This window comes from Psittacula echo, assembly GCF_963264785.1.
Source record: "Psittacula echo genome assembly, chromosome: 3".
Taxonomy (NCBI): domain Eukaryota; kingdom Metazoa; phylum Chordata; class Aves; order Psittaciformes; family Psittacidae; genus Psittacula; species Psittacula echo.
The window spans coordinates 31,507,673-31,650,900 of NC_137736.1; the positions used below are offsets into that span (position 1 = coordinate 31,507,673).

At 40.0% G+C, this 143,228-nt stretch overlaps 5 protein-coding genes across 9 annotated transcripts in view; 4 read left to right on the forward strand and 1 right to left on the reverse strand.

Moving 5' to 3' along the window:
* Positions 1 to 20,546: 20,546 nt before the first annotated feature.
* On the reverse strand, positions 20,547 to 31,326 carry SETD4 (SET domain containing 4). The gene is made up of 11 exons (XM_080613977.1): positions 31,198 to 31,326; positions 29,994 to 30,093; positions 29,295 to 29,390; positions 28,319 to 28,356; positions 26,739 to 26,827; positions 25,679 to 26,108; positions 24,696 to 24,870; positions 23,940 to 24,021; positions 23,534 to 23,614; positions 22,438 to 22,561; positions 20,547 to 21,660 (listed from the first exon to the last, which is right to left on the reverse strand). The coding sequence occupies exons 2-11, from the start codon at positions 30,058 to 30,060 to the stop codon at positions 21,526 to 21,528; spliced, it is 1,317 nt and encodes a 438-aa protein (XP_080470103.1). The 5' UTR covers positions 30,061 to 30,093; positions 31,198 to 31,326; the 3' UTR covers positions 20,547 to 21,525.
* Positions 31,256 to 37,599, forward strand: LOC308219285 (carbonyl reductase [NADPH] 1-like). 2 transcript variants are annotated; one of them, XM_080613978.1, is made up of 4 exons: positions 31,256 to 31,389; positions 32,355 to 32,675; positions 35,512 to 35,619; positions 36,477 to 37,599. In XM_080613978.1, exons 2-4 carry the CDS (start codon positions 32,390 to 32,392, stop codon positions 36,911 to 36,913), a joined length of 831 nt encoding a protein of 276 aa, XP_080470104.1. In that variant the 5' UTR covers positions 31,256 to 31,389; positions 32,355 to 32,389; the 3' UTR covers positions 36,914 to 37,599. The 2 variants fall into 2 exon arrangements, with proteins under 2 accessions (XP_080470104.1, XP_080470105.1); XM_080613979.1 differs by lacking the exon at positions 31,256 to 31,389 and adding an exon at positions 31,531 to 31,586.
* Positions 37,600 to 42,158: 4,559 nt separating this feature from the next.
* On the forward strand, positions 42,159 to 93,462 carry DOP1B (DOP1 leucine zipper like protein B). Of its 2 annotated transcripts, XM_080613976.1 has the most exons (37): positions 42,159 to 42,959; positions 45,631 to 45,805; positions 55,847 to 56,028; positions 56,115 to 56,285; positions 58,770 to 58,959; positions 59,468 to 59,566; positions 60,318 to 60,441; positions 61,164 to 61,264; positions 61,719 to 61,833; positions 64,247 to 64,367; positions 64,914 to 65,033; positions 65,623 to 65,728; positions 66,234 to 66,425; positions 67,260 to 67,953; positions 69,410 to 69,678; positions 70,457 to 70,609; positions 71,627 to 71,727; positions 72,358 to 72,548; positions 74,301 to 75,915; positions 76,563 to 76,674; positions 77,300 to 77,488; positions 77,975 to 78,100; positions 78,706 to 78,840; positions 79,523 to 79,578; positions 81,483 to 81,587; positions 81,675 to 81,741; positions 83,531 to 83,672; positions 84,072 to 84,154; positions 84,384 to 84,493; positions 85,730 to 85,876; positions 86,301 to 86,362; positions 87,057 to 87,185; positions 87,688 to 87,824; positions 88,173 to 88,228; positions 88,727 to 88,876; positions 89,368 to 89,497; positions 90,142 to 93,462. In XM_080613976.1, exons 2-37 carry the CDS (start codon positions 45,668 to 45,670, stop codon positions 90,397 to 90,399), a joined length of 6,876 nt encoding a protein of 2,291 aa, XP_080470102.1. In that variant the 5' UTR covers positions 42,159 to 42,959; positions 45,631 to 45,667; the 3' UTR covers positions 90,400 to 93,462. The 2 variants fall into 2 exon arrangements, 1 of the variants encoding a protein (XP_080470102.1); XR_013956470.1 differs by lacking the exons at positions 84,384 to 84,493; positions 85,730 to 85,876; positions 86,301 to 86,362; ... (4 more) ...; positions 89,368 to 89,497; positions 90,142 to 93,462 and having other exon boundaries at positions 42,818 to 42,959; positions 83,494 to 83,672.
* A 1,168-nt stretch (positions 93,463 to 94,630) lies between these two features.
* On the forward strand, positions 94,631 to 132,530 carry MORC3 (MORC family CW-type zinc finger 3). Of its 3 annotated transcripts, XM_080613032.1 has the most exons (17): positions 94,631 to 94,778; positions 98,800 to 98,872; positions 103,683 to 103,815; positions 104,967 to 105,180; positions 113,727 to 113,875; positions 114,493 to 114,640; positions 115,828 to 115,959; positions 116,220 to 116,339; positions 116,777 to 116,874; positions 121,134 to 121,238; positions 121,349 to 121,471; positions 121,593 to 121,667; positions 122,500 to 122,542; positions 125,321 to 125,508; positions 126,102 to 126,912; positions 127,371 to 127,534; positions 130,685 to 132,530. In XM_080613032.1, the coding sequence occupies exons 1-17, from the start codon at positions 94,740 to 94,742 to the stop codon at positions 130,836 to 130,838; spliced, it is 2,769 nt and encodes a 922-aa protein (XP_080469158.1). In that variant the 5' UTR covers positions 94,631 to 94,739; the 3' UTR covers positions 130,839 to 132,530. The 3 variants fall into 3 exon arrangements, with proteins under 3 accessions (XP_080469158.1, XP_080469159.1, XP_080469160.1); XM_080613033.1 differs by lacking the exon at positions 121,134 to 121,238; XM_080613034.1 differs by lacking the exons at positions 94,631 to 94,778; positions 98,800 to 98,872 and having other exon boundaries at positions 103,716 to 103,781.
* A 3,393-nt stretch (positions 132,531 to 135,923) lies between these two features.
* The window catches only part of CHAF1B (chromatin assembly factor 1 subunit B), a gene marked incomplete at its 5' end in the record, with an annotated part of 16,770 nt that continues 9,465 nt past the window's right edge, over positions 135,924 to 143,228 (forward strand). Inside the window, 5 exons of the mRNA XM_080612901.1 lie at positions 135,924 to 136,049; positions 139,190 to 139,322; positions 139,439 to 139,556; positions 141,055 to 141,158; positions 142,772 to 142,868. Coding sequence (XP_080469027.1) covers positions 135,924 to 136,049; positions 139,190 to 139,322; positions 139,439 to 139,556; positions 141,055 to 141,158; positions 142,772 to 142,868 — 578 coding nt within the window. The remainder of the gene's footprint in view (positions 136,050 to 139,189; positions 139,323 to 139,438; positions 139,557 to 141,054; positions 141,159 to 142,771; positions 142,869 to 143,228) is intronic.

Here is a 143,228-nt window from a genome sequence, read left to right on the forward strand (position 1 = left end):
CAGAAAAAGTAATGCCGATAACATTATCTATAAGGTTAATTAATGCATAATTGTCCCTTGGAAGCCTTTTTCTTTTGTTCCCAAGCAGGTTGTTTGCCAAGCAAACGCCAGTAGATGTGTGAAACACCTACAGCAAATGTTCATACAATGCAAGTTTCAGAAGTGACTGGTGATATTTGCTCAGGTATTATTTTCAGCCACCTGCACTGAGTTTACAAAGCGGGTGGGCAGCCGTCCTATCTTTTGTGTTTCCAGCTTTCGTTGCTGAGCTACCGCAACTCATTCCCAGCAATGAAAATAAACCTGGCTGGGTTCTTCCTCTGTCCAAACCTCAGTACTTCCAGAAAGTGATCGTGTACCCCCACCACAAGAAGGGATTCCCTTCCTTTGAACTCTTTTATGAGCCCAGGAAGAAGCTGCATTTTGAAATCCACAGCAGCAGATTGTGGTCTAGAGGATGCTTTCCTAATAATCGAATGAACATGAGGAACAGTCCAGATAGCAACATCAAACCTCCAGTAAGTTTTCTCTGACTTCCTGTGCCTTGAGGTTGACTCTCTGATAAGCCAGCATGGTTATGCAATTCCCACATGTGAAGAACGAAGGAGATTATTGCAACAGATTATGGGTGCCATTCTTATTACAGAAAGCCATGACAGACTCTTTTTAAAAGTCACCTTCAGCATGACTTTACAGCATACATTTCATAACAGGGAGGTAATAACTAACCTAAATCCAGGAAAGGGTGGCAGGGGAGACAAGGTCCAGCAATGCTGGATGCTTCAGTCCAGCAAAGGAGCCAAGTTTTTAACCCACAGAAACTTGAAACAACCTTCAATAAAAGCATAAGAGTGAAGGAGAAAAGAAGCTAGGAAATTGGAAAAAAGCAAAGAATATGGATGAGACAGCATTCACAGCTGTCCCCAGGACTGTTCCCTGCTAAGAGAGGATAAGGGAGAGAGCAAGGCAGGTGTGCCAATTAAATCATCATGGAAATGATTGGAGGAGAAGTTGCAGAATTGCATTCAGGGGGTTATTAATTTCCTTGGGTCTCTGTTTCTTCTACTTTTCAACAGTGAATGCATCCAGAAATATTTTAGTAAGGCTACCTATTCCTTAGTTTCATGTCACTTGAACCTAAGAGGATACAAATGGATCTGCCTCAGATGCAGAAAGCATCTTTGTAGATATTTGGAAAGCCTAAACTACATGATTCAGCAGCTCTGTGGCTTAATGACAGTCACCCTGCCCAGGCACATAAAGGAGCTCAGTGATGGCCCAGAGCAAGGGCACATACTGACCAGTCAATATCCAGCCCAGTTTACTGTAAGTCACATAGGATTCAAAGGCTGGTGCCTATCACCTAAGTTTTAGCTGTCCAGAGTGGGCTAAGGCCTGAGTTGTGATATTATAGATACTTTCGTTGACATGGTCAACTGCTTTGTAAAGAAATATATGATTGATTTTGCCATATGCCATCTGAATAACAAAATGGTAGTGTCATATTGCAAAGTGGCAAACATCAGAAAAAGCATTAAGTGGTACTTTTCCTGCAGTTGTGCCTTGGAACAGAGGAAAAATGCCCTAGGCTGAAAACCAACCTAAAAAATTATTTTTTAGAACAGTTTTCCAGATTGATTTCAGAGATATATAAAGCACTGTAGATTGAATCAGATAAACATTTCCAGACACAGGCTGTCAATGTGTGCCCGCAATATCAAGAAACCTCAAAGTGCTTAGTAGCAGCAGTGTGTCTGCACAGAAGACCCAGTCCTTCAATTCAACTAGTAATTAAGGACACAAGGCCAATTTTTTTACATAATTGTAAAAGATCAGTAAGTTAAAAATGAGCAGGCTTTGACCATGTACTGTGGTTTAATAGACAATACTCCACAGTTCCCTTTATGAACTTTGTGTGGATTTTTGTTTCTAAGTGTTCTCAAGTCTTTCTTTTGAGCTAGGGCCCAAATGTGCTCCATACTGTAAATCCTTAGCATGCAAAATCCTCCCATGCTCCAAAAAATCTGCAGCTGAAATACAAAACAAGAGACATGCAGGCAAGAAACATGAGGAAAACAAGTGCAATTAATTGTACGCGGTAAGGCAAAGGAGTGATAAAGATGTGGCTCAGAAAATGTAGTCATCTCATCCTGTCTGTAATGTATTTTGCAGTTAACAGATAAAGACCTATTAAAGTCAGGGAAAGGTATGGAAGTTGTTACTGAATATCTTTGGGGCTTTCTGGCTTTTTTGGGAGGGGGAAAGGGAATTTTGCCACTGTTTGAATTGGACAATAGTTTGCCCTGTATCAATATGCAGATTATAAACTGAATGACAAGCAAAATGATGCTACTGTACACTTGCAGTCATGGTGTCGTTGAGCTAACAGCTAGACACCTATAAGAAGACTGCCAACAGGCAGCTAGATTTTTGCTTGGACAGAAGGTGATGTCCTGAATTACAGAGGTGTACCTCTGACTCATCAGCATGAAGATTAACCTTGTGTTTACAAATGAGATTATCCTGGGGAAGATGTAGAAGATTGTTTCACAGAATCCAGGAGAAGTATTCATGTGTTAGAAGTCTGATGTTCAAAGTGAGTAAAATTATAAAATGTGGCTTATATTGGTACGTCCAGCTCCAGGAAGACTTCAGCAGAACAGCAGCAGCTATCTTTCTTAACCCCCCCCCACAATTTGCCCTACGATCTCTTTGAGCTAATTCTTTATCATGTTTTATATTGCAGCAGGTACAGAAAATTCACGTGACGCAAAAGGGAGGGTGTGTTTGTTTTGGAAAGTGCTGTGGTAAATTCCACATTCAACATTACAATACAAAAACAGAAAAGAAAAAAGTACACTGCCTTTTTTAGTGAATAGCACTGTTGCCAAAGCACAGCTAATGTCTCAGCATAGGAAGTCACCCTGATTGTCTTTTCTGCCACCTGCTGCCATTTTCCTCAGCACTGGGATGTACAGCTCTCCACCCCTGCCTTGGGAATTAGGAGGCTATTGGCATGTCATCTCCAGTGACCAGATTATCAGCCACAACAGCAGCTCTTCTATGTGCAGCGCTTCATAGCACAGGACATGAGCAATCCTTCACTGCAGAAAACTACAGTATGTCATCAAAGATCTTATCATCAAGGAGTTTTTTGCTCTTCAGAGCGGAAGTGTGCAGTTCTATTCAAATATTCAAGAGGCGTGTTGCCCACATCCCTTCACAATGAGTGAAAACAGATGGAAACCTCAACACGGGAAGAGGAGCACTTGCCAGAGTGGATTTTTCTCATCCAGACACACATGTTCAGTGTGGCGCTCTGGCAGCATTACACAGTGGGTGGGCCACATGACTGTCTGCTACTACTTCAAGAGTCAGGATTTTGATTTTTTAGCTCAGGCTGCAGAAGTTCACATTTGAAGGTCCCAGGACCAGTGTTACACCGTGAAAAGCACAGCATCTTCTGTTCACAGAATGATCTCCGCAAAAAACATCAGCAAAGCCCTTGCAGATGCTAAAAAAACTGGTTAAGATCTACACCATACACACCTGAGGGCTTATTGAATGTATCTGTCCTATTGCTGTTGTATTTTGCATGTGACATAAGAAGCAATTAGCTCAGGAGACTAGTCGGTTCAAAATATCCTATGTGTAAGCAGAACGAAGGCAGGGGTCTGTCTCTCACCATTTAGTGGTACAAAGACAAATGGCTAAAGTTTCATCCAGAAATTTGCTATGTTAACATCCAACTGAAATATATAACTGCATTGTGGACTGAGGCCATGGTCTGAGCAGTGCTCAGCTGCCACATGAACTCAGAGAGTGCTCAAATCCTACAGACTTCACATTAAAACATGTCATAGAGCAAACATGCCCTAGTAATATAAGGGACATTGAGGCGGTGGTTTTGTGATTCACACAGACCTCTAGGTGTGTGCAACACAGTAATGAAATGCAACCATCCTAATCTGGTAGATTTTAACCCTTCACAAGTTACACAAGGCAGTGTGAGGCCCAGGGCAGTATGATCAAAATGCAGCAGCTTGTGTCAGTACAACTTATGGCAAGTACATTGATACTGCAGTCAAAAGATGTGTCTATGCTTTGTTGCATGCATACTGCTTGCAAATAATTGCAGTCGGTTCCTCAAAATGATTGCCAGATAGCTAAATGCCTTTCTGATTAATTGGATGGCTAAACATGATGGAGCTCTAATAACCTGTGAATCAATGAGATCTTTAGTATTCCTAATCATCTGAAAAGGGACCAACATCTTGGACCAGTGACCACTGCTTCCTTGCACTCCAGTCACCACTGGAACCAGCACTGCACCACCCCAGGTATGTTTGCAGGAGCTGTCATAACACATAGCCCATGTCTTGTTTCCTTGATACAGTCCTCTCTAAATCCATCAGAAGTGTAATAAAAAAATATTATTACAGTGAAAAAGCTGTAAACTTCTTGTCTTTAAGATATTTCTTTGACTCTGTACATAGATTGCAATAGTAAGCTGTGATAATCACATTTACTTTGGACTCTCAAAGGTGCCTAAGGCAATCAGGCACTTGACGCAGATTGATTTTCTTAGGGCACACCTTTGAAAACCCCAGCTGTTGTGCTTTCTCAAGCAGATGTGTCCCCCTGCGAGTGTGGCCACGCTAGGAAAGGCACTGGCATTACACCTTTTGCTGTCCCAGCGGAGTAGCTGCAAGGACATTTTACTATGTCCTTGCAGTTCCCTTACACTGCTCAGTGAGAGCCAACTGCAATATTGTAGTAAGCTACTTTTTTAATTATTCTGCTGGTCTGTACACATTGCAAGAGTGTATCAGCGCTGAGGTTTTCGTGGTAAGCTGGGAGAAGAGTTAACAGCATGGTACTAGCACTATCTAACCTCAGTTGTTTTATCCCAACATGGCTGTGGTTTGGTTTTCAAACAAGCCGAAAGATAAGCAAATATCTGATGTGACCCCTCTTGCATCATGTATGTTTTATAAAAGCAAACAGCACTGTGTAATGTTGTGATTCATACCTCACTGCTGAATACTAGACACAGTAATCATTACACGAGAACAGGTGCTGCAAGTGCTTTTATTCCTCCCCAAAACGAATAACAAATATGAACAAACATGAGGGTATCCCATACCAGAGATTATTAGGGGCAGAGTGAGCATCTGCTCTCCCTACAGCCAAAATAGCATCCAGAAAATCCTGTACTGATTTTGTGTCAGTTCTCACAGGCAGGGAAACAGGCAAAAGACAGGTAAAGGGTACATAGTGTTAGACTTCGAGGTCAGCTGGTCTGATTCCTCTTCCCTGTTTAACAGGGGCACCCTATCTTCCGTGTCACTAGCACCCCAGAGTTACATTTCCATAATTGTTCATTTGGTTTCTTCCTAAAATAATGCACGGACAACACAAACAGGAGAATCTTATTTCAGAAAAGCATCTCATTGCAAAGGCATCTTGGAAAGAGCAGAAAAAGGCAAAAAACCATCATTCACGTCATTAAGTAACATCACACACGTCCAAACCTAAAAACAATTGTGCATAGTTCTCAGCTCCCTTGGGATCTGACATTCAAATCTCAATATATATTTCCTTACAAGAGCTTCTTAAAAATACGCTTGTCTGCAGCTAAGTGATGAAGCACCAAATCCAAGCCATAGAAGTTTAAACCAGCTATTCGCTAGCATTTCTTATTTTAAATAACTTTAAATTGAGAAATGAAAATTTGCCTAAGAGACACAGTGAGCCAAGGTTACTAATTCAATTTTTAAAAACTTCCATTTAGGTCTCAATACATTTTGATGAGAACTATAAGGCAGAAATAAAACACCATTTTGTTTTGATATAGACTAGCATCCTGAAATGCCACAGAAATCCACTAAACAGTTCATATTTCTCCTTTAAACATTATAGGATTTAAAACCATGTACAGTTTAAGAAGGAGCAGGACACTGTTACAGTGCCAGTGCTTTTCCCCAAAAGTTTATCCTGACTAAATAAAATTGGTAACCCAGAAAGGATGTGCCAAAGAAAGACTCCTTAATACGTAAATAATAAAAATGTTGAGCAATTCTGAAGTCTGTTTGTAAGTCACAAAATGAGACAGCTTAGAGCAAACACAGGAGACTTGTACAGTTTAATAACCACATTTGTCTAGGTAAAGGAGTAGACATTGCAAGTTTCCAAAACTCAGTCCTATCACCTGCTAACATGTGGGCCCTACACTGCATTTTTGGTCCTTTGGAAACAACTGCAGATCCATGCCAGTTCCTTTTTGTTTCAGCTTTCACGTGTTTATTGCAGTACCGCAGTATTAGTCCATCATTCTCGGAAGCTATATTATCATCTCCTTTCATTCTGCCGTGAATAATTTGGTTTGTTAGTCGGACTTCCCTCTCAAGTTAATACTCTCAAAATTGGAAACAATCTATTTTACCACTCTCAATCTCACAGTGCTTCTTCAGCACTGTGCTAGTCCAACCTCACGGACATCTTTCAGAAATCAGCTGTAATGAACCAGCTCTATTGTAAGCTGCATTACTGTCAAATAGAATGGCACGCTCACATTTTCAGCTGGTTTGTATAAGAGTTTAGCACATAGATTATCCATTCAAAAAGCTGAAATTACCTCCTGTGCCCCATTTGTGGCTTACAGACATAAAACACACCTTTCATACTTACAGAACTAGAAGTAGGTGACCAGCAAAACATACATTGGTGAAGCTACCATCTGGCAGTTTCTGAATATAAATACAGATAAAGAAATGGCAATTCTGCATGGGAACTAAGATAATTCTTTCCAAAGTCCAGTCTCTGATGGCAAACAGGACAGATGCTCAAGGGAAAAGCGTAACACAAGAACAAGCATGATGGTCTTGTTCCAGTTTGCATCCAGATCATCAGCTCTGTTCTTGTCTTGACCCTTTTGGAAACCATTTCTCCTTTTGGCTTTGAGGACATCTTGCAGCAATAAGCCCAATAAACCAATTGCACGCTACTGAGAAAAAATTTCCCTTTTGTCTTTTGCTCTATAATCTCACCAGGCACCCCCTACTGCTTGTGTTTTGAGAAAGAATATTTAATCTTTCCCTATCTGCCTTCCCCTGCTATTCAGGATTTTATAGTTTCCTATAATAACCCTTTCCTATGCCATTTGTCTGTTTTCCCAAACTGATGGAAATTGGTGTGTTTAAACTTACTTTCTGCAGGGATCAGTTCAGTCTCTGCTCTTCTCTTTACCTTCACTAGTTTTTCTGTAACCAAGAAGTGATAACCAAAGCAGCATGTGTTATATTATTCATAATACAATGCATTATATTATAGTATGCTATGTTATATTATTCCTACCTAAAAGGGTATACAGAGCTTGAAAATCAGTTCATTCCCTCTCCCTTTCCCAGTAATCTCAAGTAGCCTATTTGCCTTTTTTGATTGCTGCTGAGCACTGAACCAGTATTTTCATATACTACAACCCAACAGTCACAAGGTGACACCTGTATTCCTGACAGGAGTCTAATCACCAACTAAAAACCCCATTGACTTTAAAGGGTCTCCACCAAAGAAGAAGTGTGCATGGAGTGAATCTATTCCTGAAGAAAAAGCCAAAATATGGCCTGCACAACTCCTATTCAAATAGCTTGTATTAGAAAAGAAGTGGAAGAAGAGCTATTTTACACAGAACTGAATTTAACCCCAAATAGTTTGAACTGCCAACCAGTTCTAGTTTCATCAAGAAAGGCTACATTTCTTTAACCTTAAAAGGTCAGAAACAGTGCACATTTGGCAGATACAAATGCTTTTTACACATTCTGACCGTAAAAAAACTGTTCTAGGAAAGGAGGAAGCACTTTCTAGCTCCACTTTTTTTTGTTCTGATGGACTTCTGCAGATCTGCATGGCTCTTGAACACAGAAATTATATTGCAGAGCATGGACATATATTATCTGAGAGGGGCACTAAATTAATTAATTCAATCAATAAAATATTTCAATCTGAGTTCAGTTGCATACATTGTGAAAGGGAGATGAACACTTGGAAACAGACCCTGAAATTACACACTTAAGGATAAAAATTATATTTTTGCCATCAAAACATAGTAAGAATTATTAAAGCATTAAAATATGCATTTGTAGAATTTCTAAGCTCTAATGTATTATGTAAAAATCAGAGCAAATGACTTAAAGAAAGAACAACTTCTAATGACTGCCTCAAATCAAAGTAGTCTTGATCTTGGTTGGAACTTCAATGTACTTTCAAATATAATGAATCAATCAATCACAGCCCAGTTTACAGGTTTTGTTTAAAAGGCTGTTTAAAAACATATCCCATCGACTGGCACCTGGGGAAAGGTACACAGCAAGCTGATATTGCGCTACACAGGTTAGATACAAGGAAGAAGTTCTTTACTGTGAGGGTGGTGAGGCACTGGAACAGGTTGCCCAGAGAAGTGATAAATGCTCCATGCCTGGCAGTGCTCAAGGCCAGGTTGGACAGAGCCTTGGGCAGCAAGGTCTAGTGTGAGATGTCCCTGCTCATGGCAGGGGGGGGTTGGAGCTGGATGATCTTAAGGTCCCTTCCAACCCGAACCATTCTATGATTCCATACAACAGCAGCCTAACATTTCTGCAGAATGCTTCTGCTGTAAAAAAGTGCAACACATACTCAGAAGTGATCATTCATGTGAAAACCAAGACTAATGCTTCTGAAATCCTTATGGTTATTACATACACTCTTTTCTTTCCTATGCCTTACAGTCACATCTATGTCTTTCTTAGTACTGAGAACCAGTTTGAGGTCCTGTGCCGCCCATGCCGCACAATGGTTTCTTTCTTTTCCTTCCTGCCTGCCTTCCCACCTTAAGGATGTTCTAACATCTCCATGGATCTCTGGGATTCCTCATGCCTTTTCACTGACCACGCAGCCCTGCACGCATCGTACATAAAGTAAGAACTTAAGTGCCATAAGGCAGAATTATTCTGCTGGGTCTGGCATCACACCCACTCCTTCTGGTGAAAACATTTCACTGCCACTTTTGTAGAAGACTGATCATTTCTCATGCACATCACCGAGTCCTTGGCTCCATGTGTCAGCAGAGGGGAGAAAAATGAAGGGTTCTATGTGCATTTATTGTTCCGCTGATTGGTGACAAAAATAAAGAAAAACATTCCTGAATACTGTCACACAAGATTTACAAGAAGAGAACAGCAATTGCCTGAGGATACTAACTAAACAGGGCCCACAAAACTTTTGGGGATAGAAGACTGTCGCAGTTTGTCTTTAATTTTGCTCATGATCTCACATAATTTTGTTAACTAACTGTGCTATTGGCTTAGGCATCTGTGATGTGGCACTAATTTGGGAACTGTAAAAAGCGACAATTATCAGAATACAGCAGATGTGGCTGAATAGTAATGAGGATACAAAAAAAAATTGGTATTTCTCATTGAATTCTGCCCAAAAAGAGTGGAAGCCCATCCCTACACATAGGAGAGGGTGAGCTCCCACCACAGATGAACAAGAGAGATAAAATACCAAGTAATACACCCCAAGTTATTCCATAGGCAGCAAAAGTAACAACCCTCATTTCCTATGAGTCTGAATCCACCTCTCCCAGCAACCTGGTGCCCACCATGCAGGGGGAATGGTGGGGTTTGAAGCATCCTGGCTGTCTGTGCTTTGCACTGCAGCATGGAAAGACCAGCGCGGCAGCACCCCTGAGAACAGGTGGAGGGGTGCGGGCAGAGGCAGCATGGCTGCAGGGTGACACTCCCCAAGCTCCCTGAAGTGTTTCTAGCACTTTGAGGAACAGCCACGACCTCGGTTAACACCTTCAGTCCCCTCTCCCAACCTGTGAGCTGATCCTGCCCACTTGCAGCCCCCTGCATATCCCATAGGCACCCCAAGAGGGACCCCCCAGACACCTAATTTGTCTTACCGAGTCTCTCGTTGCGACCACACAAGCCTTATCTGACCTCCCCTGGCCAATAGTCCCACGATGACTCTGTGCGAAACCCACAATCCTTCATGGAGGAAAAACAGCTTAATTCATTTCTGGGTCAAAATAAAACAAACACAGCATGTTTGCAAATAAGCTGTCATTTCTCTCCCATGGTATTACACTGTGTTTTGAAGGGTGTGTTGACATTTAAAAGGAAACTGTATGCATATTCATGTATGCTTGCGTATATATTGTACACACACACCCATCTCACTAGGAGCACTGTTTCTGTACAAGTGACAGCAAAAAACCAAGCCACCTAGCACAGTTTTCTCACACGAGATAGCCAGGAGTTTAGTATTTCATTAATTTCGGGTGACAGAACCAAGACGCTACACCTCAGAACTGCCCACAACCCCTGCTTGTTGCAGAGCTCAAAGCCTCCATCTGCGGAATCAAGCTTCTAGCTTGCATGTGAAAATCATTCTTTGCTTCTCACGATTACTGCAAAGAAAATTTGAGTTCAGTACAGCTGGAAACCAGAATCTAAGTAAAACACTACCAGAAATCAGCACACCGTTTTTTCATGTAATACTGGCATGTTCAGGCCAGACTTATGATGGCAGGGAGGGGCAGATGTCGGGTCCTTAGGTGACAGTAAAGGTGCTCTCTGAAGAAGTTTTCAGCAATGTTGCCTTTTCTAGGAAGACCTAAAAGTGATACTTTCTGGTCCTGTAGCCAGCAAGGGACTGCAGAAAAGAGCCTTTCCTGTCATGCAGACCTTGAAAGCAGAGGCCCTCAATGGCGTGGGAGCAGAGGAAGGGTCAGGCAGCCGCCCTCCATGGGAGCAGCATCCCAGGAAAAGCCAGATGCTCACTTGTCTCTTTTTGTTGAGAACACCATGGTACCACCAAGTCATTGCTGGAGGAGGTCTCGTTTACCACAGAGAACTCAGGGCTTTGCAACAGTGCTGAGGAAGCTCAGGCATCAGGTTGGGATTTCAGATGCTTGGAAATCGCTCGGCCAGCACATTAGTGACTCTTCCAGATGCAAGGCAGCAGATCTGCAGCCAGTAACAACATGCTCACCTCTGGACAGAGGTATATTTTGCATGCCTGATCTGTGCTACCAGACTGTTAGCATGCTGCAGAATTAGCCATCAGCAACACTGGAGGTAAAAGAACTCCTCAATGGACATTTTGTTATATATAAAACGAAAGTTAAAATTATTGAAAGGTGGGAATCAGTTACACTTTACATGCCATTAGGTTTTTAAATGCTGAGAAGCCCAGCAGGGGCATTTTTTAAGCAGGGATTGAGGCTGTCAGTGGCTTTGAAAGTTACTGTTCACCTGCTTTTGTGTACTCCACTCCCCAGAATTGGGCTTCACCTGGCACTAGGAATATCCCAGCTTTGCAGACTTGTACCATGAGGTTAATGTTACATGCTATCTAACCTTTGTCTTGAGGACCAAAAAGTGCAGGGGCAGAGGAGACAAGAGCAATAATACGTTTGTACAATTGCATTAGGGGAAAGCTGATTTATTGCAAGGCAATCTTTGAGCTTAGAAAGTAGACATCAGAAGAAATACACGTCTAAATACAAATGCAGATGAAATGCAATAGCCACAGTTATCATTCGGAGGATCTGAACCTTGCCAACAAGCAAACCCACAATAAATGGCTAATAAAAACGAATCTCTGTAAAGCATAAAAAAAATGTACATTACCATTATGTTGTGGTTAATTCTTAGACAATAGTGCAAAATAAGAGTGAAGTGTTACTTCCTGTCATTTAAACCCAAACACCAAGAATTCTTCAAGCGAAGGAATGCAGACATACATCATGTCTGCAGGATTCATAAAAAGATCAAATGTAATATTTTGTTTCAGTGCAGACAACTGCTTTGAGATTTTCCATTCAGACAGCCTTGAAAACCGCCTCCAGCATTTGCCAATTACTACTGACAAATACCATTTGGTAGTGAGTGATGTTTTAAGTGAAATAAAACAGTGAAGAAAAACGAACATGATGAAAGGATTTTTTTTTTCTCCCTGTGAAGTGACTGTAAGTTATATATTCACAAGGTAGGCTTTACGCTTCCTGCCAGTGACAAATTCCATGTGAAGCTGAGCACAGAGGTGAAGTTTGCTCGACAGTAATAGGAAAGGAACTCGTTTTCATGTTCCTTTAAGCAGTCAGATATTTTCTAGCTATAAACAACGGAGGAGTTGCTAGTACCTTTGTTCCACATTGTTCTTCATAATACAATTGCACTAATGGAGATAATGATTCTCCAATATTGAAGTGGTTAGAGTGCAAAGAGGGTGTACAGTGGAACCCTGTCAGCAGCACTTGATTTACATGTAAGCTGCAACCTGCAGCCAGTAACAGTCAGCATATACCATACTTTTAAAAATATTTAGCAGTCATGGAGAACTTCAAGACAAGCAAAAGTAGCTAAAAGTATATGGCTGGAAGAGGCATTTAAAGAATTATGTCAATAACTGACTAGTAGTCCTCTTTTGACCTTTTCTCCTTTTAAACAAAGGATTGTGGTCTATTTAGCAATAAATTTACTACCTAAGACTGTCAAGGCTGTTTGACTCAGGTTCTTGCATCATGGTATCTGCTCACCACACCATCTCTAACTTTACACCCCACCAGAGGCAGGTTAGCGTTTAGATGGCAGGAAGCATGCCACAGAAACCCCAAAGCCCAGACCCTCAGAGGTATCCCCACCCCAATCTCTGCCTGGCCTGGGCTCCCACAGCATCGTAACCACATTGCCTGTTGTCCCTAGGACACCAAGTTACCAGAAATTTGCCTCTTCCTCCCAAGGGGAGTAGCATCCTCTTCTAACTAGTACATCACTGCGTAGCTGCAGCAGCTGTTTTCTGAATTATCCAAGTAATGCTTACATTCCCCCCTCTACTTGACATTCAACAGTTGCATCTTGTTATTGACTTAGATTCAAATCTCACTTTCATCTTGAAAGAGTGGGGAGAGCTGGGGGGGGGGAACTCTAGAGAATGTGGGTACATTAAGAACATTCTTCATGCTGTTTCATTTTGCAATGGTCTGGGGTTTCTTTGTTTCACAATTTTCTGCATGTTTGCTTTAACAGAAACATTCTATTTTGAAATTAGGAATGCTTAACCCATTGTTTTTCCAGCACTGCTTCTCTTTTCTTTAAGGTGAGGGGGTTTATCCTCATCAAGTGATTCACCCAAGAATTCTGAAAAAAAAATGTTAATAAAAATAATCAATTCTGTGATAAGTTTCCGCCTACACTTGATGTTACAGCTCAAAATTCAGCAGGGATATTCCTTCAGACTTTAGGAAAGGAGTCCTGCCCCAAGATCCCTGATTATTCTCAGGGAGGCATAAACCAGGGACTCCCTTGCCAACAAGCCCCACAGGCGTAAATGAGGTGGCTTTACTGTGTGTATGTGACTTGACTTATGAAGGACCAGGTATCCAGAGGATGTGCAGGTGACATGTATCAGACTGTGCACAGGGGCAGATCGATTGCCTGGCACACATACATTAAGACCAGCATGTGCTGCTCTCGTGGGACATAAGAAGCCTTTCCTGCACTGCTCAACTGCATAGATGTGGCTGGTCAGGCACACTCCGGGCACTGATGTGCTAAAGGAGCTCTCTGCCTTCTGCATGTCCCAGAGTAAGAGCCAAATTCTGCTTTTCCCACCTGAACAACACTCCTTTCAGTAAAAAGTCAGGTATATGGCAGTCTGACCATGGCACTGCAGCTGTGCCACGTGCTGTTCCTCCACGGCTTTGCCTTTGTGCTTGCACCAGGAGAGATTAAGAGCTATCTCAAGAGTGACTAGAATGAAGTGGTGCAAACCTGTGACCATGAGACATCCACCCACACTGCAGGATGTTATCCCAAGTCACGACTCAAGTGTAATGCACTTCAGGAGTGCCATGACTGGGGTATAAGTCTGCTGACAGACTGAGCCATACCATGCCTGGCCACCTCTCACCCCATTCAGCCACACTGCACAGAGGGGAGTTTGAGCTCACTCTCTCTCACACAGACACACTCAGCTTTCCCCAAGTGCAAGAGTTCAGCCTACACCCTGGTGCTTCCAGTGCAAACAGCAGGTTGGAAGAGGAGTTGTGCTCTCTGATCCTCCTATCAGGCTATAGTAACTCCTCTGTAATTGCAATGCATTTTGTTCTTTTCTTAGGAAAAAAAAAAAGAAGAAAGCTTGAACTCACATAAACCAACTTCTGTCAGCAGTCTTTGGACTACAGCTATGCCTAATGAAGCCCTGAGGCCAGATATCAAAGGCAAGGTGTAACTCCATTTGAGCCAAGTGGAATTAAATCGTTATAAAATAGACATGTGATGAACTGATTTTTCACAGTTATTGCTGGAAGCAGCCAGGGACAGAGACAATGTTAAGTCTCCTGAGGTTCAGATTAGATTGATCTGCTGTGTTCCTCAGAGCCCGTGCCAAGCATACGTGGTTCTCTGACTGTATCCAGAATGGGAATGGTCATTCCCATAGGCAGGGACTTCTTTGGATGAGTACAAGCACCCATTTTAGCCGATTGTCTCCAGCATGGTTAAGCTTAAGGTTGGGTTCAAAATTTCTGACTTTCTTTCTCTTGTGACTTTAGCCTGGATGCAAGAGAAAACAAATCTCTGTATATCTCAATATGCTACTCTTCCCTTCCACTCTCATGCATTTTCAGAGCACATTAGGCAATTTCTATCAAATGTGACACAAAAGAACAGTCAATCACCATATCTACACTGCCTTTGCTAATGCTGTTGGCTGTATGCACAAGCCCAGTTCTCTGACCATCCACACCATCTTAGCCTTGAAGCATGTTCAAAGGAGTGATCATGACAGCACCCCATCTGAACTGCCAGAGGAAACCTGAGGACTGCTCATTGCTTTGTTTCCTCCAATACACATTCCCTACCTCACCAGACAGCTCCACATCCAAGAGCATCCCAGCCAGAGCACCTTACATCCTCTAAATCCTATTCCACACAGCAGGACAACCCCACCAAGGTGATTATGGGAGGCATGTCATGGGTGTCCATGACAAAGAGGCAGACTACACTGCTGTATCAGAAGCCTGATACGAGAGATTTCCCACCTGGCAACACTGAGGGTTCTACACCCATCTCCACCTGTGCATGCCTGCATGGAGCAGTGAGACACCCAGACAAACCAGCACAACCAAAAGGCTCCCTCTAGCAAAACCAGTGTTCTTTATCCCCTGCAGAAGAAATGCCAAACCAGGGTTACACAGCTGAGTAAACCATAGAGCCCTGCTCTCATGAAGCTAGGATAGCACTGGCTAGACACAGTATGGCACACACAGACACACAGATACATACTTGCCTGATGGTACACATTTTTTAAGGTTTACTGTCCAGAGTGTATGTTTACCCTTCTCACCTTCACACTTTGCACAGAAATGGCCACCCTGGCCAGCACACCATTTCTGACAGAGCAGCAGGACTGTTCAGTTATCTACGTGAACTTACAGGCAGAGAAAAGGCAGAGAGGTGTGTGTGCTCCTTATTAGCACATATCCTATCAAGTGGGATCACTCCACCCTTGCTCTCCTAGCTCATTCTTCCCCTTAACACCTCTGCAGCGCAGCCCACACCGCAATCCTAGCAGGCCTTTAGGAGTCTCCCGCAACATACAGTGTTTTCCCATTCCTGAGATACGGACTGGCTAGCCCACCATCTAAGTACTCATCAGAAATGGTTAGCAGCATGAGTCATGTTAAGACGACATGGTCCTTTCTGATCTCTCGCCAACATCCTCTGCAGACTGACCCACCCACACCAAGCATCTCTCTCTGTCCATGCAAAGTTCATCCCGTGGGAAGGATGCACAAATGCACTTTCTTGCTGCAAAGAGGGCTGGCTTCTTAAGGGTAGAGATACAGGATCTGGATGTGATCCCAAGCAGGGTGGTACAGACAGCCATGGCACCAGCCTCACGCTGAGAATGTCCCTCTGTCCTTTCCATAGTCATCATTGCATGCCAAGGGTCAAAAGAGCCAAACTGCCTCTGCCAGCTCCTTCTAGAGCTGCCTCAGCAGGAAGGAGCTACTAAAATACCAAATCCAGTGCCAGCTGAATGAATCTGAAAGGAATACAGTGCTCATCTAAGTTTCTCCAGCCCAACTCTGGCACCCTAGTGGAGAGATACAACACTGAACACAGCTGGCCTTGTCACACTTGAAACAAGTACAGGTGTATGTAAGGAGGAAAAACATTCTTACATTAAAAGTACACTGCAAATACCTACCTCCTGCCATGCACAGAGTGGCACTAGAGCCCAGTCCACTTCAGTGCTCTCAAGACTGGCCTGTTGCAGTATGGTCTAGCAGTGGAGGCAGCGGAAAGAGCCAAGGAACAGGAAAGAGGGCTTCAGGAGAAACAGTAGCTTTGCAAGCAGCTTTGTTTTCAGCTGTAGGGCGACTGGGACAATCTGAAGGGGCTCTAAACACATGAAGTGTACACACACATTGGTTGTTTCAGAAGCCCCTGGGAAACTGAGCAAGGCAACAAACACGCACATCAAAAGCAGTAAGCAGATACAAGCAATGAAAATGGGCAGTGAAGAAATCCCCAGCGAATGAAAGGGTCAAACATTAGTTTATTACTATTAGACACTAGAGAACTGACCCAAAGGAAAGTCCACAGAATAGCCCTAGTCAGAGGAAATGTTCCAGAGTTCAATCAGCCACATCAAAGTACATTATGGAAAGAGATCTATGCAGAAGATGAATATGGCCCCTAATCTCTGAAAAAAAAACCACAGGAGTGGACAGTTCTCCACTGCAACCCCACTAGCTACACCATTAGGGTCCAGTTAATGTAACAAAGATGATTTGAACTATTAATTATGTCTCAGGTGATAGTTTAAGAGAATGACATGATTCAACTTGAGAGAGGAGCAACTCCAACGAAGTTAAAATACAATAAAACTGAAAAAAGATAGATTACAAAGCTTCAAGTTTCACTTCAAACCAGCAGAAAGAAAACTACATTTTCAACTATTTATCCAACACAAACCATGGTGTATTATTGAAGACAATGCTTTCTACTACTAAAAATATAATACATTATATAGGATTATAATTACATGTGGATATACTGTAAATTATTTCTCTGTAGTACAGTTGCATCATCTAGTGGACAACACAGAGATTGCATTAGTTTTACACTAGTTTGACACAATTTAGTTTAGGATTCATTGAGCATCTTTGCTTTTCCACTGAACACAGCTCATTGCAGCACTCTCTCAAACTTAATTCTGTAATTACAGATATCCATTAAAACATTCAGTGGAATGAACTGGAAATGTTTGGGTTTTTTTCCTTTCCCCTCCAACCTGCAGCAGATTGACGTTAAGTAAGCTTTGTTAGATAGGGATAAAATCAAGCTCTTCTAGTTGAATTCAGCCACTGAGCTGTGATTTCTCTGCTTTTGCACTGAAATTATAAAAATTATGAATTTCACACGGTTCAGCTCCAACTCTTGATCAAAAATGAGGGAAACAACATCCCTCATCTTCCTTCATCCTTCCCTCATCAAGATTTCCCTCAAAAATCTTGCAACAACTTCTATTCCTATTTACTGCATAAAGAAACCCATAAAGTTCTGTTGGGACAACTTCCCTCTGTCCTAGAGTTCATTGTCTTCATTGCTGTAGCCACAGATGTGCTGAGTGCAAACACTTCAAAGTATGCTAAAGCGTGGCACTTTGAAAAGGGTATTCTTTACCTTCTAGGCACGGAGGGCTAAATACCCTTTGAGACATAATTTTTAAAAGCTTCTTTCTTTGGGAATGTCATCTTTGAAATGTTTTCATAGTGTACCTAAAAGCTTTAATTATCAGGGTACGAGAGTTGATACTCCCTTATCTTGTCCTGAAACAGACAGGGCTGAAGGCACTTAGCAATGATGGATGATCTTCTCTCACTACAGCTGAAGAAAACTGTAAACTGGAAGCCACTCTCTCTGGAAGATCAAAGAAAATCCATGCTGTATTTACATAAATTGACACAGGAAAGATACTGTCGCGAGGTTTCACGTTTGTCATTTTTCAATGACTTCAGACTGCACTAAATCAACTGCCTCTCCTCCCCCCCCAAAAAAAAAAAAAAAGCTGTGCTATTCCTGTCTCTCTCTCTTGTTACAAGAAATAAAACTCCTCATTGTACCTACCTAAGCCCAGTCTGTTCACTGCAGTTACAGAATGCATTCCTACTTTAGCTCTTTTTTAGTAACACTGCATAAGCTGGAAGAGAATCTAGCTCACTACCATGGCCTATGCCAAGTTTGTATCCCTAATGATAAAAAGCTGGGGTTTATTCCTACTATTGCTGAGATTTGCAGATACAATCTGAAACGAAATTTATACAGAGGGAAATAAAGTTTGTCTTTCCACACTGAGATCACAGCTAAATCCCTTCTTAGACTAACAGAGAGCCAGAGTCAAATGTTAACAGCACGTCACTAAAACTAAGCGATTAAGATGTTTGCAGCTCAAAGGGGCTCTAGTCAAATTAGAGGCTGAGAGGAAGCATCTTCACTCTTTGAAAACTTGATTCAGTGCTCTAAGACAGTTGGAGAGCACTCACAATGCAGTTACCTCCCCAGGCTCCTAGCCCACCTTAGGATGCCCTGTCTCGCACATAGTATAGGTTTGATTCAAAAAAGAATTTAAGCTTTTGCTTACTAGGCATATATACACATAAATGCTGAATCAGGACCTGTTACTCTGGTTTATTCCTGTTAAAACTCAATTGTTATTGATGTGTGTTACGAAAGCATTAGTTCCAGTTCCATAGTTTATTCAGGCAGGATTTTGCCTTTGACATTAAACACACATGGGTCTATTCAGAACACTTGCTACATTGCTTAAGGTAAAGCTAGGGGCTTACCACTGTGCTTTCATGCAAGAGACAGACAAGCAGGTCATACTGCCTGCTCTCCTGCACTGTCAGATCCCCTCCCTACACTCTCTGGAGTGTGTGTAGGAGTTACATAAGTAGAGTCCATAATCAAACCACCTGGTATAAATGCATAGTGTATAATGCTATACTGAAGCAAATAAACTAGTATGCATCTTGCAAGACACAATTTATATAAGTTTTTCTTAAAACAGCCATCTCCAGGATAAAAAGAAAAAGCAAAAACCAAACCCAAACAAAAAAAATCCAACAACCAAATATCCTTATCTTCTTTAACTCTGGTACCATCTCATTATAAAATTATTACATGTGAAACACATCTGTTCTTACAGAACGAAAAAGTTCTTATTAAAAAAAAGTGAGAGGTCAAGCAGTTCAACTGTAATCAACAAAACTGCAGGACATATTCAAAAAAGCATCCCACTAGCCCAGTGCCCTGTTTCCCACAGTGTCCATCCTCAAAGACCTTAAAAGAGCAAGCATAGGTCAAGCATTTACAAGACTTGCCATCAATATCCTCCCGACCTTGACCCGTTTTTGATCAGGGGACTACATAAGACCAAAGTTGTTTGTCTGGCTGGCAACTGCCAATAGCTGCTTGTTCTGTGCATTATGTGCTCTGTACCCATGTCAACTTTTGTATCTATATCCCTTATTAAAATCAATGGATTTGTTACCACATTCTGGTAGTTTTGAACCTGAGTTCTTTCAGCTTCCTTTGAAAACCCTTACTTCTTGCACTGTGAATGCTCAGGCACCACCCACCACCCTCTTCATGTCACCCATGACTTCTGTAGACCTTTTTGCAGATCTAATCAAAATGAATGGGCAAGTCTCAGCCCTTATCTCTGCTGTAGACAGGTTCAGTGGTACAGAACGACCTTCATTAAGCTGATGGAATTGCTGTTAGTGAGACTATTAGAGACTGCATCCCCAACTCTAGAAAGGCATCTCACCCCAAGAAGTACTTCAGAATGGGACTGACTAGACTATAAAACATGGTGCTAAGTGACTTGCAGGGATTAATACCACAGTTTAGGCAAATATGAAAGTAAGTTGGCCCAAAGATGGAATAAATGTGCATCTAGCTACAGAAAACACATCAGTTCCTCTCCCAACCCATTCAACCCTGCTCTCTGCTCTGAAATGTAAAGCACCAACACACTGTCAGCATCTCCATATGAACAATACACGAAAGCCTGACAGTATAGAAAAGTCTCAGTGTATTGGGGTAAACAAGGCAGCTAAAAAGCTTATTTTCAGAACTTCCTAATCCTAGGAAGAGTTTATGAAGATGAAACCTTAAAACCAGGAACTTTTGGGTTTGGAAACTGAGTAAACAGCAAACAGTTACACTTTTCAGTTCCCACAGAATTTTGAAGCTAAACCAACATACCCTTGTAGGTAAGGAAGAGCCCTTCTCAGAGCTCCAAGTATCACAGCATTTCCTGTCCCAACAGAGACAGAAAAAAAACATGGAATACTCAAATCCAAGCAAGTTTACACAATAACATTCTTGTTCACAAGATACCAAAGAAAGTCTGAAAGTGCATGTGAATACCTAAGTTTTCACCTGTATTTTTTCCTTAAGTTGTATTATCTAGAATGCCTTTACTGCTGTATACAATTTCATTTATTTCAAAAATAGAGGTCTTGTAGAAAATGAAGCAATATATATACAAAAATAAACACTTACAAACATAGTTCTTAACAAATGCTAAAAACAGTAACAGAAAATTGTACAAAATGTGATTCCCCACAAAATGGAAAATAATCACAACACAACCACAAAGTAAGTTTGCACAGCTTAAATAAGGGTCCTGCCCTCAAATGTCTTTTGAAGAAGTCTCTCTTTTCTGAACGACGTAGGGAGCTCAAGCTCCCTACTTAAGTAGAACCAACGCTGAAAGGCAGCACATGAAACTATCCCCTTATAAACAGGATAGGAACATTTCTCAATGTGATCATCAGAAACGAATGGAAACAGAACTAATTGCCTAGGTGGTCTTCCAAACAAGAAACAGAGTTCAAAGTGATATATCCTTTCAGTTCTCATTCCCAGCAGGAACAGCCAGAATATGAACTAGCGAGTCTGGAGGGAGCTTTGAGTAAAGGAGAGAAATTCACACAGGGGAAAGGTAAAGAACTGGAACAAGACAAATATAAATGGCTCTGTCCTCTTCCTCTCTGCCCAGTGCTAGAGCTCAAATACATGCTGAGGAGTATCTGCTTGACCCTGTGATCCATGCTTTAGTCACACAGGCAGCTGTAAAGTCTAGGCCTGCTCGAGCCCACCATCCTAGGGCTGCTCAAATTACCCCAGAAACTGTTTTGCTCACAGCAGCTGTAATTTTAATGAGATATGATGAAAGTCACCTGTGCTCTCCCCTACAATTTGGGCTAACCTTTTGTATTACTGAAGAAGGTCAGCAAAGAACAAAACAAAGAGTGAGTCCTCTGTGACCCTGTAATCAAAACTAAGCATATTTTGATGATTTTTACATTATTCTTTGCTGCTCAGGTCCATTAAAACAGTTCAGCAAGGCACATCCATGGCAAATGACCTCCAATCAGCCACAGGTCCAGATGTGTCAAGTTGTTGCCATACTCAAGTTACAAAGACTCTCAGCTGATTTTTGTAGTATCTTCAGGTTTTCCAAGTGCAACGCTTCTACCAAAGCCAGGTGCCTTTGCAGGTTCTCTTTGTTCCTTTTCAACTGGGAAATCTGAATTTTATATAAATGAGATGAAATTACCAAAAATTTAGATTATTTAATACTGGACATGAATGTAACATTTGTGGAAGCTTAATGCCTCTTAATGATTTCATGAACTATGTCAAAATAGTATTTTTTTTTAATAAAGGAAGTAGATGGAAAACAAGGAGAGGAAGGGAAGGGTAATGTTTATCGGATACCATGCTCTTAAGCCCATACAATCCTCAAGATGTTGCACAAGACCAGGTTCACCCCATACTCTCTGCATAGATGTGTTTCTTTTACAAAAGTGTGGTTTTAATAACCTTTTTCCATGATAGCTATCCAACTTGACATATAGTACACATTTCATTGCCAGAATTCAGAAAAGAAGGAGAGACTGTTTTTCTAAGAGCACAGACCTCGCTCACAGAAGTAGTTCATTTGGCTTTAATGAACACAGACTTCACTTTCTGCAACAAGGCACTCATGGCAGGTCTGCAATATCTTATGTACCCACCTCATACAAGTCTGCATTTTCTTTTAAGAGGTAACCTCAACAAATGCAATGACAATGTAGGCAGAGAAAAGTTAAATACTTTTCACTTGTTCACAGGGCTTTCTAATATGGTTCCTTTCTTTGCTGCAGCCACAAATTCTGTCAGCCTGGAAACAAATCCTACACCACTTCAGTGTAGTCAATTCCCTCTGTCACTTGCTATTCTCGCCCCAAAAAAATTACACTGCTGTACATTTATGTTAGGAAAGAAAGCAATCTGGACTACTTTGTTCTTCCAGTCAAATTACCTGGAGAAGGACATGCTGTGTCTCCTCTATTAAAAAACGGCATATTTTTTCTGTTATATTCAAAGTCCGCTGTTCATTTCTGGCTGAAACTACATCACCAAGGAGCGCTCTCTTCCAGCAAGTACTAGAACCAAAATGTTTAAACACAATCATTTGCTGTATTCCCCAGCTGAATTATAAACATATGGTTAATATAAGAATAACATCACTGGCACGGGCAAGTAAGGTTAGCATACATGAAAAAGGCACACAACATTCAGCTATGAGACTGATGAGGCATGTAAAAGGGAAGAGAGATTTAATGATCTAGAGCAGTGGTGCAAATCCTTCACCCCTACCCTTTCATCTAAAGACACAACCTGCAATTAGGCCAATGCTTCTGGTCTTCACTGCTCTGCCATGCTGCCACCAACTTCAGCAGCACTAGAGAGGAGGAAAAGCTATTCACCCAGAACGTATTAGCATGGCTTCTGCTAAACTTCACGTCACCTAGGCTTGTAATCAGTATCATGGGGATTTATTTTCAGTTCTTATAATCAACTTATTACACTCAGCAGTGAATCTTCAAAGCATAAACAGCTTTGGACATGAGAAATTGTTTGGTTTTATTTACTATTACAAGCAAATCTCAGGTGAACGTTTTTGAGGTAGATTTGCCATTGGGAACAAATGATCAAACTTGCACTGACAGTCACTGGAGATGAACTTCAGCAACTTACTTGGCCTTAAAATTTAAGAAGCAGTCTGTGGAACACATGCTTCAAAGAAATCAAGAAAGGTCAATAGCATTTAAAGTCCCATCAAACCAACAGAGAAAAGGTCTGAAGCCTGAACCTTAAAGTAATATCTGGTTCTCAAAATAGAAAGGGAAAACAATGGGGTGTTTGAAGAAAGCAAAAGACCGAAGCAGCAAATAGACAATGACTTTACATTCTATGGTGTTCTCCACCTTTCTTCACTTCTCGCCTGAAGTCAATGAGATAGACACAGGAGATACAAAACAATTGTCCCAGTATCTCACACACAGCCAGCAAAGAGCAAATAAAGGAAAATGGCACATGCACATTGTCTAAATATTCCGAGTACTGAAACTTACAATTCATCTGCACCAAGACTTAACAACTTGAGGGCAGTAAGGAGCCTCCAAGACGGTCCATCCCATCCAAAGGTCAGGTTTCTAAAAAGTCAAAATCAGTTAGATTCAGAAAGTATAGGTGATCTCTGACAGCATGATAGCTTTCTTATTGACAAGTGTCAGGAAGAGATCTGCTTTTCGGAACTAGAGTACTCCCTGATTCTCCTTACTCTGCTGTTATCCACAGACAGGTGACAGGCTGCATCTTGAAATCTACTTCTACATTCTCTCACAAACAGCAAGTAAATCAGTTTGTTTAAAAAAAATATTATTTGATGTTGAATTTTGATACTAGAAGCAAAATTTGACTCCCCCAAAAAATGAAAAGAAAGCTCATAGGGAAACAAAAAAAAATTCAGATACCTACTCTAAGAAATCATGATCCCTTAGAATGGAAAGTTTTGCACTTCTCTGCTTGTCCAGTGGTGGAAAATATTTGAGAAGAGTATCTGCATAAAAACACATTTTAGATATTTAAAAACATGGTATGTAGAAGAAACCCACAATCTTCAAATCTGAAATGACATTTCAGTCATATTTTTCAAGTAGCTATAGGCCAAAGATCAAAACCTGCTACAATGCTGGTGAACTTTAACATAATCAAAAATGTACCTATTACTCAAAAGCCATTAGCAATCTCCAGGATTGTATCCTTATAATGGAAATCCTGACTGAAGCTGAAGTTATGAACCACTGTCAGTAACTTTAGTTTGTGAGGATCAGGACTTCAATCCTCAAGTTGATGGTACAATCTAAGACATCCAGTTGGAATCTCTACATATATGCTGCTAACAATTGCAATTTTACAAAAGGAAAAGTTACCAAAGACACTTTCAATTTTAAAACTCCAATTCTATGCAGTTAAAAGTGGCAACAAGCCCTATTCCACTTCTTGGAAATACAAATATTTTCATGGTACCTAAAAAAAGAAACCAACAATGCCTTAATATGCACTGTCCATGTTGTGCATTTATGTATATGGATGTGTATGAATTTCTTCATTATCCTTTAGTTATCCTTTTTCACTGACATCTCCTGTTGAATGCAGACAGTATTAACATTCTCAGATGCTCTGTTCTCCACTATTGTGCCTTTCAATTTCAAGACAATCTATAAATCCAACCTGATGAGACATAAACACTGCTGTGAGGGTTATCCATGGCAACAAATCCATATTCTAGTAGCAGTCGCTGATTATCATGAGGCCCATAGCAGATAAATACTTCTTCATATCTTTTGCACTGTGAATTTGTCCGAATTTCATAGCTTCTTGTCTGCTCACTAAATGCAGCCTTTACCTTCACAAAGTTAAAAATAAAAGGTCTTACTCTTGGCAGAAGGACAGGGTGAAGAAAGGAATCAGACCTTGAATATTAAAATAGAACAGTACTGAACACTTCTCTAACACTGGAAGAAAAGTGTTACAGATGTCTGAAAAGGCAACCCATTGATATGAAGAACATACATCAAAACCTTAAACCACAGGGTGTGTCACCAACTCTGTAGACTTATTACAGAGGCCCCAAATCCACAAATAAACACGGCTTCAGGCAGAGTTGGCCGCTTTTGTGATGTCCCAACTCTGAACTGGCACGCAGTCCCTGACATGAGGTAGGAATGCTCTAAACACTTTCCTAAAGCTGCTCAAAGGCTTCAGCCAGAGGTGAAGTAACTTAAGGACCACATAACTTCAGATTCAGGAGCAGAGCCTTTTGAAAGAGCAAGGTAGGGTTTACTATATTTAAATATTTACCAGTAGTTTATTTATTCATCTAAATATTCATCCAAATATTTACCAGTAGCTCTTCCCAATAGCTACTCTGGATGCAAATCTCACCTAGTCATTGTGGGCTCTCCCTTTAACTTTGCTTTGCTATATAAACTGAAACATTTGAATCATCTTTATTCAACTACCTTGGGCTGAAAAACAAGCTCCAGGGTATACACTATAACCATGAGTACTCAGCCTGCACGTGTCCCCAGTAGACATTTTTCCCAGTATGAGATCCCTCACTGACTCTCCTAATCTATCACCTAAATTCATACTGTACTGAGGTAGTGCATTTACAAATAAAGAAATTAAGTGATCTGTTTTTAGTTTCTTACCTGAACATTTGGACTGTGGTTTAGCAAATCTAAATATGGTGCCAAAGCGTAAACATCTGGCTCAAGAGAAAAACATTCCCTTTGTGAATGTTTCATATATATTGTCCTGGTATTAACAGTGCACCAAGCCCACTCTAGAGCACTGTAGTTAAAAATAGTTTCTGTGTTCTCAGCAAACAAAGGCTGCAGGGAAGAGAAGAAAGCCTTGGAAGACATGTACAACTCATGGACCATCGTTCTCTGCTCCTGAGCCTTCGTTCTTAAAGGTTCAGGGAGAAGGCTTACTGCATCATGCTCCAAACAAACAGGGCAAGTATATGTCCTTGGTAAAACATCAAGATATGGCTTCCATGGAGATTTTTCACCAGCATGTTTCTCTGCTATTAAAAATGTGCACAGTGCTATCAAAGGAGATACAGGAGGCTTCCATCTATTAGAAAACAGAATAAAAATACCAACACAGCAGATACAAAGAGGTGAGATAGGAAATGGATGCAGCAGTATTTTATGTCTCTGCTAGTTCTTTTAAATGTTATAAATAGCTTCTATTTTAAACTTTTTTGTAGTTCATCTCTAAGTCCTTTTGATGACTTCAAAGGGTCTATAAAAGCTGGTTTTTAGTAACAACTTCAGGGTCACCTGTTGAGTTGGGGTTTTTTGGGGGTGGAAGGTTTTTTTAGGATACATAACAAGTACTCAATGTCCAGTGTAGGTCTTTGTTCCAAATTTTCTAAAAGCCTATGCTTGCATGACTGCTTTGCAATCCCATTTTATCATCCTTCTCCTATTGAATCATATTTGCAAATTCCCAAGAAATCATTCATAGCTGACATTTAGGTTCAAGCTGTCTGTAGGCGCAGGTCAAGTTCAAGCCTGTACCATTACTCCAACTCTGCCTAACTCTGCTCTGTGTCCAAACCTTACTTATCTGATGATTCCACATGCACAACAGTCATACAAGTTTAAGTATGCAGTTTAAAGCCTTACTACCACTTAAGATGATTAATGAGCAACCAAGAGTAAAGGCCAGCTTACCCATGAAGTGTCACTTTTTACTTACTTCATAATGTATTCTCCCAAGCAGCTACTAAGGACAGTGCCCGTAGTGAGTAAGCATTTCTCAGGCAATGAAATAATCAGATCCCCTGCCTGCCTTTGAGGGAGAGAAGAAAAAAGAACATACACACAAAGAACAGTAAAGGTCAATTGTACATGACTCATCTACTACATGACTTCTGAACAGAGAGACACTCCCCAGAGAACACTAATGTTGAGAAGCAAAGAGACGTGCTGTTGAACTTGACAGAAACTAGCATAGTTTTAAGACAGTCACAGTCCAGTGAAGGAGGATGATGCAGCCAGTAGGAACTGTCACCTGCAAAAAGCTGTTCACAAAAAGTTTGGTGCCTGGCTACTGATTTTCTTTGTACTGAGATATATTTTAAAGTAGATCTCACAAACAGTTGTACTTCTATCAACACAGCAGCATGGGGTACGGATATTTTAGGTCATGTCTATTCTGACCTTGTTTGCCAAGCTGCTATGTGTGTGTAAATTAGCTTTCATGCCTGGCTTGAGTCATATATGTCCATGCCTGTAAAGAGAGGACATGAATCAAGTCAACACTCTCCCCTTCCAGTTTCTCTCCTGAGTTTCCATATCTTGCTCAAGGCCAGTTAAGTCCAGCTCTCATTTCACTTACAGTAGACTCACAGCATTGTGGATAAGCTGAGTCTCTGGCTTCAACAGCTGACTCTAACCCTGAGCCGACATGATAACATGCACTGTTCTCTACACGCATCTCCTTCCTACTTCCTGCTGTACTCTTAATTTGCAAAAGGTTCTGTTCTGATTCCCCATTATTTCATATATTGTTCTCATACCAGTTAGGAAACTTCTCTAACAAGCCTATTTTCTGAGAGGCACTTTTAAGTCAAGAGTTTGGTCTTTCTGTGCCGGTATCTAAAGTGCAAAGTATTTTCTCTATCGTTCCCTTTTTCTGCTGGGAATATCTGAGAAATTATGTTTCTGTTAGCTGGCCTACTAACGAAGACTCCAACAAAGTGAGGTTAAAGCTGTCGATTTACATTATGGCTAAGATAATCTAAAGATAAATGCTACTTAAAGACCCCTCCCTTTCCTCCATCCCCCTCCCTGATATGCCATTCCTCCTTGTACCAGCACTAACCAAGATGGGAGACTTGAAGGAGCAAAGCTAATAATTATTTTGAAAAGGTTTCTGTCTAGCTTGCAACCTACCACATGAGTGGGGAAGACCACTACAGCAAGTGCAAAGGAAGCTGTGGGAGCCAGGGCTGAAGGAGAAGGCATACAGGAGGGAAGGGGCCAGCTCGTTCTGGTTTCAGTTAGCCACTGATTGCCTTAAACTGAAACATTAGACTACATACTAAATCTCTGTAAATGAGTACAGGAATGTTTTCATCCAGCAAGCACTCAGGGTACAGAGGACATCATCCTACAGATATGCCAACACTGCAAATTCTGATACTAGGCCAGAAGTTACACTGACAACAGGGACTGTGAAGACCTTGTCTGTAATTATGAGCTTTACTTGTTGCAAAAGTCATTACATCTCAACAGAACCTGAGGAGCAATTTCATTAGAGTCAACATTACTAACCTGAAGAGCTTTTGTTGTCATCAGTCCTCTTCCTGTACCTGAAGCAGGAACAAAGAGAATTGCTTAAATGCATGTATATTTGTAAAATACAGGAGACTATGATAACCTGCAATAAATTAGCAGAGCAGCAAGGAAAAGCTCTGAAAGAACATACGTTACCTCTTACAAATCATAAAAGACAATTAGGGGTTGTTCCAGATACATTTCTCTGTTCTCTGATTCTCTTTTCACCTTACAGAAGCCTGTGAACACCCCTCCCTTGCAACATTTGCTGTCCAATTCTAGCAATTACTCAACTTCTTTTTCCCATTTTCTTCTTTTAAACACATCTTTCATCACTGGCTGCCGTCCTCGGTTTCAGAGTTTTAACTAAACCTTACATAAACCTATTCATAATATTTTTCTCTGATTCATCCTATTATCTCTACTCTCTCTTTAATATTTCAAAAGTTTTTGAAACATAATCTACTTAAAGAGAAGAAAATACAAGTATATACCTTCACTGTAAACAGTACTAAGTGAATCATTTACTTATGTGTATCAGCAGATCTGCTGAGTTTGCTTAGGGAAAAAAAACTGAAGAAATTATAACAGGGTTAGATTCTGATACTGGAAATGCTTAAAGAGATATCACTTCTTCTTTGAAACTATGCTACTAACACTTAAAAAATCTTGATTTCTACAACGAATTCAGCATAGGTGAACATGTTTTGCAGCATACCAGAGTATTTTCACACAAGAGTTTTACACAACATTATCTTTCTACAAGAAACAGTTTACACTACTTCAGGCCTCCATATCTACTTGTTTATGCTAAATGACATTCAGGTGCATTTGGCAGAAGTCCTCAAAAGACTAATGGTAACTGGCATTTTTCCTTATGCCAGCCACATGTGGGATTCAAAATGAAAGCAGAAATCTAAGATTCTTAGAAGAATAGGAACTTTGTTGCAACAATGAATAATTAAAACATTACCCCAGAACTCCACTGGCCTTAAATTACTGTCTTCAAATCCTCTGTCTTTCAGCCACTTCTTAAGTTTAATGTATTCCAGCTTGTGACTGCAGTTGACTAAAAATAAAAAAAGATGAGACTCATGCTATTAAATAACACTCACTTGGAAAATAAAGGAAATTAAAAAATCTTATTGTATAGTCAAAAAAGCATTTTAACATAGTATAATGGATGGCCCATCTCTGGCAGTGTTCAAGGCCAGGCTGGATGGCGTTTAGAGCAACCTGCTCTACAGGAAGGTGTCTCTGCCCATGGCAGGGGGGTTGGAACTAGATGATCTTTAAGGTCCCTTTCAACCCTAACCATTCTATTATTCAACGATAACAGAATAGCAAGAAAGGCTTCCCTCAAACTAGCTTAATAAGTTCTGTGCCCTTGAGCACTAAGAGTTCTTAGAACTGCAGGAGTCATAGAGCATATTTAAGGGTCAAGGAATTTAAGAATAATGTAGTACTTGCCATTAGCCAGAAAAGAGAGCTCACAATATTCTCATGGTTTTCTTGGAATTGTAAACTAATGTTAGAATATTGGCATAAAAAAAGCTAACATCTATGCATGTTATTTTTAAAGCACAAATATTTGACAAATATACACCCTAAAATGACACCTTGACAAACAATTGATTATTTTATTATTTAGCAGTACTTCTGGAGATAATACCTCCACCCAAACTCCGCAAGTGTTTTCTTCTTCTCTTTCGGCCTGTCCGACCTCTGCTGTTCTTCATACTAAGTAACAGATTTTACCTTTTTTAGACAACCTGAATGAAAAAGAAAAAAGTTACTTGCACATATGTAAAGTCCCTTTCAAATACTGTATGTTAATCTCAGCATGACAAATCAGAACACTGCCTGCTTAATAAATTGCCTCTTTAAAGTTTAGAAAATGTACTACAAGCAAGTCTCTAAACAAGGGTGGGTGATAGGGTTGAGTGAAGATGGGAAGCCTTTACCTTCAAACATCACTTTTGCCAAATCATGGCCATAATCTTCTACAGGAAATGAGACACTAGTGTTGATGTGCACAGAACTAAAAGTTTTCTACCCTTGTATTACATTTGCTTTTTGAAAATTCATTGGCATAAACAGCCTTTGCAGCTTGATGGCCTACAAGAAATCTGGAGAGGGACTTTTTACACGGACATATAGTGATGGGACAAGGGGGAATGGCTTTAAACTGAAAAAGCGTAGATTTAGATTAAACGTTTGGAAGTTCTTTACTGTGAGGATGGTGAGGCACTGACATAGGTTGTCCAAATAAGCTGTGGATGCCCCATCCCTGTAAGTGTTAAACAGGATGGACAGGGCTTTAAGCAACCTGGTCTAGTGGAAGGTACCCCTGCCCATGGAAGGGGGGTTGTAACAAGATATTTTTAAGGTCACTTCCAACCCAAACCATTCCATGATTTATTTCTTTGGATAACAATAAAAGCAAAATAGAGCTCCATGCACTGCAGGAAACAATCTTACCCCACATCAACACCACCAGACACCCCAGTCCCATACAGCACCATGACTCTACACCTCAACAGCACGTGTTACAGATGAACAGCATCAGCCTGACTCTTTACACTTCAATCTGCTGCTGAAACGTACATTTAAGTTCCCCTCGTCAATACCGCTTTTAGCTGAACCCCACATGCCGAGGCGTTGCCTGAGACAGGGAGCGCTGCCCTCACCGGGGTTACCGGCCGGCAACACAGGTTCCTGCGGCCAAGGCCCACCTCCCCCAGCTACCGGCACACTGCAGGACACCTACAGCGGCTTCGACTCCCTCCCGCGCTGCAACAGCGATGAAGCAGAGAGCAAAGGTGGACACGCTGCCCGCCGACCCACCTGCCGTAGAGAACGCAGGAGCCACCTACCTTATCGCTGCCCGCCACTGCCGCACCGCCCCTATCCTACCCAACTAGGCCCGGTCGCGGGAGGCAGGGCTGCCCCGCCGCCATTTTAACTGCATTCGCGTCCCCGCCCGCGGTGTGCGGATATTTTCGGTCGGCTCGTTCTTCCGCCGCCGTATAGAGCCGAGGAGCGAGGGGGAACGTGGTGTACAGAAGGTGGGTGAGGGAGTATCGATTGCCCCGCCGGGCCTGCTCTGCAGTTTCTCGCTGCGTTCAGCTCCTTTGCGGAGTGCGGAACGGCCGGGGTCCTTCCCGTTCCGCGGAGAGCCGCCAGAGGAGCTAGGCTTCATCGCGGCTGGCGGGTGTGGTTTGCGTTCCCGTTAGGGGGAAAAACTGATCCTGAGGAAGAGATAGTGAGTGAAATGTGCGCTTTCGCAGTGCGAGGGTGAAGTGGGAGGGTGGCTTCTCGTCCTGGTACAGTCGGTAGCTGAGCAGGAGCTGGTTCGGATTTCGTTGGATGCCTACTACTAATAGTTACAAGTTAATTTGGAAGGGAAGTGGTAATTAAGTCAAAACTGAGCAACCCAGCGTTTTAAACTTTTATGGAGGAAATATGTCTTCTTTAAATGTGCTATTTCTAGGGGGAAAAAAGAAAGGGCAAGCAGACTTCGTCTAGAGTAGTCTGGTGTGCTGAGCATAATAAATATTTGTAGTCAATCTGTGGTCTGCTGTTTCCCTCTAAAATGCCAGAATTGGTTCTCCTGCCTGACACTTGAAAATCAAGCTGCTCTCCCTTGTATTTGAACCTGGGTTTTTCAGCTTTGGCTGCATCACTGCTTGAACTGAACCAGCTGAATATCCTCAGAAGAAGGAAATGGTGTTGCTGTAAGGTATATGTGCAGGAGAGTTTACTCCCATCAAAAGTTAACTTAGTACTGCAGATCAATCATTGACTTTTTGCTTTTTATTAACCCAGTTACTGGTTGAGCCTTCTTTGAAATACTAAAGCCAAAAGTGTCTTTCTCATGCTACTTTAGTATGTTAGTGTGGACTTTAATGTAGTTTCACATAAATCAAAGGGTAATTCTATATAAAATTTTAAAGAAAAAACACTTTCATCCATTTTCAGATAACCATCTTTGTCCATCTGAATGTGAAATTTTCTTCTTTGGTATTTGCAGTTACTGTCACTTTGACGTACATTCAGAGAGGAGCTATGTCCAATATACCAGTGGCTGTGGTGACTGGATCCAACAAAGGGATCGGATTCTCAATTGTTCGGGCTCTATGCCACCAGTTCCCAGGGGACGTTTACTTGACAGCCCGAGACCCCGGCCGTGGCCAGGAAGCAGTGAGGAAGCTCCAGGAGGAAGGACTGCGTGTGCTCTTTCATCAGCTGGATATCGATGATCTGCAGAGCATCAGAGCTCTCCGTGACTTCCTAAAGGAGAAATATGGAGGGCTGGACGTGCTGGTTAACAATGCAGGGATCGCTTTCAAAAGTAAGGGAACATGCTGTCTGGGATAGTACAATGTGCTGCAAAGCTATGTGGAGAAGTATAGTAGATTCATAAGGGATTTTACAAAGGTTATTATATGGGACTTCTGTGCCAGTGGCATGCTACTTTTTTGACTGGGCAAGCTGCCTACCTTCGTAAGCATGCTGAGAGGGCAATGTGAAATGTCTTTTCCTCTAGCATCTCTTTGGCTACCTGTGCGTGTAAAGACACTTCCCTGAGTATTATATTTGCATCACATAGACAGCATGAAAATACTTTAGGCGCACAATACACATGACCAGAGTTGTGTTTATTGCCTCAGTGCCCATGGGTTTTACCACACCCAAGGGAGCCCATCATCTAAGTTAATATCAGCTGTGTTCCTCAGGGAACATGTGTGTTTTCTGTCTTCTGCAAAGCTCACTTTGTTCTATGCATTACCTGCTCAAGGATTCCGGTTGATAAAAAAGAACCTTTGGCCTTGGGTGATTTTGTCATCTTTACTGCAGGCCTCTCAGTTACCTATGGATCTGTTAAACCTGAACTTCGCTGTGCTGAGCAAGAATGAAACCCAAAGGGTTACATCTTCTAGTAAACAGGAAGGGAGCGAAAGTGAGGAAGACATAGCAGTTGTAAGGTAGAAGAGTGCATTATCCCTGTATATGTTTGTGAAAACAAGTTGAGTGTTAACTCCAGATAGAGCAGATCACAAGCATGACTACTAGTTCATTTCCCTACCAGTACAAACTTTTTCTTTCCGTATTTTCTGGTTTGTTTGGATTTTTTGGTTTTGCTTTTCAAATCTCCAGTTAGGACATGTAACAGGTAAATACATAAAATAGCATGAGCAGTGGCATTTCTGTTAACTTCCTTTACTATATAGTGGATTTTTCTATTCGTAAGTTCCTTCTAGATGTTTAGCCTAGACTTCCTTCAAGCTGACAACTCACTATGAGTTAGCAGTTGGTCATACAACCGACATCTTTATCGCATTTCTTAATGGTAACTGTTGTGTAAATATCTAGCACAGAGGCTAGAGGGTTTAACACCTGTGTGTTAAAGTTCTTACTTGCTGTGATGGTTATCTCATTTTGGTTTTAATTCTAGCTTCTGAGATTGGCTTTTCTACGCAAGCTTGCGTCTTGCCTCGCCAAGTTTCTGCTATCATCCTGGAATTTATGCTTTCCTTTCTTTATTGTAGCATTATGTGTTATTGCTGGCTGTAAAAGATTTGATTTGCCATTACATTTGATTTATTGTTCTGGTTCTGTGCTGTGCTACAGATAGTCCAGCAAAAACTGTTCCTGTACGAGATGATTATGTGCATATAGGTTGCCTTCTGGAGGAGCTTCTTTGAGAACAGTTATTGTAGTAACATTTGTTAAATCAAGGGAGTATTTATTAGATGTTACAAGCAATGTATCTTCTTAGACAAATGAGTAGGTTTTGGAATATAGAGAAGCTTTTTGTCTTCTTCCAAGGTGGATACAGAAGAAGTTTGAAGTTGTGTAGGTTTTTAGTTTCTTCTCCCACTCTTGCAATAGGTCATGATCTGGCATCATGTCACAGATTTAAATGCAAGTGATTTGCTAAACCTGATGCCATCAGCGCCCATTTCTTGAGAGTATGAATGACTGGGTTGTTAAAGCACACTCGTGTGTTTTGCAATAAAACCACAACTATGTTAAATACTAAATGACCTGTCACTGCTTTTCTGAGTTAACATAGGTCTGGGCTATGAAGACAAGACCTGCCTAATCTGTGTAGGTGGCCTTCCTCTTGCCAGAAAGAGAGCGGTGTAACAGAAGAGGAGGAATGCTGTTACTTTAACTCTTACTTCCCCCTCAAAGTGGCAAATGCATATGGCTTGTTGCTAAACCAGATTGTCAGCTGATGCACATGCTGCCACACTTTTGGTGGTGGCAAGCTGTCAATTCTGTCTGATGAAATCATATCCTTACAGTGCAGTTCTATATCTGCTTATGCTTACCTAAGTCAGCTCCCTTTCCTAGCTGCTAATTCCCACTCCTTTTCTTGTATTAGCACAGATCTGTCAGTTCAGGGAGTGGTTTATAGCATGACTATTTATTAGTTTTGGGTTTGGTTGGGGTTTTTTGTTTGGGTTTTGATTTGGGGTGATTGGTTTTGGTTCGGGGGGGAGGGAAGGAGGATGTTTTGTTTTGTTTTGTTTTTCTAGAATGCACCAAATCTTACCCCTGCAGTCTTTATAGAAGCTTTTACAGTGTTTGTTGTGGTTTGACATTGCACCAACTTCAAGCCCCAGCTAAGAACTCAAGATGTGACAACATAAGAATTGGGATATAGAAGCAGTTGTCTGCCTTGTTGTTGAATGTTAGTACTGGGGTGATAGTCTGACTTTTGTACCTTTAGTGGCAGTATCTTAAATTGAGGATTTGCCTTTTTGGTCTTCCCTTGCCTGGTATGTCAGGATTGTGGCAAAGTGTTGTGCTATGCATTTAAGAGGAGAGGGCACCTCTAAGTTTACTTGCATGTGATGGCAGCAGCACGCAGTCTGTGTGCTGGGTGCCAATAGGTACAGGCAGGTCAGTGAGCAGGCTAGGCAGAATATCCTGTGAGAGCAGTCTTTTCTTGTCTCTTCCATATGTAAGGCAGAAAGACAAATGTCCTGTGAGTTTGCAAATGACTCTACAGAGTGATGAAACTAGCTTTCCTGGGCCAAAGCTAAAACCTTCAGCTAAGGAGAGGTGAAAACAGAATTAGCTCATTATTAATATAATATTGCAAAGCGAGGTCTTTTCATTGCTAAGAATGTGAGTGTTAATAATGTTGCTTTTTTTTTTCCCCTCCCTTATTTAAGTGCATGACACAGCTCCTTTTGCGGTCCAAGCAGAGGTTACACTGAAGACAAACTTCTTTGGAACAAGGAATGTTTGCACAGAATTGTTGCCTCTTGTGAAGCCTTATGGTAAGTGTAACATTAACAAGTAGAGAAATAGTTTTACATGAATTTTGGTCTTCATTAGGTGGTAAATCCTGTTCAGTCTCAGATACTTACTGCCCCATAGCAAGAGGAGTGTATCTTGCTGTATTGTATGGGTGTGTTAAAGTCATTAACAGAAAGGATTAATTTTTCGGCTTTTAAGATCTAAATCCTCATGTTCATTCACTAGTTCATCACCTGAATGGCTGTAAACTAGAAAGAAACAGGGAAGCAGCACAACATAAGTTTGGAGATAAGTGAATTACTGACTCAGCTGACTCATCATTCTGCACTGAAGTGCTGGGAGATAGATAGCTTACTGCAGTTTTGCATGCTGACATTTGTAAATCCTCATGTATTCAGTAAACAGGCTGATGGGGTCTCTGCCTTAAGAACTAGATTGCTGTTGTTGAATTCTATATAATCCTGGGGCTTTTGAGGTATATTCTCACAGCACTTTATTTGAGCTGTTGCAGAAGTGAGGACATTTTCCCACATCACTTTGAGAGTGAAGCATGGCTGCCATTAATGAGAAAACCACTTCCTACCATTAATATCCTACATATTGTACCATGCGATTTCCTGGAAGCATACCTGAAGTTTGATAGAAAGTTATTGCAGGTTCATACTTTAACTTACCCTCTGTAATGAAATTCACTAGAAACACTTGTCAGCACAGTGATCTGGCAGAAGCTCTGCAAAATAGCCCACACAAAATATTTTACAGGTGTTTACCTAAGTAGTGAATATGTAACTGTAGACCCACTTCATTATAACCCACTTCAGTGTCTGGGCTTGTTTAATGTGTGTAAAAGTAATTGGTGTTTACTGTCTTTTGGCAGGTAGAGTGGTGAATGTCTCTAGTATGGCAAGTAGATTAGCTCTGGGAAAGTGCAGCGAAGGACTACAGCAGAAGTTTCGCAGTGACACTATCACTGAGGATGAGTTAGTGGAACTCATGGCTAAATTTGTGGAAGATACAAAAAAAGGTGTGCATGAGAAGGAGGGTTGGCCAAATACTGCCTATGGGGTCTCCAAAATTGGTGTCACAGTGTTGTCCAGGATTCAAGCCCGGATGTTAAATGAGAAAAGAAAAGATGACCACATCCTTCTCAATGCCTGCTGTCCTGGATGGGTGAGAACAGACATGGCAGGTCCTAAAGCCCCTAAATCACCAGATGAAGGGGCTGAGACCCCAGTTTACTTGGCCCTTTTGCCTTCAAATGCTGATGGTCCTCATGGCCAGTTTGTCAGTGAAAAAACTGTTCAAACCTGGTAAGCTTGTGTATGTGGACCCATGAAGTGGTAATATGACTGTGGATTAGCCTGTTCCTTGGTAGGGTTTTTAGCCAGAGTGGACCCATCTTGTCCACTGCAGCAGTAGAGTCCTTTACCACTACACTGAGGGTTCACAGTTACAATACTCCTCTGGTGTTGATTCTGCACTAGGGCACACTTCGCAACAGCTTGCGTTAGCCTGCTTACAGCGTTGCTGTAGCCCAGAATCTGGTTTGTGGGTGTTCCAGCCCAGATGGTACAGGCTAATTTCATGTTGCCCTAATGCAGAAGTACCTGACCTTGTTTACCTGAATTTACTCTTAATTAAATTACTGCCAACCCTTCTCCCACTCCCCCCTAGACAGATTTCTGACATGGAGTTAGGATGAGGGAGTGGATGCCTTATGCTTTTTCAGCGCAATAGAGTTCTTTCTGGGGACCATAGTTGCTTCTGGAGATTGTACGGAGTTTCTTAGCCCTACAGAATGACCAGTCTGGGAGAAGGCTAAGAAGACCGAAATGGACTCAATGCTGTATAGATATTTCTTGCCATCGAAATGGAATTGGGTAAAAATAAAAATTGCTCTGATATGCCATTAATAGGAAAACTTAATCAGTTGCCTCTTAATATGTCTTTTAATCATTTGGCTCTATTAATATGTATGACAATAAATGATTACTTACTGATTTGTATTCTTCCAACTGGCTTATTTCATTATTAAAAATTTATGTTTGGAAGCATGCTTTCGTTTTCTGCGGCTAAGTTTGTAGGTGGAATGTGTGATCTTTGGATTATATAAAAAGACAGCAAACTACAGATCTGATACAGCAAACTGTTTCTCAGAACTTCCAGTTCATTTATTGCACAGCTGAAAGTTTCCTTGTTAAAAACCTTTTTAAGTGTTCTTCACATAGTAGAGAAAATGCAAATGTTACAATGTAGGATAGGATTGAAATGCGTAACTATCATGTCAATCAAAACAAGACATCTAAGCAAAATCACAAATAAAGGAAGCAGTGATGTGGAGAGCACAAAATTTGCTTTCTCATTTTAGATTGTGATTATTGCATTTCAAAAACTCTTGGGTTGCTATGACATTTCAAGATGTGATGGTGGTACTGAGTGGAAGCAGGTGCAATGTGAGGGCAGGGCACCTGGGACGGTGCCAGGCTGTGGGGCAGCTCGCTGCAGGGGGCTGGAGCGATGGGGGCTGTAACCAGGCAGCTCTTTCTCCACCATGTCCTCCCAGCCAGCATGAAAGCTCTAGCAAAAACCCTGGCAGAGCCAACAGAGTCCTGTCCCTTTTTCCCTGCAAGGCAGATACCCACACTGCTGCTTTGGGCACCAGGAGGCCACTGCCCTCTTCTTGCTTTGAGAAGCTAAAGGAGCTGGAAACAATTGCTGATAAAGCTGTTATTAGTAATGACAGATTGGTAGTGTACATGTTCTTAATCAGGAGCTGGCAAGACAGTGCCAATGTGGCTTAGCTGAATGGGGTTTATATTAGCTTCCCTAGTACAGTTTGTGTTCTGGGAAGCCTTGGACTGAAAGACTTCGGACATAAATAATGTGCGGTTGTCGCTTATAAGCACAGAACAAAGACATGACTATTAGTTGGTCTTTTAAGGGTATGGTACCTGTTGTTTTTAGGAAGATTGAAGTATTGCCAGATGAGACATGCCCCAAAACTTGTTGGAGAAGGGTGAGTGTTGCCCCAAATGTTCTCCTGATAATCTATTCTCCGTAAGAAAAAAAAAATCTCAGAGGCCTTTAGTTTAAGGGCAACAGAGTTGTTCAAAATCACTGTACAGTTCTTAATGTATTTGGTATGATGTCTCCAGTATGATGGCTCCAAGAGCCATTGGGTTAATACAGCCATGTGTATGCTTTTCTAGTTGTGTTAATGGTATCTCAACAAAATAAAATAGGGCTGTTCTGGTATTGTAATAATTTGTGCACAGCTATGAGAGATGCAATCCGACAGTGGTGTGAGTCATCCCTTGTTCTTCATACTTGAAATGCTGTTTGAGCCATTAAGTTTCAAAAGTTGCATGGCCTTCTGGTTGTCACGTGCAAATGTTTCAAACAAACTGTGCCCCAGTTTTCATGTGGTTTGTGTAAAGACCACACTGCAAGAGTCCTGTGTATATTTATTGTTGCTGGGTAGCATCCATTGTTAAATTCAGATTAGTTTCTAAGTACCCCCTGTGGTCTATAAAGCTCCTTCTTAGGCCTAGCTCAGGGTCTTTTGGGGGAGGGGGCATTCTTGGTTAATTGGTTGGTTGGTTTGGTTTTGCTTTTGCTTTTGCTTTTTACATTCAAGCCAAACAAACCATAAGTTTGAAAGTTTTTCAAAAAGATGCATTTCAAATTGTTATATTAAGCCCTTTCACAGCGCTTGTTCTTTGTTCAACTTTCTTACCCTGTTTCGGGGGAAGGAAGCAAAGTGGAAGGTGAGTAGTCATCTGCAGAAATGTATTTCTCATGGTGAAACTGATTATAGTACAGACATTTTCTCCTGATATGAACAAAAAGAAGAGCAGAGGACACATCCTTTCACAACCTTTGCAGCTGTGGAAGGCAAATCAGCTGTGTGGATGGGTACAACCTCAGCTCTAGGAGGTGGAAACAAGAAGCAGAAAATACTGGCTGTTGATGGGACGGTCAGAGCTGGGAAGGAGCTTATGCAGGAGGAGCACATACCCCTGTGAGGTGACACGGGTAGGTGACACGGGCTGTGTCCTGGGAAGAGAGCTGAGACTCAGCACAGAGAGAGTGCAAGAGTCGCTGAGCACAGGAAGACTGGCATGGGAGGGCTGTTTGCTGAGAGCAGCATTGGAGAACAGGCTGTACTGTGTGTGTGGCAGGCTGGATCTTTGGACAGGGCTTGTATTGTTGAAGCAAAATGGTGGGGTTTTGCTTTGGGTGTGTTTTTTTGTTTCTTTTTTCTTTTTAAGCTACCTCCCTGCTTCTCTCCCATGTCCATTTTGTCAGAGGTATATTTGTGCTTTCAGATCCTGGCACACTTGCTGAGTGGTTAATTGTTCAAAGTTTAAGGGTTAGGAAAGGGATAAAGTAATAATGATCTGTTGTACTGTATAAAACTTTTACGCATGGTTTACTGGTTTTCTTTTCACAGCATGTCACTACCATTTGTGCTTTGGAATTTATTAGCCAAAGAAAATGCTTGGCTGTGCAGTAGCTGTGGTGACATGGGACAATAAAGGAACTGGATTCACAATTATGAAAGCTTAGTGGAGGCAGTTTCCTGACGATGCCACAGCAGCAGTGGCAAAGCTTTGGGAGCAGAAGCTGTACCTGCTGCCACAGCAGCAGTGGCAAAGCTTTGGGAATAGAAGCTGTACCTGCTACTGCATCAGCTGATATAAACGGTGTGCAAGGCCTTCAGGACTTTCTGAAGGAGAAGCTCCCAGTGTACTGGTTAACAGCACAGCCAGCATTTTCACAGGCTGTAGCAGGCCAGCTGTTCGGCAGAGCTTTCTTTGGAAAGCCAATGATCTGAAGGTGTAGGAGTAGTCAGTAATGAGACAGGTCTGCCCTAAAACTTTCTGAATCTAAAGGGGATTACTACCAGGTCGTTTCTATCTGGGACCCTTGCAATGCTGATAACTGTAGCGTGGGACAGACTCTCAGATTCGTGATGTGTAGTACAGTGCATTTGTTTTCAAAACTGTAGACATGCCTCGAGAGTTTGATGCCAGTTTATCTAAAATGCTGAGGAGAATATACCTAGCTCAGCAGGTTGTTTCATTGAATTTTTCCATTTAAGTGTGTTGCTATATAAATAATGAAGATGATAAGAACTCTTGAAAATTCATTTGTGTTCACTGATAATTTTAATTAAACCTATCTCTTATAGTAGCATAACCCAACATGTAGGTAGTGTCCTGACTTTGTGATGTTTCTCTAAGCCTAAAAATGTATCAAGAAAATTTAGATTATATATGCCGTTCAGTATAACTTAAAATGCATGAATGCAGAATATATTTCAAACTCTAGTCTCCTGTTAGGAAAGGAATATTTTTAGCTTTTTAATCTCAAATAACAAACAACAACAACAACAACAACAAAAGAATCATGATATTTTACAATGGAAATTCTTCAGTTTTCTTTTTTGTTCTGCAAAATCTTCATTTTTGAGCTGACAATAAAGGAATCTTCAGGTACATACCCACGTAGTCAGACACCCTGATCTGATGGGCATTGTCTGTTTTGTTTGATTGGCATTGCATTTTAGAAAGCTAAGCTATGTTGATGCCCATGGCACTGAACGTACCTACTGCTGTGTATACCTAAAGAGAAATGTTATATTCAAGTGTTTGTTGCAGTAGGAGGAACTCCCACCTGAATCTGCAACCTGATTAACTGTGTGCTCTAATACCACCGTATTTCTGAAGATTTGTCTTTTAAAATGCTGACACATCTGTAATACAGCTGGAAATCACTGCAGGACATTCTGATGTTTTGTGACACACATTTCCCACACCTGCTAGGCATTTCTCTGAGGTTACCCAGCCTTTTGGGGCGCTTGCACTGATCTCAGCACTTGCAAATGCCAGCTTCCCAAACTGGGGACAAACGCAGGAGCCCTGGGGGCAGCAGGAAAGCCTGCAAACGACTGCTTGCATTTTACTGTGGCTTGTATTTGTTAAGAAATAACATACCAAATAATGTTACTAAAATCTAGCCAGGAAAGGGAAAGGCGAGTGATCTCAAGAAAATAAGATAGTAACATAAAACTTACTGGAGATCATTGTTGCAACAGTATCCATTTCCAGATGTATCCATCAGAATGCCAGCCATGAACAATATCCATCCAGAAGAAACTTACAACAGTTTGTATGCTCTCATCTTTAATAACTGAACAGGTGGAGTTTCCTTGATTTTTTTTTTTGGGGGGTGGGGGGGTGGGGGGAGTATTTTGAACTACCAGGATTATGTTAAAGTGGAAGGGAAGGGAGAAAAAGAAAGTAATAAAGAAGAAAAAATAAATAAAGAAAAAAAGAAACTGAGGTTAAATAACACGTTTCCATATAATATAAATCCTTGCCTGACAGGATCACGTGTTTTACTTTCCATGGGTATTTTGCTAGTTTAGGGTTGGTTTGTTTTTTTTTAATTTGCCGTAGGACTGCTAAGACCCGAGCACATGAGCTTTCTTTCAAGCCTGTTGTACAGAGCAGAGGGCTGCTTCTGCTGAACTCGAGCCTACCACAAACGTGACAGCGGGATCCCGGTGCCGGCCGCCTCTGCACAATTTGCCGAAAGCGCTTCGTGCCTAAAACCAGCCGGAAGAGAAGTGAAGCTGTTAAACGCGTCTGTACTGGCTTCACAGCCCGGGGGGCGCTGAGCTGTCTCTCCCCGCACCCGCGGGCAGCAGCTGTCGCTGTCCTCGCCGAAGCGCGGCGGGCACACGGACACGCGTGGCTGCGGCTCCGCGCAGCCGCCATCTCGTTTCCAGCCCAGCCGCTGCTGATGCACCAAGAGAAGGGAGCGGCCCGAGCGTGACCAGCCGGCAGGTGTCCGCCCCGACGCTTCCCTGAGCCCGCCCGGCCTCAAAGCTCCGGAGCGCCGGAGGTGGAGTAGGGACGGACGGGAATGCTGTCCAGACCGCCAGGGGGCGCTCGGCTCCGCGGTCTGACCACCAGGGCGTACCATTTCCCGCCGGGCGGGTGTTCACGGATACCCCTCTCCGGGCTCTAGCGCTCACCGACGCTGGCAGCCTCTCTTCTCGGCTTGGCAGCCGGTGAAGACGAGAGCGGCCGCCGATGGGCGGGGACACCCTTAGCCCTCCTGCATCAGTGTACGGGCTTCCCCTTCCCCGCGCTGCATCCAGTGGTATCTCCCCAGCTGCCGACTGCGGCGCGGCCCTTGCGGTGCGGAAGGGGGGGCATCTTTTGCTCTCTTCTGTTGCCATAGAGACTGCGGAGTGTCGCTCCCCATTTCTTCCCCCATCCTGTCCCACACCGGGCTGGGACACGTCGCAGCCGCCGGCGGCGAGGGAGGTCTGTGGGGCCCTTCGCAGGTACGGGAATGAGGAGGGAGGAGGGAGAGGGAGGGAGGGGAAATGAGAGCGCCGTCGGCGGGCGTGTGACTGGTATGAGGTTAGGAGGGAACCGGGGTGCTATATGCGGGGTCCGGGATGCCCATGCCTGCCCCTGAGGGGTGCCCCGGCGCCGCGGCGGCCGGGCCTGGCGCGGCGAGGCGTGTCCGCCCCCGTGGGCTGCCAAGCCGCAGCCGGGCGCTGGAGCGGTCGGCAGCCGGCAGCGGGGGGTGTCCGGGGCGGGGGGAACCCGTAGGGGCTTCGCAGCCCGGGGAAGCAGAGCCTTGTTCCTTGGGATCAGAGGCAAAGCGCCCGCCCCGTTCACCTGTCTGCAGACAATGCGGAAGGCTGACGGGTTAACTACGAACGTGTCCATTCAGTGAGGAAGTTTGCAATCCTGGATTTGGAAGATGTATCTGAAGGTGACTGGCATTTGTTTTGCTTGTAATTTTAATCTTCCTGCATTTGTATATAAGCACAGACACGATCTATTTGCCGTATTTTAATTATTGGCTTTTTTTCAAACCTTGCTAGCAGCAATCAATGCACACTAAATCATTACGTCCATCATTGCTTTTCAGGGTGGGAATACACCATTCACCTGCCTTTTCACAGCACAGTCCAGAGAAGGTGTCTTAATAACACTTTTTCTTTTTTTCCCCTCCAAATGAATTTTTGTTTGTGTTTTGTTGTTTGTTTGGATTTTTTGTTTGTTTGTTTTTCTTGAGTTGTACATCCTATTTTACACTCATAACCTAATTAAATCTTACTTAAAGAGACCAGGTTTTAATGATATGAGAATGCTTTAGGACATGATTTTCATAGAATAATTAGAGCCTCTTTAGGTGCTGCTGATAATTTCATTGATTCCTGTTCTCTAAGGGATTCATGCTCCTGCTTTGAATTTAGAGATGAAGGAATTTGATGTGTTCTGTTAGCAAAAAGGCTGCTGGATTCTAAATGATCTGGACAAATCTCTTATTTATGAAAGTGGCAGCACTCTTGACTTGGCAGAGAAATGCTAGAATGCTTCCTAGCTCATAATTTGAGGAGTATGAGTACAATCCAGTAGCCCAATGATTAAGGTACTTACATGAGATGAGGGAAATAGTGTTCAATTTATTGCCATGGCAGGGCAATATATCAGTGTCTATATCAGATTACATGCAATTTGTGCTGACATTATATCGCAAGTTTGCCGCTTTGTTAGGTTTTAAGGTAGGGTTGACATCGTCTTTTTAAATCTTACTGGAGCAAGAATAGCTGTATGCCTGATGAATGTTATACCCTGCATGTTTTTTCCTACTCTCTCTGCTGTGAAAAGCACTGCATACACCCTGATGAAAACAGAAAATTAAGTCTTTACTGTAGCAAAACAAACAAGCAAAACCAACCAACCAAAACTAGCCCTGATGACATTGTGTGATAGTACTTTTATTTTTTTCCGTAGAGGTGGATGGAGGTTGAATGACAGAGCAATTGCATTTACAGATGTTGAATCCTACTATTGGGGAGTGCAAACCTGTGTTTAATCCTGCTTTTAAAATCCTTTCTCATTTTTGGGTGTATCCAGCAGTTTTCTGTTTCTGAGAGTTTACTACCATTGATGTAGCTATTATTGTTTATTAAAGATTTTTTATTAAAGATTGTATTATTTATGACAATAGACAGTTATTGATCTCATTTTTTTTAATGCTCTGAGAGATGACCTGCTTTGAAAGAATATAGAGACAGCTTAGGTTTATTTTTGTGTCCTAACAGTAGGAAAGTGAATGAAGATGTCTTTCAGAAACATTATAAAATGTTTTGTTATGGGACTTGGCTTTCTTTTCGTTAACAGTCATGTAGCACAAATTGACCTAAATCTGGCATTCCTAAACATAAGCATCTCTCTATTATCTTTTTATATTAGCTAACAGAAGAACTAGTGTCATAGAGTGAAAACATGACTTTTCAGTGCATAAAATCCAATCATGCTTGTTTCTAGTTCTTCTAAAACAGGTGTGTTTGGGGTTTTTAATCTAAATGCATTACAGAATGTGAGAAAGTCAGGTCTGGATAACTTTTTTATCCTCCATAAATATATATGGGTACTCTTTGGTAAAATAAAGAAAAATCAGACTGCATGCTGTGATGCTTGGCACAATACCTTAGTCTTGTACTTCAGCAGCTGCTGTTGCCAAGTTGACATGCAGAGCTCTGAGAGCTCCTTCTGCTGTTGGCTGAGAGGTCTTTTGGAAAGTTGTATTCCGATATGAAATGTTTCACATTCCAGAGCTACAGGTAACCTTTCAAATCACTGCACAGATGACAGATTATGAAAACGACTTGTTTCTCCTCCTCAGTACTTTGACTGTCTAGAGTGAGACTTCATCATATTCCTTCTCATTGTTACTGTGTGAGAGATCCACATGCATGGAAGGAAAAAACATGTTTCATAAATAGGAAAATGTGACTGCAAAACTTCTAAAACAGACAGTGGGGAGTTGGAGTCATGTGTGTTAAATTATTTTTAACATTGTGTTGAAACTTGATCAGGTGCCTTGTTTATTGTGATCCGTCACAGCTTCTAAATATTTACTATCCTACAGTACTTTAAGTTTGCCAGGATTTAAAAGTGGGTTATGTTTTTGTAACTGTGCACATGTTTTAGCTTACCAGGCAATTCCACCTTGCTATGAGAACCGAAGATGGATCCGGAAGAGCAGGAGTTAGTTGGTGATTACAGATACAGAAATTATTCTTCATCAATTGAGAAAGCTTTGAGAAACTTTGAATCGTCAAGTGAATGGGCGGATCTTATATCTTCCCTTGGCAAACTCAATAAGGTACAGTGTCACAAGGATATTTTTTTCATTTGTTTATTATCTTTGCATTGTTATTAACTTTAATTTATAGTACTTTGCAAAACTGAAAAATCACTCTGCTAAGTCTGTGTCTTTTTGTCCTGGGTTCAGCAGTAGCAGTCATTTTTTCTCCTTCTTAGTAGCTGGTGTAGCACTGTGGTTTTGACTTTAGGCCTGGGAACATTGCTGATAACACCGATGTTTTTAGTTACTGCTCAAATGTTTAGTCTGACCAAGGACTTTCTGACCCTCATGCTCTGCCAGGGAGGAAGGGAAGCTGGGAGGAAGCAGTGACAGGGCACCTGACCCAAACTAGCCAAAGAAGTATTCCATAGCACAGCAGGTCATGCCCAGTATATAAACTGTGGGCAGTTACCCGGAAGGGTTAGATCACTGCTCGGTCTGGCTGGGTATCGGTTGGCGGGTGGTGAGGGGTAGTATTCTCTTCCTCTGTTATTTCCCTTATCATTATTATTATTGGTGGTAGCAGTAGTGGTTTTGTGTCATACCTTAGTTACTGGACTGTTCTTATCTCAACCAGTGGGAGTTACATTCTTCCAATTCTCCTCCCCATTCCTCTGGGAGCAGGGGGGGAGGAAGGGGTGGGGGTGAGAAAGGGACTGTGTGGCTGACAGAGTTTAAACCACGACACCTTTGTATAAATGTGAGAATTTCTGGTAAAACCAACAGAGGTTTCCTTCAAATGGTATTTGTTTACTTTTTACAGCTAAGTTTATTTACTTTTTGCAGCAAAACAGTACTTAAGGATGCTGATTACTCACTCTACAGCAGCTAGAAAACTCTTTATAAAGAACAGGAGGTCACAAGTTTTAGAATATATTGAGTCAAAGTTTATATTTAAAGATCACATTTACTTGACCATGCCCTTCCTTTCTATTTGGGGAAACAATTGATTTGCTGCTGGTGTTGTCTTTTGCGTGACCATGGGAAATATGCTGAATAATGGAAGAAAGAAAAAGACTTTTAAGGGAAAACATTTAGGAAGTATGTCCTCTCCTCCTGCCCAAGAAACAAGGTATATGTTTTTGTGTCCCATTTGGTCTGATTTAACGTAATGCTCTTTCTGAGTGTATGTGGGGCAAGAGCAGTTACAGTCATTAAGGAAACGGGTGGGAGGAGTCAAGTCCCGCAGAATTCATAAGGAAACATCTGTTGTTACCCGATAGATGCCTCACATGATTTTGCTGTTGTTGCTAAGCCTTGGTTCTACAGAGTGTTTAAACAGGAGGAGAGTTACAGATTTTATAGAGTCATAGAATAACTCAAGTGGGAAGGGACCCATAGGAACCATCTAGTCCAACTCACTACCTAAAACTAAACCATATGACTAAGAGTGTCACCCAGGCACTCCTTGAACTCTGACAGGCTTGGTCCCATGACCATTTCCATGGGAAGCCTGTTCCAGTGGCCAACCATCCTGTCTGTGCAGAACCTTTACCTAATGTCCAATCTGAACTTCCTCTAATGCAGCTTCATTCCATTTCCTTGTGTCCTGTTGCTGGTCACCAGGGAGAGGAGATCAGCACCTTCTCCTCCTCCACTGCCCCCCTAGAGGATGTAAACTGCGATGAGGGCACTTGTCAGCTTACTCTTCTCCAAACTGAACAAAACAAGTGACCTCAGCCACTCCTTGTAAGTCTTGGCCTCAAGACCTTTTGCCATCTTGGTCACCCTTCTCCAGACACACTGATAGTTTGATGTCCTTCTTATATTGATGTCCTCAAAACTGCAGACAGTGCTCAAGATGGGGATGTGTAGAGTTGGGCAGTTTCCTCCCTCGACCAGCCAGCTATGCTGTGCTTGATGTACCCCAGAACACGGTTGGTCCCTTTTGGCTGCCAGGGCACACTGTTGACTCATATTCAACTTGCCAAACCGCCACACCTCTTTCAGCAGGGCTGGCCCTCCAGCTTCTCATCCCCAAATTTGTATGCATTACCAGGATTACCCTGTCTCAGCTAGAAAATCTTGGTCCGGTTAAATTTCTGGTTGGTGATTGCCCAGCTCTCTAGTCTATCCATATCTTTCTGTAAGGCCTCTCTACCCTTGAGGGAGTCCACAGGTCCTCCTAGTTTAGTATCATCAGCAAGCTTACTTAATGTACACTGAATTCCTGTGTCCAGATCATTTATAAAAACATTAAAGAGCACTGGCCCTAAAACTGAGCCCTGGGGAACTGACTAACTGCCAGCCTGATGTAACCTGATTTACTATAACCCTCTGAGTGTGACCCATCAACCAATTACTCAGCCAGCATATTATGGACTTGTCTAGCTGCGTCCTGGGCAGTTTACGCAGAAGGATACTGTGAGAGACTGTGTCGAAACTTTGCTAAAATGTAAAACCCTCACACCTATTGGTTTCCTTTGGTCAACTAGATAGGTGACCTTGTCATAAATAGAAATTAAATTGGTTAAGCATGACTTACCCCTCATGAACCCGTGCTGGCTATGGCCAATGACTGTGTTGTCTCTCAAATGTTTTTCAGTAACTTCCAGATTAACTTTCTTCATCACTTTACCAGGTGCTGAAGTGAAACTGACAGGCTTGTAATTACCAGGGTCTTCCTTCCTATCCTTCTTGATAATTGAGAAAACATTTGCCAAATTAAGGGTAGCCACGTTCTTTCCTCTTCAGAGGAGAGAAGCTAAATATCACTCTGGCAATAGGATTTACGTATTTCTGCCTTCACTGTTTCATCATGATTCCTGCTGAGTCACTAAGGAGAGTTAGAGGCCTTCAGAATGCTGCTCCCAAAAGGGAAAACAAGAAATAAAATTAGTGAGAGATTTCCTACCTTTGGCAAGAGGTAGGCTTTGATCTTGTATCTTGACTTAGAAGAATGCACTGAACTGATTAACACCCATCTGAAACTCTTATTCAGGTACAGAATTGCTAAAATATGTAGCAGCATAGTAGAAGCCAAACAGAAGAGCTTTTAGCTGTTACACCAGTCCATCTGCTGTGGCATTTTACAGACTTAATCATTTTAGGAGCTTAAGTATTGGTAGATCAAATCATTCACAGTGTTCGTCTGCTTCTGTCTATTATCTGAACGTAAGGATATGTCAGGGGAGTATGCTGCCAAAAGGAAGATTGTGAATTAGATGTCAATATCTATTCTCTTAACTCCTATGATTATTTGGTTTCTTACATCCTAAACCATAAATATTGTTGTTGAGTTCTGTTAGTGTTGCAGGGAGGGGGACGTATTTCTAACATAAGAGCCTTATTTCTATTACAGTCAGTTCTGAAAATGGGTAGGAGGGAGGAAATGAAGAGTATCTCAATGATAAAAATGTTTCTAAACACTGCACATGGTTATATTCAGGAATCTGGGTGTGAGTAACTGGTGTTCAGTGATGCGTATTAAGCAAATGTGAAAATACTGATAAAGGATGTGTAAGTAAAGGCATTTCAGAAGTACTTTCATGCTTCTAGAGTAGCATGGAAGATCTTTGTTTCTTAAGGACCTTTGTATTGTTTACTTTAATCGTGGGTGTTCTCGCTTATATAGGTCTAATATTTTCTGAGGCTTTCTCTCCTGTATGAAGGCTTCAACAACACTTTGCACTATTGAATCCAACAAGTTTAATACACACACACGCTTATTTCTATAGATGCTCTGTGGCATTACTCTTTCAATACAAGGTCTGGAGGAAGTAGCACGGGCTCTTGCTATTTAAGAGAAGAATAATGGATAGAGCTGATTCAGATCCCTTTGGCCTTGGCTGAAACAAGTGATCTTGGAGCTCTTGCTGCTGTTGCTCCTGGTGAAAGAGATAACTTTACTACTTCTTTCTGCCGCTACTTAGCTGCCAAGGTTAAACTGAAAGGTTTTTTTTCATAGTTTTTCTTTTGCTTCTGTGGTTCTAGAACCATAGAAGAACCTGGTTCTATGCTTCCCTAGAACCAGGGAGGCAACAGAGAAACTAGTTGACTTTAATCTGAACTGGCAGCCAAACAGGTCAGTTTGCAGATCTAGAAACAGTATTTTTTTGTCACTTAAGGGAGATGAGTCTTATCTAACTTCACATGACTTCAGCGTAGACAGCTTCACCCTGAATCACTTTTAGACAGCGACAGAAATAAGCGGGGGGAGGAGGGGAGGATTTTGTGTGTGTGATTGTTTGTTGGGTTTTTTTGTTTTGTAGCTCATCTCTTGCTATTTAAAGTAGGCCAGATGAATGCTGTCCTAAAATTGCTTGTGTTCCTCACTGGTTTTATAGGAAGCCTGAGGTGAGTTACTGTGGTTTTGTCCATGTTGTTTAGCTGACCTAGGCTTCTAAGGCTAGGTAAGGTGAACCTCCCCTGCAGTGTTCTGAACAGAACTGCAGGTACCAAGTCTGAACATGAGTGAAGAATGGAGAGTTGGCAGAATTTGCTAACTTACACTATGCCCCAAGTTGTAAGGGAAAGATTCTGGGGGGGTTAATTTAGATAGTGTGTGTTATGCATCATGGTGAAGGCAAAACAGTGGAAAGTAATGCTTGCAAATATTTACAGAAGAATTTAAATGGACAGATGCAACTGGGTGGATTAAACAGGCAGTAAATGTAGATCTTAATGGGTTAAAGAGAGTTTTCAGCTTTGCCCTGAAATTTACACGTATTCCACTTGTAAATATCCGTCTCTGTGTGCTTTGCTTCAGTTCAAGCTCTATTTATGATAAACCAGTGATTTAGTAGTTGCAGCATAGGCTACTGTATGCTTCAGGAAGTACAATTATTCTCCTTTCAGCACTGTTTTCAAATACAGCTTTGAAACATGTTTCTGTTTTTTTTGCAAATCTGTGTATGTTCATTGTTTGGAAAGCACCGTTTTGTGACTGGTGTTTTCAGATGTTCTTACAGATTGCTGCATCCAGAATACAGTAATTCTTCTCAATTGTCTTAGTGCTAAAATGTGATTGCACTGTTGCAGATTTTGCCAGTGTGTTCTAATGTTGTAAAAAGATACAACTATGACAAATCTCATTGACATAAAAATGCTGGGGGCAGAGGTACTGTCTTTTTAAACCTAGAAGTAAGTGTTGGTTCAGCCCATGTGGATTCATTGGTGAAATAGGTGCTTTTAACACAGTTTTTATACCCAAAGTGCTTGTCGCTCTCTATTCAGAGTATAAACAGATATGTATATTACATAAAATACATATAAAAGTATTCATGTAGGAAGAACTCCAGGCAATTAAGAGGCTAAAAATATTGTGAAGTTCGGAAAATCCAAGTGCATAGTTTTCATTGGGATTTTTAATCCAGATTATAGGCATATATATTTTCACAAATTTTAACAGTGGGTGCATGCAGAGTAGATAAGTGGCACAGTTTGCAACTGAAGAACTGAGCAGTAGCAAATACTGGATTTTGAAGTCTGCTTTTGTAAGAAAATTATGAGGGAAGGTTTTCAGTAAGTCTCTGAAATTTATTTATTCATAGAAGAGCACAAATCTTACCAGGTTTTTGGCAACTGCATGTTTTAAACTCCCCTGTTTCTTCATTTAATCCATATATATTACAAAAGAAAAGAAAAAGCCAACCAGTCTACCGAAAAACACCAACCTGCATCTGTTTGACAAGAATAATGGACAGGATTTTGCTGTACGTGTTGGAAAAATACCTAGTTCAATAATTTTTCAACAGTTTTTGGATATCCGGTGGAATGTAACTTGTGTATAAGCTTCACTAGTGACTGTTGCCACTGAGCCTGGCTGGACAGCCAGCGTCCCTTTTCAGAACAAGATGTTCATTTATAGTTAGAGTTCACCATGAAAGCAAATATTGTAACATCTGAAAAATCAATTGTTCTAGAGGGATTTATTTTATGCTTACAGCATGGTTGACTTGTTCGGTAATGATAGCAATATTTGCCCTAAAATAACACTTCCAAACTGCTTTTTATCTTTGATCATTACACAAGTGTGTAAATGCATAGATTGTAAGTTCTTACAATATTAATTTTTAGTATTTAGCCTGCAGTTTTGAAGGTTTTGGGTTTTTTTATTTGACTTTCAATAGAAAATAACTGTGTTACTTCTTGTTTCTGTAGGCTTTTCTTGATTCAGAAACTTCAAGGTGAATATGATCTCAACCAAACACTATCTGTTTGGAAGAGAAAGAGAAAAAAAAACCAAAAATCATTGTAGCTGCACAATTATTGTTTTTTTCAGTAATAATACTTAATGTCACAATATGTCTGCTCTTGAGGGGAGAGAAGAGAAGGATTCTTCTGAAACACGGATTTAATGAGCATAGTCATTATTTACACCAGTTGCTTCATATGAAAACTCTGCCATGGCTTTATAACATCTTTTGGCCAAATAACAAACACAAGCACCATTTGCCTTCTGTTGAAGGCAAGCCTTGTATCTTTGAGAAGAACGGAAGCTTTGGCTCCTAATTGATTTATGGAACTTCACCACACCCAATGCACAAATGCAGTGTGCTGAACTAGGGATATTTTATACATCTTCCTCCCCACCCCCCTTTTTTAATATAACTCCATCTCCTTGTTTGCAGTTTTCTCACAACCATGTTTGAACTTCATGTTGCTATATTTAGGGAATCCGTTTAGATTATTTTTTCTTTTCTTTTTTTTTTTTTTTCACTTGGAAAATGAATCAGAGGAAAATGGAATCCCAGGCTCTCCTTCTTCCCCTCTCCTCCAATCAGTGTTGTCTAAACCAAGAATCATAGTATCTCCTAGTTGCATAGAATCTTATGAATATATATATGTATGCTTTTTTTTTTTTTTTTTCTGGAATTCTTGTTATATAAATAAAAATATTTACTTGATTTTTTTTTGTTGGGTTTTTTTTTTATGTCTAGGCAAATTGTTGCAACATCTTTAGTAGTGCTATAAAGCAGTGCAGATATTCCTCTGTGTGTCTGTGTTTGTTTTGAGGCACACGTATACACTGCTGCAAAGACATCTTCCCTTTCTATCCTTTAAAGCCCACATTCAAATAAAACCTGAGCATGCTTACGCATTAGAAAAGTTTTAGTGTGTATAATGTATTTTCTAGTCAGTCATAAAGAAAAAGAATCTGTAAAAAGTTGAAAACTAAACATGCACCTGGACACAAGTCACTACTTCACATCTCATTTTTTCTTGACTTACTGATTAAAGCTTTTATTTTAAAAGCCAGTGGTAGGTCAAGTACTTTTTGGGTTTCTGAGATTGCTGATTTCTCATTGCTCCGTGAAAACCAAACCCTGGGATTATATATTAAGTGTGGAGTACTTGCTTGCAGTTCAGGCTTCTAAAGCCAAACCTTTCTAGCAGTTCCAGTGACATTTAACACTTCTGCCACCATAATTGTTCACGTGGAAAGCAGTTGGAGACATGAAGGGAAAGTAGATCATGAATGGGCTTCAGCCCATCAAAGACAATCAAATTAAGCTTACAAGAATCTTTAAAAGAGTGGGAGAATAATAGGTATGGAAACTTGTGAGCAGGGTTGTCCATCTGTGGTCATTTGTGCTGGATTCTGAACGTGGAAGCAATAGTTTGAGATGGGATCTTCATCTGCATGCAGTGCCAGTGATACCAGGCTTGCTACCAGAACATTAACTACCTGTAGCAGCTGAAATTATAATGGCATTTCAGAAGTCCTGTATCTCACAGGCAAGTGATTCCCTTTTTCAGTTGTGTGAGCTCAGCTTGATTTAAAAATCAAGCTTGATTTAAAAAATCAAACTTCTTAGCTTTGCTTGTCAGCTCACAGAAACTAATTAGCAATTTTAAATATGTATATTATCATGTCACTCTTATTTCAAAGAACAGTTTTAGATCAGCCCACTAATTAATGTCTTGCAACCCTTTTAAAATTCTTTGATGCTTGCCATTCCCAGCAGGGAAGCTGTTAAGAATCTGAAAATTTACCTTTCAGCAAAGTAGCAGCCAGCCCACCTCGCTACTGGAATGGCTCTTGGTGCAACCACAGTCATCTCACATATTGCAGTGTGGTTTAAGATTCCTTGCATGTGCTGGAAGATCAGAGACAACTGTTAACTAGGAACACCCACTCTTGAGAAGAACTGTGGTCTGTGTCCAACTGTGTATTTCTTCAACCAAAGTCAGGAAAAAAAAGATTACATGCCTTTGAGAAGGGAGTTTCATCTCGGAATTGTTCTGATGTGATGGACTGAAACTCTCCTCAGCTTATCTGTGAAGATCATAACAAATGTCTTCAAATCTTGCTCAAATCTTCCTTCTTGTACAGAGATGTATTCTGATTCTTCAGGTGAAGCAGGATAGTTGGCACACATACATGAATGTAGTCTTGTTCTAAGTTAGTCTCACCTGGTGGAATTTGGACATATGAGGGTTTCAGAGTTACTCAGCAGAAATACTTAAAATTGAATTATCCCTGAATGTCCACTATTTGACTCCTAGTATGCCTGGAGTATTCTTTCCTGTTCTGACTAAATGTTTTGCTTAGCTATCCCTGATGTTTGGTGAAGAGGAGTTCTTATTGGCTGGTGCAGATTTGCATCCTTAGGAAATGAAATAAGCTAAATGACTTTCTTTATGAGATGACATTATTTCTGTAATGGATCAGGTTCTCAGTGTTATAAACAGTAAATGTTTTCATCTTCTACCTAGTTGATATTTAAATTTTAACTGATAGAATATTAAGATGGTATTTGTTCAATCATGACAGAAAAAATATTTTCCTATAATTACCTTCTTATATATATACAGAGGGTGTAGGCAAACACATACTGACCAATATCAACAGACTGTTTCAAAGTCCAGCTTTCCTGCAGTCTTTGAAGTTCTTACAAGTATTAAGGATTTCAATCTTTACCACTGAATTAATATTACTCATGTAATATATGAGTAAATCTCTCAAATATGAGATATTACAGATAACTCCACATGTATAAGCTAGTTTAATTTCATGTGTGAAAAGTTGCTGTGTTCTTGGATTCTCATGCCCACTAACTGTAAAATCTTAAACAATAAGTTGCACACACCTTCGAAAGATGGTGGGTTTTATCTCTTCCTCTTACTGCCGATGAGAGTATTCAGCATTTAAGTGAATGCCACGATCATTGCTTTTTCTTGGAAATGAGCAAGAAAGTGCTGGTTCATTTGTCTGCTGCTTTTTCAAAACCTTTTTTGGGCAGGATAGAAGAACCTCAAGTTTAAAACCACTATGTAGGAGAAGAACATGACTTAACCTTTGGGAGAGTCAAGAATCTACCTAATCCTGAAAATATCGCAAATGTCAATCCACAGTGAAACATCCGTTTGCGTTAGCAGGAAGCAGTCAAAGGCTAAAGTGCCATTAGCTTGCAACATCTTTTTTTTAATTGTCTCTGAATTGATGAGGCATACTTCTTAACCTCACTGAAATGCACGCGTGATTAAAGGAAAAGAGTAACCTTTCCAAAGAAAGGTGCTACAGTTTGTTTTTTCCAGAGACCTGGCCTGTCTGCAATACTTAGTTAACTATTTCCTGTTGTGAAGACCTTTTACTTATATTTCTCAGTACAGTGGGTATAGTTAATAAAGCTTACTGAATGTAGCCACACAGAACTACAAATAACTCTGAGATGTTATTGTCCCATTTAATCATGACTGCTTTGGTCGGAAGATTTTTTTGTTTATATTTCAGGTACAATGAAATTAAAATTTACGAGAAAAGATAGTTCTTTGTTGCTTTATTCTCTGTCCTTAAAAGCTGAAATGCTTTTCTTGTCACTTCTCTGGTTTCCCTTGAGGTACGATAAGGGTACCCTGTCCTGTCCTTTAACTTCCTTTTCCAGCCTAAGAGCAAAGTAAGATCACTCTTCTAGACTGTTTATGACTGATTACATATGAAAACTCAATTGCAGAATTCTCCTGTTTCAATGTAACGAAGTGCATTTATTGGAGAAAACTCTTGAATGTATTTAGCTCTTTTCAATGTGCTAGTAGGAAGCCTTTGACACACAGTCATGATATGCATTTTCTGTTACATTATAACTACTCATTCTCATCTCCTTTCTTCCACAGGCTCTTCAGAGTAACCTGAAGTACTCTCTATTGCCAAGACGGCTGATCATCAGTAAAAGATTATCACAGTGTTTGCATCCAGCACTACCCAGTGGAGTGCACTTAAAGGCATTAGAAACCTATGAAATAATCTTTAAAATTATCGGGACGAAATGGCTTGCCAAGGATTTATTCTTGTACAGGTAAGCTTTTCTTTAAAAGCATATGCATTTCACAGTCTATTTTAATTAACTAATATTTCTTTTTTTTTTTTTTGTTTTTAATAAAGCTCTGGTTTGTTCCCTCTGCTGGCAAATGCAGCAATGTCAGTGAGGCCTGTTCTCCTTGGTTTGTATGAGAAATATTTCCTTCCCCTCCAAAAGTCCCTCCTGCCTGGTCTTCAAGCCTTTGTAATTGGACTGCTTCCTGGACTGGAAGAAGGATCAGAAATTTATGATAGGTGAGAACTAATGCTAATGAAAAACAACGGACAGTATTTTGCTTTTTTAAGGAATTCTCAAGAAAATTCTCTTAGCTCTCTTGATATAAGGCTTGATAAAAGAGCTTCTAAAGGTGAAGAAATGGTGAGTCCCTGAAAGATGCAGTAGATAGTGCTAAAGTAGAAAAATCTTTTCCCCTTCTGTTTTCATCTCAGGAGGAGAAGAGGAAAGGGAGGGTTAAAAATAGAAGTGATGAGAGAAACAAATAAATCTTATTTCTTAAAGCTCCTCTGAACTCCTAAATAATTAACTTGAATTCCCAAACCACTGCCTTATAGATAAATTCTATTTAAATATTGTAACAAGAGCAAGCAGCTGAATTCTTTCCTGTATTTCTGTATCAGATATTTACCCTCAGGTTCTGAAAACACGAGCAAAAGGAAACTCTTCGAAAAACTATTGTGGAAAAAAATGTCTCTTTCACTTTTGGGTGCCCTGGCAGTAATGACAATGGCATTTAATACGATAAAGTTGGGATCAGGAACTGTGCAGACAAGAGCAACTCTACACTCATTTGTATAGTGGTTTTACTTCACTTACTATAACTGTTTTGTAAGATTGTTTGAGAACTTGGACACTTTAGGTTTCATCCAAATGTTTCTTTGCTTAAAAAGTCACTAAATGTTGCATTGGTAATGTGCTTTCTTCTGTATTACCAGTCTGGATATGTTGGCTGTTCCCTCTGCTCTTTTTGAGTCTTAATAGTGGTGTGTACTCTTTATGGGAAAAAAAAGCCCAAAACAGAGAGAGGGATATGCTAGGCTGCAAAGATTACACTAGTTCTACATCTAATGCCTCTTTTTACAAACAAGTATTAAATTCAAGGCTCATATTAATTGGTGGAGTGGCTAAAAGTAAATTGCATGTGATCCCAACTTGGTGAATAGCATTTACTTGCCAAATCCAGAATACCAGATCTATGGGCAAGTATATGCCTCTTGCGTATCTCCTGTAGAAACATAAATTTTAGTATGTGCTTTTTTTGTCAGTCAGGCTTATAAGCTTATAAGATGGTGTATAGTTTTCTTTTTCCCCTTACTAGTTGCTGGGGATATGAGGGAGAAAGGGGTTCCCTTGGAACTAAGTCTCCTGTCTATGTGAAGTCTCTTTAGGGAGACTGAACCTATTTTGAAACTGACTAAATTTGAAGCAGTGAGTTAATGGCAAGTGCAGATTAACTTCCAACATCTGACTTATGTTTTTTATGCCTTTTCCCCTATTGTTAATGGCACTGTTTTCCTCTTTACCTTGGACAGACAGCACCACAGACAGGAACTGACTGTACGTTTCCCCGTGAAAGATTCATGATTAAATTAATATCATGTAATTTTGTGAAACATAAATTTACATGAGAAAGTCTTTAGTTTATTTATAATAATGATTCTGGAGCAAGAAAGATAGATCAAGATATCTTGTCAGAACATGTGTTAGGTTAATTTTGAATTTGGCTTCATGAGAGGCTTTCCACTGAATGTTTTCAGAATCTTCAATGTTGAGGACTAACACTTAATATATCATCTGCTGTTCCTGAAAGTGGTAGAAGTACTAGCTCAGGTCATGCTTCAGCCTGGACACTATTCCCTTCTTAAATATATGCATATGCATGAATTTGTACACACACCTACACAAAATAGAAAAGGAAAAATGGCTTGAGGGCTACTTCATAAAGAAATTGAAAAGAACATCACATTGCAAGAGGTGGGGGATGGTGGTGTTCCCTCTTCTGTGCTGGACATCTTCCTCTTTTCTCACTTCTACATTCCTCATGTGGGGTTTTAATTCCTACATTATAGTAAATATTGTGGTTTAACCACCAGAGTACTGACAGAGTGGCAAAAGCAGAAAATGTGGCTTCAGTCATAGGACCTCCAATGTGATTACTTGTAAACTAATTTCAGTATACATTTCATATTTATTATATATAAGTATAGAGATATTTCATATCTATTACCTGTAAACTAATTTCAGTATGTGTGCAATAACTGACAGTGCGTTATTTTATCTCATGTTTTTCTTCATTCAGTGACTTACAGATTGAGCCCATTCATTTTTAAGCACAAATTTGTAGGATATCTTCCAGATCCCAGACTGATTAAATTGGCTTTCAAAATCTAGCACCATCTTAAGTTATTTCCAGTTCAACATTGCACACCTCTACAGTAATTTTGTCAGAGCTAAATGCTTGCAGATAATTACTGGCAATGTTTCCAAGGTATCCACAGAAGCTTTGTTTCAATAAGTGTGCACAGTAACAAAGGATTTTTTACTGGTTTTGTATAATCAGATGCAGACATCTTCATGTGAAATGGGCAATACTGATAATACAAAGATGAGGAAAACAAATAAATTATGTCAATATTAATTCTGTGTATAATTGCCTTTTTATGATACCAAACTGAACTAACAAAAATCTGTTTTCCCATGCAAACTATATTTCCGTACAGAACAGATGCTCTGCTTTTGAAGCTCTCCTTATTGATGGGCCAGGAAGTGTTCTATGGAGCACTCTGGGGCAGTGTCCTGGTTGGCCCATCCATCAGGCTGCCTGCTTCTCTTTTTGTTGTCAGTCACATCAACAGAGAGCTGTCTGGAAAACAGCAGAAGTACATGCTTGGCACCGATTATAGGCTCACAGTAAGTTCTTTGAGCTCCTCATAGAACAGTTTGATCTACCACAATACAAGCATACTAGCAAATTAAGCCTTCTCTGTATTAAGTTAGACTGATCTGCTCTTAACATTTTGGAGAGAGACAAAGAGAGTCTGAAAGGTCCACACTTCAGAATTGCTTAATATTGTTACTTCAGGGGAGCATCTTGCCTGAAATATAGGAGAGACTCTCCCATGCAGATTTTGGTTAGCCTGCAGAATGTAAGTCTTCTGAAGCTTCTGTAGTTTTTGGTGATCAGTACTGCATACAGCCTTAAAAGACTGACTATTTCAATTCAAAAGATAAACCTGACATTTCTTCTCTACCCGTTCATTTTTTTTAACCCACTTTGTGCGTAGGAGTTAAATGGCTTCTCTAAAAAAACAGTGCTTACATGTAGCCAAGTTTGCTTGCTTGCTTTCTTATGATTATTAACAGTGATTGCACTTCAAGTGCTATCATGAAGTAAACTCTGTTGTGCTTTCTCTAACAGATAAAGTCTTTGTGTGTATCAGTATTGGATTCAAATGTCCTTGTGCAAAGAAACACTCTAGAAGTGATTCTCTTCTTCTTCCCATTTTCTACAGCTTTGGTAAGAGGACTATTTTAGTATTGTTGCATGCATACTTTGTGCAGGAAAGTGTCTGCTATGAAACGAATCCAGCTTCTACCTCTGTTATTGCCAAATGTCTGAATTTTGTACCTTCAAAATCAGCAAACAGATACTGCAATTTCTTGTTCCTCCATCAGTTTTAATAGTAAAGGAGACTCTGCTGCTTCTCAGACTCATGCTTTCACAGTGATTACTGCATGATATTTGGAAAGTTCTTGAAGTATTCAGGCCTGAGAAAATGCATGTGGAAAAAATATCAAGCTTCTTTTCAACTAGGATTTCAGCATTTACAATTGTCTGTGCTAAAAGAAGATACTTCTGTTAAAGACTAGAGAGAAAATATTGCTTGAAACTAGAGTTGTTCTCCATCATTTTCTAACTTACCTGGTAGTATAGCCAGTATTTTGAAAGTAACAAGTAATTTTAGGTGTGCGGTTATAACATAATGAAATCTTTAGTACTTTTAACTTAACTTGTAGCTCTGTACCTTAAATATGAAAATTACCACAATTGAATCAGATTCCCTTTCTTGAGATGTTTTCTGTACAGAATATTTTGTTGTTGACAGTTTGTTGTGCTTTTTTTATTGTTTTTTTTTTTTTTTTCCCCAAAGCATTAATATCACCTGTTAAAAAAAAAAAAAACAAAACAAAACAAAAAACACCTCATTACCTATTTGACTTGTTTCAGTGTTCATAAGCAGCTGAAATGCCTTTATTTTTCATCCTAGGACTGCAATGAAAGCACTATTCTATTGCGCAGGACTGACTTGGTCTATATTCTGTCAGCTGCTACACAGACATTGTTGAGAAGAGACATGTCACTCAATAGAAGATTATATGCATGGTTGCTAGGTACTGTACAATATACAGTGATATCCAGTATTCTGAATACCTAAGAGGAAAAAAAAAAGTCAGTGCTTAAAATTGCAATATACCTTTTCAGCAGTTAATGAATGATGATAAAATAAAGTGTTGTTTAGTTGCCACTTAAGTATCTGTTTAATAAAATTAAGCATTTATTTGGCAAATAAGTCTGCTCTTCACAGATTAATTCGTTTCACTGTCCTGAATCACAGGGTATCTGATTATTTCTAGTCTCATCCACAATTCATTCTGAAGTGATTCATTGGACTAAAAAGAGTGGGGTGCTATTTTAACCTTGCTTTTCTGGAAGTAATAGTCTATTAATTCCCCCATGGGCTTAATTGTCAAGGAGGGGCTATAAGAGAGCTATAGCTTCTCCCCATCTGCCTCTTTTTAACTGCTTATGAAGATGCTAAAAGTGACCAGGGCAAGAGCTGCAGCCAAGTAGCTGTATGAAGGCATTCCTTGCTGACCCCATGTGTGGATCAGGCCTTGGTTTTCATTTATGTCTAGTATTAGCACATCAGGATACCTCAAACTGTGATATGTGGGTTGTCGGTGGGAAGTATGTGAGTTGGTTTCAAGCAAAGTGTTGAAATTACAAAGGTTAAATATGCAATATAATTTCAATATTTGTATAAATGACATCTGTGTAGCGCTCTCTACTGTAGTGTTTCTGTGTACTCTTGATGCCTCTGTTTATCTTGTAGGCTCTGATATTAAAGGTGGTACTTTTGCTCCAGACTCAACAACTTCAGAAGACCATGCTATTTATTTCTTTGGAAAATACTCTAAAGATCTTTTAGTTGAGGTTGGTGTTTGCTGCATACAGATGTATTTGTGATCCTCTCAAATGTTAGTGCAACCTGAATCTAGAATTGTTCACTGTGCTCCTTGGTTTGTCCTTCACTTTCTGTCCCTATAGATAGTGTAATTTTGGTAGTTGTATTTTCATCTATCTGAATGACTGCTCTGCTGTATTTATCCAAATATTGGATGTACTTATAATACGAATGAAATCTAATGAAACCAAAATGTAGCATCTTTGATGAACTACCTGAATTATTTAAAAATGCTTCTCTGAATAACAACAGCTCTTGAGTACAGATGATGAAAAGATGTCATTGATTTGTCTACCCTTAATGGAAAATTGAAATTCAATTGTAGTCAGTACTAAACAAAATCAAATTTAGAAACACTTCAGGTATTAGTAAAGTGTCATTCTCTCTTCTCTGCATAACAATTTGATGTTTTCTTTTTACTAGAGTTTGATTGAAATTTTACAGCAGAAATTCCCAGAGTCTGATACAGAGGAACAGCATCAAGCTTATTTGAAACCCTTCCGCATCCTAGTTAGTCTCCTTGACAAACCTGAAATAGGTAATGTGGCTTGTCACTTCTGTTATGACTGCTAGTGCCTATTAGAACTTGGCTGTCAATTGCCTTTGACAGCAGGATTTAAGACACACCCTGCACAATTCTTCCTAATTCTGAATATGCATGCATTGTGTATTAGTGTGCAGGGGGCTGTGTTCCTTGCCTTGGACCTCATTCAGAATGGTGCTTTGGAGCAAGCATCCCCTCCATGTTACCTCTGGCTCTTCTGCAGAGCACTCCACTGTAGTATAGATTTGTTCTAGTGAGGATAACACTCTTCCGTGCCCAGAACTGCAATCTGGGGGACCTGTTAAAAAGAACTACTTCTGCCCTCGTGTCAATATTCCACTCAATTCATTCCTTTGAGCTTATTTGCTAAAAACACTGTTAGGCCTCTTTTTGTTCTGCCTTATAAAGAGGCTTCTTTGCAGAAAACCACCAACGCTGCTCTTGCCTGGGTATTTCTAGTGCTTGGTTGTGCTTGCAGGCCTCCCTAGACGCTTGCATCAGACTCTCATGACCATGTTGCTTTTCCAGACAGTGTAGTCCCACAGCAACTAGCGTGTGGTAGTACTGCTGCCAGAGTGGACAGTACCACTTACCTGCAGGTGTTCCAACTAGAAATAACCTGTCATGGGTATGGGGAGTTAGGGGGTGCCTCTGTCAGTGGCACTGCTTGCTTGAGCCAGCCTGATGCTGCTGCGGGAGCTATAGTTTGAGACTTCATGACTGAGCTATGAAGAGTTTCCTCCCCTTCCCTGTCACATGTCTGTCCTGTTGTGTACATGAAGTTGCCGGTGCCAGAAGGGTGAGGCTCTGCTGGCCCTTGTTTTAAAGGTCAAGTTCTCCTTTCTGTGTGTAAAAACTAAGCCAAAATGACTTGACAGAGTTTTAGAATTTAATAGTATGCTGTTAAGAACTCTATATGTGTGGACAAATCTTTGAAATTTTGTTCTAAATATAGATTTAGAACAAAACACATGTACTGAGACTAAACCCTTGGGTGGCAGTTTGTTTTGTAGGATCTTGTATGTGATAAGCTTATCCTCTTTCACGGGTCAGGCAAGTACTTTTAAGCACATTTCCTGTTAAAGAATTATCAAAACACTGCCAGGAACAATAGGGATTCTCTATTTCTTATCTAACAAATGAATGCTACCTTAGTAGAAGCAGCTGTTAGTCTGTTTGTAAGACAGTGGTGATAATGTTTCCTTCCATTGGTTTTAGCTGGCTTTTAGCTGTTTAAAAAAAAAAAAAAAAAAAAAAAAAAAAAGGCAAAAGAACCCCCCCAAAAACAAACCTCAAAACCAAAATCTATTGTGATTGAAGCTTCTTATATACAGCATTTTTATTTCCTGACAAAAATGCAGAAGAAGACACTAGGGTTGTTACATTATAAATTTGTGGATTAGTCTAATTTAGAAAGTAGATGATGAACACTATAACTGTTGTGTGCTTTATTTGGCTGACAATCAGTGTTAATCGGAACTACAAATAAGGGTTATTTAGCTGAGCCACATTACACAGTTTAATCTTTCTGATCCAGTCAGCACACAAAATATAACTTATTAAGCCTTAAGTCAACATGACTTTCACTTCCTTTTGAAATGAATTCAGCAGTACGGCTTCTTAAAGGTACAAACTAAAACGTAACAGGAACCTTTGACCTCACTTTTTTTTTTCTTTTCCTTTTTAGAAGCACTCATTATGCTACTTTAAATGCTTCCATGTTTAGGGTATTGTACTTATTATTGGTTCACCTCCTTCATAGATGATTTCAGATAAAATAATAAAAGCGACCCTTGAAAACTGGATGCAGTTGTCTCCACACACCTAACTTTCGTACCTTACTCTTAAAACTGTGTATAAATATGCATTTTAGATATATTGTGGCATTTGAACTGCCTCAATTTGCTGATCTTTCCATCTTCTGTCCCTGGAAATTTAATCAAGGCTGCTATGTTAAATGTGTATTAGGAAATCTGATAGTTTTTCTTATGGTTACAGACATGGAGAGTATTTTTGGCACATAAACTGCAGATTCATGGTTATGGTTATGGCCACTTATAAATGATTGCAGTGTAGGTGCCTTACTGAAGTGACTTAAGTGTAATGTTGAACCAGTACTATGGCTTTCCAGGCATCACTTAATTAAAGTTCCTAAAATGAACAACAGGTGATATTTAAGTAGAATTTATGCATGCATATATATATATATATATATTTAACCACATATTTAATTTTATTGTAACCGGAAAATCTGTAATTTTAAAAAGCATTTTTCTCCTACTTGGCTGACTGTTTTGTTTTTTCATCTACCTACCCCTAATATAAGCCTATACAAGTTTGCAACTGAGTTGCCTAGCAATCACTTTGGTGCAACTACCTACCAGATTCTTTTTTCCTTCATTTGTAGGGCCACAGGTTGTTGGGGATCTCTTCCTTGAAGTTATTAGAGCGTTTTATTCCTACTGCAAGGATGCGCTTGGTTCTGATCTTGAACTTAGCTACAATCAAAGTGGCAACATACTTACAAGGTATAGCTACCAGTTTTCAATTATGAACTGAAAGTGTATCAGTTATGTTAAGCTAAATTACTAAAATCTGACCAGTTTAAGGAAGGCCAAGTTGTTAAAGTGACCTTCTGTATGGAAAATTAGATTTTCTATTACTTCCTTTTTTCCCTACACACAATTGATTTCGTTAGCAGAAAAGAAAATAGAGTACAATGCATGTGATTTGTGTTGATTAAACCCAGTTATACCGGCCAAAAATCAGTCTGGTGACAGAACTCTTTGCCTTTTGATTTTCAAAGTTGAAGGCTTGATTTCTTTCATCTGGGAGAAAGATGCTGTCCTGGGTTTAGCAGTAGTAGTCATGGCTGGGCTTAAACCACGACAGATGCTTAAACTCTAGCTGTTCCAGAATAACTTAGTCCTTGATCTAAAACAATCAATATCATTTAGCCTGTAGAGAAAGGGGGAGAAGTTTTCAGAATGCATCAGCTAGTACTGTGATGTGCATGCTCTTAGAATCTTCACTAACATGTGTTTCTTTTTTTTTTTTTTTTTCCTTTCACACAGTGCAATAAAAGAGAACAAAAATGCTTCAGAAATCGTCAAGACAGTCAATTTGTTGATCACATCCTTAAACACAGATTTTCTTTGGGATTACATGACCAAATGTTTTGAAGAATGTTTCAGGTGTTTATGTTGTCAAACAGTAGTGTTCCTCTTAGAAATGCCACTTAAAAGCTATTAGTGTAAGATAATAGTGTTTACTGAAACATTTAAATTCTGTAAGGGACAAAACACATGTTAGAATTAGACAAATATGCAAGTTGCATCCTAAAGTAATTAAAAATGCAAACAGGTAAATGATTAGATGGAAAGTAGCAACCTGAGAACAAAAGAAATTATTTTTAAAATGACAGAGGAGAAAAAGGTTTGGAAAGGGAGGCTGAGAGGTCTTTCTTGGAAGAACAAGAGGGTTTTGAAGAAAAATAGAGAGATCTATCTTTTTATTGGTTTCTAAATACAAGGGAGAAGAGTATACTTCAGTAAGATTGCGTAGAGATTCGATCTGAAAATTAGAAGCGCTGTAGTATCCTACATGGAAGCTACGATAAGGTGGTTTTGACAGAATTTTTTATCTTGCTATAGAAGTTCAATTTTACTTTGCTTCAGAAAACCTGGTTGTTCAGTGTTTTGTGCTGAGTTTAATGAAGCTTTTTATTGCAATAAGAATTTTGACAGGAAAAAAGCTTACATAATAATGTTTCTCTTCATCCAGAAACAAATCCACACAGACGAGATATCCTCTTGAAAATATTAGCACTCCTCCTACAATTTCAGAGCTCTGCACACTGTTGGTGTTTCTTCTTGATGTGATTCCTTTGGTAAGGCAACATTAAACTAACTGCTTCGAAGTCTTAAGAAACTTAAAATCAAATAATTCATATTGTGATTACCTAAGATGAAAATGGGCAAATTGACATATGTGTACATATGCATGCTATGCCCTGCTGACTTGTGTGTGGCTACCCATGCTATTTGCCTAGCAAAATAAAAACTACATTTTAAAATATGGTGATTCTGTCAAGGGAATGAAAAAGTGTACTTTTTGCATCTTGATAAATAATTTCCTGGGACTTTTTGGTCTCTTAGTAGCTGGCTAGCTATAATAAGATTTTTAGAGTATGATTTGGTGTTCATCATGTAGAATGAAGAAAGAGGAATAGTGCTTAAGTAAGTTTGTACAGGTTACCAATTCATGAACTGAATTTATCAAGTACTGACCTGTGTTGTTAGACAGCTGAATATGACAGTATTGAATACAGACAGAAATATGAATATAGACAGTAATATGTGATAACTATCTTAAATGACGCTTATTTATTTTAGGAACTCTACTCTGAAGTGCAGACTCAGTATCTTCCACAGATGCTCAGTTATATGGTGCAGTCTCTCCTGGAAAATATGGAAGTATTAGGTTTACCAGAACTCACTCATGCCTTAAAGACCTGTTTTAAGGTGCTTAGCAAAGTGCAAATGCCTCCGTCTTATTTGGACATTGAGACAGGAAGTGGAAATGGGGTAGGTGGTTTTCAACTACTTGTAGATGTTTGAAATTGTTAGTGACATAACATTTTAAAATGCTAATTCTCTTAACTTAAACCTACACAATAACTGCAGCAATAAAGATTTTTGAAACTACCTTCTTTGGCCCTTTCCAGAGCTATCTGCTGCCTTGTTAGACTTACTGGGTTTTAAGTTCTGGCGTGTGAATTATTTGTGACAGTGAAGGAGTATATAGTCTCTTCTGAAACTGGAGCTATAATCCTACGTCTTCAGAGGAATGTGATCTCAATGATTTTGAAAAGCACTCAGTATAATGCAGTTGCTAAAGATTCGAGTTGCCAAATCAAGCCCAGCTTTACAGCTGGTTACGTTTGCAAGGTTTTCAATCAATATTTTAGTTTAACACAATGTGGTATTTTTTGTGTGAAAAGACCATGATAGGGAGTGAGGAATAGATGGCATAAAGCAATCACATAAGCACAGCCTGACAAAATTTTTCAGTAGAACAGATACATGCATTTGAGTAGAAATAATCCAACATATGTAATACTGTTCTAGTGGTGAACTGATTTTAAGGAAACATTCCCATTTGTATCTGTGGATCTGTTGGTGTTTGATGAATCAAGGTGTGAGGATTATACAAACATTTGTTAGGTTTTAAATGCAATTGAAATTAACTGCTTACAAATAGCTATGTCTCATGATTTTGTAAAAGTAATCTGGAAATTGCAAATACTAGGGTTTGGGGATTTTTCTGTCATTGCTCTTCCCTAGTACCTGCCACAGTTCTATGTGGTTTAAAATGGTCTATGCAGTGCAACATTAACCACATTAGCATTCCTGTTTTAGAGCCCAGTGAAAAAGGAAAATGTGGACATAACCTTGGAGACTAAGTCTGTGCTGCAGGAGGAGGATGAGACTTCATTCCCTCCCCTGAAGTCAGAAGACAGTGGAATTGGTCTAAGTACTTCCTCTCCAGAGCTCTCTCAGCACTTGGGGGTGCCAACTGTGACCCTTGAGAGAGATGATCTATGGAAGAAAGGGGGGAGCATTCAGAAGACTTTATATTGCATCCAAGAGCTGATTGCCAAGTTTTCCAGTAAATACATTTTTGGGATGCAATTTCAAGAAACAAATAATGAAAGCATCTCAGCAATGAATCTGAGTGGAAAAGAGAAAAAAGAGAATGGCTACAGATTGCCTGAAAGTGGTAGCAAGAAGAAGAGCCCATGGGATGCAAAGCAAATCACTGTACCTCAGTTTAAACAAATGCTTTCAGACTTGTTCTCAGTTCGAGGGTCACCGTTCAAGAACAAGAGTTCTAATCCTCTTCCTTCTGACCACAACTCTGGTAATAAAAAGGAAAAGGAAGAAGAAGAATGGGACTTTGAACAAGTGATGCTTGTCTTGGGACCCCTTAGAGGTGACTGCAAGGAAGCTTTCTCTGCAGCTTGTCACCTTTTGTTGGATTGTACCACGTTCCCAGTCTATCTTTCGGAGGAAGAAATGGAACAGTTGTATCTCTCTCTATTTCAGGTTTCTGGTAAGAAAAGATTCTTTACTAGGAAACTTGAACATTAGAGAATAGCAGTGTGAGCTGTGTGACATGGGCCAGTAGTAATGTCTTTTGACAGGGCTGAAGGCAAGTTGCATGTGAATTGAAGACTTACCCACATCAGCATGTGTTTTTTGTCTTGCAGCTGAGGGACAATTTTTACCAAGCTTTATAATTCACATTCTTTTGAAAGCTTTCCCTACAAAACTTGTAGCTGAAGGGATGCAAAGACCTTCTGGCCTCTAGCCTTGTGGCATGGTTCAGGGTTTTCAGGAAATCTGTTGTGTTAGAGGAAGATGGGTGTAGGTAGAAAACTGGAGCTCTGAACCATACCAGAAGCAAAATAAGCTCTTTCCGTAAACCTCAGAATGCAAAGGAGTCCAATCCAATGTAAGCCAAGAAAGAATAATCTTGTATAACTGGTGGGCCTATTTGTTCTGGGAGTTCAATTTCATTCATTAGCTTTAACAGAAGCAGTTATTGGCGTGAAGACTAGTTGACAAGATAGGCTTGTAGTGTATAGAAAGGTGAGAAACTGGATAATTGAGTTCTTACCTCACCTCACTGCAAATTTCTGCTGTCTTCCTCAGTGATGTGATGATATGCCCATCATCTACATGGGCGAGTTGTCTGCCTGACATGGATGTTTGCATATTTGCAGTGCCTTGCATGTGGTCAGCAGCATAGCTCAACTTACACGTCTATGAAAGCATCATAGTTATGTTTCTTTGAAATATCATCCTAGAGTTATAGAAGTTTATTTTCAAAATTCTTTTCAACTGCACATCCTGAAGAGCACAGTAAGGTTTAAAGACAGAAAGAGAAGACCTCTGATAATGAAGTTCTGGGCTAATTGTGATAGTAAAGCAGTTGTGATAGTAAAGCAGTTAAAGCATTTGAGTTTGAAGCCAGAACTCATACTTTAGACTGTCTCCAGTCAAGTCTTAATAAAAATGTATCTGATTATTCACTCAGGAGAGGCAAAGATGGCTTGACTTGATGTTAGCCATATCGGTTCTTTGGGTGCTTCACTCTTTCTGAACTGATATGCCTCAATTTTATGTGAAAGAGCATCCTTGGATCAGCAGACCACTGTGGGTTTTGACAATGAGAGCTGGAAAGCAGCAGCTGTAAAAACTAGGTGTGAGTAAGCATAAAATGGTAAGCATAAATCCATTAGTTACTGGGTTACCAAGGTCCTGCAAGAGCTTTCTGCTGGGAGAAATAGGTAAAAGAATATAACTTGCTCTGAAGCAAGTCTCTCCTGAAGGGACTTGATGATAGCATGGCAGTAGGATTTGGGCAGTCATTTTTGACTCTTGGTCCTGTGAGCTTGGTTGAAGGATTCTTGGAAATAGGAACACAACCTTGTGATTATTAAAAAAAAAAATATTTTTTTTTTTTTTTTTTTTTTTTTTTTTTTTTTCACTTATCCTCTGGGAAGGTTGTGATGCCAGCTTCCCTCTGTGGCTGAAATCCTTAATGACAATATGCTGTTGTGTAAATGACTGCTATGTTCAAAATGTGTCCATCTTCACGCTGCTGGAGGTGATCAACCATTCCCAGTCACTGGCGCTTGTGATAGAAGATAGAATGAAGAGATACAAAGTGTCTGGCCACAACCCCTTCTTTGGAAAGCTACAGATGGTCACCCTTCCTCCCATTGCTCCTGGAGTCCTAAAGATCATCTCAGAGAAAACAGATTTCTACCAGGTGTCAATTTGCTTTTCCTTTTTTACTGCCCAACTGCATTGAACCTCTAAGGATGGTGTGGGAAAGCAAATGTTATTTGAATGGATGTTGGGGGCAGGATGGTTGTGTAACAGTGACACACTGCTTTTTTTTGCTTTCACAAGCATTGCAAAGCAATTGCATTCTTCTGCATGTGCTTCTCAACAGAATGTTCAAAAGTGAAAGGTTATTTTCAAATTGCTATTTGGGTTTTGTGCCCAAATTCTCGGGGGTAGATATATTTGATTTCTGACTTGAAGGGTTTGGTTTCATTAGGTTGAAAACTATGCTTTGGGAAACTTTGATACCACTCTAAGTTTTCAGATAAGAGAAAATGTTAATGGCTGAATAATAATCCTCCTTGGTTTTAGAAGGAAAGATTCTTTCCTTCTCCTGAACACTTTTTGATATTAGTGTTGGTATGAGTGTTGGTTCCAAGATCTTTTTCTTAATTACTGTGTTTCCAGTTGCTGTGCTTGACACATGAACAATCTGTTAAGTTTTGACCCAGAAAATAGAAACAGAAATGCTTTTCTTACCTTCTCATGCACATACACTTGAATTATCTGTTCTACTAGGGTCAGAGAGCTACATTCCCTTAGGTCTGAGTGTATAACCTGAATTTTTGCTCCTTGCTAAACTAAGGCGATTTGGAAATGTCTTTTGGTGGTAGAGAGGGTTTACGCAATGGAAAGCTTTTAAGTTAGGGAATAAATTACTATTATTAATATAAATTACTTGTTGATGTTATTTTTCCTAGAGAGTAGCCTGCGTGCTCTGGAATCAGCTGAACAAAGAGACACGAGAGCATCATATTGCATGTGTGGAGCTGTTCTACAGGCTACACTGCTTGGCACCATCAGCAAATATCTGCGAAGACATTATCTGCCATGCACTTTTGGATCGTGATAAAGTAAGTCCTTTATTCACTGAACGCCCTTCATCACTGTAGAGTTATTCCAGTGCTTCTCAGTCTGCTTTCAGTTCCCTTCCACCTCATGTCTTCACTTCCATGGTCTTGCTATCTTCCAAGAGTCTGACAGACTCTGTTCATGCCTTTACAATTCCCTGGAATTTATTCATCACAGGAATACTGCTAACTTAATCCCTGGATACAAGTTCAGTCACTGGAGCTTTTTCAGTTTCAGCCCAAATCATGTAGTATCTAAAAGCTTGCAGTTTTTGCCAGTGTTTCCAAACTGACCCAGGTCCACCAAAAGCTCTAAACCAATTTTATTTTATGTTCATATTGTAAACTGCATATTCCAATGAAAGATTTTATTGCTTTGTAAATGTATGTCAACCTAATGTTGGCTCAGCATTTAGTTTTCATAATAAGTAAGCTGTATTTTAAGTGACTCAGTTATTAATTATTTTACTTACCTAGTTTAATGACTAAGTTTAATAGTCAGGATAGTTATTAAATAGCTTACAACGTATTTGTGAGAAGTGCCTTGCACAATAAAACTTTAAATAGCAACCTTCAGACTTCAGTATTGTTTTCAGACATTTGCTCTTACAATTTTGAAACTTAAGCGTTTGGAAATCTTTTAAGAGCTTTCAAACAAAATTACCAATAACAAACACTACCTAATATACCAGTGTCTTCCCATTTGTCATCCAACTTTTAAACCTCCCCAGCACCGAACCAAGACTAAAGTGTTTATACACCAGAGCCCTGAAATACATTTTTGGTGTATCGGCACATCTTTTCTTGCTCCTATTAACACTGTGGCTGTTGCGTTTTGGTTGGCATTCATGGGTATATGGCATTCTGATTTAGTCTATCCCAAGATAGAAAACTACCTGAGAAGGATTAGCAGTCACCTACACAATAGGTATTGTTCTGCTAGAGGTTTAAAAATCACTAAAATTTTATTCAGAGATGAATGCTGTAAAAATTATGTATCTGTCTTGTTTCCTTGCACAGGGGACAAGGCTGGAAGCGCTGTTCAGATTCTCTGTCATGTGGCACCTGACCAGAGAGATCCAAGGCAGCAGAGTGACTTCTCACAATCGGTCCTTTGATAGGTATTTTCCATTTCCACTGGCTTGGACTTACATTTATGTGTTTAACTATATCATGCTTTTTATGTTCTTTTTTCTGAGGTAGGAAAAGGTTCTCTGTAGAAACAAAAAAAGAAACAAGAGCAAAAGGGAGATCTTATTACATTTGCAAAGCATGGGGTACCTTGTATGCGTGGTGCACTTTCTTGTATGAAGAAAGTTTCTATAGAAAGAGCTTCAAATGAGTAGCTTGCAGACAAGTTTCTGCATTACGCATTTTTTATTTCCAAAGAAAATAGAACCAGCTACTTATGAAAAATCTTATAGTTTTAGTTCCTATTTACAAGACCATAACCTTGTATTAAATGGGGCAAAAGCATTAAGAATCTGTCTAAATAAATATGTAAAAGAACTTTAAAATATGCTGCTCTTCTAGAGTGTGAGTACATGTCTGACCTTGCTTTTACAAATGCATGTGTACTTGACCTCAGTTCCAAAAAATGTGCATGATCAAGTTATCATTAGCAGACATGAGCCATTGACTAGTTCTTACTTGAACATGCACTATGTCTGTTCCCTGCCACTATTTTGTTGTTTGCATTAACCTTTTTAGGGATTTCAATTGTACTTCTTCATTCTGATTTCTCCACTCAGGTCTCTGTTTGTGGTACTGGACAGTCTCAATTGTTCAGATGGCGCAATTGGTGCTGCAGCACAGGGCTGGCTGATCCGTGCTCTTTCACTTAATGATGTTGCACGGATTCTTGAACCAGTCCTGCTGCTGCTGCTTCATCCAAAGACACAGCGCACGTCCATTCACTACATCAAACAGAAAAATTCAGCAGGTAAAACTGTTCTTGGACTAAAATTCTAAGTGCTAATATAGCACTGTATACTCCTGAACGCCTACTGAAGGCAATCTCTGAAATACAATGGCATCCTGTTACCCTGAGTTGTCTTGCATCAGTTCCATAGATTCCTCCTCATCCTAGTACCCGTAGTGATGCCTAAAACAGAGTTCAGGAGTAAGATATGCTACTTGAAAGCCTAATGATCATTTCTGTTATGGTGACTGCACCTACACTGTTAGTTTGGATTGCTCCCTGCTTTGCTCTGGGATCTTGTGCCACGCTTCTCATTGCCATTCCCAGATGATCCACACTGCATGTGTGTTCACTGTGTACAGGATCCCTTCTCTAGCAAAACTAGGTCTGCAACCAAATGAAATCCAGGAGCAGTTTGGTGACTGTGTCAGTCCAGGAATTGTCTCAGTAGGATGACAGGTTACCTGTCTAGGTAGGATGGACAGGCAAATTTTACTCTCTCCACCCAGTCTTGCCCTTGAACACAATGCACCCTCATAGCAAATTATTTTTTTCAGAATATTTTTTGTTAATGATTCCCTCAGCATTGTGTTAATAACCAGAGGTTGTGAGGAACATCTTGCTGTCTAGGGCACAGCACACAAAACCTCCCTTCTAATTCTGCTAACTTCTAAAAAGTAAAATGTATTTGTCTGAAGAGGATCTGCCTTGGTTCAAGAGGAGAGCTGAGCCCTTGTGGCATATGTCTCAAGGATCCCCCAAGCTAGGATGCAGAAGCAAAAAGAGATGTTTGGAATAGAAGATGACCTTCAGCCACCCAAAGTTAAGAATGTGGCAGGACGTCTTTACATGGACAAGCTGAATTTGACAGCTGGAAGATGTCCATTTTAAGACCCATAATAAGAACCATTGTGAACCACATATGATCTGTTTGTCATACGTGATTCACAATGTGTGTGACAAGTGTGATAGACACCTGTGGGGAGCACCTGAGGAAGACCAAGATAGGCATGGAGCCAGGGTTTGCTCCAAGTTCAAAGTCCTGTGAAGGCTGTCAGTCTGTTCAGGTTTGGGATTGCTGAGAATGGTATGGATATGAGACGCTGCACCATTTGGCCCGAGTAGCGAAGGTTGCTTCTGGAGCAGAGCAGGAAGACGGTGGAGAAGTGTCTGGTAGATTTGTGTAAAGAAACTTCCTTGTCGCTGTCTGTCTCATTACTGTTAATCTGGCTGTCAGCTTGCATAATTGGTTTTCTGTCTTGATTGGCAAATAGTTAGATGACAGACATTTATAGCATCCAAAGGGACCTGTTTATTAGATGCTATACAGACACAGTTCCTCTGTTGCTACCCTTCTCATTTCCCTTCTGATCTCAACAAACATTTTATGCTCAGGAAGCATAAAAGAAATTTGTCACATCTAGGGAGTCATAGCATAAGTGAAACAGCTTAATGTTTTGATCCTGTTCTCTTGCACATACTATAGGTTAGCACTGCTCAAGCACTTAAAAGTAAAATACATAATTCTTGCCTTAACCAATTACTTTTTAATTTTTTTTAGTTTAACTCGTTACAATTAATACTAGAGCAGAGAGCTTTGTAATCTTTTCTTTTTTCTTACAATGATGTCTTCAATATAAAGCATGTTTTGTTCTATATGATCTTTAAAGGTAGTCTACAACCCAAACTGTTCTGTGTTTCTGTATGTGAAATTGAAAATTGTGTGCTCTTTTTGAAAAACAAACCCAAAAACAAGTAATTTTTTTTTTCCAGAAGATATACGTGATTTGCTTTGCAAGAAAAATGCCTCTTTGAAAGAGTCTGGCATCTCTGAGAGCAATTCCGAGGAAAACCTTCCATTGAGTCAGTTTACTACTGTGGATAGAGAAGCAATTTGGGCAGAAGTGGAAAAAGACCCAGAGAAGCTGGAGTTAAAAGCTGAACAGCCTGAAAATGGTGGCTCTTATAATCCAGTTACCTTACATGAAGCATATGGTGACCAAGATAATAGTGAGCACACAGAATCAGCAGACACCAGCACTGGCCATGACAGTGAAAATACATCCTCTTTTTCTCCTTCTCTGGAGCTGCAAGAAGTGAGCAATGAGGACAATGACAGTGCTGCAACTGATGTCAAAGAGACCACAAACCATGCAAGTCTGCTCAGTGCGTTCCTTCCTGAAAGCTCCAAATCCAGTGCAGCGCTAAACCTTGTACGTGCTGACTCTGAGAGGACTCAAGCGTCAGAGTCTCTGTCAAGTGATGAAGAGGTGGACTTGGAGCTCCAGGAAATTACCAATTCTAGGTTGCTCAAGCAACAGAAGGAAAAACAGGAGATGATTGAAGCTCTGTTCAAACACATGCTGCTATATTTGCAGCCTTATGATTCTAAGAGGGTATTGTATGCTTTTTCTGTTCTGGAGGCAGTGCTTAAAACAAACCCTAAAGAATTTATTGAAGCTGTAGCTACTACAAGTATGGATACCAGCTCCACAGCCCATTTGAATCTTATTTACAATCTCTTAGCTCGCCATCAGGAAGCTCTTGTAGGGCAGAGTTTTTATGGCAAGCTCCAGACTCAGTCCCCAACCATGTGTCCCCATTCTCTTCTAATAGAACTGCTCACTTACCTCTGTCTCAGTTTTCTGCGCTCATATTATCCATGCTACTTGAAGGTCACACACCGAGATGTGCTTGGCAACAGAGATGTTCAGGTTAAAAGTGTGGAAGTACTGATTAGAATGATGACCCAGCTAGCTACCATGGCAAAGGCAGCAGAGAACAAGAATGTCGAGTTCATACGCGATTTGCTAGGAAGATGCAAAATTCAGGAGTTTGTTCTTCTTTCTTTGTCTGCATCTATGTATATAAGTCAGAAGCGGTATGAGCTTCTTATGGCAGATGGAGCTAATAATGTTCCTGAAGAAGAACTCTTTGAAGAGAGCCTAATAAATTTTGGGCACGATCAAATATGGAGTGAACACCCACTCCAGATTGAGTTGCTGAAGCTTTTGCAGGTATTGATTGTCTTGGAGCACCATCTTGGACAGACTCATGGGGAGCAGGAGAATCAGCCAGACCTCTCTAAGGAATGGCAGCAGGCTCTTAATTTCCAGCAGTCTATTGGCGCAATGCAATATGTCTATCCACACCCAATAACTTCACAGGGATTATTTGTCTCTGCTGTGGTTAGAGGATTGCAACCGGAGTATGGCCATGGGATGCATCCCACCTGGGTAGCCTTAGTGACATGTTCCCTGCCCTATTTTGGGAAGTCCTTAGGCTGGACTGTGGCACCATTTGTTGTACAGATATGTAAAAACCTGGATGAGCTTGTCAAACAGTATGAAAATGAAGCTGTGAAAACATCTGCAAAAGCATCTGCATGGTAAGAGTCTGCAATGTGGGATTTATTATGCTGAAGAGTTCCCCTTGCTACAGAGTAGTGCATAGTAACTTACTGGTTTAGCATTGTGGCTAAGAGTTTGATCCTTAAACCCTGCTGCATATACAGGCATCTGGTCCTTGAGGCTGGGTGGGGCAGAGGACGTATTGTTGCAGCCAGGCTCACTGTAGTTGGAGGAAGAGAAGAAAGGGGACCAGTAGCAAGGATGACCAGCAGCTGTGATACTTCTTGTCCCCCTCTGCCTGCTATCCAAGTGAAAAAGAAGTTCCCAGTTTTGACAAGACTGAAGATTTTGGAGGACTAATTGAGGAGAGATACAGTGAAGTAGAAAAATACAGTGATACTGTTCAGAACAGGCAGTAAGTGAAAGTAGTAGGAAAATATAATTGAAAGCTAAAGTTTTGTGGTGAGGTGGGGAATAATATTCTGAAAGATCTAGATAAGCAAACATGGTTGTTCAAGTGTAGTTTGTGAATCCTTTGCTTTGAGAGTCCTGTCTGGTCATTCCAGTAATCTTTTAACTATTGAATAGAAACAGATTTCTACTGGAATTTTTAATCAAGGAAATAACACTTGGCCTGTTAACTGGTTTGGGTTTTGGTTTGCTTTGTTTTTTTTTCCCTTCAAAGCTTAACTTCTAAAAGAGAAAATGTTACACCTGATTACCCACTAACCCTTTTGGAAGGTCTGACAACCATTGGTCACTTCTGCCTTCTGGATCACCCTAATCAAAATAAAAAGGTATGTGCTTAATGCCTACCACTTATTTGATGCCTTGGTAGCAGTTCATCGAACTTTTTCATTCAGAGATGAATATGCATAGTAAAGCAGGTTTTATACAAGAAGATAACCTTAAAGAACCCTCATAGTAAACCAAAAGAAGTAAACTAAGTAAAAGTGTAGGAGAGGGGAACTGAACTTATTTTTTTATTTGAAGACAGGACAGTTAATCCTAAGTACAAGATGTTCATGATGATCTTGATCACACAAATATTACTTCCATGTAGCTTGTCTACAGTTGCTCTGTCATTAACAAAGTCTTCTATTTTCTTTTGAGTTTATAACATGCTGATGTGTTCTCCACAATTTTTGTTTTCTCTACCATTTGTCAGAAGAGGATGTTATACTAATAATAATTTACTAGACACATCAATTCTCAGTGCCAAAAGATGAACAACAAATTCAGTAGATTCTAATAGCAGCAGTATATTTCAGAAATAGAATAGTTGAATTATTTTTAAAGTTGTCATTTCAAAAGTTGTCTATAATTCTTCTCGTTGTCTATAACTCTCCTAAGAGTAGTTACTCTGTGGTGCATAATTTAAGGTATTTCAATGTTCATATTTTTGTTTGTTTTTTTTTCTAGTCCTCTTGTTTAGTTGAACCTGCAAACTTGAGAAATGCTAGGAATGCCATGTTGGAAGAATTGCCTCGCATTATTAATACTATGTCCCTTCTCTGGAGTGTTATAAAGAGGGAAGACTCTCAAAAAAGACCAACTGACTTCTTTGGAACAACTAAAGGCTCTTCTTCAGTCTACTTTAAAGCAACTAAAGTAGGAGTCCTTTTAAACTGCTGTGTGTCTCATCATCCTGATCTGTTTAATGTTTTGCTTTTTCTGTGAGCTTCTGTTAGTAGCTGCTGTAGAGCTAACCACCCCTGAATTGTCAGCACCTTCCACAGGCAGTAGAACATACACCTGCAGGACTAAAAATACCAGATTTTCCCTTCTTGTTTGTGGATATTAGTAAATTGTTTGTGGATATTAGTAAAATGTAGTGAGAATATCTATAGGAGAAGAGAGAATAGAACATAGAAGTTATTTTTTTCTATTTTGCAATGTTTTACAACAAATGCACCTTCCATATGTAAGGAGGATACGCTAACTGAAGTTATTAAAACTAGTCCAACTACCATGTATATCAAGAGATTCTTTGATATTTTCTGAATATTTTGGGAAAAGGAAAAATGTTTACAGACTGTGAAATAGCCTTTGCCTTACAAAGTTGAGCATTGACGGTTGTTTTTTCCCCCTCTATAGACATTAAGAACTAAAATACTGGACTTCATAAATCCTTTGACAGCACAACTTGGAATCCAGTTGATGGCAGCAATTGCAGCAGTATGGAATTGCAAGAAACCTCGTAGGAATCAAAGTAAAAGCAAGGTGAAATTGAAGAAAGGCACGCTTAGTTTTCCAGACAAATGTTACATTTATATGATCAGTTCTAAACTCTGGGTTTGTTTATAGGTTCTTTGGGATTTTTTACATGTGACGTGGCGAGTCACTGAAAAATCTGAGACACTCCTATTTATATGGAATTCCATAAAGCATCAGGGCTACAGTTAATACTAAATAAATAATCAAACAAAAACGACAGTGTAGCAGTTTAAGTCTGATAGTAACAGGCTTTTTTTTATTCAGTGCTGGTTTGTAATCTTAACATTGCAATTTTCCAATTGTATTTTAAAGACCTTGAATCAGCTCTATTTCCATAGAAAGGTTAGAGCTGTAGTCCATGAAATTAGCATTTATTTGGTATGGAACACCTCTTTCCTGCTTTCATTTGAGCATAATGAAGTTGTTTTCATGAAGGTGTTGGGGGAAGATCCATATATGGCAAATTATTGCCTGCTTGATTTAACTTGTCCAATTTATGTTTTGTATAAGTATTGATATTTGAGTAATCACACAAAAAGCTGGTTTTTTGAACTTCATGTTTTGCCTGCTACAGTGATCTGAGGGCTGTGTCTTTTGTTTTGTTTTGTCAGATTCTTCCAGTGGCTAGTGCGTCTCAGCTTATTCTGGTGGACTTAATATGTGCACTTAACACATTGAAAATTGACACTATATTGCATCTAGTCAAAGAGGTAGTCAAGAAACCATCACAAATCAAGGGCGAAGAGGTAATCATTAAGATAATCCCATTTTCTTGATATATTCTATTCTGGATCTATTCCAATGTGTCATCCAAACATTGCTAGAAGGAAAGTTTGGTTTTATTTTGAAGTAGGTTTTTTTTTTGAATATATGATTCTCTTTTGCTCCTGAATAAGTAAGGTTTTCCAGAATATAGGTTTCTGTGTTTTTATCCACCAGTGTAAGTCCGTTCTTCAGAATGTTTTGATGGAGAAGTTGCTGGTAATGAAAAAGTATAGGGTCCTCCAGTACCAAAGACACTGACAATTTTCATGAAGTTGCTGCAGATATACAACTTAATGGTGCACTTCTGTCTTTCTACCCTTACCTGAACAGTACTTCACATTGTGTCTGCTGTCTTCCAGTTGGTTTTCAAGGAAGTCAGTTTTGCTACTGTGCACACCGTTACAGGAGCTCCTACAGCTCTAAATAAACTATAACAGATGTTCCAAAAGTGATATGTCTGCTTCTGAACTAGGGTCCTCTATTAAGGCTCTGAATTCCCTCATACTGCTGTAAAGACATAGTTGGGCACCTGTTGGAGTACAAGTGGTTTCTAAGAAGAAAGTGTTGAACACAAATATTCAACAGCTTGGAACTCCTTTTTTTTTTTTTTTTTTTTTTTTTAATCTTCTGGCAGATAATTGTGGTTTTGTTTTTATTTTTCAGAAATCTTCTCTTGTAGATATTCCAGTGCTGCAGTTCAGTTATGCTTTCATTCAAAGGTAATTCAGCCATTATAAAAAGAAACTTTCAGTTTTACTCTCGTTAGGATAACAGCCAGCATCACTGTTTCTGCTTTACTTCGATCTTTGTGTCCCAATGTCACAGAACACAGAACACAATGTAGGAAATGATTATTGCTACTTCATTGTTGAGTAACAGATAGACACAAAATAACTTCACTATGAAATTATGTTCCATTTGATCTGTTGATAATGCCAGTCTGAAAGCCTCATTTCATACTAATACTGCAAGGTACTTCAGGCCTCTCATTAGCAAGAAACTTGTATAATTTGTTATGATCTTTCTTCTTATCTGTTCTATGTTGCCAGATGAATGGATAGAGAACTTAAAAATTTAATAAAACTGCTATGGCTGCAGTTTGTGCTGGACATGTAGTGGGTCGGGCAGTTTATTGGGAACACTCCTTTGATCAAAACTCTTCATGTACTTGGCTTTCCTCATGGAAGCCTTGGGTTATATCAGACTGTACAATATACTGTATTCAGTAAGCTATGGAGATAAAATAAGCTGGCATGCCATGGATTGGTAGGCTAAAGTATCCATTTTCTTCCTCCTGAAGACACACCCCTCTGACAGGCATACTGCATGTGCTGCTAGCATTTACAGATGTATGCATATTGTCTGTGCTTAGGGATATTTATACCATGTTGTTGGATCAGCGTCCCAGTTTTGGCTGGGATAGAGTTAATTTTCTTCCTAGTAGATGGTACAGCGCTGTGGTTTGGATTTCGGTTGAGAATAATGTTGATAACACACTGATGTGTTAGTTACTGCTGATCAGTGCTTACATGAACTGAAGGACTTTTCAGCTTCTTACACCACTCCACCAGCGAGGAGGCTGTGGGTGCACAAGAAGCCAGAAGGGGACACAGACAAGAACAGCTGACCCCAACTGGCCAAAGGACTATCCCATACCATATGGCATCATGCTCAGTATATAAACCAGGGGGAAAGCTGGCCAGGGGCCACTGCTCAGGAGCTGGCTGGGCATTGGTCAGCAGGTGGTGAGCAATTGCATTGTGCATCACTTGTTTTGTATATTCTAATTCTTTTATCATCATTATTATTATTTCCCCTTCTTTTTCTGTCCTATTAAAGTATCTTTATCTCAACTCATTAATTTTACTTTCTTATTTTTTTGTCCCAGTTCTCTCCCCCATCCCACCAGGGGCAGTGGGCAAGTGGCTGTGTGGTGTTTAGCTGCCAGCTGGCTTAAGCCACCATAATCCTTTTTGGCACTCTTGAAGAGGGCTGAGATAAGGACAGATCTGATCAGAGCATGTTAAAACAAATGTGTTATAAGCCTTCACTGTGTTAGTTTAACAGTCTCTGGTCACAATGTAGCTTTATTTGCTCCAAGTTGTGCATTTTCTCAGGGTTGCATTATGTAACACATTGCTTGCTGTGTATGTTCCCTGTGGTGCTGTTTATCACCTCTGATGGCTGGGTTAAAGTTATCATTTTGCTGTGTTGGGTTACACTGGTTTATGATATGATAAAATTGTTGGTTATGAGACCTAATCTGGTATGTGTGCTCAGCGTTGCTGTTATCGCTGTATTTCAGGAGACATCTGTCGGAACTATTAATAATTACACCTTTCAGCTTTTCTCCTCAGAGAGCCAGTTTATGGGGGGAGGTATCTTCTGCCACCTTCCTTTTCTCCCTCAGGCTAATTACAATAGCTCTTGAGAGGAATATCTGGAGTATATTCAAACCAGCATGTTCCTGTTAGGAAGAGGCAGGATCTAAAGGACTGATCTGATCCTGATGGAAGCTTTTAGGCCACAATGTTACCCATATATGTTGCAGGGTTTTTTGTTGTTTTTCCCTTAACTGACCTAAGACTTTGTGTGTGTTTTGGTTTTGTTTTGGTTTTGACAGACTGCCCATCTCAGCCTTGCAGGAGAACTTCCAGTCCTTATTAGGACTTCTCAAAGAGTCTGTGCAGTTGAACTTGGCTCCTCCTGGACACTTTCTTCTTCTCAGGTACTGCATAAGAGAGAAGAAGTTTTATAGGTGCATTGAGTAGACCTGTCCAGATTACTAACTTGGGGTGACTTGATTTTCCCACAGCACACTGAATGACTTTGTGACTAGGACACCTACTCTAGAAAACAAAAAAGACCAAAAGGACTTGCAGGTACAGTGTATACATGTATTCCTTTTAATTCATAAGTCTGGCACTGTACATCTAAGTAAAAGTGAAGATGACTTGATCTGTACTTTGTCTCTGAATTCACCTATGCTTATATAATATGTGAATGTGCATCCACATGTTTTGTCTTAGGTCTGCTAAATATGGGAAACTCAAATATGACAAACATGATACGCAGAATGTCTCTAACAAAATTTTGTTAAAAATGCGTGAAATCGCAGTGGTAACTATGGAATTCTCAAAGCTGTTTCCCTATGTAATTTTATGATTTTTATCAGAATTTAAATCATAACACAAGTATGACGCCATGAGCTCATGGCCATGAGGATGATCAGGGGGCTGGAGCACCTCTCGTATGAAGACAGGCTGAGAAAGTTGGGGCTGTTCAGCCTAGAGAAGAGAAGGCTGCGTGGAGACCTCATAACAGCCTTCCAGGATCTGAAGGGGGCCTACAAGGATGCAGGGAAGGGACTTTCATTAGGGACTGTAGTGATAGGACAAGGGGTAACGGGTTCAAACTTAAACAGGGGAAGTTTAGATTGGATATAAGGAAGAAGTTCTTTACTGTAAGGTAAAAAGGTGAGGCACTGGAATGGGTTGCCCAAGGAAGCTGTGAATGCTCCATCCCTGGCGGTGTTCAAGGCCAGGCTGGACAGAGCCTTGGGTGACATGGTTTAGTGGGAGGTGTCCCTGCCCATGGCAGGGGGGTTGGAACTAGATGATCTTAAAGTCCTTTCCCACCCTAACTATTCTATGATTCTATGTCGTATGAGTAAGCATTGAAATCTCAAAACTATCTAGGAAAACTAGCATAATTGTCCTTAAAGCTCATAGCTGTGTTTGGCAATGTAAATGACTGTCAGCTCACCTTTTATGTAAAGAAGGGGTGGGGTAGAGCAGGATTCTGTTCCTACACCAATAATGATTTCACCAGAATGTTTAAAGCACTACCTACATGAGTGCAGCTTTAGGTCTGAGCCAAAGTAATGCTGTGTATGAGGTGAAACAGTGTTACAGTTACAGTACTTTCACATGCCAACAGAGAAATTGAATCTCCACTTCTTCTTTAAAGGCTTGCCAGCAAAACAGTGATGACGATAAAAAGACAGTTTTGCCATCTTGCCGTCTTATAGCCTCTTCACAAGTGACCTCTGCTTTGCTTTGGATACTTGGGGTTTGGTTTTGATAGAGTGACCAGCTTTTCATTTCTCTAGGAATTAAATATGCTGAAGTGACTGTGTGCATAGTTTGATGCTGTCTTGCTTACACCTAATAGAAGGACTGAAATAGGAGCAGATGTATCGTCATAAAATAAAGCCCTGCCTCACTTGATGGTCTCCAAATGTGAAAGGAATAAAAGGGAACAGTTTTCAAAACAATAAAGGTGTTGATATGCCATTTCTGAGGTGATGAACAATTCAGACCATGTCTTTGACAGATGACAGCTAATATGTAAATTGTGATAGGATTGATGCCAAATTGATACTATGTTAATGATATTGGCCTGCATGGCAAATCATGACTAAAAGCATCATCTTAAGCTAACTTAAAGTTTTTCCTGCTTCTCATTTTCTTGCCTGATCTTATTTGAAGTGAGCAGTAGTTATTTATCTTGAGAGCACAGATCATTAAATCAGAGAAGTATTTACGTTTCTAAGAGATAAAAGTTCCTACTTCTGGTTGTCCTGAGATGTTCCATATAAAAAGGACTTTGCTGGATCTGCTAAGTGATAATAGCTTTCATCTGATCCTATGTTACCTGGTTATGTTATAGGAAGTGACCCAAAAAATCTTGGAGGCTGTAGGAACTGTTGCTGGTTCCTCTCTGGAACAGACTAGCTGGCTGAGCCGGAACTTAGAAGTGAAAGCTCGGCCTCAGATTTTACCAGATGACTTCAACCTTGAAGATGTGAATGGTAATGTGGTTTTGTCTGACTTTCTGCTGCTTCCTCTCTTCTGTTTAAGTGAAGAATACAAGGTGTTAGATAGTGTGTAGTTTGTGTGACATGGGAGTAATACACACAAAGTAAAACAACAAAAAAAAATACGTTATTCTCCAATAACAATGTTAGCCTCAATGGGTTTAGTAAATATCTGCATATTGTGTATAATACAGAGGAAAACTTACTAACAATGCATACAATATATGGGACAGAACAGCATGGGGCATGAGTTATGTCATTGTGGCAACATACCCAGAAGCATTTCACTTCAATACCAGTATGCAATTAACAGTTCTGTTTGGGAGGAAAATTAGGAAACAGCAAAATTTAAACATGTCTGAAGGAAAAACTAATTATTTTTGCCTCTTTCAGATACATCAGTGGTACCATCTTCAATGGTTTCTGCGTCTGCTCCTTCAATATACAGTGTCCAAGCTCTTTCCCTCCTCGCAGAGGTAAGTAGGAAAGAGTTTTGTAGTTGCTGCTTTCATCTGTGAAGTGACTGTTTATTGATATTATTGAGCGGGAGAATATGTAGGTTTTCCTGATAGATTAAGTGGGAGCTTAAATCTTTATTGAGACATCCTGCATGCACACACATTCTAGCCTGAAATACGGCATGCTTTTCCCTTTTGTCAGAAATACCAACTGGAGGTTTAAAGGGACATTCTTTTCCTTTTTAAGGTTCTTGCTTCTCTTTTGGACATGGTTTACCGGAGCGACGAGAAGGAGAAAGCTGTGCCATTGATTTCACGTTTGCTTTATTATGTATTTCCTTACCTACGCAACCACAGGTGACTTCCCTCTCTGCACGTGTGATTTTTCTTAAGACTAATTGTTTTTTTGACCACACTGTAACGCTTTTGCTTTTTCTTCTGTTTGTCCTCTCCTCTGTTTCCAATTCTAATAAGGTATGAACTGTGTATCACCCAGGAACTGAAATCTTTTGTTTGTTGAGGGTTGCTTCCTGACAGTCTACCAAGTGAAAGGAAACAACTCTCCCCCTTTCTTCCCTGTTTGCCACCAGTTCCATTTTTCTGAGCTCCAGCTGTTTCTGCTGTAGCTGCTATCAAGCTTCCCTCTTCCTGGCTGCTACCTTTTGGCTACTATGTTTGTCTGAGCAGACTAATCTATACTGCAGTGTGGGAGGGCACTTCACCAGCCACCGCTCGTGGGTGGCGGGGAAGGGGAGGTGAGGAATTTTGTCTCAAGTGTTACTTAGACCACAGTCAAAACCACTAGCCAGTATACAGTCTAGAGCAAAACAGGGTATAGAGGGTCAGGGGACATATAACCAGGCATGCCTAAAAGGGATGGTGGGAAGAGAATTATTGGGAAGTAAGCATTAAAGCCAGCAAGCCTCAGGGTGCAGCAGGATTGGAAGACATGCTCCCTCTCAGGGATGAGGAGGGTTGGTTTACATATGGTGCAGAGAAATTTGGGGAAAATATTACTTTCTATTCATTACATTTGTGCATTTTCCATTGTATCTATTACAGTGGTTTCTGCCCTTAACCAAATCAGTCAGATTCTTGATGTGCTGCTGCACTTTGCAGAACATGGTGTCCAAATTCAGCATGGGATGGTGCATAGGGCAGCACAAGAAGAAAAAGGCTTGTGTGAGAGATTTTTATACAAGTGATAATGACATGAAAACCGACATATACGCTTGTTATCTGGGTGAAGTCTACTGTGGTACTTTCTAAAGGGGTCTGCTGGCAGGGATACAAAATTCTGTTGGAAACTTTTTTCAGGGAAGTTTTGAAACACCCCTGTAGTGGAGACAGTCAGTATTGTGCTGTGACACATCTCATCTGAAAATATCTCCCCTGATAAGGTACACTAGAAATGTGAGGAGCTTCTGCTGATCTGCTGCTGCTCTGAGTTATGAGCTCCTGTAGGCATAGCCTATTACTGGGAGAATTTGGTTAGAAGTTGTGGGGAGCCCTGAAGTTTATTTTCTGTTTATATAAATTTAACTTTGATATATATATATATATGTATATATAATTATCATTCTCTTCCCCTAGTACCTACAACATTCCTAGTTTTCGTGCTGGTGCTCAGTTGCTCAGCTCATTGAGCGGATACGCCTACACCAAGCGAGCCTGGAAAAAAGAAGTTCTCGAGTTGTATATGGATCCAGCTTTTTTCCAGATGGACACTTCATGCACTCAGTAAGACATGAGGCTGTAGCACTCCAAGATTCTATTCTGAATTCGCAAAGAAAGGCTTTAAAGGACAGAATGGCTAATATTGGAAGGAAAATTCTGTTTAGTACTTTCTTACAGAATGCAATAATTTTAGAAATAGGTCTCCACTACTAATTCTACTAATGAGTATATTAGTTATAATTAGTGTAACTACATTATTTTTCATAAGAAAAAACTTATGCTGATACTCCCCTTAGTGATTTGAGAATTGCGTACAGTAGAGCTGAAGGGCCTAGAATGCAATAGGTGTTAAACCAGATAAGGGTCTGCATATTAAATACTGTTTGTAAACTCTTTATTGTATGAAAGGCTTGACCAGAATCTTTTCTGAGGTGAATCTGTACTAAAGTTTGCTCTAGGTATCTAATTCCTTCTGTATCTTCCTCAGCTGGAGATCCATTGTTGATCATCTTCTGACACATGAGAAAACTATGTTTAAAGATTTGATGAGTAAGTATCAGCTACTGTTAACTTATTTCTGCATTAATTTGAAATCTATTTGCTTTTTAAGCTATTGAGTGCATTTTTAACATACTAATGTATCAATAAAATATAGACAATGCTGCATCTGCATAATTGATTATATTGCCAACTTCATTGACAGATAAAAACTGTGCTAAGTTAATTCTGTGTTTTGGTCATGTCTACAACACACCACAAGTATTTTTGTTCAAGAAGTGCTAATGCTGAACTCCTGCATTCACATTTCACCATAATTTTAAGTTGCTGAAGTGTGACCTTTTGCACATGTTCCCTGTTAGAAAGCAAGAAGGCTTTGGCTAATTTTGCAGGTGTCTCTATACTGGCATTGAGCTGTGGGAATGTGGTGCACCAGTACAGCAAACCTTTGAGCAATATGCTTTGACCTCTAATTCAGGCTTCATAAGAGTGCAGGGGAGTAAGTTCTGGGGGAAAGGGTGGGATAGGACCTCTTAAATTTGCCTAGAATTTCAAAAGAAAAAGCAGCTTTAGTCTCTTTTTCAGATTTTCTAACAGTACAGCTGAAGGTTTACAATGCAAGACTAGTTCACCAATCAGTAGAACCAAAGTTTTTCTTTTTAAGGCATTTCAGGACATAGGAATAATTTTCTGCCCAAACCTCAAGAAGTTTTTACATGGTAGGTAATTGTTATCTCTATTACAGATATGCAGAGCAGCGCTTTAAAATTGTACCCAAGTTTTGAGCAGAAAGCAATGTTGCTAAAGCGGCAAGCGTTTGCTGTCTTTAGTGGAGAGATTGATCAGTATCATCTCTATCTTCCCTTAATACAAGGTAAGATTTGTAATTTCACCTGCCTTTTGTTTTTTTTGAGCTGTGACACATATATAAATTGTTTAAGAAAGGAATGTCACCTATTTTCCAACACATCCATTTTTATAAAGTTTTTAACAAATGTTATACTGCTGTGAATCTCTGAATTCTAACAAATAAATAATCTCATTACGAGGGGGACAGGAATCTGTGTTCCAAAGACTTTGGTCTGGTAATATAAAAGAAAACATGATTATTTTGTGGCAGTCTTCCAGCCACTCTTGAGTTGTTGTTCTTCTCCTTAAATGTCAGTTTTGACAAAAATTTTTCCAATATAAAACCACTGTGCCTTCAGACTTTCCCTGAATCACAATTTTGTCACTACAGTGCAAGGGATTCAACCCAAAACAGGTGATAAAGAACAAATCTTGTTTTGCGACTGCCTGCATTTTTTATTTCCCAAAACAACACATTTTCAGGAAAGTATTACTCCTTGTTTGTTTACTTTTCATGTTTACTACAGAACGACTGACTGAGAACCTCCGTATTGGGCAGACTTCTATAGTTGCTGCACAAATGTTTCTCTTCTTCAGAGTTCTTCTGTTAAGGATTTCACCTCAGCATTTAACCTCATTGTGGCCAATTATGGTAACTGAATTGGTAAGAAATAAGTAGCAATTTAAAACTAATTAGTGTGTGGTTTTTTTTCTCGTTTCATCTTTCTCTTCCTCCCAAATAGACTCCCTGTTTGAAAAAGGAAATGTTTTAATAGTTTTACATTAGTGTACAATAGTTTTACATTAGGAAAATTTTTTTAGGAAAATTAATTTTTCATTAATTTTGTTGTTGCTGCTAATGAAACCTCTTGCATGACTTGCTATTTTGTGGCAAGTCATAAGAGTAAGCTAGGAGTCTGTGGTTCCTTATACTATGTGAAGGATATCTTTTTTGTGATTGAGTTGTATGAATGTTTCAGCATCCCTGAGAAAATAATTTATTTCTTTAAAGATTCAGACATTCCTACAGCTTGAAGAAGATTTAACTGAGGAAGATGAACCATCAAAGTAAGAATTACCATTCATCTGACAGAGTACTTGTGGAAACAGATAATGATTGTGCTTGTTCTGGATTTGCTTATTTATTTATTTATTTACTTACTTAATTTTCTAAGATAGGGAGGAGACAATGGGATTTTTTGTTATTGTACTTGTGTATTTCTGATACTGATGAGTCATAGTTTAGGGCTTTCCTTTTCAGCAGCTAAAATAGCGATAAGTTCAAAAAAATCAGTGCCACTTACTAGTTGCATACAAAAATAGAAGAGATGTTAAGTCAGCATTTGAATATTTTAATGTGTTGCCATTTTTTCTGAATATTTTTTATTCCTTTTTCTTCTTCAGCCTATTATATTAATCACAATGCTCATACGGAGTAAGAGTAGTTTTTGTTGTGCACAGGTGCAAGTGCTTATTTGTGTAAATGTACATTTCTGTTTTGCTGAATGAAAAACATTTAGTAGATTCAGGTTTTAATGGTATGTTTCCCAATTGTAACTAACACAGGACCAACAGCAAAATCAGCAAACAGAAAGTCTCAGGTGATGGCAGTGGGTCTGACATACACCAGAATGAGCTGTCCTTGTACTTATCAGCTTGTAAGTTTTTGGACACAGCACTTTCATTTCCACCTGATAGGATGCAGTTGTTTCAGATGTAAGTATTCTAATTACTTATCTGTTTTCTGGGTTGTTACCACTCTTATCCTTTAAAGTTATCCAGATCTATTTTCTGGTAGACATAATTTTGCCACCAGTTCTTTTTACAGTTGCAGATGTTGTTACTCAGACAAATGTAATTTGGGGTGTTTTGAAAAACAATTTGGTCTCATCAGTGCAGGAGGATTTCATCATCCTCCTTAGAAGGGTCTTTAACTTGGAGAAACTGGGAGAAGAAAAAGAACAGAGACTGTTCTTCATTTTCCCTTTGCACACACTTGGGATTTTTTTTGACCTAGTTGCATTTAAATACTGACATGATAGTAATGTCCTTGTTTGTTAAATTCATTTCTGATAATAGCATAAAATTGTACTTTGACTGCCCTTTCTGTAAACAAACCAGCGTTCTACTAAGCTACATATGGGCCAAGAAAGGATTTTTTTTTTCCTGCCTGTCTTCTTATCAAGTAAATAATCCATTTGTTTCAGGTACAAATGGGCATTTGTCCCAGAGGTGGACACAGAGTCATCTACTGTGACTTCTCACCTGGTAGAAAATCATCAGGAATGCCGACCACACATTATAAGAATCATGGATTTGATGAAGATGAAATATGGGGTAAAGAAAGAATGCTTCCCTTGAATCTTTTTCTTTTTTTTTTTTTTTTTTAGTCCATTAACTTACTTTTCTAAACAAGTGACAAGATTTTAAGTTAGGCAAGAGGTTTTTAGATAGTCTAATAAAATTAATGAGGCTTTTAAAAATTATCTGCCTGCTTTCGCGTGTAGATCTTGAAGGTGTATGATTGCATTTGAATGTGAGGAAACGAGGCAGTTTTCCTATAGTTACCACACCACCCAGTGAAAACAATTTGTCTCAGATAGGACTGGTATTCATAAAAAAGTGCATACTGTACTTTGCCAAAAAAACTTTACCATAAATTACCATCAAAGTTTAATTTTAATTCTTCCAGAAAAAAAATACGGCCATTAGTATTTCTCAGAGATAATCTGATTGCTGTTTGATTCTTAAGGCTAGTCCAAATTTGCAGTTTTCTGAATTTGAGAGACTTTCATATAATGGAACCTTGAATCCAAATATGGAAGTAACTCTGTATGCCACCTATACTATTTATATCGTGATACAGTTGTAGGCTGTGGATCTCTTAGCATGAAAAACTGTATAGCACTGGAGTTCAGACAAACCATAAAATTGTGTCCTAGTGCAAAACCTTTAGTAAACCTCAACTTGTTTGCTTACAGGAAACGAATAGCACTGAGAGAATTTCCAAGAAGCAGAAATTTCCTCTTTTGAACTTCCGCTCTATATCTAGCATCACCCAGCTTATGCCCTTCTTCAAGACTCTGTGTTGCGCATTTACAACAAGCAGGAGTGAGTCCCAGAATTCACATACTCCTGCATCTCCCCTTGTGGACTGTGTTGGCAGTAATGGCGTAAAGGTCTTGCAACAGCTTGAAGAGAATGTTGAATGTGACTTTCTTGAAAACATGGAAAGTTAAGCCACACTTCAGACCCTTGACTCATGGTGAACAAACAGCAAAAAAAGGGAAAACTTTACTGCAATTCTTTTTTCCCCAGTTTTGAAGCTACATTTTGGGTTTTCTTCCTGCTGTTATGGAGTGCTCTTCAATAATCCAGGCTTCTGAGTGGGGTTAAAAAGCAGGATTCTTCAGTTCCTGTGGGGGAAAACAAAAAAGTACAGTTTAGTGGCAATTTATCGTAGTTACTGTATTATTTTACTTCTTTTCAATGTGAAGGATTAAAGAGATTTTGTACATAGAGGAAGAATATTTTTGACTGGTGAAAGTAGCAATTGTACCATTTATTCAGTAACTTCTCAAGTAAGGATTTTAAACTGCTTTTGGAATTGTGTTCTGAAAGTAAATTTAAGAAAAAGCTAATGCTGCATGTCAGTGTACAATCAGTTTGCAGATAAGCCATTTCCTGAGGTTAAAGCCTGCTTCTACTTCTCCTTTCTTTAAATTGCCCTAAAACTTACCTGTTCTATACAAATCACCTGAATTTCAAACAGATGTATTTTATAAGTCTCAGCACTGTGCAGATAACTGCAGACTTACCATGTTTGTAATTTCAACTCTGTACTATAATAGCATTCTTCAGGATTAGCAATTCCTAAATAAAAGGTAAGCACTCATAAAAGACAAACCTATGCAGTAACATTTTGTAATTTACATTACTTGAGGGGTTTTTATTTTAATTACTTGACTAAAAATATTCTAATTTCTTTTTTCGTAATTAAAAAAACTTTGTTCTTTCAGTGATTAAGATCACTTTGCAACTTCTGAAATGCAACTAAATGAAGATAATTCTGTATAAATATAATTGCTGCATACAACAGCCTAATTAAAGGAAAATAAAATTACTTTTTTTTTTTTTTTTAATACAAAAGAATGTATTTGGCTGTTCCTAGGTGTTAAAAGAGGTAGGGAGATCATCACCATGCCATGACTACAGTAATGTTCAAGGTGTAGCTTATTTCAGAATTGCACTGCTGCCACCACCCAGGACATGGGAGACAGGGATTAGTTTTACCACCAAATGGTACAGCTCCGTGTCTAAAGGACACTTCTGATGGCCAGTGGATAAGCACCATCGCAGCAACACGTACAACAAAAGGCTTAGTAGAATATTGTTTAAATTAGAAGATGGACTACATTGAATTTTCATATTTAGTGGACTGTCTGACTCAGTTTGCAATACTGGCTTGTCTGGGCAGGGATGTTTATAATTTTTCACGGTGAGAAGCTTTGTCTGCTTTTGGTCGTTTTTTTTTTTTGATACACCTTTGCCTTCAGAGAATTGGTTTTGTAAGATATACCTGTGGACTGTTACATGCTACTAGAGTTATTTGAAACACTGCAGCTGAGGTAAATGTGCTGGGTACTGAAATTCACCACTCTTGTTTTTGCTAATTAAAAAAGGACATACAAAATGTGTGGTCTGATGTCCCCAGGTTCAGAGGTCAGGGATGCTTTTGCTTCATCTTCTTTTTTTCAAAACATGGAAGGCTACTCTGCAGTGTATTTTACCTACAGATAATATGAATTTCATCTTTGTATTATAAACTAAAATAATGAAACACTGATCATGCTTTACTATGTTAATACTGTAATGCTCTATGAAGGTGATACTGTAACAGGCTTATGCTTAAACTTAAATTTGAATTCTTACAACTACTTTGATTTTTTTTTTTAGTTAAGGAAAGTGATAGACTGAAGCATAAAACTGTGTAGTTACTAAGAATGTGAATGTATTAATAGAATTTATTGATGTTCTCTAATGGTACTGGAATAAGCACAAGTTAAAAGCTATCATTTCAAAGCATTACTGGAAAATTGGAGCAGAATGTTTTTAAAATGTTCGTGTTCATTACTTACACATCTTCAATAATTCTTAAAGAGAATATCACTAATACTCAGGTTGATTTAATATTTTTACTTTCAGCTTTCTGATGGTTGCATTCGATACTTGGGTGTTTCCCTTAAAATACTGATGAGATGCTGTCAAATGGGCTATTAAAACCTAAGACAACTTTTTGCCATCAAGCCTTCCATTTTTACATTCTCCCATAAGCTGTAAACCCATATCTTCACATAGTTTCCGTGCTAACTGGAGGTGGTGAACTAGTTACTTAGATGAAGGGTTTTGTCATCCTTCCCCTTGAAGAAAAGGAATGTCCCATTCCGGCTGCCTGTACTTCAGATGTGCAGGGGATCAGACATCAGTCACTTCCTCCTTAGCTGTGGTGGTGAATTTTAATCACGGAATCTGTGACTTAGGTCTTTATAACTGTCTAACTTCTAAGCTGATCTTACCTTCTACAAAAACACCACTTGCTTTGAACTCCTGCCTTCGTACAGACATTTAGCTCTGTCCTGTGGTTCTGTAGGTGGCTGCTTTAAATGGCCTTAGATGCTTGTGACTTGCAGAATCCTTTCACTGCAGCATAATCTAATTCTGAAGAAGAAAAAGTTCTTTAAAATTTAGTGTATAAGCAGATCTTTTGTCAGTATAAATAGCATGTGAATAAGGGGGAAAGGGCAAGTCCTCCTTGGGTGGTGGAGGGGCACAGTTACATAAGCTTAAAGGTATCTCTAGCAGTGTTAATTTATACCTTTTCTGTATGGGACTAACTGTAGTCATTTTACTTCTTATGCTATTGCTGTTAAATCCATGCTAAGGAGGGTTGTACTGCTTTAATGCTGGTACTGCCAAGGCAGGGTAACTGTAGATGAATCTGAAAAACTTTTGCCTAGAACTCAGTATCAAGAACAGTAGAGAAAATGCTTTTGCTTTACTGTGTAGTTCTTTGGTTGTTTTCAGGATAACTAAGCTTTCTGTTTTGGATACTTCAGCTCTGAGATAGCATAGCCACAATGCATGATATGCAGAGGGAGACATATTCAAATGGATTTAATTTTCCTGAAGGAAAAAGCTAGTAGGTACAACCAAAGTGATTGCCATAGAACAGCAGAGCTTGAAATGCAGAGCACTAAGTAATGGCTAAATGTATTATTTAAATGCAATTCTTCTAATAATATTAAATGTTATTTTGAAATAGCTTTTCAAATGCAAGTCTCGTTTTTCAAATTACTTTTACTGCTCACTCATCAACTTTTATCTGACTCTGTAAAAACTCTCACATTCCTTTCAATGGATGAGGGCTCTGTACAGAACCTGAAGGTCCTCAGTTCAGACCCTAGCAGCAGCAGCAGCTCTGTGCTAAGCCCCATGCTTGCTGAGGGACAGACTGTGTCCCTGCCTTCGTCATCCTTTCACTGTGTGCCCCTACTACTCTCACTCCTACGTCTTTATCTTTTGCATCCCTGATTCGTCCACCCTTGGATCCCAGTTCTGTGGTCTCAGGATGAGTTTTCTGGGTTTGTGTGTATGGAAGAGCTGCATGGAGCAGGTGGAGGAAGCTGCTGCTGCTGCAGAATGGTGGTGGGGTGTCACTGACTGAACTGAGAGGCACTGATGACCCCCCCCCCACGGAGGGAGTGCCTCTCCCTGAGAAATTCAGGACTGCTGCTCCATAAGGCTTTCTTGGCATGCATGGCTTTCCAAAAACCATTCTGTGCATTTCTGTATGTTTAGGGAAAGTCCCTTGGACGTGTAGCCTTTTCATTTGGAAGGAGGAAACTCTTCCGTACACCTGAGCTTGAAGACAGGAGTGTGGGCAGAGGAGTGTGGTTTGATGAATTTTTAGATTCGATTTAGAGTAGGTAGAGTAGTGTAGATTTAGAGGGTGGTTGAGAAACTGGCACAGCGATTGTCCCATCAAGGGATTGTGGCATCCCTGGCAGTGTTCAAGGCCAGGTTAGACGGGGCTTTTGAGTAGTAGTTTTGGTGTAGTGGAAGGTGTCCCTGTGCGTGGCAACGGGTTTAAACTGGGTGGTCTTTAAGGTCTCTCCCAACCCAAACCATTCTGTGATTTTTGAAAGCTGCCTTTCATATTTCACCCTTTCTCCGCAGTCTGTCCCTCCTTTGTAACGCTGTGCGACGTACCCCGCATCTCAGAGGCTCCCAGCGCTGAAATCCCCCGGTACTCGCTGCGTGTTCGCTGGGCAGTGCCAACGCCACCACAGCTCCGGTGTCAGCCCAAAGGCCGGCACGGCCGAGCCTCCGCCTCCCGCAGCTGGCGCCGCCAGCCCACAGCGGGCCCCGCCCGCCAGCAGGGGGCGTGGTCGTAGCGCTAAGGTCCGCCCCTCCCCTCGAGAGGGCGCGTTCGGTGCCGGAAGTGTGAGTGGAGGGGGCGAGGCGGAAGTGCGGGCTACAGGGTCTCCCGCCCGCCCCGGCTCTCGCTGTGGCACAAAAGATGGCGGCGAAAACACAGGGCGGCATCCGCTTCAGCGCGGTGAGTGGTGCGGGGCGAGAGGCGCTCAGCCCGTGTGGGTTGACGGGCACCTCAGCGGGCGGGCTCTCTTCCTCTCGGCCGCCGTCAGCGCGGGGGTCGGCGCGAGGCGCGCGGTGGCTGAGGGGCGGGCTGGGGGAAGGCCGCTTTGGGGGGGAGGGGGCTGCCGTGCCGCTGCGGCGGTTGCCGCTGCTGGGAAACAGCTCCTCGTTTCCCCCCAGGGAAAGCAGGGAGCGGAGTCCGCCCGGGTTGGGAGTGGCGCCTCGGCCTCTCCGGGGGGTAAAAAGTTGCCGGCCAAGTGTCGGGAAGAGCGGGTTCCGCCTAAAATAAGCCAGCACCTTCCTTCTCGCCGTGTGCCGCTCCCGGCAGCTCCTTACCCAGCCCCGGGCACTGCACTGGCGAGTGAAGCCGCGGGTAGCAGCACTGGCCGGGCGGGAGGACAGGCCGGCGGGCTGCTCGCCTTCCGTCGCGGCACAAACTCGGCTGGGTTAGCTCAGGCTGAGCGGGCGGGGAAGTTCTCTTACGCGGGTAGGTTGGCTCGGGTATTGGGGGCGGGATTTCGTGGCCTGCTGTAGGGAAGCAGATAATACAGCTTTTTAACAGGTTGTGTCCTACGATGTAAAAGGCTCTGTTTTCTAAGGAGCAGTAGAGAGCTGATGGTCACAGTCTCTTCTGTCGGCTTCTGTCCTTTGGAAATAGGTTGGGTTTCCCCAGAATATTTTCATTAGTTTCAGAAGTATGTATAAACAACGCAAGCAGTGTGAGCAGGCCTGGTAACCCGTTCCCACGCTGGCATTATCTCACTTTTGCTCAGCTGTATGATGAGACAGATCAGGGAGGTGATCCAGGTTAAAAATAAGAATTTAAAAATGGGTTTTAATTTGGATCAGCTCCCTGATGGGGTTATCACGCAGTCATGTAATCAAACTGCATAATTGGGAGGGAGAGGAAGAAAGTGTCAGTGGGGTTGTTCCCCAAGAAGTTGTGAAATGCTTTCATAAGATGTATTTTTCAGTGGTAATTCGATCTGTGCATGCCTTATCATCTGCCAGGGATGGAAGAGCTCCGTTTTTCTTGGAAAGCTATAATTCTCAACACTGCTTGTTGTTTTTGAGAGTTAAGCTGTTCTATTCTTAAATACTTGCTGGTCTTAATTGTAGGAGATGCTCCTCTTAGTGCAGCTTATAATATGCGCTGTATATGCAGTTTGAAGGAGGGAGAGGTTGTGTCTCCAAAAGGAATTTGGCTGCATTTGGACTCAGGAGGGAAAGTGAAACCACTAACAAAACTCACTTAGTCACAAAATATATTAGGCACAGTCATCCTAACGTAGCTAAAAGTGAGTGTTCACCAGGGAACTAACTCTTTCTTACTATACTTACTGAACTCCAATTATTCGTGAGCTAATTAAAGTGGTGCTTTGAATGAAGTATAAGGAAACAAAATGGGATTAAGTATTTCCTGGTGAATTCATCAGGAAATGGTGAGTTGTTGCTGGTAGCTGGATATGTTCTGAAGCAGACTAAAATGATAATGGCCTTAAACCACTATTCTCTGGGGATTTTTAATTTGACTTTCTTGTGTGCCCTTGTTTTTGTGCTTTACATGAACAAAAGGTGCTCTGAGGTACTTTCCTGTGAACTACTCTGTGGGATAGTTGGTCACCTTTTGCTGAGGGGAGGAGGGGGAAATGGATATTAGAGGCAGTTTATTACAGTTCCCATGTTTCAACCCCAGTCTTCCCATTTCTTACACGTGTTGATAAGTTCCCAGTTCTGTGTACTACCTTCAAGGCTTTCTCAAAGCTTTACTGCTTGAAACAGTGATCCAGAGAAGATCAGAATGATTCTGGTGTTTGTTTATAGAAGATGCTGTTTCTTTAAGGTGCTGGGGTTTTTTTGAGGTTTATTAGTGGTATGCAGCAGTGAAAGGACAGATGGAGAAGCTTTGCATTACACAGACAACACATTAAGATTTTTTTGCCATGGACATGCATGCTTTTTGCTTCACAGAAAACAAGGACACTTATTTGTGATTATGTCAGTGTTGATGAAACTGAGATTCCTTCCTACATCAGCATTGCCTGCTGACCAGGAGAGGCTTGCAACTGTGAGTTTATGCCTTTATCAAAACTACAGTCAGGACTTTTCACCAAGTCCATATTGCTGAGGCTTCAATGCCAACGATTAACTCCAGAGGTTGAAGTCTACCTTGTGTATGGTTGGATTTTTTCACTGGCTAGTAGCAGAGAAATGCTTTAGCAGCAAGTTGAGTTGATGCTGAATGTTTCAATGTCCATTTGTGTGCTGTTGAGGTTGTTTTAGTGTTAGGTTTTATGTTTTGATGAGAAGGAATTTCAGGTGGAAAAATCCTCAGTTGTTTCTTGTGTGTTCTGATCATGAAGCTTAGAAAGCAAAGCAACAACTGCTGCCAGCGCTGTTAAAGGTTGAAATGAAGAGAATGGTACAGAGATCTTTATATCTACTGAGTTACTGTATGGCAGAGGAAGAAAATTAAAGGTCATTTTAACAACATGCCATGGCATATGTGAGATTTCCATTACAGACTTGATATAATTTTCTTCCTGGATTCTAAATTATTTGTACGTATCTGTTAAGCATTTGAAAGGGCCTTAGCTTTATGGAACTTGAGTTTTAAAGCACAGATGGCAATGAAGAATGTGATGTCTGTCCGTACTTGTACTCTAGCTCATTGGAGAAATGCAGGGATTAAGTTGCAGTCTGAAAGTGTGTCCTGTGCTCTTACAACCTTAGAATAGAGGTGAGATTTAGTGGTAACTTATGTTGATGAAAACTAAGGCTGTTGCCTTATTCCTGCTCCAGTACCTGACTCAGGGCTCTAGAACTTGCTTGCAGCATTATCCATTTTCGCTGCTACATGAACTTGAAGTGGTTACTTGCTTTAATTTAGACTTTACTAACTACATAAATGTTTGTCAGTGTAGTAGTTCTGTAAAATTTATGAAATATGGGTACGTACGTGCTATTTTCAAGTGTTTTTCAATTTTATATATATTGTATGGATTATTATGTTTTTTGGAGTAACTGCACTGTACAAGGACTATTTCCAGTGTTATGTATTCGTAGGCACCACTTTTTACACCATCAACATAATTATGCCAGTGAGGCTTAAGCATATATGTGCAGCGGGTTGTGTTAAAGGCCTTGTAAAAGTATAATTACAGATAACCTCAGTGGTAATGTGAATGCCAACTGTATCTGGTTTAATAGGTACATTTCTGCAGACATTGCATTGACAAATAGTTAACTTTTATATGGATATTTAGTTCTGGTTTTCCTAGTATTTTGATCTAGGTGAATATACGTGAACCCAGACTTTTGTAAGTCACTCGAAAATACTTTTTGTCACTGAATACATCCCATAAATAGGTACTTTATTTGCATATCCCTGTCTAATCCTAATAGTGGCTACATTCCTCTGGTTACATATCGTAAGTGAGGATAAAATATATGAGATCGAATTGCTAAAAATACAAACCACTACTTGGGAGAGTCTGGCAGGTGAATTTGATCAACATGCGTAAAAGGAGCAATGACATCGGACAGTAAGACACTTGAGTATGTTAGGTGCTGCTTACCTTTCAGGTAAGGTTTAATACTGATGGTTATACATCTTAGTACATTTTTAATACAGCATAAGTGTATGCTTCTATTACTAGATTTGGGCTAAGGCTTTGATGTAACCTCTAGAATGGTTCCTTACATTTTTATAAAAATGGTTTGATAGGATAACAATATAATCCATGCTCAGAACATAGTATGACACTGCTGAATTTTATAGTGCTTTTTTGTCTTCAGTAGCTATATTAATGCTCCCTTTAAAAGGTGTTAGAATGCCAATATCTGAAAGTAAATTAAATTACAGCCTTTAGGTATTGTTGTACAAACCAGCTTTGTTTAATGTTACTATATTTAAAAAACTGCTTCTGGTTTGGCATCATTGAAGAATGCAAGCTAATGTCATTGTTTGTGCTTTATTTCAGCTTTGTCCAAAGTTCTTGCATACCAACTCTACCAGTCACACCTGGCCTTTCAGTGCAATTGCAGAACTTATAGGTATGTGATCAATATTTTGCCTCAGTACTTGATTGTAATACTTTTTTCTTGTTACAAAACTTTTTTCCTTCAGGTGGAGGGAGGAGTTGCTCCTGTTACCATTTGGAATCTTACTTTTTTGGTTGTGGTTTTTTTGTTTGGTTTTTTTTTTTATACAATCAGATTGACCTTTGTGGTGGTGCATCACTCCCCCCCCCGCCTCCTTCCTCAGGAATTCCCGTTAAGTGCAAGGAGTTGGCTGTACCAGGAACGATGTTTGCCTGGCAAAGAACAGGGAGTGGGACATAGAGATCAGGCTGGGGTTGGGTACTCCCTGATTGTACAAGGAGATCTTTTGGGATAATCAGTCATTCTCTGACAACTTGGAATATCCTATTGGGGTTGTGCAACTGGTGGAACTGATATAGAAGTGAGGCCAGGATGGAAATTTATTGATGACTAAAGCAGATCACCTTATGACCGTATAAATAGTGGACCCGAGAGAGAGAGACTTTGGGCTCTCCTGAATTGCAGCTGACTGCGACCAAGTATCTCCTGAGTGGGAAGCCTCTCAAAGTTTGTAAACTCTCAAGGAGGACTGTTTATCAGGGCTGTTACTTCTGCTCACTGATACTCAACCCTTTTCCCACTGAGGAATGCTGAAAAAGCTGATGTTAGTATTTTCACTGCATCTGAGGGGAATTTTTAACAGGATCTTTTATACGTGTACGTTATTTACATGCATATGTATGTACATATACATATATATCTTTCTCTGTGTTTTGGTTTAGGTATTTGATTGTGTGTGTGTATTAGTTACTAATAAAGTATTTTTGGAAGTCTTATGATTCACCTTAGAACTGTGAACAAAATCTAGACTCCTGCTAGACCCACATACAGCATGTTGTACCTAGGCATAAACTGTTGACAAAGCCTGGAACTAGGATTGAGTACAGATGCACCTGGACTTCTTTGTAAGGAGTTTAGAAAGCAAGCGGGTAATCTTTGAACCTTGTGACTCATGGGAAGGGTCTACTTTATTCCTTCATATACCCAGTTTCTTTACACTTCACTTCAGTCCAATCCTGTATAAATTACTTTGGCCTGATTCTGTATAAATCATTACCAAGTCTAACACAATTTCCTTTTGTGTGTAGGAGACTGAACCTTGCCATCAAATTCTGTTGAATCACTTACAGATTTCTATTAAAATAACTTTTGCTAATGTCTCTGGTGATTCTTTGTCCAATGCAAACCACTCATTTTCACTGCAACTGTTTTCTGAACAGCATATGTACTACCTGATATCGGTTGCAGGTGTCTTGTATGATTTGCTGGGTTGTTTTCTAAGGATTGCCAAATATAGAAGACTGTGGGACCAAGCGAGTTGCTTCTCTGCTATGCCATCAAATGCAAATCTACTGGTTTTTTCCTCTACTCAGGCCTAGAGAGTATTAAGGCTGAGTGCACATTCCAAAGATGAATGTGTACTGGCATCCTGTAAACACAGCTGGCCACAGACAGATTGTCACAGACAGCAGGCCAGTAACTTTGCAAGAACTCACAAGCAGTGCCCGAAACATGAACAGCACATATGGCTTTACCCTATTCCTGCTTCCTGCCTAACTGGGTTTAAAGTTCAGTTATGGCGCGTATGTGTACTGTCACTCACTTATCGCTCATTCTTTTTTGTGTTCCTGGGTGTTTTGCCAAGACCTGGGAATCTTTCCAGTACCTGTGTCCTGGACTTCTTACCAGTCTCTAGCTTAGACCTTAGATCTCACCAATTGCTGGTTTCTTCCAACTTGTCCAGCTTGATGTTTGCTAGCAGAACAAACGTGTGCAGGCACACAGTGAGAATAGAGCTCATGCTAGCATAAATAATCATTAGAAATAGCATTCAGTAAGAGCAGAGTGGCACAGAGTCCAGCCATACAAGCATACTGACCAGCAGCCAGCTTGCACACAATCAGTGAGTGTTATCCTCTTCTCCCCAACCTTCCACCCATTTTACCATTCTTTGTACATGCACTTTGACTTTTCCCTTTTCTTCAATGCTTCCTCAAAACATTCAGTAGTAATTTTTGAACAGTCACAATACTCCTCAAGCATCCTAATTTTCTTTTGGATTACCAAATTATTGGCTGAACATCTTCAGGATTATACTAAAGTGGTTCCTTTTAATGGTCTGTCTGTCAGTGTCCTAAGAGTTCTGCTTATGTTATTGTCTCAACTGTCCTCTGTTAGCTAGGGCTGTGTATATGTTTATTTGCTCCTGCTGATCATCTTGGTTTTGATTTTGAATAGTTGTTAACTGCATATCTTCAGGGTTGCTCGTTTCCTGAGTTAGGGGATGATTAGCAGACTTCTTTTGGTTCCTCAGAATAAAGATGTGGTTTAGAAAGGCTTGCCAGGCTTATCTAGCAGTTTGCTACTGCCAAAGGGAGCAGCTCTTCTGATCGCACATTCTTTCACTTCCTATGTGCACATTTTGCTGTTGCTAATCTTGAAAATTAACCTAACAGAAGAAAGTAGAAATTTTTCAGCTAGATAAGGCCAGAGCTGTCACAGAGGAGGAAATCAGAACCATGTGACTGCAGGAAGGGCTGGTTGTTTTGGGGGTAACAACATTAACCCCTCAATGGATATTGTTATTAATAACAATATTAAGTCATTGCAGCTGTTTTATCACCCTGGATGGCTTGAATGATGGTAGATGTGCTGTACAAGGCATCTAGACTTTTCCTCCTTTGCCTCAGGTTTGTTTTATGTGTTGCTTTAATAAAGCTTCAAAAGCATTGTAGCAACATACTGGTTGTAAAGGCTTTGAGTTAGTCATGTTGATTTAAGTGAATTTTATAATCTGTCTGTCACATGCTGGGAAAGGATATACTATAAGCCAAATGCCAAGTAATACCAATTGTTATGTTATGGAGGTCTGAATTTTAGTTTATGTGAACTTGCCTAAAACATTAATGGTGTATATGCTGAAATTTGCCTTTTAAGCTCTAGCCCCTACTGCCAGAGTTTTTGATGGTTATATTGCTGGCTTATCCCATTAGTACTCAGTCAGATTAAATATAGGTAAACTAATGAATACTTTGAAGAGGGTAAATGGGACATCTAGAGAGAGTTGGTGCACTGACAAATCAGGAGACCTTCATAAATCATGGTCTTGGAAGAATGCTTCCAACCATTCAGTTGTACTTGAAATGTCCTCATTTGCTGAAATATATTTACATCCACAGTAATGATGCAGTTTCACTGTGGATATAATTTTACTTTATGCTTATAGAAAGCACGCTACTGAGCTGTGACTCCTTTTTATAGGCTGCAGTGTTGACTAGAGCTGCTTATTTATGGCTCTCAGCTGAACCTGCAAAACAGGCAGTCAGGCAGGGGCATTGCCTTCTGCTCTGCCATCACATCCTACTACTCCTTCTTGTGCTTTCCCCCTTGCAAATTCCATGAGTAGCACAGTGCTGGGGAAGGGAGGAAAAGAGATGTGAGAAAATGGTGTTCGGGCAGATGAAATCTAAACTAGCTTTGCTGACAAGAAATATTTGTGGGGCCATGGTTTCTATTTCACTTGCAGTAGCAGTGCTGCAAGCTCTTTCAAATCCTGTAAGTAGAAGTTTAAACTAAAGCATTTTGTACCTTCTGTAGAAGTTGTGACTTCTCAAATTCGACCAACTTGCACTAGCAAAATGTATATTTGTGACAGTTCTGTTAATGTGGAAGCAACATGGTAACAGTACAGCAACAAGTTTTTTCACCTATATCTCCTGCGCTTGTGGTATCAGTGTTCGAGATTTCACAGAACTGTGTGAGATGTGGGGAGTTGGGCTTCAGGTTTTTTTCTTGCTTTTTTTAGTATCTCAAATCTTATTATCTGAAGTTGTGGTAGTATTTCAAATCTATTTCTCAGTTAAAAAGCCCCCAGGCCTGCAGCAGGTAAGATGTTGTTGCAGCCATGTATATCACTGATACAACATTGTCTGCATTCTGGACTGTAGTCTAAAAGCCACACAGAAAAGATGTTTGTGTGACTGGGAGAAAGTAAATATTGCAACAACTGCTTGGGAGACAGGAAATAAAAGTAGAAACTTCTCTTGGTTTCATTTTCTGTTCTCATTTTTGAGCTGCTCAGCTCCACCTAAATTTTTGCCTATGTATTACTGTCATCTGTAATAGCTGGGAAATTGTGTGTTGTTTCCAGGCAATGTTTGCAAAGTTTTGATGCAGCTCTCAAAACATCATAATGTTTTGCTTTAGTGTTGTCATCTATAGAGAAGATAGTGGTTTAGGAGACTTAAGTTTTAGTGTAACATTTACTTTATTAAAAGCTATGGCTTCTTGCTTCTGTGTAAAAGTTGACTAATTTTCATTGACTTAGCTGAGAAATTTGTATCAGTGCCAGCACAAAATCTCTGCATCGGTATTACATACCTAACTGTGAAGCTGGAAAATAGATGCAATTTTAGAGCTTCATTAGTTTAGCATGTGACTCTTGGGTCACGGACCCAGGATTGGGGAGCTACATTAAGCTACCATATTCACCAAATAAGCACAGCACTACAGTGAGGTTAGGGACAGCTATTCCATATAGCTGTTTGGTAGTGTTGCAAGCCTGGCATTTGGCAGATTGATTATATATGTATTCCTACTAGATAAGGCTCCGTTTGGTGTTGCATATGGCTTTAAGTAACTTTGGAAGAGTTATTATCTGACACCTTCACTGGAATTACAACACTTTAAAATATGTTCTCACTTAAACTGTTTAATTTTTGCTTCTTGGTATCTCACCCTTATTTGCTTTCTTTCTCTTCAGATAATGCTTATGATCCAGATGTGAGCGCTAAACAGATATGGATAGACAAAACGGTGATAAATGACACTATATGCTTGACATTCACTGATAATGGAAATGGTATGAACTCAGAGAAGCTGCACAAAATGCTAAGGTGGATAACCTCTTTTGCATTTTTTATTTCCTTGTGAAAATTCCAGCTCCTAGTTCTGTTACTGCTAAGGTTATTCCTTTTTCTCATATATAATCAACTAATTTTGTTTATAAACTTGCATTTTTGAAGGTGAGCGGTTATACAAGTGAGACTCTAGAATAGGCAGTTGCTAGTAAAACTCTCTCACAACTTTACCAGTGCTTTTGTCTCCTAATTTCCTTTTCTGCTTTCTGTCATCCTTCCCATTTAACTTTCTATGCTGTGGTTGTACTGTGTAAACTGTCTGTAGTGCCCTATAGTGGAGCTAAGGAAAATTTAACTTTTTCATAATATTTTTTATTTGATTGCTTTAGTTTTAAGTTAAGCGAGCAAGAAGGGGGAAGAAGAAAGATTAAGTTCAAACTCTCTGAAATATTGAAAATAGAAGGTGTTGTGGAAAACTGAAGGGAATTATATTGATGTGGTTTATCTTTAAATATGCTATAGGGTTTGAAATTATATTTCTGCAGCTTCTACAGTTAGCAAAGAAGTTGCTGTTCAATTGCTCTTTTAGAATGAAGGATTGCCTGCAGATAAATCTCTGGGTGTAAACTTGAGCAAGTTTGAATTAAAACTGTTACTTTTCTTTTTCTGTTAGCCACTGTAATTAGTAGCTTGCTTGTTAAATTCCATGTTGTAGATAGTTACCTGTTTTACTTTAAATGTCGTGCAGTTACTAATGGAAGATATGTAGATTGCACATTTTCAAGCAAGTAGGGGGGAGCTTTAGGGGCTCTTCTTAGTATTTATTGTGAAGCCACAAGATAACTATTAGAATCCCGTAGGAATGCTTACTGCATAATTCCAGACGGATTATATCTCTTTTCCATACTTAAAGATGAAAGTAAATTTATCTGGATTCTTGTAGTATGGTTTTAGCTTCCATACTTAAAGATGAAAGTAAATTTATCTGGATTCTTGCAGTATGGTTTTAGCAAGGTGGCTTTCAGGATTTGCTTATCTGTATATTGTCATTGTACACTAGTTCCTTGTCTCTAAAGCAAGATATTAACTTGTACTTGAATCTAATTTGGTAAGCCTTGCATGCATCTTTTGGGTTTTCAAGTTTTATAGGACCTTTCACACTCTTCTAATGTTTTCATATGTTTCAGCTTTGGTTTCAGTGAGAAGTCTGTGATGAATGGCCGTGTTCCGGTAGGACTGTATGGAAATGGGTTTAAGTCAGGGTCAATGCGCCTGGGAAGAGACGCAATAGTCTTCACCAAGAATGGAGAAACCATGAGTGTGGGCCTGTTATCTCAGACTTTCCTTGAAGTCACAAAAGCAGAACATGTCATGGTTCCTATAGTGACATTTAACAACCATCATATCCTTTTAACAATTTCTGAATGAAATGTGGTGGGTACATGCAAAACTTGGATGATAGTATTGTTAGCATCAGGACAAACACATAACCATTGGAATGGTTATATGAGGTGCTTTATTAAGGCGCCGAGAACCAGGGGCACGCACCCAAATCTGGTTCTAACCCTGTCACATCACATTCTCAATTTATACGCTAAGATTACAACATCAGCCTCTTCTGTGCTTGCGCAGCCCCGTCTGGTGGTCGTCCTGATGAAGTAAGGAGTCTTCCTCACTCTGTCCTTTTCACCTTTCTGTTCTTTGGACAAATCCCAACCATTATGCGGACACAGCATTCTCTTATCTTCACTTGGTTGCCCTTGGTATGTGGTTCTGGCTTACTTAATCTTTGGTTCTGCTAAGTTGAAGTTTCACAGTACATTCTTTTCTACACTCCTTTTACTATACAAGGTTTTGTTTCTATTCCTAAAGTCACCATTGTAGCGTTTAGTTATAAAGTAACTTAGATACAAACCAACACAATTGCAGCATTCAGTGTATGAAACTTTTCTATTGATTTATGATTTCTAAACACAATCACCTACTGGAACAGTTATAAAGTAACTAAAATACAGAACAGCAAAGTTACAAAATTTTAACATATGTATAAAGCTTTCTATTAATTTACAAACTTTTCAAATATAATCACTGCTAGAATGGTTACAGAAAATTTCACCCTCCTCTAATATTTCCCCCCTTTGAAAATACTTCCATCTTAGCAAGTATTTTCACTTTTCAATTCAAGTGGTTGTTTCCTGATATGCAGGTGGGGGTGTTGGATAAGTCGGATACTCTCTTGTCACCGCCCCTATTATTTGATGAGTCCATGCTTTATTGCGGGTCATTTCCTTTCGAATGCAGAGATACATCAGATATATCATTAAAAACACAATTAGTATCGTGATTACAGTTTGCATGAGAGAATGAATCCATCCAGTAAGATGAAGGCCCAAACTGTCAAATAATGCCCCAATCCAATTTTGTTCAATTTCTTTCCTTTCTTTTTCTGCTTCTTGTTCAATTTTGGTCAACTGGGAAATATCGTGCTCTATGTCTGCAGTTACATTGGGAATGTGAACACAACAATGGTCCACCCTATCTTTCAAATATCCACAGACACCATGTTCTTTAAGTAATAACATGTCTAATGCTATTCTATTCTGCAAAGTCATTTTGGTTGTCGCTTGTAATTGCAAATTTAAGTCTCTGAATCCCTTTTTTATTATTCTAGCTAACCTTTCCGTTTGTCCTATTAATTTATCAACCATTTCTCTATTTCGATATGTTGTTAGCTGGACAAAAAATAAGGATTCTAGAGCCCACCCTAATTTGACTCCTGTAGAAGGTTCCTGCCAAGTGTCTTCATCATCGCTATCATTCTTTATATCTCCTTTCATTCGAATTTGTAGGGTCTCTAATTTGCCTCTGAATGGTGATTTTTTCCAAATTGGACAAAGGGTGGGTAGTCCTAAGGTAATTTCTTTAACTGGACCTTCCATGGCTAAATGGGAAGTCCAAGTTCCATCACTAGTTGCCCAAACAAAGTGTCCCATACTATAAATTGTAGAATATTTGCAGCCCATGTCAGGTATTAATCGTTCTTCCTTTAACTTTTAGTCCCCGACACGCACATCTGGCCATTAGAGCAATCTTTACTGGAAGTATTGTAATTTCTCCAGGGTCAGTATCACAGTCTAAAATCTGTGTGCAGTTCCACCAAGGAACATTTTTGACAATCTCTCGGCTAACTTTATTTTGAGATAATAAAGCATTTATGTCACCTGAGTTATTTTGTTTTCCTGTCCATCTAAAACACCAAGATGTGTTTCCAATGTATTGGAACTTTTGTAAAATGCTCATTGACCAAACTGTACCCCAGTTTTGTTTTAACCCGTTTTCTTCTTAACAGTCCCATATTTTCTCTTTTATTTATTTGTTTTGATCTCTTTGTTGTATGTACATTTTCCTACTGGGTTTCTTACCCCTCCTGAATAAGGTGTAAATTGCCAGTTTAGTTTCTTTTCACACAATGATTTTGATATGGGAGTTGTCAAGGTACCCTCTTCTGCTCTATAATATCCTGTCACCGTTGTTGTATTTATTATTTCCTTCTCCTGACAAGTAATTGTTTTATTAATTTCCGAAAGTGGAAGTGTTATTATTCCCCATTCAGTTGATTCTCCCGCTGCTTTTGGTATCGGCAAGCATGTCATTATTCTGCTTGTATTTTTCATTTTTGCAAAATCCTTAATAGGCCTATCATTAAGTTTTCCTCAGGATTTTTGGGATATAATTGGACTATCTGTGTTGGATCTACCTGTCTTCTAACTCTCTTTTCTGTAACTTTGATTTCATTGTAGCTGATAGCAGATTTGATAAATAATGTTCTTTCTGCATAATCTGCGCTTCCATTTATTTCTACAATGCATCGGTATCTGCCGTGATCTTCAAAAGTTAAATTTGATAGCTTTAGTCCTGTTTCTCCTACATTTTGGCTTCGTTCACAGAATCTATTTTCAATTCTACCTTTCAACTTCCATTCACCTTGCAATTGAGCCTTATATTTGTTGTCAAAGATAAGGTCTGGGTTTTTGGAAGGATCATTTACCTTTTCCCAAATGACCCGTATTGGCATTAATCCTACTGGAATGGTATTAGTGAACTTGCAAATCAGAGTGGCATCCTCTCCGACAAATTGTGTCAAAGTATCTCTTTTCTGTGGAATTTCAAGAAAGGGAACAACAATCAATGGTATCAGTGACCAGACAACAATCAAAGTTTTATAAACAAACCCAGACATCTTACTTACATTTCAGCTTAAGTTTTGTGGGACTCAGTACCTATGTTTCCCAGATCTTTGGGACATTTTTCACTCGTGTATAATGTATCCAAGAATCCACCCCTTCTACCTTTACTGCAGTGAATGTTATTAACAGCACTTGATAAGGTCCGTCACACCGTTCTTTCAATAGTTCTTCATTCCAGTTTCGGACATATACTTGATCTCCTGGTTGGATGTCATGTACTGGATTTTCCAAGGATAGTGGTCTGTTCCACACCAGAGTGCTCTGAAGTCGAGCTAAAGTTCTACCAAGAGACAGCACATAGTTATAAACATCCTGATTCCCTTTAATGTGGGTATTGGGATTGGGGTCTGGTGCCTCATATGGTTTTCCATAGAGGATCTTATAGGGGCTTACTGACATTCCACTTCTGGGTTTTATTCTGATTCATAGTAGAGCTATGGGTAGAGCTTGTGGCCATTTTATTTTGGCCTCCTGACATATTTTACTGATTTGTCTTTTTATTGTTTGATTCATTTTCTCTACCTGTCCACTGGATTGGGGTCTCCAGGGAGTATGTAAGTTCCATGATATTCCTAACAGTTTACTAACTTCCTGTACTATGGCTGCAACAAAATGTGGGCCCCTATCCGACGATATCCCTAAAGGGACTCCAAATCGTGGAATGATTTCTTTAAGCAACCACTTTACTGTCTCCTTTGCCTGATTGGTGCGACAGGGAAGGGCCTCCAGCCATCCAGAAAAAGTGTCAGCCCCCACCAATAGATACTTGTACCTTTGGTAGTTCCACAAAGTCAACCTGCCAATAGTCTCCTGGTTCTACCCCTGTCCTGATTCTCCCCATCTCAACTTGTCTCCTTACTACTGGGTTATTTTTCAAACAAATTTCGCATTTTGACCCTACTGTTTTTGCCATGGTTAACATCTGTGTGGAAATTATTCCTCGTTTTAAATAGGTTACTAATGCTTCTGCACCCCAATGACATTTCTGATGTTCAGTTTGTAGAATTTTCTGCATTATTGCTGGCGGTACTATTACTTGTCCAGTCGTCGTTGTGTACCACCCTTCAGAATTCTTTTGAGCTTTTAAGAGTCCTGCCAATTTCTCATCTTCTTTTGAATAATTTGGTTCTTGTGAGAGATAGGTATGGAGTGGGCTTACCTTAAGAGGTATCAAAGCCATCATGTTCCATACCTTCCGGGCTACTTGTCGAGCTGTCTGGTCTGCCAGTGTATTTCCTTCAGATATCTTTGAAGGTCCTCCTTGGTGCGCTTTGCAATGCATAATGGCCACCTGTTTAGGCTTTTGCACAGGAATTATTAATTCCAGGATCTCTTTTTGATATTTTATATTAGTCCCTTGTGAAGATAACAGTCCTCGTTCCTTCCATAATGCTCCATGTATATGTACTACACTAAACGCATACTTTGAATCTGTCCACACGTTTACCTTTTTGTCATCAGTCAGTTCCAGCGCTCTTGTAAGAGCTATCAGATCTGCCAGTTGAGCTGATGTCCCCGGAGATAACGCTTTTGCTTCAATTACCTCTTGCTATGTTGTTATAGCATATCCTGCATACTGTGTCCCATTTTCCACAAAGCTGCTTCCGTCTGTGAAAAGTTCCCAATCAGGTTGTTCAAGAGGTACATCTTTCAAATCTGTTCTGGTTGCATATGTATGCTCGATGACCTCTACGCAGTTATGTTCAAGAGTTCCCTCGTCTGGGTTCGTTCCTAGAAAAGCTGCTGGATTCAACAGGTTAGTAGTTTTGAAACCCACATCATCTTGTTCTGTCAAAATTGCTTGATATTTCATCATTCTGCTAGGGGATAACCAATACCCCCCCTTTCTGTTCGAAAATGGTTGTTACCATATGGGGCACAAAAACTTCAATGTGTTTTCCCAGAGTCAGTTTTCTGGCCTCTTGTATCAAAACAATAGTTGCTGCTACTGCTCTTAAACATGAAGGCCATCCTGCACTTACCGGATCCAGTTGTTTTGAAAAATATCCCACTGGTCTTTTCCAGCTTCCAAGCTTCTGAGTTAACACTCCCAGTGCTAATCTCTGTCTCTCATGGACAAATAACTGAAAGTCTTTTGTTGGATCTGGGAGTCCCAATGCTGGGGAGTTCATTAACGCCTCCTTCAGTTTCCTAAAGGCCTCTTTCTGTGGTTTATCCCAAATAAAAGCAGGTGATTTTTGGGCTTCATACAGGGGTTTAGCAATGAGTCCATAGTCCATTATCCACAATCTGCACCACCCTGCCATACCCAAAAATGTTCTTAGCTCATGTAGGTTCCGCGGTTCTGAAATGGCACGAATTGCCTCTATGCGATTTATCCCCAGCTTCCACTGCCCTTGCGAAATTTCACATCCTAAATACAACACAGTTGTGCATGCAATTTGTGCCTTTTCCTTCAAGACCTTGTAGCCATTCAGACCTAGCTGGTTCAAAATTTCAGTAGTTACTTTTATGCACAATGACTCTTGTTCTGTTGCAATAAGGATGTCATCTACATATTGCAATAAGAGGTATTGTGATCTTGGTACCTGTACCTTTCCTTGAGTAGTCCGTATTTCCAGTTCCTTGGCTAACTGGTTCCTAAAGAGAGTTGGGCTGTTATTAAATCCTTGTGGGAGTCTGGTCCATGTTAGCTGTGTCTTTCGTCCATTCTGTGGGTTTTCTCATTCAAATGCAAACAGTTTCCTGCTACTTTTATCAAGAGGAATGCAGAAGAAGGCATCTTTTAAATCAATCATTGTAAACCATTTATACTTTTCCTTCACAGATGTTAACAATGTATAAGGGTTTGCTGCCACCAGGTGGATATCTTTTGTTTATTTCATTTATGGCCCTCATCCTGTACTAACCTATACTCACCATTTGGTTTCTTCACAGGGAAAATTGGTGTGTTATATTCTGATTCACATTCTTCCAAGATTTGATATTTTAAAAATTTCTCAATTGTTTTTATAATCCCATATCTTGCTTCTAATTTCAGGGGATATTGTTTAACTCTTACTGGCCTAGCTCTATCCTTCAGTTCCAGTATTACTGGCTGAGCCATTTTTGATTTTCCCGGAATTTCTGTTTCCCAAACTGTTGGTATCACAGCCTGCTCTACCTCCACTGGGATCCGAGCAATGGGCTTATCTTTGAGAACCAAAATCTGTCCTGCTTTTGATTTGGGGATTTGCATTGTTAATTCACCATTTTCAAAGATAATCACTGCATCCAATTTAGCTAATAAATCTCGTCCTAAAAGGGGAATAGGGCATTCAGGTACATACAGAAATTAGTGTATCAATTCTTTCCCTCTAAATCGCAGGTCTAGGGGCTGCAGGAATGGCCGTGTTTCCTCCTTCCCTGTGGCTCCTACAACTGTGAAGTTTTCTTTCCTAGCCTCCCGTGTAAGTCATTTAAAACTGAATAGGTAGCCCCTGTATCTACCAGAAATTTCACTTCTTTTCCCCCCAGTTGTATTTTCACAAGGGGTTCCTCATTTTTTGCCCTGGCTAGTCAGCTTTGGTTGTCATATTCTCCCAGCACCATCGCCTTAGCTACATCTGATCCCGCAAAAGGGTTCCTTGGGGACATAAATTGTCCTCCTCTCAATGGACATTCATTTTTCCAGTGTCCCTCCTGTTTGCAGTTTGCACACTGATTATATCCTAACCTTTCTGTATTCACCCCTACTTTCGGATTATAGAATCCTCTTCCTCACCCCCGTCCTTGCATGTTTCCTCGTCCCCTTCCTCTAGGGTTAGAGAAGCCCTGTTCTCTCGCCTGAATTACTGCCAATAGATTCTGTTGCTGTTTCCAGGAACTCTCTTTTTCCCTGTTATTATACACCTTCCAAGCCACTTCTAATAGTCTATCCAAGTTTCGCAGATCTGCCCCCTCTAGTTTTTGTAGCTTTTTCCTAATGTCGTCTTGAGATTGCCCTAGAAAACTCAAAGCCAATTGTGCCCTAGCCTGTTCAGTTTCCATATCCAAATCTGTATATTTCTTTGCAGTTTCTTTAAGTCTTTCTAAAAAGGTAGACGGTGATTCCGTCTTTTCTTGCCCCACGTTGTACAGCTTTGACCAATTTATTGTTTTAGGCATGGCATTTTGTACCCCAACAATCACCCAATCTTGATACCTTCGCAAATTCCTCATTCCCCTCGGTGTATTATAGTCCCACATCAGATCTTCCATAGGGAAGTTCTGATCTATGTTCCCCTCAACCAATCCCTGTCTTAAATCCTCCCGAACTCTTTCTCTTGCAGTCCGTAATACCATTTCTTTCTCTGTTGAATCCCTGAGGGTGTCTAAAAGCACCTGTATATCATCCCAATCTGGATTTTGGGTTTTCATAATCATTTGCATTACATGAGCTACTTTATCAGGGTTTTCTCTATACGTTCCTGCTGATTGTTTCCAGATAACTAAATCCCCAGGCGAGAAGGGTACTTTAACGTATACCGGTCCTTCTGTTCAGACTCCCTGTCTTAAAGGCGCAAGCACTGCACCAGGCATCTGAGCCTGCACTTTTCTCCCTCGTCCTTCCCTTTGACGAGTTCGATGTGAGACTAGAATAACGGGGAGATCTACCTTCTGGTCCCCCTTGCATTCATTGTCACTCTCACTCTCAAGATCACTTTCACTATCATCCTCCTCCCCCCTTTCCTCTATTACTGGCGGGGCTGATGGGGCCACAACCAAATCAAGATTTTCATCATCCTTCTGGTGCTGCAAACTGTTTTCTAAAGCAAGACACCCAATACACTTTTTCTCAGCAACACATCCTTTACATTGTTCATTTGTATTTGTTTGAACAACCATAATTCCACAGGATTTTTGCCATTCTTTCTTGTCTCTTAAAGTGAAGAAGAGATCTCCATACGGTACTTCATCCCATTTTCCTTCCCGTTTACAAAACAACATCAATTGCAATATAGTATTATACTGTAAAGTTCCATTTTCAGGCCATTTTTCCTGATCTTCCAATTCATATTGTGTCCACCAAACGTTACAATAATCAATCAGCTTATTTTTCCGCATACTCTGCCCAAACCCCCCTTTCCTTCCAATGGCTTAAAAGACAGCCCAGCGGAGATGATTTGGGAATCAACAGCATTTTGTGAGTACAAAGAAAGTCCTAAAGAAAACAAGTTTTCTTTACACCACTAAATTACAACACTTATTCAAACCAATGCTGTCCCTGCAGCATAAACCATTACCAAACCAAATTTGCTGAACCTGCAGGGCTTTCGCCACTGTCTAATGGGCGGCACCTAGGCTTACCCCGGGAGCTCCCTAGCCCAACCAAGCACAGCTTTCGCCACGTCTAACAGGCAGGCTTTACCATACCATACCAAAATTGGTACCATAACCAAATTAGAAAAGCACCTTTCTTAACGTATCAGAGGTCCGTCGTGAGCAGCAGAGGTCGGTCGGGGTCGATGGCTCCCCGAGAATCTCTTGGTGCCGGCTGGAGCAGTAAAGGATATCTCCTTGTCTAGTCTTACAGATACTCTAAATAAATTGTAAGATGCAAGAAAGGCTATAATTTGTTAAGGCCGTTGCATTTGTCGGAGCTCTCAGATGTGGAATGAGAGAACCTGTGAAGTTAAGTACAGGATACTGTTGTGGAAACATCCTCCGGTTCTGAAAGCTTACTTCATTCATAAGTTTCTATCCTTAACATAATGCTTACGACAGATAAGTGATCCAGCAGAATCCAAAAACAGCCTGAAAGCCATCTTAACACATTCTTTATTTTCTACTGAGGAGAAATTACTGGCAGAGCTAGATGCTATAATAGGGAAAAAAGGAACAAGAATTATCATTTGGAATCTTAGAAGGTAAGATGAAGTCCAGTCTCCTTGTATCCTTCACTTACTTTGTTGTCTTTCAGTGTATGCAAGCATACAAGTTTGGGTTTTTTTGTGGAATAATTCCAAAAGGCTCTCGGCAGTTAGCTGTAATTGGGGAACTAGATTCAAACTCACACAATTGAAAGACTGTATTGTTTCATGAGAACTGTTGCTGATATCTCAAGCAGCAAAGCACAAGGAAGAAAAAATTAAAGGACTTCATAGTTTCCTTTGGTAAGATACCATTGCTATTGCCAGAAGGAGAAATTAAATAGGTACATTATAAATCTGTTACTTCAGACAAGTAAATAAATACAATTGTTGTTGCTTGGCTTTCTGTTAATTTTATGATAAATAGTTAAGACGTTTTGAAAGGGCTACATCCCTCTAGAATGATGCTGCTGACTCCAGACCTCAAAAGCCAGTAGTACTTGCCTGTACATACAAGTACTTTTGTTCTTTCCAGACTGTGTGGAAAACCACCATGGCTCAAAGGAATTCCCTTTCTCTTGCATCTTATAACTCCTGGGTCCACCACAGTATCTTATCTTGTATTGGCTTTCTTTTTGTCATAATAAGGATCTTTTTTTAATATTACTTCTTAGAGATAAAAATGAAAAAACGGAGTTTGACTTTGACAAGGATAAATATGACATCAGAATTCCAGAAGACTTAGATGAAACAGGCAAAAGAGGATATAAAAAACAAGAGAGACTGGACCAGATTGTTCCAGAAAGTGACTACTCATTGAGAGTATGTATAAGGTTCTTTAGAATTTGTTTGTTCATTTTTTGAAGCTGGAGGGTATGTGTTCTTGTTTTAATGTAATACTACGTAATATAACGTACTAAACTACAGATGTGTTGATTGAGGAGGGAGACAAATGTCAGAATTTAAATGTAGGGCAGAATGTCAACATCTCTTTTGAAATTGAAGGTGGAATATATTTGTGGACTTCTGTAGACATTTGCTGGTTAGAAGAAACTTACTGGGGTTTATATAGTCTTGCAAATATCTTCTGCTGTTAAATATAGCCGTCATTATCCACTAAGGAGCAAATCAGGAAATGCAGTAAGTAGCTTCAGAAGTTAAATAGGAGTGCATGTCTGTGGTGTTCAGCAGAGTAACAATCCATTGTAGTACAGGTATACATGCAATATAGTACTGACTCTATGCCAGTCTGGATCTTTGTCAAACAAAATGTATCCATTTTAAAAGTGTCATTTCTAGGTTTTCTGAGAAGCAGCTGTGTTGTTTGAATACATTCATGCAGACAGGGACAAAACTTTCCTGTAAGCTAATTGATATGACCACTTTCTCCACTATTGATTCTCATAAGCTTTGAAGTTGTCTTTTTGTAAGAAAATGCATCTGCAGTTTCTAGGTGTTCTGGGCATGCTTCTTGGGGGGTAATACTCAGAAGTATTCCACTTGAACTAAAACTTTCAATTATTCTGACTTGTTGAAGCCCTATATCTGCTTCAAGTATTAGAAGTTGTAAATATAAGGGTAAATGAAATGCAAATTAAAATTCATAGATCTACGTAGCTATTATCAAGCTATATATAGTCGTTTGGAACAAAGTTAACATGCTTTTGTTTGTTATTTTGAAGTTTGTAGTAGAATATTTAAGCTCTCAGTAGGGGAATAAGAGGCTTCTGTGCTTGAGAGCTCTTTTAGTGGTAAAACTGCATCTTCAGATACGTGATTAACATGTCATGTGTAAAGGTTGTCCTTCAATTGCTATTTATTTAATTTGTGATACATGTAGCCTGTTTTTCTGGATTCAAGTTGGAAAAAAAAAACCCACATTTAATAGAAGTGAGTTAAAACTTGAGTTTGTCTTCCTAAACATAATGTGTATGGCAAAATTTTCATATCTTGATGTTTCAGAGGGGTTGGTTTTTTTTTAGTAACAGCAGTTACTGTATGTTTTATAGGCTTATTGCAGTATTTTGTATTTGAAGCCAACAATGCAGATCATTCTGCGAGGACAAAAAGTGAAAACACAGCTGGTGTCCAAAAGCCTTGCCTTCATTGAACGTGATATATATAGGCCAAAATTTCTGAATGTATCCTTTGCTTATATTTACATTATTGCACGCTGAATTTAATGATGTGACTTTCTATGTAAACTAACTGGATTCTGCTTGGTACGTTGCAGTTATACTCATGATTATTTTTATTTATTTATTTATATTTTTTTTTAAGATGTGCTGAAGGAATTATCTTAATAGAAAAAAAGTTCCAGGACCCAGTTTAGAATGAACGCTCAGAGTAACTCTATGTGGTTATGAGATAAGCCAAACTTTTCCTTAATATCTGGTAAAAGGCTAAAACAGTAAGAATTACTTTTGGATTTAACTGCAGAAACAAAGATCATTATGGAATAATGATGTACCATAAAAACAGACTTATCAAAGCTTATGAAAGAGTTGGCTGTCAGTTAAAGGTAAGAAATTAAAGCTCAAAAATATTTTAAGATCTTCAAAAATCATTTTCACTCAAACGCTGATTTTTTAAAAATAATATGGATGGAAAGTAGGATATTGATACATCATTTACAAAACCACCTTTTTAATACAGTTCTTAGTGGCTGCTCAAACTAAATTTTATGCTGTTGTTTTAATGTTTGGTTTTGAAACTAAGCTTGATACACACAATATAGGCCTGAGCATATCTTTCAGGACAAAAAGAGGGGTGGAACAGAGGACATTATTATTATTATTTATTTGGTGGGCTTGTGTCAATATTTTCTTTTTTGGAGAGGAGTTGTAAGCCAGAAAATTGTTCTTACCTAGCATACGTAGCTAATTACCTCTGACAGACTCTTGCAGCATTAGCATAGAATATATGTTGTTTTTTCTGATAGATCTTGTTTTCTTACAGGCAAACAACATGGGTGTTGGTGTAGTTGGGATCATTGAATGCAACTTTCTAAAACCAACCCATAACAAACAAGATTTTGACTACACAAATGAATACAGGTAACTGTAGGTTTTATGCAGACTTTCTATTGAATAGTGTTCCCTGTGAAATACTTGGCAATAAAGACTTCTAAATAGTAAAAATAAAAGCTTATGTGCCATCATTAAACTGCATGACTGTTCTGAACAGCAAGGGTAGGATATACACTTGTCATGCTGAATTCATTGTTCAGTCAGTGAAGTCTAGAGCATCTAGAGTCCACTTCACTGTAAAGCAAGTGCCCTAAAAAGTGGTTGGTTGCAATTCTGCCCCTCAATGATTGTAAAATGAGCACGGAATAACTTGCCGAGATACGGATATGTGTGGTACATGACTAAAATTGTGATAAACGAATCCCACGCTGTTAACTTTTTTCATAACGTTTCTTGTTTGGTTTCCTTCTGGAATAGCTTTGCTGGATAATTTTGAGCCCTTCTTTTCAGTTTCATTCCAAAGAGTGGACTTGAATGCCCTCAAATCCTCTGCTACCTGATAGAGCATTTAAAGTACCTGCCATCCTGAAGGTAGTGGTGATTTGGGACATTGCTTTGTTTCAGTTTTTATTTCTAACTCGGTGTTGCCACTTTTTACATGTCTGCATCCATCCCATCAGTCAGTATCTGATGTGATATTTCTTATAGTTAAACTGTGAACCAGGTTGGGAATGTAGTCTGACTTAAATTTTTCAGAGATGATGATTGTTTTTTAAGCCAGTTTTCTATCCTGTATACACTCCTCTGCTGTGAGTAACTTGTACTGGCATTGTGGAAGGAGGCATTTGAGAAGGAGAAAGGCTAGAGGGCATGAGTTGCATAAGCAGTTTTCAAGCTGAGGTGTAACAACTGTCCAGGAAAAAACTTTCTGAAGAGAAGTGTGGAGAATTGTTACACTCTCTTACTACTTCTTCCTTTCATGATGTCAAGGCTGTTGGCTGTATTCTGTTTTCTGTGCTGCTTCATGTTAAAAGGGGTATTAGGAGCAGCTGCCTCTTCCAGCAGCCTTGTCCCAGGACTCCCTCCTGCCTGGCTGCTGGAGCCCAGCCTGGGGACCTGGAGTCTCTGCCCTGGCTGCGGGACGTGGCTATGACTCTCCTGTTTGCAGATTCAACCAGTAGCAAAGCTGAGTGCGTGTCCCAGAGATGCACGCAGAGGACACAGACATGGCTGTTACAGAGACTGCCACAGACAAGGTGTTACATATAGGACTCCCATAAAACATAAACAGCCAAGTCCCCTTCCTCCTCTTAGGCTGGCAGAGGTAGAAGCTCACTTGTGAAGGCACACACATGGCACTCTAGGCTCACAAGCACATGTACATTTGTGGATCCCCCAAGTACTGGCATGGCCCCTCTGCCCTCCTGGCATCCTAGCCTGGACCCAAGCTCTCTTACCTGCTTCAAAGGCTCCCTACGCACTGGCTAGTGGTTTGCTGTTCGCTAGCAAACGTGTGTGTACTCATGTACTCATACCACAGACACTCCATATTTGCAAGTTCCCCTAGGTATACCAACATGAACCCTTGCCTGCCTGATATCCCTGCCCAGACCTGGGGCCTCCTGTTCACTGCTGAGTCCAGTTTGGAGGGAAATACATGTGCACGCTCCATGCACACCAGTACGCTGGGACTGGTGGAGATGCAGACACTTGTCCCCCCTGCCAGCACCAGGCACACGACCTGTGACACACAGTCCTGCTCCAGCTGCCATTGCTGAGACCCTAACTCATGCTGGTCCACCCCAGGAGCTGTTTTTTGGGGGATGCATTTCCTGCTTTAGTAGGTGGCAGCTGAGACCTCCACTTGCTTCAATAACTGGCATGACACATTCAGTCTTGACTCCAGGAGCTAGTGGCAGATCCACTCACACACAGGTCTCACCAGTAGCTGGAACTTAGTTCTTGCCATACATGTGGGATAAAGAATATGTAGAGAATTAAGAAATTACTAAATAATATACAAGAAGATAGGACAAGCTGTAGTCCAAACAACTGTACTGACTAAACCTGTTTTACATGCAACCAGCTTCTTCTGTACCTTCTTCTATCAACCCCCTCTTTGTTCCTCCCTGCTACTCCTTTCTCATGCACATTGCCTCATCAGTTGGCATAGTTTCAAGCATCCTGGACCCTCAGGTTTGCATCCTTACCAGTTGCAAAATCCTAGTTTGCCTGCATTTTTTGATAGCCTGTCAATTAGCATAACTGACTAGGTTTGTTTCTGGTTGTCTTTGTTAATGCTAATTGGTCAGGTTTTATGACTCTCTGTGCTCCTCTCTTTTCCTTTACTTATCCTCCCAACTGAAAAAATAACCATTCTCACACTCCACATACTCTTACCAGTTCTTGTGGCTGACCAGGTCTGTTCTTATCACTACCTCCCTTGTCAGTCAGGTTTGTTTCTGTTTTTCTTTATAGCTCCTTTGACCATATACACTTAGAAGGAAAGTACCTACTTTTTTTTGTATGCCCTAACTCTTAGACTTAGAAATTTAGGGTATTAACTTGCAAACATAGGTAGGGTAAACTTTGGCAGGAGAATTCATTACCTTTTTCAAGCTGCATTTTTTGCCCTTCAGCCAGTTGTGGTTCAGCTTCCACTGGGAACACATCCACCATGTGTTTCCTGAATTGCTGATTTATATCCAGCTCAGTGTATAAAGATAACCCAGAAACCACACCTGAGGGCTGTAATAAACAGACCTGTTAATTGCAGCAATTGAGGAGCATGATAAATCTGGTCATTCCTGCTGTTGAAACAGCGTTCCCCTGGAGGAGCAACAGACCTAATAGCTGCTACAGTCACTGCAGTTCAATCTGCCTGTACCTTTAAATGGTACCCACAGTTTGTGCAGCTCTTTGCAGTGATTAAAAAAATCAGTAAAACTGATTTGCAGTTTTAAGAAGTTCCTGTATTTCTACCACCATTGTGCTGGCAGAACCCTTAACAAAAACACATGGTAAAGCAGATCAGGTAGTCAGTCAAACTGGAAAATAGCTCTTGTTAGTTTTTTCAATACACATGTTCCCTGAACCTTTTCTTAATGTGATGGCACTAACAGTTCCCTTGGCAGAAGGGGAAGAATTAGAAACATCATAGTACGGTCGTTTATGTTGACCAGGGTTCGCACTACGATCCTGCAAACTGGCACTGTGAACACTGAATGCTTTTTACATGTTTCTTTTTAAAAAAAAAAACATGTAATGTGGGCATAGAGATACTACGCTTGAAAGATCTCCTTTATAAACGTTTTTCTGCAGAGTGCTACTGGTTTTCAAAAGGTAACTTTCCTGCCCAAAACAGAAACATAAAACTGATGCTGCAGTTTCATGATCAGTGTAAACTGACCTGCCCTTCTTCCCCCTCCAGAAGAGAGATGTGATCCCATCCATGTATTGCTGCTCATTTCTGCCTTTGTGGTACTCCCTTTTCTTTGGCACATAAATTCATGACTTGGGTTCAGAGGTGATCTAAATCAGAACTCTCTAGGTCATCATACTGATTCACTGCAAACACATTTTGTGTTAGTTCAAGGCACGAGGTGGTTTAAATGTTGGAATAAGTCAAGCAGGGATGGACTGGCTTTCAGACTCTGGTTACCCAGCCGCTTTACCCTGACATAAATTCAGCATGCTTACAAGAGACATTCTTACCTGTGCCTCATTTGTGGGGCTTGTTCTTGTTGCTGTTATACACAGCTCCCTCCTGTTGTTCCAGCTCTGATAGTCATGGAGCTGCACAATCAGCCCTGATCAGGAAACTAGCTAGAAATTAACCTAGGGTAAGACTAGCCTGCTCCTTTTAGCAACATGTTGACTTCATACTACATGAAAGCAATGATAAGTTTGCAATCTCTGTGTCATATTGTTGCATGTCAACTTGGAGTAGTCATGAACCTGCAGTTCCATAGATGTATGGAAATGTCAGCTAAATACACAGCTAGGTACTGGATTGACAGAGGTGGGTTTGTACTTGTTTCTTCTACGACTGAGGTTGAACTGGTGATGTAGCCTCAGGATTTGCTCTGTACATTCATGGTGCTTCTGAATTAAGGACTCTTTGATTTCAGACTTTGTGCTCCAACTCATATTTTCAGCAATTTATTTATTGACAAACATGACTTCACACAATTTCTGATTTCTAGGCTTTTCTCAAAGCAAAAAGCTTACTTCTGTGAAAATAGAAATATTAGAGCGGTTCTTGTTTGTTCTTTCACTGTGGATTGTAAAGGTTCTTTCTGTGCTAGGATTTGATTATTTATGGTGGTCTTTTAAAAATTTTTCAGACTTACAATAGCAGCATTAGGAGAGAAGCTTAATGATTACTGGAATGAAATGAAAACAAAGGCAAATGGAGAATACCCATTGGCTTTGCCAGTTGAAGAGATACAGTGAGTATCACTTCTAAATAGAAGAAATTTACATACTGTTATTACTGTTCTACATTCAGTCATGAAAATGAACTTTTCATGTGAAAGTGCTGGTATTTTTTTCATTACAGAAAACAGCCTGATCAGACATGGGTACAATGTGATTCATGTCTGAAATGGCGGAAGCTGCCAGATGGAATAGAGCATTTGCCAGAAAAGTGGTTCTGCTCACTGAACCCTGACCCACAATTCCGGTAACATTAGATTTCGATAAATATTTCAGTAATGCTTTTAGTTCTTATCACCTCTTATAAGCATGGATGTTAAGCTCTTTTTCATTTCCCCCCCTCAAATCCTTCCCCTTCCTTGACTCAGGAATTGTAACGTGCCAGAAGAACCAGAAGATGATGACTTAATACATCCTACATATGAGAAAACTTACAAGAAAAAGTGAGTACTAGACTTTCTTACAAGTGTCTCAGCATTAGAAAAAGAATGTGAAAGCTAAATGACCTTACGGTCACCTGTGGTGTAATTGCAACTCTTCTGGGAATATATCCAGTGAGAAAATAGTGCCTTAAAGTTAAGACTTGACTGTAGCAGTGAGTAGGTGAATAGCACTGGTTTTTGCTACTAGCATGTTGGCATTACATTCAAATTTCTCTCTGACTTAATACCTGTTTGCCCTCCTAAATCAAAATTAGGAAAGTTGTAACAAAAGGGGCCTTTCATTTAATAGCTACTAAGGAGAGCAATGCAGCAACTGGTGTTCAAGTACAGCTCTTAGAGGGTCACTGTTTTGTGGTAGTAAGTGATGAAGATAGCTTGGGATGTTACAGAAGCAGGCTACTAGGGCTGTTAGGAGACCTTGTCTAAGGAACTGTTATTTTTCAAGGACTGAAATTCAAGGATTTTTGGTGTTGAACCAGCTGAATACCTCAATACATCTATTTCATAATAAGAAGGTTCTTAACTAAGGTGTGTTAAAAAAACCCAGCTTGGGTAATTTTAACTAATACTGACTGGTATTCTGGAGCTGGGAGTTTCGGGGTTAGTTTATTTTTTGGGTTTGTTGTTGGTGGGGTTTTTTTTGCCCAAATTTTTAAAATAAACCTTAATCTAAGAGAGAATTTTTTTTTAGGTTAAGCTGTTGTATATAACTGAGATAAATGAGTGTTGTGTTTGCTTTAGATTTTGAGGCTGTTTGTTTTTATAATGAATTCATATGTTGAATCTAAGCTTTTTGGGTTTGTTTTTTTTTTAATTCCTTGCTGCTGTGCAGAGACAGAGAAAAACTGAAGAAGCGGCTTGAGTTCAGCCACCAGGTAACTCTTGAAGTTGATAGGAAACTGATTTTGGTAGTGGAATTGTTCTTGCTGGCAACAGTACTGTGCAGTTTGATTGAATAGGCCAAGCACTGAATTAAAGTTTGCTTTAGCTGGTGACCAACTGACTGGTTCAACATCCTGTTTCGTTTTGATGTCTATACAGGTTATGTGCACTATTAGTAAACCAACAATCTTCTGTCTTTGCTCTCCAATGATGGAAAACATGTCACTGCGTTGTATGTAGTATTTAAGAAGGAGCTTGAGAGGGACAAAACCCTCTTACAAAAAAATGCTAGAAAAGATATTGGTCACTCCTAGCTCTTTTATGGCATTAGAATGATTACTGGAAGCTAAGCAGGGACCTGTACTCCAAAAATTTCCTGCCAACTCAATAGCTTAGTTATGTACATTATTCTAAAAGACTTCATAGGAGTTTAGATGGCCAGCATGAGGTCCAAGAGCACCTTGAAACATCTGAAACGCTTCAGCATTTGGATAATTACATACTTTTGGGGCAACCCACATTTCTCTTTTTAAAATGTTTCCCCTGCATGGCTGCAGACAACAGATGGATCGTATGATTTCTACATTTGGTAAGATGGCATAATTCTGGCAGACTGTCAGTTAAGTGAAGGGGGCTGATTTCAGATCCTCATTAAGAAAATATACAACCACATGGAGTGGACTGAATGGCAGAATGCGATCACTGGTGCCAGTTTTAATAGAAAAGGTAGCACGCTGTTGCAACTGAACAAATGAAATCTGATGTGCTGTGGCTGGATATAGCTTTACCGGGTTTTGCATTCATTTTTCAAAAAAATGTGTTTTAATGGAGACATTCTTTGTATTGCAAGAGCCCTCTGTTTGCCAGCAGAGAGAGCAGAGCAGTGGAGGGGTAAAAAGTGAATTCAATGAGCCACCTGCTCTAACGTTGGAGCAGGGTGTCAAGGCTTTGTTGAGTCTTCTCTTACAATTGCAAAAGTTTCTGGGTATTGTCTGTGTATTGAAACTTTCCCTTGTATTTCTAATATCTCATCGTATTTATTAGAGTGAGTGCTTTTTGTAACTGGCATTTTACTCAGCAGTACCCAGTGGAAATAGCATGGCCTCTTCCTGCTGCAGAGCTCTGGGAGCAAGGCCCAGTGCTCCCTTTGCACCTGGATTTCTACAGAAATCTAGAGCTCAAATCAGGACCTAACAACCTGAGTAGGAATCCCAGGACACTGTAAAACGCATTATAGTTTTCCAGCGTGTTGTGGTTTAAGCCCAGCTGGTAACTCAGAACCGTGCAGCCGCTAGCTCACTCCTCTACCCCCTTCCTCCCCCAGCTCCCAGAGGAATGGGGAGGAGAACTGAAAGAATGCAACTCCCACCGGTTGAGATAAGAACAGTCCAGTAACTAAGGTATAACACAAACCACTACTGCTACCACCAATAATAATAATGATAAGGGAAATAACAAGGGAAGAGAATACAACCCCTCACCACCCGCCAACCAATACCCAGCCCGACCGAGCAGTGATCTAGCCTTTCCGGGTAACTGCCCACAGTTTATATACTGGTCATGATGTGCTGTGGTATGGAATACCTCTTTGGCTAGTTTGGATCAGGTGTCCTGTCTCTGCTTCCTCCCGACTTCCCCTCCTCCCTGGCAGAGCATGAGACTCAGAAAGTCCTTGGTCGGAGTAAGCATTACTTAGCAACAATTAAAAACATCGGTGTTATCAGTACTGTTCCCAGGCCGAAAGTCAAACACAAAGCACTGCACCAGCTACAAAGAAGGAGAAAAATGGCTGCTACTACTGAACCCAGGACAGTATGACATCTAATTATTGAAAGTGCGTTTGTTGTAGAGAGATATCATGAAGATATGAAAGTAAAGATGCCCTTAAAATTGGGGTGGGGGGTGGAGATGGGCAGACGTGAAGTAGCTGTACTTTTGCAAGGAGGCACTCAAATTCAAATTAAATGCAGATGCAAATCAACATGGTTAAGTGATGTAAATCATAACTCAGAATCAAATTTCCTAAGCATAATTTTGGCTTAAGTTGCTTTCAAAGTAAAAGTGCTATCTGAAGATCACTCAATTTCTGTAGATGTTTTACATGTGCCATTTTAACCTGTATACTTCGTTGTATTAATTTTTCTCCAGTTACGTTTACCCAAGTAAAAAAGTGATTTCTATGAGTAAAGTATTGTTCCTTTAGACAAGCTGAATTAATTATGAGCAGGTTTGCCGGAGATGGCTGTCCCATTCTTTGTGTATCATGGTCAAGCTTCAGACAGATACAGCTTGGGGAAAGCTCTTGCCTGAGGTTCTACACAGTACTTTTCAAATAGCTATCTAGAGAAAGACTTATAAGATCACAAAGCTGCTTTCTGACAGCAATAAATCTGTGCATGGAGAAGAGTGTACAGCGTTCAAAGTCCTCTAAGAAATCTGGTAAAAGTCTGTAATTACGATATAGAATTTGCTGCTTTCGAATATGTTGTATGTCTTAAACCAGCATGAAGGAAACACTTCACAGGTATCAGAGTTTGGGGGTATTGTACAATAGTTGTACAATATTTAAGAAAATTGTGGTTTGCAGTGTAGAGTCAAGTTAGCCTTAATTATTGCAGAATACTGAGCCCAGGTTCAAGGAGATATTTGTAGTACATGTAAAAAATGCTGATAATTTTGTGTGTTGGCAGGTAGTTAGAACTGCTTAAACCTATTCTGAAGACTCTACTAATGTCTGTTTCTTTTAATTCTTAATTAACACTATGTTATAGGTCAATAATGAAGTGTTTGTAAAAACACCAGTTTCTTCAAGTAAAGACTTCAGAACATTCTCAGCTGTGAGTGGAAAGGAAGCTGTTCTAAGATCACTTCTACCAGAAACATCAAATGCTTCTGTCAAAAGGTCTTTGCTTACTTTAAATAGATCAGTATCTTCACCTCATTCTGATCCTGATAACAGGTTAGTGAACCTGTACAAAGTAGATTTCTATTTATTTCTAAAATTAATAACTTGTTAATGAAAATCATGGTGTTGATGTAATCCTGTCTTCAGGTGATAGCTGCCAAAATTCATGTCGCTTTTGGGAGCATAGAAAGCAGCAGGTTGATTAAAGGCACCAAGAAACCTTGTGAAGTATAAAAGTGAATGCAGCAAAAAATAGTGTGTACTGGTGAGGAAAGTTCCTTAGTGGTTTGTTTGTTTAGGAAAAGACTGTATTGTGTTAACTGCATTCCACAATACGTTTTCCTTAACTTCTGTTGGTTAAGGAATGGATGGGGGGTGGGGGGGATGTTCCCACAAATACTGAGTCTGTTTTTCAAAAATGTGTGAGGGTGATAATTCAGTGTGAGGATGTCAGCCACTTGTGTTTACAGGAAAGGTACTTACTCTGGCTACACATCTTAGAATGCTATGCAGGGAGACATCCCTTTCTAGTTACTGAGTGGTAGCTTTTCATAATGCTTATAGAAACACTAAACGTAGTTTGAAGCAAATGACTTTGCAATATAATTTCAGCAATGTAATAAACAGTTTAATACTTTGCTTCTCAGTCTTAAACGGAAGACACCTACTTGCGTGACACCTGTGTCTTTAAAGACACCTCGATTAAATGACAAAACATTCAACAGTCATGATGATGATGTCATTATTTTAGAGGAGAGCAGTACTCCAAAGCCTTCAGCAGATTCTGATATTCCTGTAGTGAAAACTGAATGTATTAATTTGGATCAAGAAGAGAAGCAGAAAGAAAACTGTGACATCGGAGAACCTTGCAGTGCAGCTACTTCAGAATCAAAAACTGAACAGTTGACCTCATCGACACAGACAGAGGTCCCAAAATTAGTTGTTAAAAAGGAAGAGGTGGAAGATGACATTGCTATTCAAATTCCCGGGGCAGAGATGGAAACTAAAGAGCACAATGTTAATGCTCTTTCCAAGACATCTGTAGATCTTGGAAATGAACTGAAAAATCAGCTGCAGTTACTAAGCAAAGAAAAAGAAATATACCAAAACAAATGTGAAGTATTAACCAAACAAGTAGAAACGCTGGAACAGAGGATTTTTGAATTGAATAATAAGTATGTAAAAAAAGAAATGTGCCATCAGTCGACTGAGACAGTTCCTTCATTTAAAGAAGAAAGTGGTTGTGAAAGAAGTTTGTCAGAAGTGACCATTCTGTATGAACAGGCCTTAGAAGAAATAGCAAAACTAAAGGAACAATGTAATACCCTGCAGAACTTAAAAACTGGATGTGCAGATAGTGAAAACAAGAGCGAGGTAGATGAAATTGCTGTGCAACTGGACGATGTTTTCAGGCAACTGGACAAGTGCAGCATTGAGAGAGACAGATATAAAAGTGAGGTATGTTTGTTAAAGCAGTGGTATCCTTCAACTTACCAATTATTTTTAATTTTTAATGAGTGTTTCATAGTTCTCGTACACAAGGTGTTGTATGTTTCAGTCCACTAACTAATCAAGCCACCTAAAAGTGAGAAGAAATGCTAAATTATCCTAGGATCTCCTGTTTTGCTTTCATAGATAGAAATAAGCAAACTTAGGAGAGACTGCAAGGCTCCAAGTGGCTTTGACTTGAGACAAAAGAAGACAGAGCAAGCTTAGGGGGCACTCAAATACAGTGGTTCAGCTGACAGCTGACTGTTTTAAAGGAGTTTGTCTAAGTTGTCATATATTACAATCTCACTGAAAAGTTAACTAAAAGCAGTCAGTAAAGCTAAAATGGTGTAAATTTGTATAAGATGCTTTTATTTTAATCCACTGCAATTTTTTTTGACGTAAAGTAATTTTTATTTACTTGCCAGGTTGAGCTACTAGAAGTGGAAAAAAATCAATTTGCCTGTCAATGTGAAGAACTGAAAGCAGAAATCGCACAGTTAAAAGCTTCAATTCCGCAAGCAGTAGCATGTGCAAATGATTCTACCACCAGTAATGTAGAAGACTCTGTAAATTTTTCTGATGGAGAAAGGTATCAATTTTGTTCTTTCTAGACTGTTATTTCAAGCAAGATTTTGGTTGGCTTGTTGTATCTGAAACATGTTGAAGAAGGTTATGTCTGATAATCATATAATAAAATGCAGTTCTTGGAATTCTTTTCTACTGCTTCTTGTGACTCTTAACTCCAGTAACATTTTTCTAAATCAAGTGATTTTTTTTTTTTTTTTTTCATAATTTGGGTATTTGTGTGAGGATTGACCATTGCATGGTAGAATGCCCCACTGACACTTCTTAAGATATCACAAATGTTAAATAATTTCTGGACACAACTTGAAGAAAAGGAGAGAGAAAGGAGGCAGGAAGGAGGGTGATCATTACCTTATGCTGTGTAGATGAACTTCACTTTTATGTTCTGTTTTTCTTTCTTGATCAATACTACTGTACTGAAAAGAGTTTGGGGATAGTTTTGAAACTTACTTTTTTCTTTTCCATAAGAACTGCTAACTGCAGACCAATTCTCTGGAAGTAGTTTGTGTCCAGAGTGTATCTTTGAACCAGCAAGGGTTTAAACTTATTTTTAAGAGAGCTGGCAGCCCTTGATTAATAGAAATAGCAAATACACAAAAGAAGTGCACGTAACAGATGGAAGCATGGATGAGCAGACCAGCAGGAATATAAGTACGCTGCCTGTGCAGGTAGGATGGAATTCAAAGCAAAGGCAAGGCCTGGGAAGGGCAACCAGAAGGGCTTCTGTAAGCATAGTAGCAGCAATGAGAGAACAGTGTGGACCTGCTGCGCAGTGGGGCAGGTGCTTAGCGGCCAAGGACATGAGGTGCATGAGGCACAAACTACTAAGGTAATCAGCATCTTCTTTATCTTGGTTTTTTACTGGTAAGGTCTGCCCTCTGCTTGCTGAGGTCCCTGAGCCAAGGGATAATCTTAGGGAGTGAATCCTATTACCTGTAATAAAAGGTGACTGAATTAAGGGACCATTTAAGCAAATTCAGTATACAGAAGTCCATGGGAGCAGATGAGATGTACCAGAGGGAGCTGATGAGTGGATGGAGAGCTGGCCTTGTGATGATATCTCCAAAAGGTGGTGACCGTTGGACGTTCCTGATGCCTGGAAAAATGCAGTTGTCACACCTGTATTTTTGGACATGCAGATCTACAAGCTGATCAGTGTAGCTTCAGCCCCTGGGAAGACTGGAGCAAATCTACCTTGGAAGCCACCTGCAGCCCCATGATAGTCAAGGTGATTAGAACAACCAGCATAGATTTACTGAGGGCATATGATGACTTTGCAGCCTCATTGCTGTTCACAGTGAGACAACAACCTCTGTAGACTTTCATTTTAGCAAAGCTTTCAGTGTGGGCTGCCATAATATCATGGTAGAAAAGTTTGTGAGGTATGGTTTTAGATAGGTAAACTAGGAGCTGAGTTGTAAAATTGGCTGGACTGCTGAGCTCATGGATCAGTATCAAGGCCAGTGATTATTAATGGCCTAGATGAGGGAGCAAAATTAACTCAGTGAATTCACAATGACATCAAATTGTAAGGAGCGATTGATACGTAAGGCTGCAGCTGAGGGACCTTGACAAACTGGAAAACTGGGTGGAAAGAATCCTCCAGGAAATTCAACACAGGCAACTGTGAAGTTCTGCACCTGTGTTGGAAATACCCCATGCAGCTGAACAAGCTAGACTGCCCATAGGAAGGCAACTTGAAGATGGCCTGTGATGCTAGTAACTAAAACTTCAATGTGAGTCAGCAGTGCACTCTTGTGGTGGGAGATCCCAGTGCCTACTGGGCTATATTGGCAAGAGTTAAGCCAGCAGTTTGAGGGAAGTGATTCTTCCCTACTGTTGGGCACTGTGAGACCAAACTGGGCACGGTATTCCCAGTTTTAGGCTCCCTGAAATATGAATGGCACTGGCATATTGGAGCGTATCTACTGACCACCAAGATGGGTAAGGGTCTGGAGCATATTATATAGAAGGGGAAGCTGAGGGAAATAGCCTTACACAGAGTAGGTTACCTTGAAATGCTATTGTTCTTTTCTGCTGCTTCATGAGGGGATACAGAAAAGATGAAGCTAGCTTCTTCTCAGTGATAGGATGAGAGGCAACAGACATAATATGTGATAAGGGAAATCCTGTTCAAATATTTGAGAGAAAAAAAGTGTTAACAGCAAGGGTAGTCAAATCCGGAAAAAGGGGCCCAGGAAGATTGTGAAATCTTCATATTTGGACATTTTCAAAACACGAGAAAGTCCTAAGCAACCTGTTCTGAGTTAGCTCTGCTTTGAATGTATGTTGGGGGGGAATGGACTGAGCATTTTCCACACAGTCCTTTAAATCTATTTTTTATTATGAGCAAATAAATCTCCCCTTTATTTGCCAGCATTTCATTTTCTTCTTAAAGCATCTGACTTGCACTTCCTAAACGAATTAGTAAATATATGTAGGAGTTATAAGTAGCTTCCACCACAAGTCCTATTGGGATAAGACTGGCTACTGGAGGTGATGGAAGAACTGGTGGTAGAAAGGAATGCTCAAGAGAAGGGATGGGTGATTTGGAACCAATTCAGTGAGGAAAAGGACAGAACAAGGGGATCCAGGGAAGAAAGCAGAAAGAGGAAACATAACGTTTTAGCCGTACTGTAACCTTTACCTTATCTCCTCTTTCTTTTAAAGCCTTTTGACAAACTACTCCTACTTGCTACCTTCTTTCTTTTTTTTTCTCTTGTTCCCATAGGTGATAGTAGTTTGTGCTTCTAAATGTATAATGTTACTAGGGTTTTTACGTTGTTTTGAGAAATAAAAATGTGTTGTGGAATAAAGGATTGTGCCAGTGCTTTTTTGCTAACTTAAATAAAACCATTCAGAAATACTTCTGATTATTTTGGGGAAAGGTAGAATTCAGTTTCACCTTTAGTATTTGTTTGAAACTAAAGGAATATAGACCTTCAAAATTAAAACTAGAGAGGCTCAGCTTTGAAAAACTGGTAGATTTTGAAGTTATCTTGAGGCAGCTTTAACTGCATTGCTTTTTTGTTGGTTTATGAAATTCAGGTATGGACCCATTCCACTATAGAGTATTAATCCAGCTTTGTTTAAAAAGGTACTCTGTATTTGAACATAAAACTACATCTAATCATATCTAATTATTCCTTCACAGCCTGAAACTACGTTCTCTTCGAGTCAATGTTGGACAGCTTCTGGCTACGATCATGCCTGATCTAGACTTGCAGCAAGTCAATTACGACATTGATGTAGTAGATGAAATTTTAGGACAAGTTGTAGAACAAATGCATGAAATCAGTAGTACTTAGTATCTTAAGATTTTAGCAGGCTCTTGCTTGATCTTCCATTATAACCTTTGTGTAGGTTCAAAACTGTATATACTGCTTCTTTATATATTTGACATAGTTTGCTCAATAAGTGTATATAGTTTGCGTTCAGATGTTCCCACAGATGCAGTGGGTGGGTGTTGTCTTTGCTTCCTCTTAAAGGAACACTGTCAATATTGACCAACACTGATGTACTTAATTAAGGATTTTGCTTTTAAAATGTATTTTTAATTAAATTTGCAAATATTTTTATTATTAGGAATCTTAATACTTTTCTGCAAAAGCATTTTGACTTTTGATCTTATATAAGTATTAATACTTGCAATTCCTTCCTCTTCTATGATCTAAGTAGATGATCTAAGTTGTGGACTATATAAAAATGCAAAAAAGAACTTTCCTTGATGTTTGTCTCAGAACAAACCCTAGTAACATTTTTGTATACTACAGTATTGTTTCATTGAGGTATGTTGCATTAATCAGATAGAAACGTAACTAGTAGATTAAAATTTTGGCCATATGGGTAATATTTGTGTTTTACTACCAAAAGAAGAAAAAAATCTGTAAGGGTTTTATCCTGAACACGGGTGATCTTTAGCTCCCTTCTGGACTTTCTGACGTCACTAAAGAACATTACCTGTACATAACTTTGCAGCATAAATGACTCCATGGGATATGGCTAGGATATTTCAGCTGTTTCAGTGATGGAAACCACACGCCTGTTTGTGTCCTGCTCCTGCTATGTGAATGTTGTTTCCTACATCCAAGAGCTTGTCTGTATTTGAGCGCAGCCACAGGGATCTTCGGTTGTACCTGTAGCTCCCATTAGAATGCAGCAGGGCTGGTCCGTAAGTCCAGTTGTGTACCCTAGTGCTCATGCAAAAACTTCCCAGGAAGCAGGAAGAAGTGGTACCAAGAGAAATTGCTGTTACAGTGGTGACTGTATTCTCAGTCAGTTGCATGCTTTTCTTTTGAAGTTGTCAGGAATGAGAAGAAAGGTGGCAAATTCAGCAAATCCACCTTTTACTCAGTGGTGGTATTTGTCATCCAAACAGTAATTAAGAAAAATGGTTCTTGCTTTAAAAAAAAAAAAAAAAAATAAAAAAAAATTATGAGATAGTGTTCAATATGCTCATTTCTAGGAAGTCTTTTTTTATAAAGCCAAGGTTTTCGGCTTTCGTGCTGCTACTGTCCTGATTTAATTTGATTATGTTCCTTTTAGTTGTGGTTCAGTCAGTTTCTTTCAAGGGACAGTATTTCAGTTTTAAGATGCTTGCTGTTCTACTATGTCAATAAGGGTAATGCAATACTGTTGTACTTTATAACAGATAAATTGAATGTTTGATTTTTGAAGAGGTGGCTGTAATATAACTTTGTATGACTTTTTAAAAGTTTTTGTTTTCCGTTTAATCATTATTTATTATGCTTCATCAGATTCTGCAGTTGAATTTCTTATAGACAGTTGGCAAAATATAGCATATGTCTATATTAAAAATGACAGATTTACACTGTACATTTACACTTTGGGGAGCAGTGGACTAATGGAAATGTTTTTTATTGTTAAAATGTATTTTTTGTAAAAAATAAAAACAATATATAAATCTGAGTTTGCAGGATCAAAGCTGATATGTGATCAAATGCAATGGTTTTGTTTATAAATAAAGACTATGCAGAATAGCCAATGTTTCGGGCTTATTTTAAGTATTTGGTCTTAAGAGAAAGCTGGCGCGGTCTGGTTTCGAGCCGAAGATGCAAGCACACTTGGTAGGCTTGGTCCTGACTGAGCCTCAGTGCTGCTCACTGCCTGCCTGCATCTCTTCAGGTGCTTAGTTACAAGACTGTTCCTCAACTAGGATTTGGGACAAAACTGTTTTTCAAAGTGTGATAAACACATAAATGTATTGGCTTTCGCAAATCATAGATGGATAGGTGGATATAACTGTATGAGTTTGCAGTAACAGAAACATGGAGTTGCATAGCAAAAGAATTTGTGAAGGTTAAAGAAAAGGGGGAGGGGGGCAGACTTAATATGAGGAAAGCTAGTGCCTGGAAAACATCGGGTTAAAGTATTTTTAGCTTAACTTAGGTCAAAGATAAAGAACAATGTGTTGTAAGTCTGTGGTGAGATAACAGGATTTAGTGGCCCCACTAAACATGAGTGAATTATTTCACACCATCCTTCTAGTTATCAGTTAGTTTGGAGACAGTGCCTCCAGAGCATCTGCTAGCTTCGGGTACTCCTCTGCCCGTCCTCTTTTGCTTGCAATAAATTTTGTGCGAAGGTCACACTTTTCTAAATCTTTGCCGGCTATCAGAAGAATTACAGATACGGCTTGTTTTCAGCTAGTTTTCTGATTACTGGGGCATCCAACTGTGCCAAAGGGGAAAAGTACACCGTGAGAAAGACTGCTTACTTCATCTTGAAGACTCCTGCCCACATGAGGAAGACTGCTTACTTCATCCTCAAGACCCCTGCCCATGATCACTGGAGAGCAGTATGCAGGCACCAAGAGGAGACTTACGATAATAAGTTCCTGGAGCTAGTTATAATATTCCCCGCCTATACGTGGGAATTACAAATATGTATATGGCTAATGCAATAGTGAAAGTATATAAACCTGTAACAAATGCTAATCAGTACGCCTCTGGCTACTGTCACGCGCCCAGCGCTGTTGCTTTTGATTTATTGACTTTGTTCCTCAATAAAACCCTGTTATCTCTATTAGAGGAGTGAGTTCGTATTTCACAAAACCTTGTTAGAGAGCTGTTGTCCTGGTGCTGAGGCAGAAGTGACAGGAACACAACAGAGTTAGGGAGGTGGGACCCCCCTACCTCTTTAGCCCCTTGGCTCCGGTTGGCTTGGCTCTCATGAAATTTTGCGCTTAGGCAAGTTGATCGATTCCCCAGCATGGGAGACTGAGGGGCTTTCAGGTATTTTTGTGGGGTTCTGGGGGGCTGAGCATTCTTCCCTGACCACTACTTGACTGTCCAATACAGCTGACTAATAAGAGATGGTGGTGTGCAAGGTGGCATTGTGTAAAGGGTTGCACCGTGAGACACTCTGGGTATGGAAAGAGCAGTGCTGTTATGATTTGCGGTGTGCATTAACTGAGTTTCAGGCAAGTTCCTGAGCTCAACATGATGGTTTACCTTCATGTGTCCTGCTCTGCAAGTGAGATTTCAAGTCAAGCATTGATATAAGGAAAGCAAGTGCCTGGAAAGCATAGGGTTAAGATACTTTTAACTCAACTTAGGTCTAAGAGAACAATGTTTGTGTTGTAAGTCTGTGATGTGATAACAGAATTTAGTAGTCTTACTAACAAGAGTGAATTATTTCTTTCCATCCTTCTAATGAGGACCATCCCTCTAATTATCAGTTAGTTTGGAGACAGTGACTCCCGAACATCTGCTACCTTAGGATGCGCCTTGTCTGCCCTACCCTGTTACGAAGGTCCCACTGTTCTAAATCTTTGCCAGCTGTCAGAAACTTGCAGATACAGTTGGTTTCAGCTAATTTGTGATTACTGGGGCATCTAACTGTGCCAAAGGTGAAAAGTGCACCCTGAGGAAGACTGCTTACTTCATCTTGAAGGCCCCTGCCCACGACCATCGGAGGGCAGCGCGTAAGTGCCAAAAGGGAGGAGGCTTATGATAATGGGTACCTAAACTAATTGTAATTTCCCTGCCGAACTCTTGGGAACCTAATGAATATGCATGTTTGTGTGTAATAAAAATCTGCTTGCTTACACTCCTCGGTGTGCAAGTTAGGAGGAGCGATTCCCCTTACACCCAGCGCTGTAATAAACATACCTGCTTTATAACTCTCTCTGAGTTGCAGAGTTTGATTCCGTGCTTCAGCACGAGGCCTTGCGCTGTCCTGGCTTTTAGCCTAGCTGTGCTTGCATGGCAATCCTTGCTGCCTGGGTTTCTAAGGATGTAATTTCTTTATTATTACTTCACATTGAAAGGTTTGCATTTGAAAGAAACGGCGATTTTGGGGACTGGTTGCCCTTTAACCAGCCTAAATGTAAAAATATCTCGAATACAGCAAAGCCGCCCCTGCAGCACACCGGGGGCCGAAACCGGGCCGGTGTGGGGGACACGACATAACGCGACACGACACGACGCTGCTGGCAGCGGTAGGGCCGGCTGAGGCACCGCCTTGTCGCCTCCACCAGGGGGCGCTGCCGCCTGCCTGGCGCTCCTCGCGGCCAGAGGCGAGGAGGCCGCGCGCAGGCGCGGGGCGGGAAATTGGCGCCCGCGCTGGAGCCCGGCCAGGCCGCAAGGCGCCGCAGGTAGGACTGGGGGAGTGCGGGGCATCCTCCCCTCTCCCCCCTCCCTAGCCGTTGGTGGCGGCTAGGGCTGGTGCTGGTGCTGGTGCTGGTGCTGTGGGGAGCCGGAGCAGGAAGGGAGCCGGCGGGGAGCTGGGAGTTAGCTTCGGTGCTCGCGGCGCTGGGCCTCGTGTGGCGCATCCTCCTCAGGCATCTGGTATCGCCAGCCCCGGAGGCAGTTTTCCTGCCCCGTGGGGCTTTGGTGCGGTGCTGCCCAGGGAGCGACTGCCAGGCCACGGAGGGAGGGCTGTGGGCAGCGGCGCCACTGCCTTCCCGCTGCCCCCCCGGGCCTTCCCGCCTCGCCGTGATCCTGGCTGCTTGGTACAGCGCTGCTGGCACCGCCGCGGTACTACTCCGAGGGCAGGAGGATGCGCGCAGTTGCCGTCCCGCCTGGCGCTGCGCGGGGCAGGGCGAGCGCAGTCCGGGGGTGAAAGCGGAAAGCTGTGGTGTGTGCCCCCGGGTGTGCTTTCATTTTAACTCTGTCCCGCGCTTCTGTCACAAAGTTTAATTCCGCTGAGAGACCCGGTTTGTTGTCCTCATGCAGTGCTTAGGCAGTAACTGCAGCCGTAATAAATTTTAGCACTTAGAAATGATCTTACTTAAACCGTTCTGCCAGTTTCCGCTTTGAAATTGTCACGGGATCTGTCTGCGGCGCTTCCCAAATCTGCTTTAACTTTGATTGAGTTAGTCATAAAAAAAAAGGCTTTATTTGGCATTTACTCTGTTTTCTTTAGCAAACATGAAGGTCATCACTTGTGAAATAGTGTGGCATAATAAGGAGCCTGTTTACAGCTTGGACTTCCAGCACGGAGCTGATGGGAAGATCAATCGACTGGCCTCAGCAGGTGTGGACACAGCCGTTCGGGTAAGTTTTAAACCTGTTTGCTTTGGTTTCATAGCTGGTGCAGAGCATGAAATGGCTGGTTATCCAGGACATTAGACTGTTGACCGGTGCATGACACTGGCGGTGAATGATTTAAGTTGAGTGTGAGATTGTACAGCTGCATAGAAAATTACTGTTATCCTTGCATACTGTCCTTGAGTTCTGTTTCTGAGTGTTGCATTGTTATTCTTAGAAAACTGCTGTAGTTGATTGCTGAATGATAACTCTCAGTAGAAACTGCTAATTTGGGTCAAAGTCTTATAGGGTGGTGAGAAACAACTGGGTTTAATCTCTTTCTTTGTTCGTCAGATTGGAATTCTATCTGCCATTTTAGAAGTAGCCACTCAGCAATATGAGGTCTTTGTATAGCCCTTTTCACTCAGCTTCATATGCACCTCTGCTAAGTGAATTTGTGTTGATGCTAGCAAACTTTGTAATCAGTTGTTCATGGTTTTGAGAATCACTTATGAAAATGCTGAATAGCATAAGCTTTAAAACATGTGGCTGTAGGATTCACCTTTGCAAAATCAGGCAGTTGTTTACTATCTTCTAAATTCTTAATGCAAGGACTGTTCCAGTCATCCAGTTATCTATTGGTTTCTCTAAAAGCCCTAGTTGGAAAGCTTTGGGAAACTGAGTGCATTGCGTAAACCATGCTCTTTTTATCTGGATGTTGGTCAGCTCCTTAAATAAAGTTAATGGCCAAACGAGGCACAATTTTCTTGCAGAGAAATACATTGAATTTATTTGTCTATTTAGTTAACAGCTTCACTGTATGGAAGGTAGACATAGTGGACATAAATATGCCAATATTTATTAAAGTATTTATTAGCAAATTATTAGGAATGATAACTGCTGTGATATGTGCATGATTACAATGGCTCTTTCTTTTGGAGATGATAAAGAGGATAAATGTGATTAAAAATTAGGGGATTATTCCAGTAGACTTAGCCAAAAATTTTCCTTCCCTCACTGGCCGATTGACTTCTTACCTAGTGCTGTATGCATTTCAGGGATTTTGGTTATATGTGGTTTACTGAGTATATATTCATGCTTATACATATGCATATTTTAGGGCCAGAAAAATTTCAGTCATCTTTGACATAAAAGATTCTGCTGCTGTATCTTCTTTTGGAGGACCATTGCATGAAGAGGGAAAACTGGCAAAAGTTACAGAGGTTTTAATTCATGCTGTTTCATTGTTTGGTATATTCCTACCATGGCCTAATTGCTAGGTTGTTTTTTGTCTTGTTTTGTTTTACTTAGCTGAGGCTGCATCCAAGAGTAGATTCTTTGAAACACCTAATGGGATTTAGTTATCTGTGCCTTAGTCCCACAATACAGAGGCATAACAGTGCTCCTCTCATGGCTGAACCAGTGCCCAAGTAGAGCAGTAGGAGTGGCATTATTATGCATTGCAAAATTGAGAACAAGTGGGATCAGGAATTCCTTAAGTCAGCATTGCTGGGAAAGTGTCCATGTATGCAACTGTCATAATGCTGTCGTTATGATCACTGGGGAACCGGAATTATAATTCTTGCACAAATCTGTTTGAAACCAGTAAATCTATTGGCCTTTGGGATATACTGTAAAGCTCTTCAACTTGCTCAGGCTTCTGAAGAGAGCTAATGTATTTTTCTCCTGTAGTAATCAGGGTTTCTTTTTTCAGATTGTTACAATTTGTGGTTGACAGATCTGTTAATAATATATTGTAATTACATGCTATTGAATCATTGTATTTATAGGCTTGTCAGATACCTTTGAAGCTAGAGATTGTTGATGAATGAATACAGAGTGATATTATGTGTTTGGTTGTCTGTTGTTGGGGTTTGGGTTTTTTTTTTTTCAGTTTATTGAAAATACTCAGTAATATATTTCTTCACACTAAAAAACCTGCAATATGATTACAGCTTGTGGTGGTTGACCTTGGCTGGCCACCAGATGTCCACTGAGCTGCTCTGTCACTCCCCTTCCTCAACAGGAGTGGGGGAGTGATACTATGGGTTGAGATAAGGGCAGGGAGATCACTTACTAATTATTATTATGGGTGAAACACTCAGCTTAGGGAAATTAATTTAATTTATTGCAAATTCATATCAGAGTAGGGTAGTGAGAAGTAAGAACAAAACTAAAAATGCCTTCCCCTCATCTCTTCCCTTCTTCCAGGTTCAACTTCACTCTTGACTGCCTCCTCCCTCTGAGCAACACAGGGGGATGGGGAACGGGGCTGTGGTCAGTTCATCACACGTTCTCTCTGCTTCTCTTTCCTCCTCAGGGGTGTACTTCTTACACTCTTCCCCTGTTCCAGCATGGGGTCCCTCCCATAGACACAATCCTCCACAAACTTTTCCAATATGGGTCTTTCCCACAGGCTGCTGTTCTTCATTAACTGCTCCAGTGTGGGTCCTTTCCACAGGGAGCAGTCCTTCAGGAACAGACTGCTCCAGCGTGGGTCCCCCATGGGGTCCCAGGTCCTACCAGCAAACCTGCTCCAGTCTGGGCTTCTCTTCACAGGCCACAGCTACTCCTGGTAGCCTGTTACAGCTTGGGCTCTCCCCAAGCTGCAGCTTTCTTCAGGTCACATCTACCTGCTCTAGCAGGGGTCGTCCACAAGCTGCAGTGTGGATATCTGCTGCTCTAAGGACTTCTCATGGGCTGCAGGGGGACAACTTCTGTCATCATGATGTTCTCCAGCGTCAGCAGGGGAATCTCAGCTCCAGCACCTGGAGCACCTCCTCCCCTCCTTCTCTGACCTTGGTGTTTACAGAGCTATTTCTGTCATATTTTTCTTGCTCTTTTCTCACAGCTGCTGTGCAGCGTTTTTTACCCTTTCTTAAATATGTTATCACAGAGGTGCCATCTCTGTGGAACAAAGGTGTTGTCTTTGAGCTGGCTGGAACTCACCCCTGAAGCCTCCCCCATATATCAAAACCTTGTCACATACACCTAGTACACAGCTGTAGCTCATACAGGGAAAATTTATGGTGCAACTGCAGCTTTAGCTATGAAAGTTTCAGATAAGTTCAGAAAGACTGCCCAAGGAATAAATTGTGGATTAATGAATTGGTGCATATATATTACATCTTGTTCCTGAAAACTGTTTGTAATGCTTCTTTATCTAGATATGGAAAGTGGAGAAAGGGCCAGATGGAAAAGCAATTGTGGAATTCTTGTCCAACCTCGCCCGCCATACAAAAGCAGTAAATGTTGTGCGCTTCTCTCCAAGTGGTGAGATCCTAGCATCTGGAGGAGATGGTGAGAACTGCTTTTCATGTGTCTTATGTGAGAGAATTGTAATGTTGAACTAAGTGTAATGCATTAACGAAATGGTGACTGGGAAAGAAAAAAGCTCCGTATGATTTCTTCTACAGATGCTGTTATTTTATTGTGGAAGCTGAATGATAGCAAAGAATTGGAACCATTGGTTTTTCAGGAAGAAGATGAAGCTCAGCTCAACAAAGAGAACTGGGCAGTCGTTAAAACTTTAAGGTAGCTTAATATTTTATTAGTTTTTGTATTCAGTGTTTTTGTTTCTCCAGTGGCTTTTATCATCTGGTACAGACTTCTCTTCAGTGGATGTAGAACTTCAGTGCCCTCTAAAATTTTCTTGCTGTAATACTCATCCTTTTGTTGTATTTAACTTTAATTTTTTGATAGAGCACCAACTTCCGTCTTCTGTTAAGGCAGAGTTGGCATTTGTGTGACATAACTGATTTGCTTTGAAATTGGTTCCTGAGGTTTGCAGTCACTGAAAGCTTAGCACAGAGATATATAAAATAAATGTGGAGTTTTATTTACTAGCTTTATAGTGGAAATTTTGATAATTATTAAAGCAAAAAGTATCAGTTAGATAAAATGATTCATGATATTTTGCCAGATGGTAGCTGTGAGGGTTGACCAGTCTGTTTCAACTAATTCACGTTAGTAGTTAAATCTACTGCATTATACAGCTTTTGTTGCAAGTGTACGATGATTAATAGAATATACACACTGTGCCTAAGACTAATTATTAGCTGATAATGGTAAGGCATCAAACCACCACTGGCAGGTGAATTACAAGAGTGTTCTGTTCTCACTCTCAGCTGAACTCTGAAAGAAATTAGTGGTTCTGGACTCAGAAATGCATTTTGAATGAGCAGCATGTATGGCACTGCCTTGCTTTCTGTGTAGTATCTGTTAAAAGGTTTGTTCTGTACCTGTCTATACTGATAAAATCATTACAGATTTATAAGTAACTCTGCTATCCACAACTGATATTTTCATAGCAACTGCTGAGGTTTACGTGAGAATAGTTTTGAAAGTGCTAGTGGGATTGCTTGAAGCACCAGTGTGATCCTTTAGGAACATTAGAGTTAATCTCTTAAAGCAAACAAACCTAGTCCCCCTTCTCTAAACTTAGTGTTCCAAATATTTATTACTGAAGTTACCACACTGCATGATAAGTCTTCAAACGACAAGAAATAAAAATTGTTTTGATGGAGCCCTTCTAGGTGCTTCTGAATATGTTGCAACGTTTGTTCAACTGTATCTCAATTAATCTTAACTTTTCATGTTTCACATGATTCCACTGAGTATGAATGTTTGCTTACTGCTTTTATGAAACCCATAAAAATGCAGGAAATTTTCTTGAGTAGCAGCACTTCCTAATTGCTTTGATGTAGTATTTTATCCTCTGTTTGTACAAATCCTAGCAATGTTTGTTTCTGGATCTGTAGGTATAAATTCATAAATGACTTCAAATATGGGGTTTTCATTATCTTTGAAAAAGACCTGTTTAAAAGGCAGGCTTATTTTAAATAGTAGGATGTGTTTTTTTAAAATGTTCTTCTACCTTCTGCATGTGGAAGCGTTTTTTAAAAGCTGAAAGTCATGCTGTTTTCATTTTACTTCAGTGATTGCTTTTAACCTAAAAGTGCATAAAACTCATGTTTATGTGTAGCTGTTAATTTTTTGGTTAAAAACTGGTTTCTTCTCTTCTGCCTTCAAGAGGCCACTTAGAAGATGTGTATGATATCTGTTGGACCTCAGATGGAAATTACATGGCATCTGCTTCTGTAGATAATACAGCTATAATGTGGGATGTCAATAAAGGTAAATGCTACATTTTATCACTTCTGTGTCTTCAGTCCTGGTGGAAGTGCCTGATGGTATTTACCAAAAGAGTTGGAAGTGTCTTTTTTTTTGTGATTGCTAGATTTCTAGGATTGTGAGGCAGATAGCCTAGCATATAGTCATACCCTCAGGCCAGCAAAACTTACACATAAGTAATCTCTTCACCTTGGAGTATTTGGGAAATAAGCCACCCAGTTTCCCTCTAAAATAAACTCCTACACAATACAATAATATAAACTCCTATGCAAGCAGCTTGTGTATTAGTTACTCCACCCCAAACCCCTACAAAGAAACAGAACTTGACTGGTATCAGGTAACTACCTACCTATGTAAAAAAATGGGAAGCGAATATAGGATGAAGTCTTTGTTTTACACAATATGACTTATTTTTTTAGCCTACATTAGGCAGAACACTTCTGTTCATTCTCATCCTAGTGGAGTGAGATTTCTTGTATTTTCCACAAAGACCAGTCTATAGAAGTTCTGGTAGTAACACCTAGGTTAGGTTGCCTTACAATGGCTTGATGTTCTCTTATTAGTAGTGTTATTGTTACATTCACTTTTAATTTAATGTGGAAATACTTAACTTTAGAGAAAGTTAACCTTTTCTCTCACATTTCTAATATTTAGTGCCTACTTAAGAAAAATAAAGTAGAATCCACACACATGAAAATACAAATGTTCCGCTGCTGACATTCTGTGTTCTTGGTTTGGGTGTTTAATGTTTCTCCCATCTAAACAGTTACATATACTCCTATTCAAATGTCTTTAATAAATACATGAATATGCTCTTAAGAGAGTGTGTGCTTAGAGCATATGTGTAGTGTCATTGTGACCAAATGTCTCTTGCATCTCAGACTGCTTGTAACAACTTTAAAGGCACCTACCTATTAGAATTATTACTAAAAAAAGCTCAATAGCCTCTTAAGCTGGTATGTTATTTATGTGTAATGTCTTCCATTCTCCCTGCTTTCTTTCAGCATGCAGTTAATGCCATAGAGGGCATTTTGTGTCTACTAGGCAGAGACACAACTAGTAAGTTGGAAGTAAGCATCCATTACTGGAAAATGTAGGCTCTGTAACTGGAAATTGTACGTACATGAAAGGAAAGAGATTCAAGGATAGCTTCCAGTAACACCCAAGCTAAAAACTTGCATGGTTTTTAAAAAATGGCTGGAAGAAAATTAATAGTAAAAATCCATAGGGCTGTTCAGTTCAAAGAGAGCAGCACTGGCTTAAGTCCTTGAGGTACAAACTGTTGGCAGCTTACAGGCTTTTTCTAAATGACAAAGGTTTTGAAATACTTGTGTTTTGAAATATACTTACCTTGCATATTTAAGGCCTAAGCCAAACTGCTTATCTGAGTAAGTTTGTAGGGAACAAGCCTTAAACTGGCATGTCACAATTTACTGTAGTTGCGAAGATTCTAGAAATAAAGCAACTATTTCTGATATTCTTATCAGATAATATCAAGTTAAAAGTTTCCTTAAAAAGTGTTTTCTCTACATGTTTAAATGTTTTGTTTTCTTTCTTGATATGAAGAAATGTTTTAAAACATGTTTGATTTTAGATTCTGAAAACTGTAATTGCAGGACAGAAGGTTTCAATATTAAATGAACACAAGAGTTATGTCCAAGGAATAACGTGGGATCCTCTAGGCCAGTACATTACAACTCTGAGTTGTGATAGGTGAGCTATTGGTCTATGTGTTTTGCTTTAGTATTCGTTCTTACTTGAGGATGAATTAAAAGCAAATGTACAGGATAAATCTGACTTTTATTTTAGTTTTATTCAGATTGTTCCTGAAGAAATTTGATGTGAAAGTAAAATGATATTTTAGTTCATCTTTTGCTTACAGTAAATGATTCCTGAAGTCTGAGTGGTGTCCCTAAGCAGCAAATAAGGTTATGTAAACTTCTGTAGAAATTTTTCATCACAAAATAAGCTTTCATGAGTTTGATCATTATAGATACCAAATATTTCTTAAGAGAGTGCTGCATTCTCTGGTTGTTAATGAGCTAATAAGTTCATCCTTGTCATTTTACAGAA

Bases quoted from the DNA above. Each gene is read 5' to 3' on its own strand.
- SETD4 (XM_080613977.1), bottom strand. From the start codon at position 30,060: ATGAAGAACAGCAGAGGTCGGACAGGCCGAAAGAGAAGAAGAAAACAC. The intron at 29,391-29,993 runs GTATTATCTCCA...TTTTATTTTTAG, and splicing joins CTTGCGGAGTTTGGGTGGAG to TCAACTGCAGTCACAAGCTG. The intron at 28,357-29,294 runs GTAATGTTTTAA...TTCCTGCTTCAG, and splicing joins AAGGCCAGTGGAGTTCTGGG to GTACAGGAAGAGGACTGATG.
- LOC308219285 (XM_080613978.1), top strand. From the start codon at position 32,390: ATGTCCAATATACCAGTGGCTGTGGTGACTGGATCCAACAAAGGGATC. The intron at 32,676-35,511 runs GTAAGGGAACAT...CCCTTATTTAAG, and splicing joins TGCAGGGATCGCTTTCAAAA to TGCATGACACAGCTCCTTTT. The intron at 35,620-36,476 runs GTAAGTGTAACA...GTCTTTTGGCAG, and splicing joins GCCTCTTGTGAAGCCTTATG to GTAGAGTGGTGAATGTCTCT.
- DOP1B (XM_080613976.1), top strand. From the start codon at position 45,668: ATGGATCCGGAAGAGCAGGAGTTAGTTGGTGATTACAGATACAGAAAT. The intron at 45,806-55,846 runs GTACAGTGTCAC...TTTCTTCCACAG, and splicing joins CCCTTGGCAAACTCAATAAG to GCTCTTCAGAGTAACCTGAA. The intron at 89,498-90,141 runs GTAAAGAAAGAA...GTTTGCTTACAG, and splicing joins TGATGAAGATGAAATATGGG to GAAACGAATAGCACTGAGAG.
- MORC3 (XM_080613032.1), top strand. From the start codon at position 94,740: ATGGCGGCGAAAACACAGGGCGGCATCCGCTTCAGCGCG. The intron at 98,873-103,682 runs GTATGTGATCAA...CTTTCTCTTCAG, and splicing joins TGCAATTGCAGAACTTATAG to ATAATGCTTATGATCCAGAT. The intron at 116,875-121,133 runs GTAACTGTAGGT...AAAATTTTTCAG, and splicing joins GACTACACAAATGAATACAG to ACTTACAATAGCAGCATTAG.